The following is a 144,179-nucleotide window of genomic DNA, read 5'->3' as shown; positions in this document are numbered from 1 at the left end:
TATAACTACTATAATATTGCCCCTATGTACAAGAATATAACTGCTATAATACTGCCCCTATGTACAAGAATATAACTACTATAATACTGCTCCTATGTACAAGAATATAACTACTATAATAGTACCCTGTTACGGACCTGGTGGTTAGGAGCACCTGAAATGACCTGATGGTTAAATGTCATGATCTCAATGGCAAGAGATCATAGCATCAGCATATAAAGGAACTAGCTCTTGGAAGATGGGAACTGAGCTGACCATGAACTAAACCTAACGCACAACTAGCAGTGGCCGGGTAGCATGCCTACGTTGATTCTAGATGCCCAGCACCAGCCGGAGGACTAAATAATGCTAGCAGAGGAAAATATTAGTCCTAGCTCACCTCTAGAGAAATACCCCGAAAGGAGACAGAGGCCCCCCACATGTATTGGCGGTGAATTAAGATGAAATAACAAACGTAGTATGAAAATAGGTTTAGCAAATTTGAGGTCCACTTACTACATAGCAGAAGACAGAAAGGACACTTTCATGGTCAGCTGAAAACCCTATCAAAACACCATCCAGAAATTACTTTAAAACTCTGGCATTAACTCATAACACCAGAGTGGCAATTCCTGTTCACAAGAGCTTTCCAGACACAGTAACGAAACTACAGCTGTGAACTGGAACAAAAATGCAAAAACAAACATGGACAAGAGTCCAACTTATCTAGTAGTTGTCTAGGAGCAGGAACAAGCACAGAGAGGCTTCTGATAACATTGTTGACCGGCAAGCAACTAACAGAGCAGCAAGGTTATATAGCGACTCCCACATCTTGATGGGAACAGGTGAACAGAGAAGATGAAGACACCAGTTCAATTCCACCAGTAGCCACCGGGGGAGCCCAGAATCCAAATTCACAACAGTACCCCCCCCTCAAGGAGGGGGCACCGAACCCTCACCAGAACCACCAGGGCGATCAGGATGGGCCCTATGAAAGGCACGAACCAGATCAGAGGCATGAACATCAGATGCATTCACCCAAGAATTATCCTCCTGGCCGTATCCCTTCCACTTGACCAGATACTGGAGTCTCCGTCTGGAAACACGAAAGTCTAAGATTTTCTCCACAACGTACTCCAACTCACCCTCAACCAACACCGGAGCAGGAGGCTCAACGGAAGGCACAACCGGTACCTCATACCTGCGCAATAATGACCGATGAAAAACGTTATGAATAGAAAAGGATGCAGGGAGGTCCAAACGGAAGGAAACAGGGTTAAGAATCTCCAATATCTTATACGGGCCGATGACCGAGGCTTAAACTTAGGAGAAGAGACCCTCATAGGGACAAAACGAGAAGACAACCACACCAAATCCCCAACACAAAGCCGAGGACCAACACGACGGTGGCGGTTGGCAAAAAGCTGAGTCTTCTCCTGGGACAACCTCAAATTGTCCACCACCTGCCCCCAGATCTGATGCAATCTCTCCACCACAGCATCCACTCCAGGACAATCCGAAGATTCCACCTGACCAGAGGAAAATCGAGGATGAAACCCCGAATTACAGAAAAACGGGGACACCAAAGTGGCAGAGCTGGCCCGATTATTGAGAGCGAACTCCGCCAATGGCAAAAAAGCAACCCAATCATCCTGGTCAGCAGACACAAAACACCTCAGATATGTCTCCAGGGTCTGATTAATCCGCTCGGTCTGGCCATTCGTCTGAGGATGGAAAGCGGACGAAAAAGATAAATCTATGCCCATCCTAGCACAGAATGCCCGCCAAAATCTAGACACGAATTGGGTCCCTCTGTCAGAAACGATATTCTCAGGAATACCATGCAAACGAACAACATTTTGAAAAAACAGAGGAACCAACTCGGAAGAAGAAGGCAACTTGGGCAGAGGAACCAAATGGACCATCTTAGAGAAACGGTCACACACCACCCAGATGACAGACATCTTCTGAGAAACAGGCAGATCTGAAATAAAATCCATCGAGATGTGCGTCCAAGGCCTCTTAGGAATAGGCAAGGGCAATAACAATCCACTAGCCCGAGAACAACAAGGCTTGGCCCGAGCACAAACGTCACAAGACTGCACAAAGCCTCGCACATCTCGTGACAGGGAAGGCCACCAGAAGGACCTTGCCACCAAATCCCTGGTACCAAAAATGCCAGGATGACCTGCCAACGCAGAAGAATGAACCTCAGAGATGACTCTACTGGTCCAATCATCAGGAACAAATAGTTTATCAGGTGGGCAACGATCAGGTCTATCCGCCTGAAACTCCTGCAAGGCCCGCCGCAGGTCTGGAGAAACGGCTGACAATACCACTCCATCCTTAAGGATACCTGTGGGCTCAGAGTTACCAGGCGAGTCAGGCTCAAAACTCCTAGAAAGGGCATCCGCCTTAACATTCTTAGAACCCGGTAGGTATGACACCACAAAATTAAACCGAGAGAAAAATAATGACCAGCGCGCCTGTCTAGGATTCAGGCGCCTGGCGGTCTCAAGATAAATCAAATTTTTGTGGTCAGTCAATACCACCACCTGATGTCTGGCCCCCTCAAGCCAATGGCGCCACTCCTCAAAAGCCCACTTCATGGCCAAAAGCTCCCGATTCCCAACATCATAATTCCGCTCAGCGGGCGAAAATTTACGGGAAAAGAAGGCACAAGGCCTCATCACGGAGCAGTCAGAACTTTTCTGCGACAACACTGCCCCAGCTCTGATCTCAGAAGCGTCGACCTCAACCTGAAAAGGTAGAGCAACATCAGGCTGACGCAACACAGGGGCAGAGGAAAAACGGCGCTTGAGCTCCCGAAAGGCCTCCACAGCATCAGGGGACCAATCGGCAACATCAGCACCCTTCTTAGTCAAATCGGTCAATGGCTTAGCAATATCCGAAAAACCAGCAATAAATCGACGATAAAAGTTAGCAAAGCCCAAAAATTTCTGAAGACTCTTAAGAGAAGAGGGCTGCGTCCAATCACAAATAGCTTGTACCTTGACAGGATCCATTTCAATGGAAGAGGGGGAAAAAATATATCCCAAAAAGGAAATCCTCTGTACCCCAAAAACACACTTAGAACCCTTCACACACAAAGAATTAGACCGCAAAACCTGAAAAACCCTCTTGACTTGCTGGACATGAGAGTCCCAGTCATCCGAAAAAATCAGAATATCATCCAGATACACAATCATAAATTTATCCAAATAATCGCGAAAAATATCATGCATAAAGGACTGGAAAACTGACGGAGCATTTGAAAGACCAAAAGGCATCACTAAATACTCAAAATGGCCCTCGGGCGTATTAAATGCGGTTTTCCACTCATCCCCCTGCCTGATTCGCACCAAATTATACGCCCCACGAAGGTCAATCTTAGAGAACCACTTGGCCCCCTTTATGCGAGCAAACAAATCAGTCAGCAACGGCAATGGGTATTGATATTTAACAGTGATTTTATTCAAAAGCCGATAATCAATACATGGTCTCAAAGAGCCGTCTTTTTTTGACACAAAGAAAAAACCGGCTCCTAAGGGAGATGACGATGGACGAATATGTCCCTTTTCCAAGGACTCCTTTATATATTCTCGCATAGCAGCATGTTCAGGCACAGACAGATTAAATAAACGACCCTTTGGGTATTTACTACCCGGGATTAAATCTATGGCACAATCGCACTCTCGGTGCGGAGGTAACGAACCAAGCTTGGATTCTTCAAAGACGTCACGATAGTCAGACAGGAACTCAGGAATTTCAGAGGGAATAGATGATGAAATGGAAACCACAGGTACATCCCCATGAGCCCCCTTACATCCCCAGCTCAACACAGACATAGCTCTCCAGTCGAGGACTGGGTTGTGAGATTGCAGCCAAGGCAATCCTAGCACCAAATCATCATGTAGATTACACAGCACCAGAAAGCGAATAATCTCCTGGTGATCCGGATTAATACGCATAGTTACTTGTGTCCAGTATTGTGGTTTATTATTAGCCAATGGGGTGGAGTCAATCCCTTTCAGAGGAATAGGAGTCTCCAAAGGCTCTAAATCATACCCACAGCGTTTGGCAAAGGACCAATCCATAAGACTCAACGCGGCGCCAGAGTCGACATAGGCGTCCGTGGTAATAGATGACAAAGAGCAAATCAGGGTCACAGATAGAATAAACTTAGACGGTAAGGTGCAAATGGAAACAGATTTACCAAGCTTTTTAGTGCGCTTAGAGCATGCTGATATAACATGAGTAGAATCACCACAATAGAAACACAACCCATTTTTCCGTCTAAAATTCTGCCGCTCGCTTCGGGACAGAATTCTATCACACTGCATACTCTCTGGCGATTTCTCAGTGGACACCGCCAGATGGTGCACTGGTTTGCGCTCCCGCAAACGCCTATCGATCTGAATAGCCATTGTCATGGACTCATTCAGACCCGCAGGCACAGGGAACCCCACCATAACATCCTTAATGGCATCAGAGAGACCCTCTCTGAAAGTCGCCGCCAGGGCGCACTCATTCCACTGAGTAAGCACAGACCATTTACGGAATCTTTGGCAGTAAATTTCCGCTTCATCTTGCCCCTGAGATAGGGACATCAAAGTTTTTTCTGCCTGAAGCTCCAAATGAGGTTCGTCATAAAGCAACCCCAAGGCCAGAAAAAACGCATCCACATTGAGCAACGCAGGATCCCCTGGTGTCAATGAAAAAGCCCAGTCTTGAGGGTCGCCCCGGAGCAAGGAAATCACAATCCTGACCTGCTGTGCAGGGTCTCCGGCAGAGCGAGATTTCAGGGACAAAAATAATTTGCAATTATTTCGAAAATTCTGAAACCCAGATCTATTCCCCGAGAAAAATTCCGGCAAAGGAATTCTCGGCTCAGATACAGGTGCATGACAAACAAAATCTTGCAAATTTTGTACCTTCGTGGCGAGATTATTCAAACCTGCAGTTACACTCTGAAGATCCATTACAAACAGGTGGACACAGAACCATTCAAAGATTAGAAGGAGAGAAGAAGAAAAAAAAAAAAAATTTCAGCAGACTACTTATTTCTCTCCTTTCTCAGCCAAGGATTTTAACCCTTTAGAGGGCCGGTCAAACTGTCATGATCTCAATGGCAAGAGATCATAGCATCAGCATATAAAGGAACTAGCTCTTGGAAGATGGGAACTGAGCTGACCATGAACTAAACCTAACGCACAACTAGCAGTGGCCGGGTAGCATGCCTACGTTGATTCTAGATGCCCAGCACCAGCCGGAGGACTAAATAAAGCTAGCAGAGGAAAATATTAGTCCTAGCTCACCTCTAGAGAAATACCCCGAAAGGAGACAGAGGCCCCCCACATGTATTGGCGGTGAATTAAGATGAAATAACAAACGTAGTATGAAAATAGGTTTAGCAAATTTGAGGTCCACTTACTACATAGCAGAAGACAGAAAGGACACTTTCATGGTCAGCTGAAAACCCTATCAAAACACCATCCAGAAATTACTTTAAAACTCTGGCATTAACTCATAACACCAGAGTGGCAATTCCTGTTCACAAGAGCTTTCCAGACACAGTAACGAAACTACACCTGTGAACTGGAACAAAAATGCAAAAACAAACATGGACAAGAGTCCAACTTATCTAGTAGTTGTCTAGGAGCAGGAACAAGCACAGAGAGGCTTCTGATAACATTGTTGACCGGCAAGCAACTAACAGAGCAGCAAGGTTATATAGCGACTCCCACATCTTGATGGGAACAGGTGAACAGAGAAGATGAAGACACCAGTTCAATTCCACCAGTAGCCACCGGGGGAGCCCAGAATCCAAATTCACAACAGTTAAAACAGGAAACCTGGGACAAGCTCTGAGGATGTGGTAACTCTACTGACCGCAATCCCTAATCCTATCACACACTAGAAATAGCCGTGGAGCGTGCCTAACTCTCCCTCGACGCCTCTACACAGCCTAAGAGCTAACTACCCCTAAAGATAGAAATAGCAGCCTAACTTGCCTCAGAGAGATTCCCCAAAGTAAAGGTAGCCCCCCACAAATATTGACTGTGAGTTAAGAGGAAAGTAACAAACACAGGAATGAAACACATTTTAGCAAAGGAGGCCGAATCTTTTCTAAATAGACAGAGGATAGGAAAGTGAACTATGCGGTCAGTATAAAAAAACTACAAAAAACCACGCAGAGTGTGCAAAAGACCTCCACAACGACTCACGGTGTGGAGGTGCAGCTCTGCACCCCCAGAGCTTCCAGCTAGCAAGAAAATTACATAATAACAAGCTGGACAGAAACATAGAATGTACTGAGAAATACACTCACTGGCCACTTTATTAGGTACACCTGTCCAACTTCTTGTTAACACTTAATTTCTAATCAGCCAATCACATGGCGGCAACTCAGTGCATTTAGGCATGTAGACATGGTCAAAACAATCTCCTGCAGTTCAAACCGAGCATCAGTATGGGGAAGAAAGGTGATTTGAGTGCCTTTGAACGTGGCATGGTTGTTGGTGCCAGAAGGGCTGGTCTGAGTATTTCAGAAACTGCTGATCTACTGGGATTTTCACGCACAACCATCTCTAGGGTTTACAGAGAATGGTCCGAAAAAGAAAAAAAATCCAGTGAGCGGCAGTTCTGTGGGCGGAAATGCCTTGTTGATGCCAGAGGTCAGAGGAGAATGGGCAGACTGGTTCGAGCTGATAGAAAGGCAACAGTGACTCAAATCGCCACCCGTTACAACCAAGGTAGGCCTAAGAGCATCTCTGAATGCACAGTGCGTCGAACTTTGAGGCAGATGGGCTACAGCAGCAGAAGACCACACCGGGTACCACTCCTTTCAGCTAAGAACAGGAAACTGAGGCTACAATTTGTACAAGCTCATCGAAATTGGACAGTAGAAGATTGGAAAAACGTTGCTTGGTCTGATGAGTCTCGATTTCTGCTGCGACATTCGGATGGTAGGGTCAGAATTTGGCGTAAACAACATGAAAGCATGGATCCATCCTGCCTTGTATGGAGCATCTTTGGGATGTGCAGCCGACAAATCTGCGGCAACTGTGTGATGCCATCATGTCAATATGGACAAAAATCTCTGAGGAATGCTTCCAGTACCTTGTTGAATCTATGCCACGAAGAATTGAGGCAGTTCTGAAGGCAAAAGGGGGTCCAACCCGTTACTAGCATGGTGTACCTAATAAAGTGGCCGGTGAGTGTATATTCAAAAACCAATGAACAGCAAATAAACTAGCAGGGACTTAGCTTCTGCTGGAGTAGACAGGTCATCTGAGAAATCCAAGAGAGATCTGAACCAATACTGAGACATTGACAGCTGGCATGGACTAACGACCTGGGCAGAGTTAAATAGGGAAACAAGCTGAAGCACTAAACGAGAGCAGCTGAGAAAGCCAACCTCAAAGATCAGCAGTTCCACTCAAAGCCACCAGAGGGTGTCCAAGGACAGAACTCACCAAAGTACCATTCACGACCACAGGAGGGAGCCCGAGAACGGAATTCACAACACTACCCCCTATGTACAAGAATATAACTGCTATAATACTGCCCCTATGTACAAGAATATAACTGCTATAATACTGCTCCTATGTACAAGAATATAACTACTATAATACTGCCCCTATGTACAAGAATATAACTACTATAATACTGCTCCTATGTACAAGAATATAACTACTATAATACCGCCCCCTATGTACAAGAATATAACTACTATAATACTGTTCTATGTACAAGAATATAACTACTATAATACTGCCCCTATGTACAAGAATATAACTACTATAATACTGCCCCCTGTGTACAAGAATATAACTACTATAATACTGCCCCCTATGTGCAAGAATATAACTACTATAATACTGCCCTATGCACAAGAATATAACTACTATAATACTGCCCCTATGTACAAGAATATAACTACTATAATACTGCCCTCTATGTACAAGAATATAACTACTATAATACTGCTCCTATGTACAAGAATATAACTACTATAATACTGCCCCTATGTACAAGAATATAACTACTATAATACTGCTCCTATGTACAAGAATATAACTACTATAATACCGCCCCCTATGTACAAGAATATAACTACTATAATACTGTTCTATGTACAAGAATATAACTACTATAATACTGCCTCCTATGTACAAGAATATAACTACTATAATACTGCCCCCTGTGTACAAGAATATAACTACTATAATACTGCCCCCTATGTGCAAGAATATAACTACTATAATACTGCTCCTATGTACAAGAATATAACTACTATAATACCGCCCCCTATGTACAAGAATATAACTACTATAATACTGCTCCTATGTACAAGAATATAACTACTATAATACTGCCCCTATGTACAAGAATATAACTACTATAATACTGCCCCCTGTGTACAAGAATATAACTACTATAATACTGCCCCCTATGTGCAAGAATATAACTACTATAATACTGCCCTATGCACAAGAATATAACTACTATAATACTGCCCCTATGTACAAGAATATAACTACTATAATACTGCTCCTATGTACAAGAATATAACTACTATAATACTGCCCCCTATGTGCAAGAATATAACTACTATAATACTGCCCTATGCACAAGAATATAACTACTATAATACTGCCCCTATGTACAAGAATATAACTACTATAATACTACCCCTATGTACAAGAATATAACTACTATAATTCTGCTCTTCCTTTCTAATTATAGATGTGATTTCTGTGGTGCTTATATTGACTTTTTATTTGAATATAAAATGATGAAAAGTTTATTATTGTAAGTGCAAATTCATTTTTTAAAGCATCTGGGGAAAAAAAACATATACAAAAGCATATTTTTTCTTTGAAGGATGTTTAATTTTCAGATTTCTTTAATGAACTGAAATAATGTATTTTTGATTCTGACAATAACAATTGGCAAAAACGAAACAAACCCTACAGTATGAATGAACAAGTGCCATGATTTGATCATTTTTTCCTGAGCTTTGTAGTCTTCTATAACTAGTAGTTAACTGCAGGTGGTGCTAGTAGGAAGATAATGGCTGAATTGAGTGCTGAAAACAAATTATACCAAGTGTGATAATGTGAAATAAATAAAGGAGAAATAAAATACCGGTAAATAAATTTATACTGAAGCACCTGGATTTTAGTGGTTCTCCGATGAAATCAAGTTGTCACCACCCATCCACAGGATGCTGCTGGAAAAGATGAGCACAGCACTCAGCCCCCTATGGTGAGTGAATATACCAGTGGTCAATGATGCACTATGCTGCTCTATTTAATTGGGAAAAAAGTGCCCCGTTCTGCCAATCTGTGCAGACCACAGTGCATAAACCCCTACTGATCAATACAGTGCCTTGAAAAGTATTCATACCCCGTGAACTTTTTCATGTTAAAAACAAAAACGTTTATATTTTTTATTGAGTTTATGTCGTACCAACACAAAGTAGAAAGTATTTGGGAAGTATAAATGAAATGATACATGGTTTTCTAAACATTAAAAAAAAAATTGTAAATCGTGAAGTGTGTTTGTATTCAGCCTCCTCTAGTGTGATACCCCTAATTAAAATCATTAGTGACCAATTGCCTCCAGAAGTCACATAATTAGTACATTGATTCCGCTTGTGTGGAATTCCTTCTCAGTATAACTACAGCTGTTCTGTGAAGGCCTCAGAGGTTTGTGTGAGAACATTAGGGATCAAACAGCATCATGAAAACTAAGGAGCCCACCAGACAGGTCAGGGATAAAGTTGTAGGAGAGGAGTAAAGCAAGGTTAGGTTGTAAAAACAATTAAGCAAGTTCTGAACATGTCACAGAGCACTGTTCAATCCATTATTCATAAGTGGAAGGAGTATGGCACAGCTGCAATCCTACCAAGACATGGCCGTCCACCTAACCTGATGTGCCAAGCAAGGAGAGTACTAATTAGAGAAGCAGCCACCAGGCCCATAGTCACTCTGGAGGAGCTGCAGAGATCCACAGCTTAGGGGTGAGATCTGTCCACAGGACAACTATTAGTCATATATGTCACAAATATGGCCTTTATGGAAGAGTGGCAAGAAGAAAGCCATTTTTAAAAGAAAGCTATAAGCAGTTCATTTTGCAGTTTGCACATACAGTTGAAACCAGAAGTTTCCATCCACTCTTTATAAATATCCTCAATATCTGACATGAAGTCAGAACACACCTTTCCCGTTTTTGGGCAACTAGGATTACCATAATTATTAATATTTTCCAAATGTCAGAATAATGAGAGAGAGAATGTTTTAAGACATTTTTATTACTTACTGCAAAGTCTTAAGTTTCCATCCATTTCAGTAGAATTTGGTACCATCGCCCTTAAACTGAATGACTTGGGTCAGACATTTGGGATCTCCTTCCGTAAGCTTCTCACAATAGTTGGTTGGAATTTGGGCCGATTCCTCCTGACAAAACTGGTGTAACTGATCCACGGTTGTAGGTCCCTTGCTCGCACCAGCCTTTTCAGCTTTGCCCATCATTTTTCAATAGGATTGAGAACAGGGCTTTGTGATGGCGGCTCCAAGACAAGGACTTTGCTATCCTTATGGCACTTTGTTACCATTTTGGCAGTATGCTTCGGGTTATTGTCCATTTGGAAGACCCATTTCCACCCAAGCTTTAATTTCTGGCTGATGTCTGAGATGTTGCTTCAGTATTGCCACATAATTGTCATGGGTTTACCACAACAGAGCGGAGCCAGAAGACCACAGCGTCTGGTTGCTCTTACTCCACCACTGAGAAGAAGCACTTCTCCGGTTCAATAAACGTGTTTATTTCTTCTAGCTGAAATGGGGTTAATTGGCCATGTTGGAAATCTGGGTTCTATTACCAAGTCCTTGTCAGAGTTAGCTCTTGCTGCATGACAAAAGGAGGGATGGACGTTGGTATGAGAAGGAGTGCTGGAGGAGTTATAAGCGACTGTTGTTTGGTTTGTACGCTTGATAATCCCTTACCCTTCCCTGTTTTGCTTTCTTCCCCTTCCTGCGCACCCTGGTGGATTCCTCTGTTATATGTGAGTGAATATTTTGTGTGTGGAGTTTTCAGTTTCCCCTTGTCTTTGTTGCCCTGTTTGTCAGCTTGGTGTACTGCGGTGCACATCAGCACCCCATCTTCCCTCTGTGGGGGAAGGGGACAAACCAAGAGCTAACTTAGGATATAAGGCAAGGGCAGAGGCCCAGGGTCTTTTCCATCTGAAATATCCCAGGGAACATGGCGAGCTAAGGCACCCCCTAGTGTTAGGGCCAGGAAGAAAGCCCCTGATCCCAGGTCACTCGACAGCTGTGTTGTGACAATAATCTTATTTTCTCATGATGCCATCTATTTTGTGAAGTGCACCAGTCCGTCTGGCAGCAAAACAACCCCACAATATAATGTTGCCACCCCCCTGTGTTTCACAGTTGGGATGGTGTTCTTAGGCTTCCAAGCTTCTCCCTTTCTCCTCTAACGTAACGATGGTCATTATGCCCAAAAATTAAAATTTTAGTTTCATCAGACCACAGGACATGTCTCCAAAAATTAAGTTCTTTGTTCTTGTGTGCATTTGCAATCATTAATCTGGCTTTTTTGTTTCTTTTTGAGTAATTGCTTCTCCTGGCAGAGTGGCCTTTTTAGCCCATGTTGATACAGTACTCGTTTCACTGTGGATATTGACACAATCTTACCAGCTTCCGATATCATCTTCACAAGGTCTTTTGCTTTTGTCCTTGGATTGATATGCACATGTCGGACTAAAGCACGTTCATCTCTGGGACCCAGAACCCGTCTCCTTCCTGAGTGGTATGAAGGCTGGACATTCCCATCTTGTTTGTACTTGCGTATAATTGTTTGTACAGATGAATTAGGCAGCTTCAGGTATCTTGAAATTGTACCCAAGAATGAGCCAGACTTGTGCAAGTCCACAATTTTCTTCTTGATATCTTGGCGGATTTTTTGAGCCTTTACCATGATGCTACACAAAGAAGCAGTGTGTTTCAGGTGTGCATTAAAATACAGGTGTGTCTAACTCAGATGTTGCAAACACATGACATCATCATATGGGCATTGTTTAAAGGCATAGTAATCTTAGTGTATGTAAACTTTTGACTTTGCAGTAAGTAATAAAAATGCCTTAAAACACTCTATCTCTCTCATTCTGGCATTTGGCAAATATTAATTATTATGGTAATCCTAATTTACCTTAAACGGGAAAGGTTTATTCTGATTTCATGTCATATATTGAGAAAAAGCTGCAGATGTGTCTTTTTATATAGTGTATGAAAACTTCTAGTTTCAACTATAGCCATGTGGGGGAAACGTCATACATGTGGGAGAAGGGGCTCTGGTCAGATGCATCCAAAGGAGAACTTTTTGCAAAACACCATCCCCACCGTCACACATGATGGTGACAGCATCATGCTGTGGGGAGGATTTTCTTCAGCAGGGGCAGGGAAGCTGGTCAGAGTTGATAGGAAGATGGAGCTAAATAAGGTGCAATCTTGGAGGAAAAACATTTAGTGGGTGCAACAGATGAGAGACTGGGGCATAGGTTCACCTTCCAGCAGGACAACGACCCTAAACATCCTGCCAGAGCTATAATGGAGGGTTTATATCAAAACATATTAATTTGTTTGAACAGCCCAGTCACAGTCCAAACCGAAATCCCATTGAGAATCTGAGACAAGATGTGAAAGTTGCTGAACTCCGACGTCTCCATCCAATATCCCTGAGTGAGAGTAAGTGTGCAAAAAAGAAGGGGCAAAAATGTCACATCTAGATGTGTACAGCTGGAGAGACAGACCCCAAAAGACAGTAATTGCCTCAAAAGTTGGTTCTGCAAAGTATTAACTCACTTGGGATAAATATAAATGCATGTCAAAATTTCCAGGATTATATTTATAAAATAACTAGAAATTCATGTATCATTTCATTTACACTTCAGATAGTTGCTACTTAGCGTTGGTATCACATGAAATCCCAATAAAATACATTTACATTTGTGGGTGGATGTCATGATTCCCAATGGCAGGGAAACATAAAAACACAACGATAACGGACGAGCTCTGGGTGATGGAATCTCGAGCTTACCGTGAGCTAAATCTACCACACAACTGATAGTAGCCAGGGAGCATACCTGATTAACCCTAGATGCCACGCGCCAGCCGGAGGACTAACTACCCCTGGTAGAGGAAGGAACAGACCTGGCTTACCTCTAGGGAAATACCCCAAAAGATGATAGCAGCCCCCCACATGTAATGACGGTGAGTTTAGAGGAAAAGACATACACAGTATGAAGGTAGATTTAGCAAAGAGAGGTCCACTTACTAGATAGCAGAAGGATACAAAAGAGGACTTCACGGTCAACTGAAAACCCTATCAAAAAACCATCCTGAAATTACTTTAAGACTCCTGTGTCAACTCATGACACAGGAGTGGCAATTTCAGCCCACAAGAGCTTCCAGCTACAGAGAATAACAAAACTGCAAACTGGACAAAAGATACAAAACAAAAGGACAAAGTCCACTTAGCTGATCAGCAGACTAGTAGCAGGAACATGCAACCGAAGGCTCTGGTTACAATGATGACCGGCAAGGAAATGACTGGAGAGCAAGGCTAAATAGGAAACTCCCAAACACTGATGGGAGCAGGTGAACTGAGACAGCAAAGACACACAAGTCACCAGTACCACCAGCAACCACCAGGGGAGCCCAAAAGCGGATTCACAACAGTACCCCCCCCTTAAGGAGGGGGCACCGAACCCTCACGAGAACCACCAGGACGATCTGGATGAGCCCTATGAAAGGCACGAACCAAATCCGAGGCATGAACATCAGAGGCAGTTACCCAAGAATTGTCTTCTTGACCATAGCCCTTCCATTTAACCAGATACTGAAGTCTCCGTCTGGAAATACGGGAGTCCAGGATCTTCTCCACAACGTACTCCAATTCACCCCCTACCAGCACAGGAGCAGGAGGTTCAGTAGAAGGAACCACCGGTACCTCATACCTCCGCAACAACGACCGATGGAATACATTATGGATAGTGAAAGATGCCGGGAGGTCCAAACGAAAGGACACAGGGTTAAGAATCTCCAAAATCCTATAAGGACCGATGAACCGGGGCTTAAACTTAGGAGAAGAAACCCTCATAGGGACAAAACGGGAAGACAACCACACCAAGTCCCCAACACGAAGGCGAGGACCAACACGACGCCGGCGGTTAGCAAACTGCTGAGTCCTTTCCTGGGACAACTTCAAATTGTCCACCACTTGTCCCCAAATCCGATGCAACCGATCCACCACAGCATCAACTCCCGGACAATCCAAAGATTCCACCTGACCAGATGAAAAACGAGGATGAAACCCTGAATTGCAAAAGAAAGGGGAAACCAAAGTGGCAGAACTAGCCCGATTATTAAGAGCAAACTCTGCCAACGGCAAAAAGGCCACCCAGTCATCCTGATCCGCAGACACAAAACACCTCAAATAAGTCTCCAAGGTTTGATTAGCTCGCTCCGTCTGGCCATTAGTCTGAGGATGGAATGCAGACGAAAAAGACAAATCAATTCCCAACCTGGAACAGAATGTCCGCCAAAATCTAGACACGAACTGGGTTCCCCTGTCAGAAACGATGTTTTCCGGAATCCCATGCAGGCGAACCACATTTTGAAAAAACAGAGGGACCAATTCAGATGAGGAAGGCAACTTAGGCAATGGCACCAAATGGACCATTTTAGAAAAACGGTCACACACCACCCAGATGACAGACATCTTCTGAGAAACAGGGAGATCAGAAATAAAGTCCATAGAGATGTGCGTCCAAAGCCTCTTCGGAATAGGCAAGGGCAACAATAACCCACTACTAGCCCTAGAACAACAAGGCTTGGCCCGAGCACAAACATCACAAGACTGCACAAAAACACGCACATCTCGAGACAGGGAAGGCCACCAGAAGGACATAGCCACCAAATCTCTAGTACCAAAAATTCCAGGATGACCTGCCAGAGTAGAAGAATGAACTTCCGAGATGACTCTACTGGTCCAATCATCAGGAACAAACAGTCTACCAGGTGGACAACGATCAGGTCTATCTGCCTGAAATTCTTGCAAAGCACGTCGCAAGTCTGGGGAGACAGCAGACAAAACCACCCCATCCTTAAGGATACCAGCAGGTTCAGAATCCCCAGGAGAGTCAGGCTCAAAACTCCTAGAAAGAGCATCTGCCTTCACATTTTAAGAACCCGGTAAGTATGAGACCACAAAATTAAACCGAGAAAAAAACAACGACCAGCGTGCCTGTCTAGGATTCAGGCGCCTGGCAGACTCCAGATAAATCAGATTCTTGTGATCAGTCAAAACCACCACCTGATGTCTGGCACCCTCAAGCCAATGACGCCACTCCTCAAACGCTCACTTCATGGCCAAAAGCTCCCGATTACCAACATCATAGTTTCGCTCGGCGGCCGAAAATTTACGAGAAAAGAACGCACAAGGTCTCATCACTGAGCAATCGGAACTTTTCTGCGACAAAACCGCCCCTGCTCCGATCTCGGAAGCATCGACCTCAACCTGAAAGGGAAGAGAAACATCAGGCTGGCGCAACACAGGAGCAGACGAAAAGCGTCGCTTAAGCTCCACAGCAGCAGGGGACCAATCGGCAACATCAGCACCCTTTCTAGTCAAATCAGTCAAAGGTTTAGCAACGCCAGAAAACCCAGTTATAAATCGACGATAGAAATTAGCAAAGCCCAAGAATTTCTGAAGACTCTTAAGAGAAGTAGGCTGCGTCCAGTCACAAATAGCCCGAACGTTAACAGGGTCCATCTCAATAGAAGAAGGGGAAAAATTGTACCCCAAAAAAGAAATCTTTTGAACCCCAAAAACACACTTTGAACCCTTTACACACAAAGAACTAGTCCGCAAAACCTGAAAAACCCTCCTGACCTGTTGAACATGACTCCCAGTCATCAGAAAAAATCAAAATATCGTCCAAATACACAATCATAAATTTATCCAAATATTCACGGAAAATATCATGCAAATTGTACAACACAAGGAAGCGAATCACCTCCTGATGGTCTGGAGTCATACGCATAGTCACTTGCGTCCAGAATTGTGGTTTATTACTAGCCAAAGGGGTAGAATCAATACCCTTCAGAGGTATAGGGACTTCCAGTGGCTCTAAATCAAACCCACAGCGCCTGGCAAAGGACCAATCCATAAGACTCAGGGCGGCGCCAGAGTCCACATAGGCATCCACAGTAATAACTGATAATGAACAAATCAAGGTTACAGACAGAATAAATTTAGACTGTAAAGTGCAAATAGACTTATCAGCCTTCTTTGTGCGTTTAGAGCATGCTGATATAACATGAGCAGAATCACCACAATAGAAACATAACCCATTTTTACGCCTGTAATTCTGCCGCTCGCTTCTGGACAGAGTTCTGTCACATTGCATATTCTCTGGCGACTTTTCAGAAGATACCGCCAAATGGTGCACAGGCTTGCGCTCCCGCAAACGCCGATCAATCTGAATAGCCATTGTCATGGACTCATTCAGACCTGTAGGCGCAGGGAACCCGACCATAACATCCTTAACGGCATCAGAGAGGCCCTCTCTGAAATTTGCCGCTAGGGCGCACTCATTCCACTGAGTAAGCACAGACCATTTACGAAATTTTTGGCAGTATATCTCAGCTTCATCTTGCCCTTGAGATAGGGCTATCAAAGCTTTTTCAGCTTGAATCTCCAAATTAGGTTCCTCATAAAGCAAGCCTAAAGCCAGAAAAAAGGCATCCACATTGAGCAACGCAGGATCCCCTGGTATCAATGAAAATGCCCAGTTTTGAGGGTCACCTCGCAGCAAAGAAATCACAATCTTAACCTGCTGGACAGGATCTCCAGAGGAGTGAGGTCTGAGAGAAAATAATAATTTACAATTATATTTGAAATTCAGAAACCGAGATCTATCTCCGGAAAACACCTCTGGTGTAGGAATCTTAGGTTCAGACATCGGAGTATGTAAAACAAATTCTTGTAAATTTTGAACCTTAGTAGCAAGATTATTTAAACCTGCAGCCAAGCTCTGAGGATCCATCTTTAAACAGGTGAGATCAGAGCCATTCAAGGATTAGAAGGAGAGAAAGGTAAAGGCTGTAATTAGAGCTGAAATACAACTGATCCAACTATGGAGCAAACATAGGAAAAAAAACCCAAAAAACTCTACAGACTTCTTTTTCTCTCCTTTCTTCTGCCAGTAACTTTAACACGGTCCGGTCATACTGTCATGATTCCCAATGGCAGGGAAACATAAAAACACAACGATAACGGACGAGCTCTGGGTGATGGAATCTCGAGCTTACCGTGAGCTAAATCTACCACACAACTGATAGTAGCCAGGGAGCATACCTGATTAACCCTAGATGCCACGCGCCAGCCGGAGGACTAACTACCCCTGGTAGAGGAAGGAACAGACCTGGCTTACCTCTAGGGAAATACCCCAAAAGATGATAGCAGCCCCCCACATGTAATGACGGTGAGTTTAGAGGAAAAGACATACACAGTATGAAGGTAGATTTAGCAAAGAGAGGTCCACTTACTAGATAGCAGAAGGATACAAAAGAGGACTTCACGGTCAACTGAAAACCCTATCAAAAAACCATCCTGAAATTACTTTAAGACTCCTGTGTCAACTCATGACACAGGAGTGGCAATTTCAGCCCACAAGAGCTTCCAGCTACAGAGAATAACAAAACTGCAAACTGGACAAAAGATACAAAACAAAAGGACAAAGTCCACTTAGCTGATCAGCAGACTAGTAGCAGGAACATGCAACCGAAGGCTCTGGTTACAATGATGACCGGCAAGGAAATGACTGGAGAGCAAGGCTAAATAGGAAACTCCCAAACACTGATGGGAGCAGGTGAACTGAGACAGCAAAGACACACAAGTCACCAGTACCACCAGCAACCACCAGGGGAGCCCAAAAGCGGATTCACAACAGGTGGAACATGAAAAATGGGGAAAAGTTCAAGGGGTGTGAATACTTTTTCAAGGCACTGTAAGTTATCATTATCCTGTAGACAGACGTTAACTCACCATGTGCTGTTTATGATGTATATACATAATGTAGATGCCATTAAAGCTCATGTGCGCTCCCTCTTCTCGTTTTTTTTGCATTAAAGCCATTATAGGAGTCTCAGCAGGGTTCTCAAATTTAGGTGGTGTGCAGGCAAAGAACGGGTGCAATAATAAGGCTGATACACACGTAACCAGATCCTACTACCATGATGCATGATTGTTGGGAGACAATGAAAGGATTTTTCTACTACTAACATGAGTCAATGAGTCATCAAAATGATGGGTCATCATTATCAGATTGGTGAGGGACCGATAACTGTCATCCCCCCAAATCTGCTGTTCTCAGTGCTGGCAGAGGACGAATGTTAGCAGGTGTAGAGGTGAAAAGCAGAGGTCTGTCAACTCTGTAGTGGCCACCTCCAGGTACTGCAGATCAAAAAGATCTGCAGTATTCGGCTGTGGCCTGTTGTGAATTCTGCTTTTGGGTTCCCTCCGGTGGTAGTAGGTGGTAATGCAGTTGTCCCTGGGTTGCAGTCCTGGTCAGGTGTGTCTGCTGATTGCAGTTCTGACTGGGGTATTTAGGTGTGCAGGATTCATTAGTCCTTGCCAGTTGTCAATTGTTGTTGGGAGGTGTAGGACCTCTGCCTGGTTCCTCCTGCCTTTCTGCCAAATCAGCAAAGATAAGTGTCTGGTTTTTTTTTTCCTGTGGCACACGTTCTGTGTGCTTCACAATTCAGTGCTATTCTTTGTGTTTTCTTGTCCAGCTTAGATTGTGTCAGTATTTTCTCAGTCTTGTTGGATTCTCTGGAGTGGCAGATATACATTCCATGTCTTTAGTTAGATTGTGGAACTTTTTGTATTATCTGTTGTGGATATTTTTGGAAGGGTTTTAATACTGACCGCCTAGTAATCTGTCCTATCCTTTCCTATTTAGCTAGAGTGGCCTCTTTTGCTAAATCCTGTTTTCTACCTGCGTGTGTCTATTCTTCTCCTACTCACAGTCATTATTCGTGGGGGGCTGCCTATCCTTTGGGGGTCTGCTCTGAGGCAAGATAGCATTCCTATTGCCATCTATAGGGGTATTTAGTCCTCCGGCTGTGTCGAGGTGTCTAGGGTTTGTTAGGCACACCCCACGGCTACTTCTAGTTGCGGTGTTAGTTCAGGATTTGCGGTCAGTACAGGTTCCACCGACTCCAGAGAAAGTTTTCATGTGGCTCCAAGGTCACCGGATCATAACAGTACAACTGGCCAATAATGAGTTAAATGCATCTCAGAAGAAGGGAAGAAAGGTGTTGAGCCATTTTTTTTTCTGCAGCCTGTTTTGTCTTTTCTTCCCTCTTTATCTATGGGTGGCTGAGGAGTCTTGTGCCAGCATGGATGTTCAGGAATTAGCTTCTCGTGTAGACCAGCTTGCTGCTAGGGTACAGGGTATTTCTGATTATATTGTTCAGACTCCTGCTTTAGAGCCGAAGATTCCTACTCCTGATTTGTTTTTTGGTGATAGGTCCAAATTTTGGGGTTTTAAAAACAATTGTAAACTGTTTTTTGCTCTGAGACTGCGATCCTCCGGTGATTCCATTCAGCAGGTTAAAATTGTCATCTCCCTGCTGCGTGGCGATCCACAGGATTGGGCATTTTCCCTGGAATCTGGGAATCCGGCCTTGCTTAATGTAGATTCCTTTTTTCAGGGTTTAGGATTATTATATGATGAACCTAATTCTGTGGATCAAGCGGAGAAAACCTTGTTGGCCCTGTCTCAGGGTTAAGAGGCGGCAGAATTGTATTGTCAGAAATTTAGAAAATGGTCTGTGCTGACTAAATGGAATGAGGATGCTTTGGCGGCAATTTTCAGAAAGGGTCTTTCTGAATCCGTTAAAGATGTTATGGTGGGGTTTCCCACGCCTTCCGGTCTGGGTGATTCTATGTCTCTGGCCATTCAGATTGATCGGCGCTTGCGGGAGCGTCAAACTGTGCGCGCTGTGGCGTCACCCTTAGAGCAAAGTCCTGAGCCAATGCAGTGTGATAGGATTTTGTCTAGAACGGAACAACAAGGATTCAGACGTCAGAATAGGTTGTGTTATTATTGTGGCGACGCTTCTCATGTCATTTCAGTCTGCCCTAAGCGGACAATAAGGATCGCTAGTTCATTTACTATCAGTACTGTACAACCTAAATTTCTGTTATCGGTGTCCTTGATCTGCTCATTGTCATCATTTTCTGTCATGGCGTTTGTGGATTCAGGCGCCGCCTTGAACTTTATTTAGTTTTGAGTTTGCCAGGCGTTGTGGTTTTCCCTTGCAGCCTTTGCAGAACCCTATTCCTTTAAGGGGGATTGATGCTACACCTTTGGCTAAAAATAAGCCCAGTTTTGGACACAGGTGACCATGCACATGGCGCCAGCCCATCAGGAAGATTGTCGATTTCTGGTGTTGCATAATTTGCATGATGTTATCGTGCTGGGTTTCCCGTGGTTGCAGGTACATAATCCTGTGTTGGATTGGAAATCTATGTCTGTGACTAGTTGGGGTTGTCAGGGGGTTCATAATGATGTTCCTTTGATGTCAATCTCCTTTTCTTCCTCTTCTGAAATTCCAGAGTTTTTGTCTGATTTTCAGGATGCATTCGATGAGCCCAAGTCCAGTTCCCTTCCACCGCACAGGGACTGTGATTGTGCTATTGACTTGATTCCAGGCAGTAAGTTTCCTAAAGGCCGACTTTTCAACCTGTCTGTGCCTGAACATACCGCCATGCGGAGTTATGTTAAGGAGTCTTTGGAGAAAGGGCATATTCGGCCATCTTCTTCACCGTTGGGAGCAGGTTTTTTTTGTTGCTAAGAAGGATGGCTCCTTGAGACCTTGTATTGATTATCGCCTCTTGAATAAGATCACGGTCAAATTTCAATACCCTTTACCTTTGCTTTCCGATTTGTTTGCTAGGATTAAGGGGGCTAGTTGGTTTATGAAGATTGACCTTCGGGGGGCATATAATCTTGTTCGTATTAAGCAGGGTGATGAATGGAAAACTGTGTTTAATACGCCCGAAGGCCATTTTGAATACCTTGTGATGCCATTCGGGCTCACTAACGCTCCATCTGTTTTTCAATCCTTCATGCATGATATCTTCCGGACTTATATTGATACATTTTTGATTGTATATTCGGACGATATTTTGATTTTTTCCGATGATTGGAAGTCTCATGTGGAACAGGTCAGGATGGTATTTCAGATCTTTCGTGACAATGCTTTGTTTGTGAAGGGGTCTAAGTGTCTCTTTGGGGTGCAGAAGGTTTCTTTTTTGGGCTTTATTTTTTCTCCCTCATCTATGGAGATGGATCCGGTTAAGGTTCAGGCCATTTATGATTGGATTCAACCCACATCCGTGAAGAGCCTTCAGAAATTTTTGGGTTTTGCAAATTTTTATCACCGGTTCATTGCTAACTTCTCCAGCGTGGTTAAACCCTTGACTGATTTGACGAAAAAAGGCGCTGATGTGGCGAATTGGTCCTCTGTGGCTGTCTCTGCCTTTCAGGAGCTTAAACGCCGATTTACTTCTGCTCCGGTGTTGCGCCAACCAGATGTTTCTCTTCCATTTCAGGTTGAGATTGATGCTTCTGAAATTGGGGCAGGGGCCGTTTTGTCTCAGAGGGATTCTGTTGGTTCTTTGATGAAACCGTGTGCCTTCTTCTCCCGCAAGTTTTCGCCTGCTGAACGCAATTATGATGTCGGCAATCGGGAGTTGTTGGCTATGAAGTGGGCGTTTGAGGAGTGGCGACATTGGCTTGAGGGAGCTAAGCACCGTATTGTGGTCCTGACCGATCATAAGAATTTGATTTACCTCGAGTCTGCCAAACGGCTGAGTCCTAGACAGGCTCGATGGTCCTTGTTTTTTTCCCGTTTTGATTTCGTGGTTTCGTATCTTCCGTGTTCTAACAATATTAAGGCTGATGCCCTTTCTAGGAGTTTTTTGCCTGATTCTCCTGAGGTCCTTGAACCGGTCAGCATTCTGAAAGAAGGGGTGGTCCTTTCTGCCATTTCCCCTGATTTACGGCGGGTTCTTCAGGAATTTCAGGCTGATAGACCTGATCGCTGTCCTGTGGGGAAATTGTTTGTTCCTGACAGATGGACTAGTAGAGTGATTTCTGAGGTTCACTGTTCTGTGTTGGCTGGTCATCCTGGTATTTTTGGTACCAGAGATTTGGTTGGTAGGTCCTTTTGGTGGCCTTCGTTGTCACGTGATGTGCGTTCTTTTGTGCAGTCCTGTGGGACTTGTGCGTGGGCCAAGCCTTGTTGTTCCCGTGCTAGTGGGTTACTTTTGCCATTGCCGGTCCCTGAGAGGCCCTGGACGCATATTTCTATGGATTTTATTTCTGATCTTCCGGTTTCCCAGAGGATGTCGGTTATCTGGGTTGTTTGTGACCGGTTTTCTAAGATGGTTCATTTGGTGCCTTTGCCTAAATTGCCTTCCTCTTCAGAGTTGGTTCCGTTGTTTTTTCAGCATGTGGTCCATTTGCATGGTATTCCGGAGAATATTGTGTCCGACAGAGGTTCCCAGTTTGTTTTTAGGTTTTGGCGGGCCTTTTGTGCTAGGCTGGGCATTGATTTGTCTTTTTCTTCTGCATTTCATCCTCAGACAAATGGCCAGACCGAGCGAACTAATCAGACTTTGGAGACTTATTTGAGATGCTTTGTGTCTGCCGATCAGGATGATTGGGTGGCCTTTTTGCCATTGGCCGAGTTTGCCCTTAATAATCGGCCTAGTTCGGCTACTTTGGTTTAGCCTTTTTTTTGTAATTTTGGTTTTCATCCTCGTTTTTCTTCTGGGCAGGTTGAGCCTTCTGACTGTCCTGGTGTGGATTCTGTGGTTGACAGGTTGCAGCAGATTTGGGCTCATGTGGTGGACAATTTGGTGTTGTCTCAGGAGGAGGCTTAACGTTTTGCTAACCGTCGTCGGTGTGTTGGTTCCCGGCTTCGGGTTGGGGATTTGGTCTGGTTGTCTTCCCGTCATGTTCCTATGAAGGTTTCTTCCCCTAAGTTTAAGCCTCGGTTTATTGGTCCTTATAGGATTTCTGAGATTATTAATCCGGTGTCTTTTCGATTGGAGCTTCCGGCCTCTTTTGCTATCCATAATGTCTTCCATAGATCTTTATTGCGGAAATATGTGGTGCCCGTTGTTCCCTCTGTTGATCCTCCGGCCCCTGTTTTGGTTGATGGGGAATTAGAGTATGTGGTTGAGAAGATTTTCGAGGCGGAGGCTTCAGTACCTTGTCAAATGGAAGGGTTATGGCCAGGAGGATAATTCTTGGGTTTTTGCTTCTGATGTCCATGCTGCTGATCTGGTCCGTGCCTTTCATCTGGCTCGTCCTGATCGGCCTGGGGCACTGGTGAGGGTTCGGTGACCCCTCCTCAAGAGGGTACTGTTGTGAATTCTGCTTTTGGGTTCCCTCCGGTGGTAATAGGTGGTAATGCAGTTGTCCCTGGGTTGCAGTCCTGGTCAGGTGTGTCTGCTGATTGCAGTTCTGACTGGGGTATTTAGGTGTGCAGGATTCATTAGTCCTTGCCAGTTGTCAATTGTTGTTGGGAGGTGTAGGACCTCTGCCTGGTTCCTCCTGCCTTTCTGCCAAATCAGCAAAGATAAGTGTCTGGTTTTTTTTCCCTGTGGCACACATTCTGTGTGCTTCACAATTCAGTGCTATTCTTTGTGATTTCTTGTCCAGCTTAGATTGTGTCAGTATTTTCTCAGTCTTGTTGGATTCTCTGGAGTGGCAGATATACATTCCATGTCTTTAGTTAGATTGTGGAACTTTTTGTATTATCTGTTGTGGATATTTTTGGAAGGGTTTTAATACTGACCGCCTAGTAATCTGTCCTATCCTTTCCTATTTAGCTAGAGTGGCCTCTTTTGCTAAATCCTGTTTTCTACCTGCGTGTGTCTATTCTTCTCCTACTCACAGTCATTATTCGTGGGGGGCTGCCTATCCTTTGGGGGTCTGCTCTGAGGCAAGATAGCATTCCTATTGCCATCTATAGGGGTATTTAGCCCTCCGGCTGTGTCGAGGTGTCTAGGGTTTGTTAGGCACACCCCACGGCTACTTCTAGTTGCGGTGTTAGTTCAGGATTTGCGGTCAGTACAGGTTCCACCGACTCCATAGAAAGTTTTCATGTGGCTCCAAGGTCACCAGATCATAACAGTGGCCACTACGATGGAGCCCTGCTGTTCAGCTCCATAGCTGCTTACGTTCAGCCACCACTCAGAGATGCTGATCAGTGGGGGTGCCAGGTGTCGGACCCCCACCAATATGATGTTGAAGACCTTTCCTAAAGATAGGTCATCAATATAAAAGTAGTGGAACATCCCTTTAAGACCCTTACCATCCATTTGTCTAGGTGGATGAGTTTGTGTTGTGTGTACCTTTGGAACAGTGTGTCATCTTCTGTACCTGACCCAAGTTCCCGAACAGGTCTCACCACATTCCTCCACATGGTCTGGATAACAAACACTTCCCCCTCCCCTATCCCATCTCGAAAAATCATCATCTGCTCAAACAGAACCAAATCTTTGGTTCTAGAAGACGAGGAGGTCGGATCATGGTCGCCCACCACTTGGATCAGCGGGACCCAAAGTAGCAATGTCTACACAAAATCTGGAATTTATCACTCATTTGACAATGCAAACCAAAGGCAAAGCTGATGTAAAACCAAATGGCATGTAAGATCAGTAAGTATTGAAAGGTGAGTAGAATATTCCAGAATTAAAAAAAGGAATGTGGCTATACCATCAATTAGGGTCAACATATCGTGCAATTATGATTTATGACAGTACTAATCCTGAATAACTAACTAAATCATGATCAATATATGGTATATAAAAAATGACACTCTTTGCATTTACACGTTATAAATGTTATATAAATAGATTTATAAATGTGTTATAAATGTGTCCTGATTTTTTTTCGTTTGCAGCATATCTTAATAAATGTTTGTTCTGCTCTTCCTGAATATTCAGAGCTATTCAGTTACCCTTTGCACCTCATTAATAGTTGAAAATAATGAAAGTAAAAAACAATACATTTAAAATGTATTTCACATAAATATTTAATAACACATACGGTATATAAGTTTTACTTAAATAATTAGATTTATTGTTTGATATGAAGAAGTGCCTGAAATTGGTAACCACATTATTTGGGCTCAAGATAAAAAACTACAAATGTTATAAATCTCACTTTCTTGTGCACTTGTAAAAATATTTTCAATATTGATAATCACTTTAACCTCTTTAGTACATGCCATAATTTGGCTCTGTTTCCCATACTTATATATTTTTATAAATTGTCGCAGTCCCAAGAATTATCTTGTCTATTTATTTATTTATTTATTTACTTTGTCTATGTGGCTACATGAAGATGTGTACTTTTTGTGGATACGTTGTATTTGTCACTTTAATATATATATAAATATATGTACTATATATATATATATATATATATATATATATATATATATATATATATATATATACAGTATATATATATATATATATATATATATATATATATATACTGCTCAAAAAAATAAAGGGAATACTAAAATACCACATCCTAGATATCTCTGAATGAAATATTCCAGTTGCAAATTTTTATTAATTGCATAGTGGAATGTGTTCAGAACAATAATACATAACATTTATCAATGTATAATCAAACTCAAAATCAAGGTGGAAAATCAAATTACAGGCTGATCCAACTTCAGTGGAAATGCCTCATGACATGGAAAAGTTGCTCAGTATTGTGTGTGGCCTCCACGTGCCTGTATGACCTCCCTATTGTACAATGCCTGTGCATGCTCCTGATGAGGCGGCGGATGGTCTGAGGGATCTCCTCCCAGACTTGGACTAAAGCATCCGCCAACTCCTGGACAGTCTGTGGTGCAACGTGACTGGATGGAGCGAGACATGATGTCCCAGATGTGCTCAATCGGATTCAGATCTGGGGAACGGGTGGGCCAGTCCATAGCTTCAATGCCTTCATCTTGCAGGAACTGCTGACACACTCCAGCCACAGGGCCAACCGCACCAGCATATGGTCTCACAAGGGGTCTGAGGATCTCATCTTGGTACATAATGGCAGCCAGGCTACCTCTGGCGAGCAGATGGAGGGCTGTGCGGCCCTCCAAAGAAATGCCACCCCACACCATTACTGACCCACTGCCAAACCGGTCATGCTGAAGGATGTTACAGGCAGCAGATCGCTCTCCACGGCATCTCCAGACTATGTCACGTCTGTCACATGTGCTCAGTGTGAACCTGCTTTCATCTGTGAAGAGCACAGGGCGCCAGTGGCGAATTTGCCAATCCTGGTGTTCTGTGGCAAATGCCAATCATCCTGCACGGTGTCGGGCTGTGAGCACAACCCCTATCTGTGGACATTGGGCACTCAGACCATCTTCATGGAGTCGATTTCTAACCGTTTGTACAGACATGCACATTTGTGGCCTGCTGGATGTCATTTTGCAGGGCTCTGGTAGTGCTCCTCCTGTTCCTCCTTGCACAAAGGCGGAGGTAGCCGTCCAGCTGCTGGGTTGTTGCCCTCCTATGGCCCCCTCCATGTCTCCTGGTGTACTGGCCTGTCTCCTGGTAGCGCCTCCAGCCTCTGGACACTATGCTGACAGACACAGCAAACCTTCTTGCCACAGCTCGCATTGATGTGCCATCCTGGATGAGCTGCACTACATGAGCCACTTGTGTGGGTTGTAGAGTCCGTCTCATGCTACCACGAGTGTCAAAGCACAACCAATATTTAAAAGTGACCAAAACATCAGCCAGAAAGCATTGGTGCTGAGATGTGGTCTGTGGTCTCCACCTGCAGAACTACTCCTTTATTGAGGGTGTCTTGATAATTGCCAATAATTTCCATCTGTTGTCTATTCCATTTGCACAACAGCATGTGAAATTGATTATCAATCAGTGTTGCTTCCAAAGTGGACAGTTTGATTTCACAGAAGTTTGATTTACTAGGAGTTAGATTCTGTTGTTTAAGTGTTCCCTTTATTTTTTTTGAGCAGTATATATATATATATATATATATATATATATATATATATATATATATATATACACTCACCGGCCACTTTATTAGGTACACCATGCTAGTAACGGGTTGGACCCCCTTTTGCCTTCAGAACTGCCTCAATTCTTCGTGGCATAGATTCAACAAGGTGCTGGAAGCATTCCTCAGAGATTTTTGTCCACATTGACATGATGGCATCACACAGTTGCCGCAGATTTGTCGGCTGCACATCCCAAAGATGCTCCATACAAGGCAGGATGGATCCATGCTTTCATGTTGTTTACGCCAAATTCTGACCCTACCATCCGAATGTCGCAGCAGAAATCGAGACTCATCAGACCAAGCAACGTTTTTCCAATCTTCTACTGTCCAATTTCGATGAGCTTGTACAAATTGTAGCCTCAGTTTCCTGTTCTTAGCTGAAAGGAGTGGTACCCGGTGTGGTCTTCTGCTGCTGTAGCCCATCTGCCTCAAAGTTCGACGCACTGTGCGTTCAGAGATGCTCTTAGGCCTACCTTGGTTGTAACGGGTGGCGATTTGAGTCACTGTTGCCTTTCTATCAGCTCGAACCAGTCTGCCCATTCTCCTCTGACCTCTGGCATCAACAAGGCATTTCCCCCCACAGAACTGCCGCTCACTGTATTTTTTTTCTTTTTCGGACCATTCTCTGTAAACCCTAGAGATGGTTGTGCGTGAAAATCCCAGTAGATCAGCAGTTTCTGAAATACTCAGACCAGCCCTTCTGGCACCAACAACCATGCCACGTTCAAAGGCACTCAAATCACCTTTCTTCCCCATACTGATGCTCGGTTTGAACTGCAGGAGATTGTCTTGACCATGTCTACATGCCTAAATGCACTGAGTTGCCGCCATGTGATTGGCTGATTAGAAATTAAGTGTTAACAAGAAGTTGGACAGGTGTACCTAATAAAGTGGCCGGTGAGTGTATATATGTGCTTCTCTCGAAATTTGAATATCATCAAAAAGTTACTTTATTTCAGTTCGTCAATACAAAAAGTGAAACTCATATATTATATAGAATTATTACACACAGAGTGATCTATTTCATGTGTTTATTTCTGTTAATGTTGATGATTATGGCTTACAGCAAATGAAAACCCAAAAGTCATTATCTCAGTAAATTAGAATACTTTATAACACCAGCTTGAAAAATGATTTTAATATCCGAAATGTTGGCCAACTGAAATGTATGTTCAGTAAACGCACTCAATACTCAGTCGGGGCTCCTTTTGCATCAATTACTGCATCAATGCGGCATGACATGGAGGCGATCAGCCTGTGGTATGCTGAGATGTTATGGAAGCCCAGGTTGCTTTGATAGCAGCCTTCAGCTCGTCTACATTGTTGGGTCTGGTGTCTCTAATCTTCCTCTTAACAATACCCTATAGATTCTCTATGGGGTTAAGGTCAGGTGAGTTTGCTGCCAATCTAGCCCAGTGATACTGTTGTTTGTAAACCAGGTATTGGTACTTTTGGCAGTGTGGACAGGGGCCAAGTCCTGCTGGAGAATGACATTTCCATCTCCAAAAAGCTTGTCGGCAGAGGGAAGCATGAAGTGCTCTAAAATTTCCTGGTAGACGGCTGCGCTGACTTTGGTCTTTTTTAATAAACTCAGTGGACCTACACCAGCAGATGACATGGCTCCCCAAACCATCACTGATTGTGGAAACTTCACACCAGACCTCCAGCAGCTTGGATTGTGGCTTCTCCACTCTTCCTCCAGACTCTGGGACCTTGATTTCCAAATGAAATGCAAAATTTACTTTCATCTGAAAACAACACCTTGGATCACTGACAACAGTCCAGTTCTTGGCCCAAGTAAGACGCTTCTGGTGTTGTCTATTGGTCATGAGTGGCTTGACACAAGGAATGCGACACTTGTAGCTCATGTCCTGGAGACGCCTCTGTGTGGCGGCTCTTGTAGCAATGACTCCAGCAGCAGTCCACTCCTTGTGAATCTCCCCCCAATTTTTGAATGGTATTTTCTTAACAATCCTTTCAAGGCTGCGGTTATCCCGGTTGCTTGTGCACCTTTTTTCTACCACACTTTTTCCTTCCACTCAACTTTCCATTAATATACTTGGATACAGCACTCTGTGAACAGCTGGCTTCTTTAGCAATGACCTTTTGTGAGTTACCCTCCTTGTGGAGTGTGTCAATGATGCCTTCTGGACATCTGTCAGTCAGCAGTCTTCCCCATGTTTGTGGAGTTACTGATACAGAATAAGGGACCTTTTTAAAAGCTTAGGAAGCCTTTGGAGGTGTTTTTTGATAATTATTCTAATTTACTGAGATAATGACTTTTGGGTTTACATTGGCTGTAAGCCATAATCATCAACATTAACAGAACTAAACACATGAAATAGATCACTCTGTGTGTAATAATTCTGTAGAATATATAAGATTCACTTCATGAATTGAGGAACTGAAATAAATTAACTACTTGATGATATTCTAATTTTGTGAGAAGCACCTGTGTGTGTGTATATATATATATATATATATATATATATATATATATATATATATATATATATATATACAGTACAGACCAAAAGTTTGGACACACCTTCTCATTTAAAGATTTTTCTGTATTTTCATGACTATGAAAATTGTACATTCACACTGAAGGCATCAAAACTATGAATTAACACATGTAGAATTATATACTTAACAAAAAGTGTGAAACAACTGAAATTATGTTTTATATTATAGGTTCTTCAAAGTAGCCACCCTTTGCTTTGATGACTGCTTTGCACACTCTTGACATTCTCTTGATGAGCTTCAAGAGGTAGTCACCGGGAATGGTCTTCCAACAATCTTGAAGAAGTTCCCAGAGATGCTTAGCACTTGTTGGCCCTTTTGCCTTCACTCTGCGGTCCAGCTCACCCCAAACCATCTCGATTGGGTTCAGGTCTGCTGACAGTGGAGGCCAGCTCATCTGGCATAGCACCCCATCACTCTTCTTAATGGTCTGGGGGTGTGTTTGGGATCATTGTCCTGTTGAAAAAGAAATGATGGTTCAACTAAACGCAAACCGGATGGAATAGCATGCCGCTGCAAGATGCTGTGGTAGCCATGCTGGTTCAGTATGCCTTCAATTTTGAATAAATCCCCAACAGTGTCACCAGCAAAGCACCCCCACACCATCACACCTCCTCCATGCTTCACGGTGGGAACCAGGCATGTAGAGTTCATCCGTTCACCTTTTCGGCGTCGCACAAAAACACGGTGGTTGGAACCAAAAGATCTCAAATTTGGACTCATCAGACCAAAGCACAGATTTCCACTGGTCTAATGTCCATTCCTTGTGTTCTTTAGCCCAAACAAGTCTCTTCTGCTTGTTGCCTGTCCTTAGCAGTGGTTTCCTAGCAGCTATTTTACCATGAAGGCCTGCTGCACAAAGTCTCCTGTTAACAGTTGTTGTAGAGATGTGTCTTCTGCTAGAACTCTGTGTGGCATTGACCTGGTCTCTAATCTGAGCTGCTGTTAACCTGCGATTTCTGAGGCTGGTGACTCGGATAAACTTATCCTCAGAAGCAGAGGTGACTCTTGGTCTTCCTTTCGTGGGGCGTTCCTTGTGTGAGCCAGTTTCTTTGTAGCTCTTGATGGTTTTTGCCACTGCACTTGGGGACACATTCAAAGTTTTCCCAATTTTTCGGACTGACTGACCTTCATTTCTTAAAGTAATGATGGCCACTCGCTTTTCTTTACTTAATTTGTATTATGACAAGAAAAAAGCAGCTAACAGTCTATTCAGTATTCAGTCTATTCAGTAGGACTATCAGCTGTGTATCCACCAGACCTCTGCACAACACAGCTGATGGTCCCAACACCATTTATAAGGCAAGAAATCCCACTTATTAAACCTGACAGGGCCCACCTGTGAAGTGAAGACCATTCCGGTGACTACCTCTTGAAGCTCATCAAGAGAATGCCAAGAGTGTGCAAAGCAGTCATCAAAGCAAAAGGTGGCTACTCTGAAGAACCTAGAATATAAGACATAATTTCAGTTGTTTCACACTTTTCTGTTAAGTATATAATTCCAGATTTGATGCCTTCAGTGTGAATGTACAATTTTCATAGTCATGAAACTACAGAAAAATCTTTAAATGAGAAGGTGTGTCCAAACTTTTGGTCTGTACAAATATATATATATATATATATATAATCTTATTACTTAAATTTTATTAACCCTTTACCGTAAAAAAACCCCAGTAATTCTAATAAAGGTCTTTGACAGTTTTAGTATATTGCTATATATGCACTGCAAAATTTAAATGTAACTTTCTGTGGGTTAAAACAATTAGTAAATTTTTTTTTTGTAAATTTGGTATATATTTTTTTTACTTTGTACATAAAGACACCCAAATAAAATGATTTGTGTTTATGTCGCCATAATTTCAACATTTTCTATATATTTATTTTATTTTTTTCCACAGCAAAATGTAGTCTTCAGTGTTACTATTTTGTGGACTATTAAATCACTTTTTGTTGCATTTTTTTTCGGGAGGTAGGATGAACTAAAAAAATCAGCAAATCTGGATGCTTTCTTTTTTTAATTGAACACTGTTCATCATTCAGTTCTGTGAACAAACATGTTAACGTCATTCTTTAGGTTGATATGATAATGCAAGTACCAAATTTATGTCGTTTATGTAAGTTTTAGTACTTTTTGCTAAAAATAAATCAACTTAGTTTAAAAGATTATTCTTTTCTGAAGTTCACAAGTTTTTCATTTTTCTTTCTGTCAAACTCTTCACATGCCGTTGTCACTATAGACATTGGCATCTGAGGGGTTAAAATGCTGGGATCCGGTCCCAGCACATACATAGGGGGCTCAGCTGTATAATACCGTCAGCTCCTGCTGCGGATAGGACAGGCTCAGCAGCTGCCGTCAGGATGTTCATATAGATGACTATATAAATTGTAGGATATATGTCCAAAGATTTGGAAACTACCGGTGTATGCCAAAAATCTGCATTTTTAGCTTATTTTACCCATAATACAGTATTTCAACTGTATGAAAAAAGTAGTGTCAATGTATACAATGCACCATACATACATTTTCTTTTCATCTTCTTTCAAATTCACCATTAAGACTACTGAAATTGTCTCACTAAATCATTTAGTCTGTTTTGATTACTGTTTTTACATTATTTTATTTTTCTAAATTCATTTTTAATTTAATTTAATTGTTTATTTACGCTATGAAGGCTGGATTTTTATTATATGTTATTATATATATATTTTTTCAATGTTTTCTAATGTAATCATTAAGGCTTTTCATTTATAATAATTTATGATTTTTTTTTGCAATATTTCTGATATGATAGGAACATGAGAAAGAAGTCCAAACATGAACTTTGCTTCCATTTTTGCTGCTTAGACATGATGGAACCGGATAAGAATACAGATCTGCTACAGCAAAGAAGGTATCCTTCCAAGAAGGGGTTAAGTGCATGTCCTGTGAATGGAAATCTCCCCAGAAGGAGGGAGATTTATTATTGCTTTCCCAAATTCAAGCCAGGTCACTTTATACAGTAACACAACACCCTTTCCTCTAGCCACATGCCTTCTTCCAATGATATCACAACCTTTCCCCTAGCCATGTCCCTCTATACAGTGATACCACACCCTTTCCTCTAGCCATGTCCTCTTATATGGTGATACCAAACCCTATCTCTTAGCCATGTCCTCTTATATGGTGATACCTCGCCCTATCTCTTAGCCATGTCCTTTTATACAATGAACCCACAACCTTTCCCCTAGCCACGTCCCTTTATATGGTGATACCACACCCTTTCCCTTAGCCACGTCCCTTTATATGGTGATACCACACCCCTTCCTTTAGCCGCGTCCTTTTATATGGTGATACCACACCCTTTCCCCTAGCCACATCCCTTTATATTGTGATACCACACCCTTTCCCTTAACCACATCCCTTTATATTGTGATACCACAACACCCTTTCCCTTAGCCACGTCCCTTTATATGGTGATACCACGCCCTTCCCTTAGCCACTTCCCTTTATATGGTGATACCACACCCTTTCCCTTAGCCATGTCCCTTTATATGGTGATACCACACCCTTTCCCTTAGCCACGTCCCTTTATATGGTGATACCACACCCTTTTCCTTAGCCATGTCCCTTTATATGGTGATACCACACCCTTTTCCTTAGCCACATCCCTTTATATGGTGATACCACACCCTTTCCCTTAGCAACGTCCCTTTTTATGGTGATACCACGCCCTTTCCCTTAGTAACGTCCCTTTTTAAGGTGATACCACACCCTTTCCCTAGTCATGTCCCTTTATACAGTGATACCACACCCTTTCCTCTAGCCACTTCTCTTTATATGATGATACCATGCCCTTTCCTTTAGCCATGTCCCTTTATATGGTGATACCATGCCCTTTCCCTTAGCCACATCCATTGATATGGTGATACCACACCATTTCCCTTAGCCACTTCCCTTTATATGGTGATACCACACCCTTTCCCTTAGCAACGTCCCCTTTTATGGTGATACCACACCCTTTCCCTTAACTACGTCCCCTTTTATGGTGATATCACGCCCTTTCCCTAGCCATGTCCCTTTATACAGTGATACTACACCCTTTCCTCTAGCCACTTCCCTTTATATGGTGATACCATGCCCTTTCCCTTAGCCATGTCCCTTTATATGGTGATACCATGCCCTTTACCTTAGCCACATCCATTTATATGGTGATACCACACCCTTTCCCCTAGCCACATCCCTTTATATGGTGACTAGGGTTGAGCGAAACGGATCGGTCATTTTCATAAGTCGCCGACTTTTGGCAAAGTCGGTGTCTCATGAAACCCGACCCGATCCCTGTGTGGGGTCGGCCATGCGGTACGCGATCTTGGCGCCAAAGTCGCATTTCGTATGACGCGTTTAGCGCCATTTTTTCAGCCAATGAAGGAGCGTGGGCAGATTGATGACATAGGTCTTAGGGGAGTGCACGCCTATCGCCCATTTTATCGCTTGTGCGCAGTAGGGATTTGCAATGTGCAACACGAGATTTTCTGTGCTGGGACGGAGGAGAGAGAGAGAGAGAGAGAGAGAGAATATGAATGAATGAATGAATGAATATTTTCCCAATTGACGTGCATAGGGTTTCGTGTTCCGGCCGATCCCGACTTTTCGCAGTAATCGGACGATTTCGCTCGACTCGACTTTTCAAATAGTCGGGTTTTGCGAAACATGACTCGACCCTAAAAAAGTCAAGGTCGCTCAACCCTAATGGTGACACCACACCCTTTCCCTTAGCAACGTCCCTTTTTATGGTGATACCACGCCCTTTCCCTAGTCATGTCCCTTTATACAGTGATACCACACCCTTTCCTCTAGCCACATGCCTTCTTCCAATGATACCACAACCTTTCCCCTAGCCATGTCCCTCTATACAGTGATACCACACCCTTTCCTCTAGCCATGTCCTCTTATATGGTGATACCAAACCCTATCTCTTAGCCATGTCCTCTTATATGGTGATACCTCGCCCTATCTCTTAGCCATGTCCTTTTATATAATGAACCCACAACCTTTCCCCTAGCCACGTCCCTTTATATGGTGATACCACACCCTTTCCCTTATCCATGTCCCTTTATATGGTGATACCACACCCTTTCCCTAGCCACATCCCTTTATATGGTGACACCACACCCTATCCCTTAGCAGCATCCCTTTTTATGGTGATACCACACCCTTTCCCTAGCCATGTCCCTTTATAAAGTGATACCACACCCTTTCCTCTAGCCACTTCCCTTTATATGGTGATACCACACCATGTCCCTTTACATGGTGATACCACACCCTTTCCCTTAGCCGCGTCCCTTTATATGGTGATACTACACCCTTTCCCTTAGCCGCGTCCCTTTATATGGTGATACCACACCCTTTCCCTTAGCCACGTCCCTTTATATGGTGATACCACACCCTTTCCCTTAGCCACGTCCCTTTATATGGTGATACCACGCCCTTTACCTTAGCCACTTCCCTTTATATAGTGATACCACACCCTTTCCCTTAGCCATGTCCCTTTATATGGTGATACCACACCCTTTCCCTTAGCCATGTCCCTTTATATGGTGATACCACACCCCTTCCCTTAGCCGCGTCCCTTTATATGGTGATACCACACCCTTTCCCCTAGCCACATCCCTTTATATGGTGATACCACACCCTTTCCCTTAGCCGCGTCCCTTTATATGGTGATACCACACCCTTTCCCTTAGCCATGTCCCTTTATATGGTGATACCACACCCTTTCCCTTAACCACATCCCTTTATATTGTGATACCACACCCTTTCCCTTAACCACATCCCTTTATATTGTGATACCACACCCTTTCCCTTAGCCACGTCCCTTTATATGGTGATACCACACCCTTTTCCTTAGCCACGTCCCTTTATATTGTGATACCACACCCTTTCCCTTAGCCACGTCCCTTTATATTGTGATACCACACCCTTTCCCTTAGCAACGTCTCTTTTTATGGTGATACCACGCCCTTTCCCTTAGCCACGTCCCTTTATATGGTGATACCACACCCTTTTCCTTAGCCACGTCCCTTTATATGGTGATACCACACCCTTTTCCTTAGCCACGTCCCTTTATATTGTGATACCACACCCTTTCCCTTAGCCACGTCCCTTTATATTGTGATACCACACCCTTTCCCTTAGCCACGTCCCTTTATATTGTGATACCACACCCTTTCCCTTAGCCACGTCCCTTTATATTGTGATACCACACCCTTTTCCTTAGCCACGTCCCTTTATATTGTGATACCACACCCTTTCCCTTAGCCACGTCCCTTTATATTGTGATACCACACCCTTTACCTTAGCAACGTCCCTTTTTAAGGTGATACCACGCCCTTTCCCTTAGCCACGTCCCTTTATATGGTGATACCACACCCTTTCCCTTAGCCACGTCCCTTTATATGGTGATACCACACCCTTTTCCTTAGCCACGTCCCTTTATATTGTGATACCACACCCTTTCCCTTAGCCACGTCCCTTTATATTGTGATACCACACCCTTTCCCTTAGCCACGTCCCTTTATATGGTGATACCACACCCTTTTCCTTAGCCACGTCCCTTTATATTGTGATACCACACCCTTTCCCTTAGCCACGTCCCTTTATATTGTGATACCACACCCCTTCCCTTAGCCGCGTCCCTTTATATTGTGATACCACACCCTTTCCTCTAGCCACTTCTCTTTATATGATGATACCATGCCCTTTCCCTTAGCCACTTCCCTTTTTTGGTGATATCACGCCCTTTCCCTAGTCATGTCCCTTTATACAGTGATACCACACCCTTTTCCTTAGCCACGTCCCTTTATACAGTGATACCACACCCTTTCCTCTAGCCACTTCCCTTTATATGATACCATGCCCTTTCCCTTAGACAATTCCTTTTATAGTAATACTACACCATTTTTTTATTTAAACAACAAGTAATTATGTTTTACAATAAAATATATTAGGTCTCTTCTATTTTTTTATTTGCTGCATATTATAGCAGTCCATGTGCGCCAGAAATGAGGTGGCAGAAGGGAGAGTAGGCCTCAGTTACCAAAAATGTCTTTGTTGCTCATAACAACCAATCAGAGTCCATCTTTAATCTTTAAAACAGCACTGATAAAATGCTAGCTGCCTTGTGATTGGTTGCTATAGGCAACAATGAGAGTTTTGATGAATCTGGCCTGTCAGACCAAATAATAAATAACGCCACATCAACCATTTTGATAAATTTTAGTAACCTGTCTAATTCGTTCATTGATATCATTACCCCATTAAAAAAATGATCGATTTTGAAATTTCTCAACAATTTAGAACAAATTTGGGGGAAATGTTTATAGAGCGCAGAGATCTAAATCCTGACAGGCATGTGGATCAGTCATACTTGGAGGGGTTTGCGTGGCTTCCATGCCACATGAGAAGACACTAATAGTCCACGGTAGACATGGCCCTGTGGTTTGTGTTGCTTACCCCTCTGTGTGACCCCTTTACTACTTTGTGTATTATTTTTTGACATTCTAGGATAAAGGAGATGCCGATCCTTCGAGCTGCAAAAGAGAATAACGTGGATTTTCTGAGGAAGATCCTGTCATCTGACAAATGTGATCCCTTCCAGAGAGGCAAGGAGATAGAGCTTCTGATATACTCATCCTATATGGACTTGGTCTTGTATTTGACAGAAAAAAGTCCACCCCTCTCTCAAAAAAAGCCAAAAAAAGTCCCTGCAGTAATAACTTATGGGGTAGCCCTGAGTCAGCTGTTTCTAAATGTGGTTGTCCCATAAAGATTTATCAACTATCCAAAGGACAGATAATAAATGTATAATTAGTGTTGGTCCTGCTGCCAAAACCCACACCAATCTTAAGATCTTAAGAAAGGGGAGATCAAAAATCCTTGTGTGAATGGAGGAGTACTGAGCATGTGCGACAATTGCTCGATTTACTGTCTATAGTACTGGTCCACGCACATGCTCAGTACTGCTCCATTCTCTGGCTATAGGAGTGGTGGTCGCACATGCTCAGTACTGCTTCATTGTCTAGCTATAAGAGTGGTGGTCGCACATGCTCAGTACTGCTCCATTTACTGTTTATAGGAGTGGTGGACGCACATGCTCAATAAATCTCCATTGTCTGGCTATAGGCGTAGTGATCACACATGCTCAGTACTGCTTCATTGCCTGGCTATAGGAGTGGTGGTCGCACATGCTCAGTACTGCTTCATTGTCTAGCTATAAGAGTGGTGGTCGCACATGCTCAGTACTGCTCCATTTACTGTTTATAGGAGTGGTGGACGCACATGCTCAATAAATCTCCATTGTCTGGCTATAGGCGTAGTGATCACACATGCTCAGTACAGCTTCATTTACTGTCTATAGGAGTGGTGATCGCACATGCTCAGCACGGCTTCATTTACTGTCTATAGGAGTGGTGATCACACATGCTCAGTACTGCTCCATTTACTGTCTATAGGAGTGGTGATCACACATGATCAATACTGCTCCATTTACTGTCTATAGGAGTGGTGGTCACTGGTCACACATGCTCAGTACTGCTCCATTTACTGTCTATAGGAGTGGTGGTCACACATGCTCAATACTGCTCCATTTGCTGTCTATAGGAGTGGTGGTCACACATGCTCAATACTGCTCCATTTACTGTTTATAGGAGTGGTGTTCGAACATGCTCAATACTGCTCCATTTACTGTCTATAGGAGTGGTGGTCACACATGCTCAATACTGCTCCATTTACTGTTTATAGGAGTGGTGTTCAAACATGCTCAATACTGCTCCATTTACTGTCTATAGGAGTGGTGGTCACACATGCTCAGTACTGCTCCATTTATTGTCTATAGGAATGGTGGTCACACATGCTCAGTACTGCTCCATTTATTGTCTATAGGAATGGTGGTCACACATCCTCAATACTGCTCCATTTACTGTCTATAGGAGTGGTGGTCGCACATGCTCAGTACTGCTCCATTTATTGTCTATAGGAGTGGTGGTCACACATCCTCAATACTGCTCCATTTACTGTCTATAGGAGTGGTGGTCGCACATGCTCAGTACTGCTCCATTTATTGTCTATAGGAGTGGTGGTCACACATGCTCAATACTGCTCCATTTACTGTCTATAGGAATGGTGGTCGCACATGCTCAATACTGCTCCATTTAATGTCTATAGGAGTGGTGGTCATACATGCTCAATACTGTTCCATTTACTGTCTATAGGAGTGGTGGTCGCACATGCTCAATACTGCTCCATTTACTGTCTATAGGAATGGTGGTCACACATGCTCAATACTGCTCCATTTACTGTCAATAGGAGTGGTGGTCGCACATGCTCAATAAATCTCCATTGTCTGGCTATAGGATTAGTGATCGCACATGCTCAGTACAGCTTCATTTACTGTCTATAGGAGTGGTGATCAGATCACACATGCTCAATACTGCTCCATTTACTTTCTATAGGAGTGGTGGTCACACATGCTCAATACTGCTCCATTTACTGTCTATAGGAATGGTGATTGCACATGCTCAATACTGCTCCATTTACTGTCTCTAAGAGTGGTGGTCGCGCATGCTCAATAAATCTCCATTGTTTGGCTATAGGAGTGGTGATTGCACATGCTCAGTACAGCTTCATTTACTATCTATAGGAGTGGTGATTGCACATGCTCAGTACGGCTTCATTTACTGTCTATAGGAGTGGTGATCACACATGCTCAGTACTGCTTCACTTACTATCTATAGGAGTGGTGATTGCACATGCTCAGTACGGCTTCATTTACTGTCTATAGGAGTGGTGATCACACATGCTCAGTACTGCTTCACTTACTGTCTATAGGAGTGGTAATTACACATGCTCAGTACAGGTTCATTTACTGTCTATAGGAGTGGTGATCACACATGCTCAGTACGGCTTCATTTACTGTCTATAGGAGTGGTGATCACACATGCTCAGTACTGCTTCACTTACTGTCTATAGGAGTGGTAATTACACATGCTCAGTACAGCTTCATTTACTGTCTATAGGAGTGGTGATCACACATGCTCAGTACTGCTTCACTTACTGTCTATAGGAGTGGTAATTACACATGCTCAGTACGGCTTCATTTACTGTCTATAGGAGTGGTATTTGCACATGCTCAATACGGCTTCATTTACTGTCTATAGGAGTGGTGATCACACATGCTCAGTACTGCTTCACTTACTGTCTATAGGAGTGGTGATCACACATGCTCAGTACTGCTTCATTTACTGTCTATAGGAGTGGTGATCACACATGCTCAGTACTGCTTCACTTACTGTCTATAGGAGTGGTGATCACACATGCTCAGTACTGCTTCACTTACTATCTATAGGAGTGGTGATTACACATGCTCAGTACAGCTTCACTTACTATCTATAGGAGTGGTGATTACACATGCTCAGTACAGCTTCATTTACTGTCTATAGCAGCGGTGGTCGCACATGCTCAATAAAGCTCCATTCAAGAGGGGATCATTAGGCCCCTCTTCCTCAGTGTGGGTAGTGGTTTTAACACCCAGACTCCTAATGATCATACATTTATATCCTGAGGTTAGGAGATAAATGTTATTTATGGGAAATCCATTTAACATCCCCACACATTATTTTATATGTCTATTCTACAGATCTGTAATATGGCACCCATTGCCTGCGAATGGCCCATACTGTCCGTGAACATGGAGCAATTTTATACAATGTTGTTTTTTTTAATGGATTGTGACATAATTTATGCTATTTTATGGACAGATTCTCCTATAGAAACATTGCTTTTAGTAAAAAATATGGCACCTCACTGATTTTCTGCAGGCACTTAAAGACCAACATGGTCAGCTCTAGGTACACAGTGAAGATCAAAAGGGTAACAATGTTTTGAACGTTTGACTTTCAGGCTCCATGTTTCACTATCCACTACTAGATGGCAGACTCAAGTTCAAAGGAGAATTAGATAATGAGAGATGGAGCCTGAAAGTCAAAAGTTCAAAACATTATTGCATTTTGCTCTTTACTGTATGTGGGCCCTTGGGCATAGACCCAGTGGGCCCCTCCTCATTTTTTGTTTTTTCTTCAAACAAAAGCAAAATCACTTTTATCAGTTAATAGAGGTGTATCAGGACTTGTTTTTTGTAGTAAGAGCTGAAGTTTGTATCATTACCATTTTGGCGTCTGTACAACTTTCTGATCTCTTTTGTTCCAATTTTTAGAAAGCTAATTGTTAAAAAACAGCAATTCTGTCATTTTAATGTTTTGTTTTAGTTGTGACAACAGCATTTTAGAGGTTGGGAATGGGAGAAAGTGTCTCTTCTGAGTTCTGACTTCCATCAGCCCCACGCCTGGAACAAAAGAGTGAGGGAATTCTCATGGTAGCCATTTATTCCAATTTCCAACCTTTTAAATGCCATGGTCAAGAATGATGGCGGCGTCTAATAGGTTGGGGATAGATGGCCATCACCTGCACTGTATGGAGTGGGCTCAACTTCTGAACCTGCTGTATACATGCAGTGCACACCCGCAGTACATAGTTTGGGGATGTCATCAACGGAAACCTGGCACTTGCCCAATTTCTACGTGTGCTAGCACTGACCTCGATGGCCAACATTGAACATTACTATCCATAGAAAGTAGTGTGCTGCCAAAATGGAGCAGCGGTCATTCGCATTAAAGCTCCATTTGCTCTGGAGGTAGCAGTGCAACATTTATAACCTGTTATAACCTGTCTTGTGGATTTAGATCTTCCTCATGTGCATGGAGGAACGCTACTGATATCGGTCTCCAGTTAAGCTTCTTTCAACCAGTGTGGCTAACCTCGTGGCTTTAACATCTAGTTATGTGGTGATAAACTCCCAACTTCAAGAGTTAAGAAAAGTTTAGTATATTTACCAACAGGGGTGTAACTATGGTCGGCAATTGCCCCCAGGACCTGGAGCTTAGGGGATCCAACCGATCTCTTTTCTACCATTACTATTAATTGGGGACCCTTTTGAAAGTTTTGTATTTGGGCTCACAAGCTTCAAGTTACACCACTGCTTACCAATAGCTTAAAAATGCAGATGTGGAGGCCAAACTGCTATATTTTTTGCATTTTAGGGGGAAATAAATGTTCCTTTTTTGTCTTCAGTACTTGCCTTTATCCTCCAGTTCATATTAGGTCTTCAAATTAGAATATGGCACAATAGAGTAGGCGTAAACTTAGTGGACAGCAATGCAGTTGACACTGATGGATTATCATGACTTCACCAAATTATTTTGTCTTTTATTGTAATAGGTGCCTTAGGGGAAACAGCCCTGCACATAGCGGCTTTACACGATAACCTGGAGGCAGCGGAAATTCTCCTTACCGAGGCTCCGTATCTGCTGAACCTTCCCATGACCTCTGAGATCTACCAAGGTCAATGTTGACGCTCAACAAAAATATTCAGAATCTGTTATAAGACCATTGAATGTAAATGCTATGTGGAGCAGAGATTATTTGTGGAAGGCCGGTTACACTTGTAACTAACAGCATTATAGGGATGCATGACAGCTGCCGTTTAGCCGGGATTTGCAGCCTTAAAAGATTTAAAAAAATGCATCTGGTTTACGCTCGTGTGAAACTGAAAAATCCTCAGTATTTAGAAAACTGACTTATTAACACATGTGGCTCGATTCATTATTGCATTTGCACCTCGTCTAGTTTTTGATGTTTTGTGTCTGTTTTTCATTTTCAACTCATTTCTCTTTTAATTTGCACTTTTTTAAAATCTATTTTACATGCCTTTGCCTTTTTATGTTCTTCCTTCTCGGAGGTGCTTGGGGTTTACAGATGTTTTTGGCTGTTTAATAAATTGAGACTTTTTAAAAAGTTGCATTTTTTTGCACAAATTTACTCTAGTCCCCCTATTGGAAAAAGTTTATGTACTCATGAACTATTGCAAAGTTTTAGTGGAATAATTGTCTTTTTTGCACTACAAAGTAGCAAAAATGCTACACAAAACTAAAGATCATTTTTTATTTTGTGCAACATTTGCATCATTTCGAAGAATTTGAAGTCAAAATAGTCAATGACTGTAGGAAGCCAAAAAAAGAAAAATAACTTACCCCCCCCCTTCCCCCACAAATGATGAATGGGAATACAAATGTATTTTTTAACACTATAAACACGATAGAAAATCTATCAAAGGGTAACTAAACTTTAAAAACTGTTTTATGTTATAGCCAATGTTTAGTAGTTTTTCATCTGTTGGGGGCACAGGTCTTAAGAATCCTTCTGACTGTTTAAACATAAGGGAAGAAGTGGTTAGCTTTCCCTTAGGGAAAGAAAAGAGAGGTGTATAGACTTACAAAATTTCCAATCCGATCTGTCTGAAACGATGAGTAGTCGTAGAAGTATACAGTGAAATACCGAGGTTTTTCGGTGAACTGTACTATTGATCAAGTGATTGCATGTTCAAGTCACTTGATGCCAAAAAAGCAAAAAAAAAAAAAATTATAAACTCAAACAAAACAATTCAAAAAGCTTTAAACGTGTATCCAGCCATTGAAGTTGTAGTATTTTGAGCTCCTCGTAATATTCTCACTCAAATCTCCCTTTGTCACTACTTTTTCTACAGGACAGACTGCTCTTCACATTGCCACTGTCAATCAGAACATGAATTTCATCAAGATGCTCATAAACAGGGGGGCGGATGTCTCTTCTCCAAGAGCCACCGGCAGTTTCTTCACTCGAAAACCCACGAACCTTTTCTATTTTGGTATAATAATTTACCTACCTATACTCTATAATAATTCTGATGGTTTCTTCTCAGCTCTGACTTCATATTTCCAAGTATTCCCCTGTTTCTTCAGTGTCTGTACAGAACATGCCTAACCTAATGTTCATACCAAGTCAGGAGTCAGATAGGAAATAGCTGAAACTAGAGCAGACCTCTAGTCTGATGAAACAGCAGAGCCGCATGAAGTGGGTGTCTCTAGAAGTGAGAGGAGACCAAGGCAACAGATTGTGTGATCCGTAGTAGAGACAAGGAAAAGTAATAGAAGGAGTGAGTGATTTTCAGAGTATGTGACCTGTGGCAGGAAGTCTAGTGGGACAGTATAGATCTATCTAACAGTCAAGTGAAGGAGCAGCGCTGAGAAAGAAAGTGGGACGAAGAGTGAGTGCGCTGTACAGTAGTTCCAAGGTGTCATCAAGCAGAGAGGCGAAGTAACGGTTATAGTGGCAAAAGTAGGACCCCTAATGGGAAGAGGACTCATGTCTGTGAGTTAAGAAACAGGGCTCTGGCTTACCGGTTAGTAGTGCTGTTGTCGGTCACTAGAGAAGCTCCTGAAGTGCTGTGTTGCACAGTATTGAAGCTAAAGAGAGAGGCTAAACAAACGAGAGAGTGAAGTGAGCTCAGGAAAGAATGGGAAAATGTATGAAGATGTCACATGTTCTAAGAGTTTTTGTTAACAAAAAGACAGTTTATTTTTGATTGGTGGTCTCGCTCAATGATCTCTGCAACATTTTGGTCCTGGCCAGCCAAAGTCAACGACATCATGCGGTCTGCAAGGGCTAGTGCCTCCACAGATAAAACCTACACACCCAGCCAGGACGTACCTCCATTTTCCGGTAACGTGCCAGAGTGTGGAAGACGAGTACCTTGCCCACGGCTACTGTCTGAGCTACGTTATGTAGAGATGAGAGAAACGATTCGTTATGAATCAAATTTAATACAATTTTTCCCCAAAAAAAGTTTAAGAATTTGATTTGCATGAATCCAGTCAGATGCCGCTTTGAAGGATTTGTTTGAGGGCCAGAAAGGGGATGACAGGAAAGAAACGCATCATAAACATATGACTCAGGCCCTCACCTGACTTTTTATACTGCCTTTGCTGCCACAACTAACCCCGTCCCTGCTCTTTGTTTCGTCAATGATGTGCTTTGCCCCTTAGAAGAACCAAAGACCTGTAGGGAGGATCGAGGATGGTTGGAGCTGCAGTGGCATAAAGAGTCAGGTGAGGGTCTAGGACAGGTGAGCATGTGTTTTTTTCTTATATTTTTAACACCTTTCCCCATAATTTATTACGCTTTGTGGTCTAGAGAAATTAGAAATAGTAATCTGGCTCCTTCAATTCAGACCCACTTTATAGGATCAAAATGAATGGGATGGCCAAAGAACAAAACTGCCCAAAACTAATTTCTTTAGATGTTCTCATCTTTACCTGGAAATTTTTGTAAAATCACAGAATATCTGTAGCTACTTTGGGCCACAAATGACCCCATGCTCAATGCAAAAAATATTTTTCCAAGAGTCATGAGGATAATTGCTTATTTAATTGTATGGTAAATCAATGAAGGTCACAGCTTTACCACATTTTTTTCTGTACATTATGCGTGTGCATGAGCATGAAGCCATAGATTCCAGAGGACAAGCTCTTTACAAAGTTATAGCTTCAGTAACTTGCTGTCTACATGTTGTATTCTTCTCCTTAGGAGAACATATTTTAAGCTTTGCTGCTTGCTTTGGAAACACAGAAATTATCAAGTTACTGGTAGAGAATGGGGCAAAAATGCACGCTCAGGACTGCTGGGGTGAGAGTCCAATAAATTTCATACCTCCTATTCAAATATTAAACCTGAGTTGACGTTCTCACTGACCAATTCCATCTTGTAGGAAACACCGCCCTACACATCCTGACCCTCCAGCCCAGTAAGTCTATGTTCTGCCAGATGTATGACTTACTCCTCTCACTGGATTCTGAGCCAAGTGGCCCTCGTTTGGACCAAGTAATGAATAATGAGGGTCTCACCCCATTTAAGATGGCTGCAGCTGAAGGAAATATTGTGGTAAGAGATTGTATTTTGAAAGGAGTGGATCATTATACGGAATTACGCTACTAATGTTGAGTGCAGTGACATAGAAAAGTAATGTTTACATCAACAGTTCGTCATGGCTTCTGTTTGTAATGGAAGTCTTGACAAAGTGGCGAGTCCATCATTTGCCAAGTTGTTCCAAAGAATCTCATTGACCTGCAATAGGATTTGTCAAAGTGGAGTTGTGGTGTCCATCATTTTGCCAGCAAGAACAGTGCACCACATCTGATAAAATTTGTGATGAAGACTCAAGAGCAAATATAAACTTAAATTAATTGTAAGCATTTGTTTACAATACATCAGGAGGTTAGTTTGGACAATCCCGTTGCTGTTTTAGAGAAATTGGACCAAAATAGCTCAAAATACTTCTTTCAAAACTGCTGAAACTATGAAGAAACCTGACTGACCACATTAAGTCAATAAGCTCCTTCTGTCATCTGTAGAAGCCAATGCACTGAGATCTTCTAAGTAAAGTTTGTGGCTTGTGTCAAAAGTGATCAGTGTTGGAATATTTTGGTGCACCATATCCAATTTTGCTTACTACTTCATCAACCTTCATCTCTAGATGTTTCAACATCTCCTCAAGAAACGAGTCAGGACGGTGCATTCAATGGGTCCAACAGTGTACACCCTGTATGATCTGACTGAGATTGACTCCTGGGGAACTCCATGTTCTGTTCTCCATCTCATTGCCTCCTCCCGTAAGGCTGAGGTAAGTTCTCTAGACAAAAAGGACAAAACTTTATTATATATTTTATTACACATTTTTTAAAATTTTATTTTATATTTCTGACATTTATCTCTTTTACTCAAAGGGGCGTTATAATTTTGTTAGTATGAATTTATAAATCATTCTGGTGGCAAGTTTTTAAAAGGAAGATATTTACTGTAGGTATAAGGATCACTTCATGGAGGAATTTCCTTTGGGATTTTTTTTTTACTTTAGGCACGTAAAATTTTGGACCTTTCTCCGGTAAAGGAGCTTATCGATGAGAAGTGGCAGAGGTTTGGAAGGCCATATTTCTGGCTTTTGGCCTCAATCTATGTTTTGTATATGACGTGTGTCTCGTTGTGCTGTGCTAATCGACCTCTAAAGCCTTTACAAAACCTATCATCGAATCCTCGGGATATTACCATCATGGAACAGATGGACCTTCTGGTAAGAAACTATCAAATTTTTCATTTTTCTTAATTGAAATTTACAGTTTTAGAATGTCGAAATAAACACCAAAAGGAGAGAAGACAAATAAATACCATCAGCAACTCGCTGAGGGCAACTAGGCAGGATGGGTGGAGAAATAGAATTTTATCTTTTATTACGCTTACTTTTTTAAAATTATTTTTTAGGAATCTTACAACACACCCCTGGATGAGCTAAGATTATTTGGTGAAATTCTCTCAGTAATTGGGGCATTGGTGATGTTACTCCTAGAGGTAATGACATGGATGCAGAAGTTGTAATTGAGCTTGCTATATATTGTTAAGGACATTTTCCAGTTTCGGAAAAAAATCCTGTCCCCTGGCTGCAGTTTATTTTAGAGAAGCAAACTGTACTTTAGTCACCCTCCTCAGATCCAGTGCCGACTCTTCTCCGCTGTTCCTAGTGACTGACAATAAAAGTCATCGAGAGCACCAATGGTAACTCAGTGGTAGATCCGGGGAGGGTGAGTAAAACTCATTTTGCGAGCAGCGAGTGGACAGTGGTTTTCCTAAATTGGAAACCCCATTTATCTAAAGTGAGTGATTGTCACATTAGATGACTAAACAACTTTTCTGAAATTATGATTTTACTGTCTCTAGATCCCAGTGTTAATGAGTACACAAAGTATTGCCTTACTCCAGGACACGGTTTCAGGGGGAATATTTCATTTTATTCTGTAAGTATGTATATTTAGTTTTGACCCTCTTTATAGTTTTTAGCAATCATGATATGCAGTAAAAAAAATGACAAGAATAATCAGTTATGAGATTTTTTTTTAATTATCATTTTACCCAGATATAGCATTAAAGTACAAATATATCTTTAATGTATGAAAATGTTTACTAAACAAGTCTTGAAATTTAGCACTATGGTGGGTTGGCAGGGAACACCCACTGATCCCAGAAATTGCAGCTCAAGCATGGAGGAAAAATCAAATCCTAGTGCAGCCTAAATCTCTTTAATATATAGACAGATTCACATCTAAGAATCACATATTTTTATTATCTGTTTCATCATCCTATTTTGTCACTATAATATTTAATTTTACAGGGAATGACCACTGAGCCCTAAACCTGCAGCTCAAAAAAATTAAGAGTCAATGCAAAAATCAGGCAAAATATTTTGCAGTCTAAACCTCTCACACACTGAGCTGCACATTTACACTTCACACTTTTTCTTCTAAAACTATTCATTTGTTTTCTTTTTTCATTATTGCAGATTTTTCTTCTCTTGCTCGGTACTTTTTACGCTGGCCCTGAGACTCACAAACTCAAACGGAGAAGTCATCCCCATGTCCCTGGCCTTAGTTTTTGGCTGGTGCTTTTCTATATACTTTGCAAGAGGATTTTACATGCTTGGGCCTTTTGCGATCATGATACACAAGGTTGGTGGCTATAATATTAGAAAATTCGGAAACAATTTGACTTACCATGCCATGCAAATCTATATATATAATTGTCTAAGGGTTTTTCCGTCTGTCTGTCTGTCTTTCTGTCTGTCTGTCTGTCCTGGAAATCCTGTGTTTCTGATTGGTCGAGGCCGCCAGGCCTCGACCAATCAGGCACGGGCACAGTATCGACGTAGATGTCATAATGGTTGCCATGGCGACGATGATGTCATGATGTCATAAAGGTTGCCTCGAACAATCAGCGACGGGCACAGTCCGGCAGCAAAATGGCCGCTCCTTCCTCCCCGTAGTCAGTGGCTGCTCCATACTCCCGCAGTCAGCGCTCACACAGGGTTAATGGCAGCGTTAGCGGTCCGCGTTATGCCGTGGTGTAACGCACTCCGTTAACGGTGCTATTAACCCTGTGTGACCAACTTTTTACTATTGATGCTGTCTATGCAGCATCAATAGTAAAAAGATCTAATGTAAAAAAAAAAAAGTTATATACTACGTCCGTCGGCCCCCTGATCAGGAACAGGCCTTTCCCGGCCCTAGCGACGCTCTGCTGACCGCTCCATGCATTGCGGTCTCGCGAGATGATGACGTAGCGGTTTCGCGAGACCGCTACGTTATCATCTCATGAGACCGCAATGCACTCTTGGGACCGGAGCACGCGAGGAGCATCGGTAAACTCTTCGCCTGCATCCGGGGGCCAACGGAAGGTGAGTATATAACTATTTTTTATTTTAATTCTTTTTTTAACAGGGATATGATGCCCACCATGCTATATACTACGTGGGCTGTGCAATGTACTACGTGGGCTGTGCAATATACTGCGTGGGCTGTGCAATATACTACGTGGGCTGTGCAATGTACTACGTGGGCTGTGCAATATACTACATGGGCTGTGCAATATACTACGTGCGCTGTGCAATGTACTACGTGGGCTGTGCAATATACTACGTGGGCTGTGCAATGTACTACGTGGGCTGTGCAATGTACTACGCGGGCTGTGCAATGTACTACGTGGGCTGTGCAATATACTACATGGGCTGTGCAATATACTACGTGCGCTGTGCAATGTACTATGTGGGCTGTGCAATGTACTACGTGGGCTGTGCAATGTACTACATGGGCTGTGCAATATATGACGTGGGCTGTGCAATGTACTATGTGAGCTCTGCAATGTACTATGTGGGCTGTGCAATGTACTATGTGAGCTGTGCAATGTACTATGTGGGCTGTGCAATGTACTACGTGGGATGTGCAATGTACTACGTGGGCTGTGCAATGTATTACGTGAGCTGTGCAATGCACTACGTGGGCTGTGCAATGTACTACGTGAGCTGTGCAATGTACTACGTGGGCTGTGCAATATAATACGTGGGCTGTGCAATGTACTACGTGGGCTGTGCAATGTACTACATGGGCTGTGCAATGTACTACGTGGGCTGTGCAATGTACTACGTGGGCTGTGCAATGTACTACGTGGCTGTGCCATATACTACGTGGGCTGTGCTATATACTACATGGGCTGTGTTATACACTACGTGGGCTGTTATACACTCCGTTGGCTGTGCTATATACTACGTGGCTGTGCTATATACTCTGTGGCCTTTGTTATATACTACATGGCTGTGCTACAGTTGTGGCCAAAAGTATTTGGAGCGCCCCCACACCACCGCAGGGCCGAGGGGTACCCGGAGCCGGGCCTCTGGGTCTCTGCTCTGGGGTTGTCACGGTGGCTAGACCCGGTCCGTGGCCCTGTCTGTCAGTGGGGGACGTCCAGTGCAATAAGTGGTGTTGTAACGGTGCAGTTGTGGGGTGCAGGTCGCGGTAAATAACGAGGACACCAGGTTGCAGTCTCTTTACCTCTTTACTGGAGATCTCTGAGTCCTCAGTCCAGAATACGGTTCACCAGGCTGCGCAAGTCCGGCCGGTCCAATGGCACCTCCAGAGTTCACTTCACAGGTGGAAATCGGTGCCTTCCTTCTTAGCGCTATGTGTTGTAGTCCTTCCCTGCTGTGCTTACGGAAAGTACCCCACAACCGTTGTGTCTGTTTCTTAAGTTCCCTCACAACTCGATTAAATGATGTTCTTCTAATCTTCCGTCCCTTCCTGATGTTACAGTTAGAACGGCACCCGTTTGTCGGATAGGCCTGGAGTTCTTCCGGGACCCTAGAGACGCCCCTCTCCCGCAATTGCCTCCCAAGACTTCATAGGTGATATGTGTTAGACAGCCTGCCTTAAACTGACTGTCCTGCCGCTGTTTAGAGTATTGCTTGAAGCTGAATGTTATAATACTCCCTTGGCGTTCCGGCCACCGGTAGTGCGCCTCAGTAGGGTGTTGTTCCGGTCTTACAGCACGACCCCTACTGGAATTCTCCTATTGCTTGATCTCGTTTCTCACTCAGCACAATCTATCTCGCTTCTAGTCCTTTCTTGGGTCCCGCCGCTTCCCGGAGCTGGCGCGGACCCGTTACGTTCTTTTCAATGCCAAGCCTCTGTCAGGATCCCACCCCTGACAGAGACCCTACTGTCTCTTCCTCCACAACACCCTCTGCCACTAGGTGTTGCTTCGTCCAATCCAGTCAGCTTTCTGATCTAACTTCCTGCCTGACCCCCAGTTTACCCACTATGGTGGGGAGTGGCCTAATGAATAGAACCCTTAGCTCCCCCCGGAGGCCCAGCTGTGAAATGTATTGGTGTCTGTGATACCTGATCAGATGAACTCCTTCAGTGCCATTGGACGCACCGTAGCTCCCCTTAGTGGCGGAGCCACAGTACTGCAACGACCAGGACTCTGGGGCGCTGCACTCCCCCCTGGTTAAACACAGTACTCCGGGACTGGGAAGAAAACAACAATACAAGTTAGCAAAAAGACATACAATTTTGTTGAGTGCAATAACAATAAGCATATTTGAACAGGCTTCCCTTTATGGGAGGTAAGGACACTTGAACGTTACAAAACATGGTTAAGCATTATAAATTACAGGCTATAATTAACTCCTGTTACCCAACCGGGTATTCTACTAAGTGCAAAAATTGTTGAACAATAATTTAACATTGCCTTTAAGGACATACACTCTGTATCCACCAAAGACCTTCCTATAATCACATTATAAGGTAAGTTAACTTTTTCATTCTCCTTCTTTGAATCTGCAGGACCGCCTGTCCTAACGGCACCAGACCTACTGCCTCTCCTTTCTGTTACAGGACCGCCCCGTTCAGCCAGGACCTACTGCCTTTTCAACTACTATACACAGTATAGAACATAACATTGCTTTCAGTTTAAGAGCACTGAGTCATCTCTACTTGACTCCTATCAGGACTCAGGGTTTACCTTCTATCCCCATTTTCTATCAACATTACCAAACATTTTCTTAGAGCATTAACTTCTATCTTTACTTTCTTGCTAACAACTATGCAGGACACTATGTCTACCCCTACGGGTCTACTGCATCTTTCCAATAATTACTTTATCTCAGAACACATTATTAAACACTTCTTTCTTTCAACAATTTAGTTACATACAACTTGTACATATCAGCAGCATCATTAACTTTCTTTTTAGAGCAACATCATTCTCTAAGTACCATCAGTGAACATCCCCTTTAAGAGGGGACCAAGTCTCTATGAGATAGTGCAACTCCTCAAGCTGCAAGTCTGTTTGTAATAAGGACTTCAGTGATGTTTTCAAAAACAATATCTTCGCAGTGTCCTTTCTTCATATAGAACCAGTAGATAGCACCTTTAAGAAGGTGCAAACTATTTACAAGAAGTTTGTATCATGCATTGTTCATGATTCAGCAGTTTTTATAACATTGTGGAACAAAAAAGCAAAAATGAAAGTGAAAGCAAAAATAAAAAGCAATAGGGATCCAGGGTAAACAAAGGGATCCCTTTAAGAGTTAACCCAGGACGGGTTTTAGCAGCAAAACAGCAAGGAAATAAACAGTTAACTATTTACAGTTTCAGGTTTCCGAGGCTTAGTTGGACGGCTTCCAGGGCTGCACCTGGCACTTAACCCTTCTTGGCCTGGGCAAAGTGAGGTCCAGGGTTACAACCAGTGCTGGACAAACGCCGTTAATCCGTCCTTCATGTATGGTTAAATCATGCGCAGCGATGGAGGTCTGCGCAGCTTGAGTATGGGCATTTGCTGCAGCAGAGGTAGCGGCCGCTGCAAGATCAGTCACTGGAACGGAGTCAGCAGCTGTGGCACTAGCAGTCACTGGAGGGGTGTCGGTCGTCAGGGCAGGGTCCTCTTTCATACCTGCTTCAGATGCGGTCCCTCCGGTGCCGGTCTGCTCTGCCTCCGCTGGGGTCTGGAACGCTGGTTGCAGGGCCTTGTGCTGCGACATTGTCATCTCTGCTTGCAGCATACCCCTTTCCGGCAGGGCCTTGCTTTCCAGCTTCGGGGCACTGGGACTTCTTCCCTGCTCCGGACCAGATGAGGCTGCCGACAGATGTCCGGTGAGGCTCCTGATGATGGCCTTCTTCCACCCGGCCTCAGTGCTCAGCTGCGTCCGCCGGGGTCGGTCGCTGAGCTCGTCCACTCCGGCCTGCAGGAATTCAGCATCAGCGGTGGAGGCCTGGTTGCGGTGCCCCTCCGGGTGGCTGGGGAAGTCCTCTGCTCCGACCCCACGCTCCGGCTCCGGGCGGCTCGCCATGGCGTCCTCCATGTCGCTGAATTCTTCTTCCTGATCCTTTTCCCGCTCTCTCCTTCGTGGGCGGTTTCGTTTTCTCTGTCTCTGCCCACCATTGAGGATCAGGAGGCGGATCTCGGCTGCTGACGGACACGTCCTCAAGGGGCCGAGATATTTAGACTGGGCGGCCATTGTCTTTCGCGCTCTTCAGCTTGTTCACGCCCACTTCCACGCCCTTCTTCTTCTCCTGCGCTCTCCTTAGCGCTGTAATGGCGGCGGTTTTGGCGCGAACTTTTGGCGGCAAGTGACAATCCACAGTCTTTGCAATAAAGTACAGTCCAAGCACAATAAATCACAGTTCCAAGGCACACATGACCTGATTCTTCAGGCTTAAGTAGATCCCGTTCGTGACGCCAAGTTTGGAGCGCCCCCACACCACCGCAGGGCCGAGGGGTACCCGGAGCCGGGCCTCTGGGTCTCTGCTCTGGGGTTGTCACGGTGGCTAGACCCGGTCCGTGGCCCTGTCTGTCAGTGGGGGACGTCCAGTGCAATAAGTGGTGTTGTAACGGTGCAGTTGTGGGGTGCAGGTCGCGGTAAATAACGAGGACACCAGGTTGCAGTCTCTTTACCTCTTTACTGGAGATCTCTGAGTCCTCAGTCCAGAATACGGTTCACCAGGCTGCGCAAGTCTGGCCGGTCCAATGGCACCTCCAGAGTTCACTTCACAGGAGGAAATCGGTGCCTTCCTTCTTAGCGCTATGTGTTGTAGTCCTTCCCTGCTGTGCTTACGGAAAGTACCCCACAACCGTTGTGTCTGTTTCTTAAGTTCCCTCACAACTCGATTAAATGATGTTCTTCTAATCTTCCGTCCCTTCCTGATGTTACAGTTAGAACGGCACCCGTTTGTCGGATAGGCCTGGAGTTCTTCCGGGACCCTAGAGACGCCCCTCTCCCGCAATTGCCTCCCAAGACTTCATAGGTGATATGTGTTAGACAGCCCGCCTTAAACTGACAGTCCTGCCGCTGTTTAGAGTATTGCTTGAAGCTGAATGTTATAATACTCCCTCGGCGTTCCGGCCACCGGTAGTGCGCCTCAGTAGGGTGTTGCTCCGGTCTTACAGCACGACCCCTACTGGAATTCTCCTATTGCTTGATCTCGTTTCTCACTCAGCACAATCTATCTCGCTTCTAGTCCTTTCTTGGGTCCCGCCGCTTCCCGGAGCTGGCGCGGACCCGTTACGTTCTTTTCAATGCCAAGCCTCTGTCAGGATCCCACCCCTGACAGAGACCCTACTGTCTCTTCCTCCACAACACCCTCTGCCACTAGGTGTTGCTTCGTCCAATCCAGTCAGCTTTCTGATCTAACTTCCTGCCTGACCCCCAGTTTACCCACTATGGTGGGGAGTGGCCTAATGAATAGAACCCTTAGCTCCCCCCGGAGGCCCAGCTGTGAAATGTATTGGTGTCTGTGATACCTGATCAGATGAACTCCTTCAGTGCCATCGGACGCACCGTAGCTCCCCTTAGTGGCGGAGCCACAGTACTGCAACGACCAGGACTCTGGGGCGCTGCATATTGACACCCCTGCACTTCTGTCAGATAATACTCAGTTTCTTCCTGAAAATGATTGCAAACACAAATTCTTTGTTATTATTATCTTCATTTAATTTGTCTTAAATGAAAAAACACAAAAAGAATTGTCCTAAAGTTAAATTGGATATAATTCCACACCAAACATAAAAAGGGGGTGGACAAAAGTATTGGCACTGTTCAAAAAATCATGTGATGCTTCTCTAATTTGTGTAATTAACAGCACCTGTAACTTACCTGTGGCACCTAACAGGTGTTGGCAATAACTAAATCACACTTGCAGCCAGTTGACATGGATTAAAGTTGACTCAACCTCTGTCCTGTGTCCTTGTGTGTACCACATTGAGCATGGATGGAAAAAAGAAAGAAGACCAAAGAACTGTCTGAGGACTTGAGAAACCAAATTGTGAGGAAGCATGAGCAATCTCAAGGCTACAAGTCCATCTCCAAAGACCTGAATGTTCCTGTGTCTACCGTGCGCAGTGTCATCAAGAAGTTTAAAGCCCATGGCACTGTGGCTAACTGTTGTGAATTTACCTTTTGGCTCCCTCTAGTGGCTACTAGTGATTTGACTCTGGGTATGTCATTCATCCCTTGTATGCTCACCTGGGTCGTTAGGTCAGGGGTGTTGCTATATAAGCTCCCTGGACCTTCAGTTCAATGCCTGGCAACGTTGATATCAGAGCTAATCTGTAGTGCTCTTGTCCACTGATCCTGGTTCCTGCTTGTTTAAGCTAAGTCTGTTTTCTTGCTTTTTGCTATTTGTTTTTGTTTGCATTTTTGTCCAGCTTGTATATAATCTGTATCCTGACCTTGCTGGAAGCTCTAGGGTGGCTGGTGTTCTCCCCCCGGGCCATAAGACGGTTCGGGGGTTCTTGAATCTCCAGTGTGGATTTTTGATAGGGTTTTTGTTGACCATATAAGTTATCTTACTACATTCTGCTATTAGTAAGTGGGCCTCTCTTTGCTAAACCTAGTTCATCTCTGTGTTTGTCATTTTCCTCTTACCTCACCGTTATTATTTGTGGGGGGCTTGTATCCTACTTTTGGGGTCCTTTCTCTGGAGGCAAGAGAGGTCTTTGTTTTCCTCTTCTAGGGGTAGTTAGCTCTCCGGCTGGCGCGAGACATCTAGCGACCAACGTAGGCATGTTCCCCGGCTACTTCTAGTGTTGGCGTTAGGAGTAGATATATGGTCAACCCAGTTACCACTGCCCTATGAGCTGGATTTTTGTACTTCGCAGACTGGCTGATATCTCTGAGACCCTCGCCATTGGGGTCATAACAGCTAACCTCCCTAGATGTGGACGGAAAAGAAAAATTGACAAGAGATTTCAACGCAAGATTGTGCGGATGTTGGATAAAGAACCTCGACTAACATCCAAACAAGTTCAAGCTGCCCTGCAGTCCGAGGGTACAACAGTGTCAACCCGTACTATCTGTCGGCATCTGAATGAAAAGGGACTGTATGGTAGGAGACCCAGGAAGACCCCACTTCTTACCCCGAGACATAAAAAAGCCAGGCTGGAGTTTGCCAAAGCTTACCTGAAAAAGCCTAAAACATTTTGGAAGAATGTTCTCTGGTCAGATGAGACAAAAGTAGAGCTTTTTGGGCAAAAGGCATCAATATAGAGTTAACAGGAGAAAAAAAGAGGCATTCAAAGAAAAGAACACGGTCCCTACAGTCAAACATGGAGGAGATTCCCTGATGTTTTGGGGTTGCTTTGCTGCCTCTGGCACTGGACTGCTTGACCGTGTGCATGGCTTTATTAAGTCTGAAGACTACCAACAAATTTTGCAGCATAATGTAGGGCCCAGTGTGAGAAAGCTGGGTCTCCCTCAGAGGTCATGGGTCTTCCAGCAGGACAATGACCCAAAACACACTTCAAAAAGCTCTAGAAAATGGTTGAGAGAAAGCACTGGAGGCTTCTAAGGTGGCCAGCAATGAGTCCAGACCTGAATCCCATACAACACCTGTGGAGAGATCTAAAAATGGCAGTTTGGAGAAGGCACCCTTCAAATATCAGGGACCTGGAGCAGTTTGCCAAAGAAGAATGGTCTAAAATTCCAGCAGAGCATTGTAAGAAACTCATAGATGGTTACCGGAAGTGGTTGGTCGCAGTTATTTTGGCTAAAGGTTGTGCAAGCAAGTATTAGGCTGAGGGTGCCAATACTTTTGTCTGGCCCATTGTTGGAGTTTTGTGTGAAATGATCAATGTTTTGCTTTTTTGCTTCATTCTCTTTTGTGTTTTTTCATTTAAGACAAATTAAATGAAGATAATAATACCAAAGAATTTGTGATTGCAATCATTTTCAGGAAGAAACTGAGTATTATCTGACAGAATTGCAGGGGTGTCAATACTTTTGGCCACAGCTGTATATACTCCGTGGGCTGTGCTGTATACTACGTGGCTGTGCTATATACTACGTGACTGTGCAATATACTACATGGCTGTGCTATATACTACGTGACTGTGCAATATACTACATGGCTGTGCTATATACTACGTGACTGTGCAATATACTACGTGGCTGTGCTATATACTACGTGACTGTGCAATATACTACGTGGCTGTGCTATATACTACGTGACTGTGCAATATACTACGTGGCTGTGCTATATACTACGTGGCCGGCCGCGAACAATCAGCGACAGGCGGCTGTCCGGCCGCGAATTGGCGTGGGATTTGAACCACGCTTCGCTAATTGGTCGCGGCCGGCCGAACCCTGTGTATAAATTGCATTATTCAAAAATCTTCATAAATAAACTACATACATATTCTAGAATACCTGATGCGTTCGAATCGGGCTACCATCTAGTAAATATATAATTACGCTGTCCAACAAACTTTATTGAATTCTTTGTAAATGCATTCAAATGAGGTTATCTACATATATAAGACCATAAGGGAACAGAATATTACCGTGTCGCAAAATCATTAGCTCTAGTATTTAAAATAGGAGCAAAGAAATTCATGAAATACACAATTTATGGTTACAAGGTGAAAATTGCAAAAAGCTTCCACACATTTATTGGGAATTTTTATGCCAAACTATAATTACATGGGATGGCACTGTCAATCATTGACAGCAGCATATAAGACGCGCGGGCTGGAAGCGCGTTACTAGTCCCGCTCATTGACGCCCCTGTCACATGATCACGGGGTGCCGATGGGTTGTCGTGACAGCCGCGAATCTGCTTGTGGCCAATGTTCATAGAAGGTGATGATTTCTGCTACACATAGCAGGGCTGAAGCTCAGCTATGTGTAGCACAAGAGATCGGACAATCACAGTGTCAAGTCTTCTAAGGAGACTATTGAAGCCAGTAAAAAGTAAAAGAAAAAAGTTAGCAAAAATATTATGGGTATGTGCACACGTTGCAGATTTGCTTGTGGAATTTTCTGCGCAGATTCTGCATCCACACGGATTTGATGCATTTTTGATGCAGATTTTGATGCAGATTTGTAGGTGTTTTTGTAAGCTAAATAAAGATCTATTATTTAACACACACAAAAAAAAGTGATATAATTTCTTGTCCAACCTCTTCATTTACATAATCCATTGAAGAATAATGTTTACACACACAGACATGATAGATAGATCTATAGATAGATATATCTATAAATACGGTAGATAGATAATAGATAGATCTATCTATAGATCTATCTATGATCTATCTATTATCTATCTACCGTATTTATAGATATATCTATCTATAGATCTATCCATCTATCTATCTATAGATAGATGGATAGATAATACCAATCCTGATGTTTAGTAATAAACATAATAAAATGGTATATAAAGAGTTAAATAAAGACACACCCACACACACAAAATCTGTGTTAGGCCGGGGTCACACTTGCGAGAAACTCGCATGAGTCTCACACCTCAATACCCGGCGCTGCCGCCAGCACTCGGACTGGAGCATTCAGCTACATAGAAATACATGCAGCCGCAGTCTCTGGTCCCGAGTGCTGGCATCAGTGCCGGGTATTGAGATGCGAGACTCGTGCGAGTTTCTCGCAAGTGTGACCCCGGCCTTAAATGCAATTTCTGTTTAATTTAAAAAAAAAAAAAAAAAATGGCGTGGGCTCCCGTGCAATTTTCTGCTCCAGAGAGGGAAAGACAGCAACTGGGGGCCAATGTTTATAGCCTAGGAAGGGGTTAATACCCATGGATCTTCCCAGTCTATGAATATCAGCCCATAGCTGTATATTTAGCCTTTACTGGCTATTAAAATGGGGGGACCCCCCAAAAAACGACATGGGGTCCTCTTTAATTAACAGCCTGAAAAGGCTATGCAGACAGCTGCAGGCTGATATTCATACCCTAGGAAGGGACCATGGATATTGCCCCCTCTGGCTACAAATGCGTCAATTCTGGCACTTAGCCCCTCTCTTCTCACTGCCCTGCAGTGGTGGCATATGGGGTAATATTTGTGGGGTTGATGCCACCTTTGAATTGTAAGGTGACATCAAGCCGGCTTAGTAATGGAGAGGTGTCAATAAGACACCTATCCATTACTAATCCTATAGATATTAAAGGGATAAATAAAGACACATCCAGAATAAAGTATTTTAATGAAATTAAACACTAAACACATTTTTCACATCCTTATTGTTATTCCTTTATTGTTACGGCTAGCTGTCACTGTAGCAGCCATAGCCGGATGGGACTAATAGTCCCGTCGGACGATGCCTGTCAATTTCACAGCACTCGGATTTCTTTTTCCTGTTTTACTGTACACGATATGGTAAAATAAATGATGTCATTCAAAAGTACTTGTTCTGCAAAAAACAAGCTCTCATACGGCTATAATTGCCCAAAAAATAAAAAGTTATGGCTCGGGGAAGAAGGGGAGCAAAAAACTAAAGTGCAAAAATAAAAAATCGCAAGGTGGTGAAGGGATTAAGACTATGCCGCGTTGCCTTCTTGACAGCCTGATGTACGTCATCGAACTGAATGTCCTTGTAAAGCTCCCTAATCTGGGGGCCAACAAAGATGTGCACTTTCATCTTTTGAATGACATATTCAAGGAAATTTTGATGTCAAATACTCGAACCCTTCACCTCCTTGTTACTCTTTACCAGGTTTTTCATTAGTTCTAGTTTGATGTGTAGCGGAGGGAGTACCGTTTTCTTAGAATCAACCAATGTTTCATTTTGTACATTTTCTGTACCAGGCTGAAGTATTTCTCTTCCCCGGATATTGCCGACATAATACACCCGAATATGAAGAAATGTCCACCATCGACACTTAAAATAAAAACTAGAAATAATTCTCAATTTTATCCACATTTTTTCTTTTTTTCTTAGCAGCGTGAAATATATACAAATTAGAAACTTTTGGTCAATTTACAATTTTGTTGTTGAACAGTGTTATCTAACCAAAGTTCCCCTTGCGGGACAGTGTTATGGATCCCATAGTCTCGTCCATAAAGAACGGTTTTATACTAGTCCTAATCCTTTGAGGTCAATGGCTGGAGGGCTTGATAGACAGACGACGGGAACGAGGTCAGAGTGGTGGTTTTGGCCTTTCTCATTTGTTTTGCCTTTTTTTATGATGTATAACATTCAGTAATGGATTAATACTGAAAATAGTAGATCTGGTCTTATATATTTGCATGTTACCTGTATTCAATACAGTAAAATAATTATCTTGTCATTTGATTTTCTTCCATCTTAGATTGCATTTGGAGATCTCCTAAGGTTTTTCTGGCTTATGACGGTTGTCATTTTAGGATTTGGAACAGGTATGACCAGAGCATCTTCTGCCCTCCATTAACAGATAATAGGAAAATAATCGAGTTATTCTATAGTTTCATGACTTAGGTAAACATCTGAGATGGAAAATACCAAGTGTAAGTGGTTAATATTTTTAATATTTGGAAAAAAAACCTTTTATATCTGCACATTTTCACTGACCTCTAATTTTATCAAGGTTGACAATTTCTTAACAGAGGCAGTTACTGTGAATGCAATTTGTCTTGAAGTATTCCTGCATATTCATACAAAACTTGTAGAAAAGCATTGTCTTGCTGCATTCGCTCATCCCCCACAACAAGTTAAAACTTTGGTTCGTGCACATTCCACACTAATATGTCAAGCCTCTTTCGCGATTTTCCTGCTTGCCATTCACTCTTTTAGTGTTCTTTAAGCAACATTCTTCCAGAACTGTAGATGCTGAAACATTCTTTCCCTTACTTACCAATTGAAATGAAAGTCTGTTTCTCTGTTCTGCCGGTAGGTAGTGCAGAAAACGGGAGCCGAGAGACAATGACTCAGCAGCACTTCCTGTAGAGAAATAAAAATCCAACCGTACTTCCCGTAAAGAAAAAAAGAACTACCTCTACTTCCTTAAGAGAAACAATGACTTAACCCTACATTTTTCAGACACAAAACCCCACATTCATTTCCTGTAGAGAGACAAAGTCCCACACCCACTTCCTCTAGAGCAGCAAAGACCCACCCCCGTCCTGTAAACAGACCGATTTGCCTTCACTTCCTGGGAGATAAAGACCCGCCCCTACTTTCTGAAGAAAGGCAAAGACCTTTCCCCCTTCCTGTAGACAAACAGACTCGCTCCCACTTACTGCACTGAGACAAACCCTCCACTTCCTGAAGAGAGACAAAGACCGACCTTCATTTTCTGTAGTAAGAGAAAGACCCACCCTTACTTCCTGTAGAGAGACAAAGACCCACTACCCACTGCCTGTAGAAAGACAGACTCATCCTCACTTACTGCACTGAGACAACCCCCCACGACCCGAAGGGAGACAAAGACCCGCCGTCACTTCCTGTACTGAGACAAACCAAAGACCCACCATCACCTCCTGTAGTGAAACAAAGACTTCCCCTCACTTCAGGTAGAAAGACAAAGACCTACTCCACACTCCCTGAAGAAATACTGACTTGTCCCCACTTACTGCACTGAGACAACCACCCACTACCCGAAGGGAGACAAAGACCCGCCGTCACTTCCTGTACTGAGACAAACCAAAGACCCACCATCACCTCCTGTAGTGAAACAAAGACTCCCCCTTACTTCAGGTAGAAAGACAAAGACCTACTCCACACTCCCTGTAGACAGATAGACTTGTCCCCACGTGCTGCACTGAGACAAACCCCCCACTTCTTGAAGAGAGACAAAAACCCACTCTCACTTCCTGTAGTGATACAAAGACTCACCCCAACTTCCTGTAGAAAGACAAAGACCAGCTCCCCACTTCCTGTAGAAAGGCAGATTGTTTCTTTTCAGGAAGTGGGTTGGTTTGACTCAGTGCAGTAAGTGGGGACCAAAGATCTGCCTTCACTTCCTGTTGTGAGACAAAGACCCACTCCCCACTTCTTTTGCAAATTTACAATTATGCCAAATCTTTGATATTTGAGGGGTCCAAGTTCCCTCTTACACTAAACAAAACATCAATATTAAAAAAGTCACATCATAGATAAGTAACATTGTTATGCAAAGTAACTTCATCATTACACATCTAGTTGTTCAATAGATTAAGTTTCAAGTTTAGAAGGAGGGTTATTGGAAGCAACATTCTTACCTTGTTACCAAATTTCCTTTCCCTATTACTAATCATAATAAATTGCATCTCTTCTCTCCTTGTAGCTTTCTATATAATATTCCAGACAGAGGACCCGACTCAGATGGGAGTGTTTTACAGTTGCGCCATGTCTCTTTACAGTACCTATCAACTTTTCGTCAACGTGATTAATTCTCCGGCCAACTATGACGTTGACCTGCCAATCATTTTTAGCATTATCTATTTTTTTTTCACTTTAATTTCCAACCTCTTAATGCTAAATCTATTGATCGCTATGATGGGAGACACGCACTGGAGGGTGGCACAGGAGAGAGACGATCTCTGGAGGGCTCAGGTCAGTGGAAACAGTAGATAAGAATCTTTCATTGCAATTGATCAGCACTGGGCAAATTCCAGGAGTCAGGTGGCGAGTGTGTCTAAAAATTAATATTTGCCTATACAGTCAGATTTTGTCCTTAGTCAATAACTAATTGATTTTTATTCAATGCAGCTTGCAGCAACTACAATTATGTTAGAAAGTAAGATACCACAACGATTCTGGCCCCGACTCGGCATTTGTGGATCTCAATATGGACTTGGAAACCAGTGGTATTTATGGTGAGTCTACTGCAAACATAGTGAGGCTCATGTGAGGCAGCATAAGGTTCAGTGGGGGAAATAAGTATTTGATCCCTTGCTGATTTTGTAAGTTTGCCCACTGACAGACATGAACAGTCTATAATTTTAAGGGTGGGTTAATTTTAATATTGAGAAATAGAATGTCAAAAATAAAATAAAATCACATTGTATAAATTACAGTATATACATTTATTTGCATTTTGCAGTGAGAAATAAGTATTTGATGCCTCTGGCAAACTAGACTTAATACTTGGTGGCAAAACCCTTTTTGGCCAGCACAGCAGTCAGATGTTTTTTGTAGTCCATGATGAGGTTTGTGCACATGTCAGGAGGAATTTTGCTCCACTCCTCTTTGCAGATCATCTCTAAATCATTAAGATTTTGGGTCTGTCGCTTGGTAACTCGGAGCTTCAACTCCCTCCATAAGTTTTCTATGGGATTAAGGTCTGGACACTGGCTAGGCCACTCCATTACTTTAATATGCTACTTTTTGAGCCACTCCATTGTTTCCTTGGCTGTATGTTTTGGGTCATTGTCTTTCTGGAAGACCCAGCCACGACCCATTGTTAATGTCCTCGCGGAGGGAAGGACATTGTTACTCAGGATTTTACAGTACATGGCTCCATCCTTTCTCCCATTGATTAGAGAAACACCCCCAAAGCATAATGTTTCCACCTCCATGCTTGACAGTGGGGACGGTGTTCTTTGAGTCATAGGCAGCATTTCTCTTCCTCCAAACACGGCGAGTTGAGTTAATGCCAAAGAGCTCAATTTGTGTCTCATCTGACCACAGCACCTTCTCCCAATCACTCACATAATCATCCAGGTGTTCATTGGCAAACTAAGACGGGCCCGCATATGTGCCTTCTTGAGCAGGGGACCTTGCGGGCGCTGCAGGATTTTAAACCTTTACAGCGTTATGTGTTACCAATGGTTTTCTTGGTGACTGTGGTCCCAGCTGCCTTGAGATCACTAACAAGTTCCCCGGTGTAGTTTTAGACTGATCTCTCACCTTCCGCATGATCAAGGATACCCCACGAGGTGAGATTTTGCATGGTGCCCTCGATTGATGTAGATTGACAGTCATTTTGTATTTCTTCCATTTTCTTACTATTGCACCAGTTGTCCCCTTCTCACCCAGCATCTTACTTGTGGTTTTGTAGCTCATTCCAGCTTTGTGCAGGTCTATGATCTAGTCCAGTGTTTCCCAAACTCCAGTCCTCATGGCCCCCCCCACAGGTCATGTTTTCAGGATTTCCTTTGTATTGCACAGGTAAGAGAGAACCTGATGCCTTGATACTTCCTTCACATGTGCACTACTAAGGAAAGCCTGCAAACCTGACATGTTTGGCGCCATGAGCACTGGAGTTTGGGAAACACTGATCTTGTCCCTGACATCCTTAGGGTATGTTTCCACTGTCAGGATGGCCGGCGGTATCGCCGCAGCGGCGAAGCCGCTCGGCACTAAGCCCCGCCCCCTTTCTGGGACGCGATCATGCCGGATGTGTTAACTCTTCACATCCGGGATGATCGCTCTCTCCCATAGCGCCCTGTGACATGCCTTGCGGGGACGCTGCGTCCCCGCAAGGTGTACGGACATGCTGCGATCTGAAAAGACGCGCAGCATGTCCGGAGTCGCAGGGCCGCCGCGTGCGGGTTTCCACGCATAGTGGAGACGGGATTTCATAAAATCCCCTCCACTATGCTGGAACATCTGGACGCTGCTTGTTTGACGCTGCAGCTCTGCGCAGCGTCAAACAAGCAGCGTTTCCTGACCGTGGAAACATACCCTTAGAAAGCTCTTTGGTCTTGCCCATGTTGTAGAGGTTAGAGTCTGACTGATTGAGTCTGTGGACAGGAGTCTTTCATAAAGGTGACAATGTAAGACAGCTATCTTTACTGCAGGTATCGAGTTGATTAGGAGTCTAACTGGTCTGTAGGAGCCAGAACTCTTAATGGTTGGTAGGGGATCAAATACTTATTTCTCACTGCAACATGCAAATAAATTTATATAATTTATACAATGTGATTTTCTGGATTTTATTTTTAGCATTCTATCTCTCAATGTTAAAATTAACCTACCCTTAAAATTATAGACTGTTCATGTCTTTGTCAGTGGGCAAACTTACAAAATCAGCAAGGGATCAAATACTTATTTCCCCCACTGTATGTACGAGCTTCTCTCCCGTTCCTATGCTGCCTAATCCCTCGCCGGCTACATTAGTGTTTCATTACAGTCAGTAACCGGCTGCAGAGATCTCATGTTCCATTGGCGAACTGTCATTTAAGCGAGAAGCAAAGACCAACGAGAGACCAGGCAATGCTGAAATGAGAGTCGCATTGATCAATGACGTATAGTGTGATTTGTTTTTGATTTTTTAGCCCATTTCCAGCATTATACAAAAAAACTGCTTTCCGTTCCCCAGATGACCCTCTTAAATATGCGTTTACATTTTACAATTCTTAAGGAACTATTCAGTTTTCAGCAGCTCCAATTTTCTTTGCCAGTTATTTATTTGCGAGCGTAACTAAATTTTTTTGGTTTCAGCATCAAAAAGGAAGCGTCAGATCTAACTTCTATGTCAGCACAGAACATACTGAAAAACTCCACATCTTCATCCAACAGGGATAATATAGAAAATGTAAACAATGGTGCAGAAAGGAAATCCAGTCGAGGATGGCAGATCGTCCGCCGGGCAACCATCGACCAGTTACAGGGCAATGCACATCAGGAGCTCTATTTAATTTAGCAGTTTAATAGAATGTTTCCTAAAATTGACCTTATTGTTAAATAATTTCACAACACACCAAATATAAATTGTCTCATCAGTACTATTGGCTAGATGAAATGGCTAATAGGGAACGCAGGGTGTACAAAACTACTGACATACCAGTAGAAACTGAAAATCTTGTGTCTTATTTATTTTTAATAAAGATTCTCCAAACTTGGCTCCTATTTATATATTGTAGTAGTTACAAAAAAAAAGTCACTGTCAAGATGGGATTTTCCTTCATAGCTGTGGCAATGACTAATTTGATTGACTGATGTACAACTTTGCAACCCGTTAGGCTATGTTTAGATGGCATTTTTTAGAGAAGATTTTTTTAATGGATCCAATTCAAAATCCTTTCAGAAACTGGCTTAAGAACACATGAAATACTCTTTCTATACACCTGTATGGAAGATGCACCTTACTGTTCATGTGAAGGTTTTTTTGAGAATTTTTATTTCTGAGTACTAAGGGTTGCATGACATGGGTGTCACCAATGTGAGTGGAGCCTAGGTAGTAGATAGCGTGATCCTGAGCAGAGAAAAAGACGTGGAAAAAGGACAGAATGATGTACTGGAGACATGTCCCGGGACAGGATGCCTAGCGGTACAGTCCCGAGTCTATAACTCAGAGAAGTAACTGGCTAGGATGGAACAGAGAACGTGAGACAAAAAGGGTGTCCTGGGCGGGAGTTCCAAGACATCAGCAAGTTGAAATGTTAATTACCGGCCATATTGGCAAACTAGTTCTCTTGAGAGAGGAGGACTGGAACTGCAGGGTGAGAATAGGTCTCTCACTAACTGGACTGTAGTAGTGTGCTGAGTGGAGGTGACGACAAACAAACTTGAAGAGTTAGAGAGACAATGTGTGAAGATTCGCCATATTGTGAAAAAAACATTCGTGAAGTTATGCACTCACTATCTATTGTACATACTGTATTTCCTACCAAGTTAATGGTGAGTAACAGGATATTTTCAAGTGGTTGTCTCCCTCATTGAACAGTTCAACATCTGGTCCTGGTCAGCCACAGTCATCAGCATCATGTGGCTTGCAAGGGTGTAGCTCCCTTTTGATGAAATCTACACACACTCAGCCAAGATCTCCACCTTAATGTATTGTGTCGGGGCATAAGAACTGAATATCTTGCCCATGATTACTGCACCACCTTACATAAGGACCATGAAAAAACAAAAAGCAATAAATGGAGAAAAAAAACCCCACAAAAACATCTCTGGAACTGTGTGGCGGATTTAAATAAAAGCATAAAAAAAAATCCAGAATAACCCCAGGAATACTCAAGGGATCACCAAGAATAACAAGCACAAAAATGGCTACTTTTGATCTGGCGACAGGTCCCCTTTAATGAAAAAAAGAATTGTTTTCTAAAGTGTCCACATACTTTAAAATGCATTAGGGCAGGCTGTCAGTCAGGGCCTGGGTGTGGTTACAGCCACCTCTGTCCATTTTCAGAGCGGTGACTAAATCCGCACTGCCACTGCTCCCGTGAAAGAAACCCAAATGCTGCTGGGGGAAATAAAGTAAATTTTCTCCCTGCAGCATTCCTCTAAAAGCAGGTTCCGGGCAGGTTAGTATCACTATAAATCTGAATAGAGATTGGCAGACACCTGGATGTTACAAAAAGTTCGAGTTTGGGTACCAGAACAGTACCCGGACCGAATTCACTTGAATAGGGGGCCCGAACATCCAGTATTTGACATGCTGTCATGTGCGTGACAGTGCAGCAAACACTACTTCTGCTCGGCAGTAAAATCATCCCCGCCGGTCAGAGAGCTGCGATTCCCACGTTGTCAGAAAACAGCGTGACCGCTCTGCTGTGATCGGAGGTATAGTTTACCTCCAGTAACTAGTGTCAGCGGATGGGACTTCTGCTCCCATCAGCCGACACCTGGTTCTGCCAATAACAGTGAGAGCAGGAGCGGCTGATTGGTGTATTCATTAGCCAGCTGCTGCTCTGTATATAAATAAAAATGAAAAAAAAAAAAAAAGAAAAGCGTGGGTTCCTCTGTATTTTTGATAACCAGCCAGGCAAAACTCACAGCTGGGGGCTGCAACACTCAGCTGTCAGCTTTAACTAGGCTCATAGTGCTAGCAGGGATCTCACTGAGGTTACCGCAGTTTAACCCAGCTGGGAACGCAGCCTCAGTGACCGGAGATAACCTCGATGATGTCACCACCGGTCACCGAGTCTGCACTCGCAGCAGCTCATTCACCAGTGGTTCTCAGCCTGGACAGTCGCATCTTGGCACCATCCAGGTTGAAAACCACTTTTCCCCCAGACATGGATTACAGCATGGGACAGAACGACGAATAGGTGAGCGATATTTTTTTTATTTTTGGTTTATTAGAGGAGAACGAGGGCTTCGTTGGAATAAGTGTTTGAGTATAACCATGTTTTTTTTTTTTTAATTTAAAAATAACAAAGTTAGTGTGTTTTGTTTTATCTCTAATAAAAATGTATTCTGGCTGTGTTTTTAATTTACCATAACTACAGGATTAGTAATGTATATAGACACCTCTCTATTACTAAGCCGTGGGCTTGATGTCTCGGGACAATACAAAAGGTGACATCAACCCCACAAATAGGAACCCCAATTGCAACTGCTACAGGGCAAGCGGGAAGAGCTGGGAAAAGTGCAAGAATTGACCCATCTAGTAGATGTGCCTTTTCTGGGTAGCTGTGGGCTGCTGTATTTAGGCTGGGGGGAAATATCCATGGCCCCTCACCAGCCTGGGAATACCAGCCCCCAGCCGTCTGCTTCAGCAAGGCTGGTTGTCAAAAATGGGGGGGGGACCCCACACAGTTTAAAAAAATTTAAATAATTAAAAAATACGACATGGAGACCCCTCTATTCTTGATAACTAGCCTTGTTCAATCTGACAGCTGAAGGTTGCAGCCCCCAGCTGTAAGTTTTGCCTGGCTGGTTATCAAAAATACAGGGGAACCCATGAGTTTTTTGTTTTTTTAATTATTTATTTACAGCACAGGGGTCGACTAATGAATACGCCCATCAGCTGCTCCTGCTCTCGCTGTTAGCTGCAGCTTTTGTCGGATGATGGGAGCAGTAGTCCCATCCGCAGACACCAGTGACTGGAGGGAAACTTTATATCTCCGATCATAGCTGAGCTCTCACGCTGTCTTTTGACAAACACCTGGTGTTCGGTCAGCCGAACCTGAACAGTAACATGGACTTCCTGATGAAGTCCGTGCTCGACCAGTAGGTGTTCAGAACAGATGCTAAACTTTACTGTTCGGGTTTGCCCATCTCTAAATCTGAAGATCATCCAGATATCTGCAGGTTAATAGCAAGTTACAAGTTCCCCCAACATCGGCCGAAAGTTTTGGCTTATCTTGGTGCAAATTCTCACATCTAGGTTTTAGACCAATTTATTGTGCTTTTTTAAACCATTCTGTCTTACTTGAAGAGACTGCAATTTCACATGGATGGCTGGAAAAGAGAGGAGCTTTAAGATTCATATACCTGCACCAAAATATTAAATGAATATTAATTTGCAGTAAAAGCGTTGGCTAGAGTGGCATCAGTTGCACCAAGGACACAATGTTCCTTTCATGACCTTACTCTAAAACATTCTATATTTAGTAATTACGGTCTCAATGGGGATTGTTTGGGATGGTTGTTCTCTAATAATAATAATACAGCGCAAGTGGAAATATAAAACATAACTTTTACTCATTAATACAGATAAAAGGGAATAAAGTCACCCAAAGTGTAATTAAAAATTGGGGTACAGTCTAATGCAAAAATGACCTTGGAGACTCGTTAACCCCAAATAGGATTCCAAACTCCGCATATAGCAACACCTGCGGAATATAAATGGCCCAAGGTACGGTATACAAATCTGCTGCAAGAGAAATTACATGTAACTAGCAGCATGAATGCACATACACTTGGTTGCATAAAAGATAATTGATCATCTTAAACAATGGTGGCACATGGAACAAAACCGTGCCGAATTATAAATATATAGTACTGGAAAAGGAACAATCTCACCAATTCCAACGGTGCAGGCACAGGAGCGCTGAATAGTCCCCGGTCAGGAGTACATCCAAGAATTGATGGGAAATGACAATACCCTGTCAATCCCTATGGGGCTACTGATAAGCTATCCCCAAAGCTCCTGCCCTTAAAAGGGCAGTCCACAACTACCCCTGCACACACATGCCCTGCACTCTCCCTGTGTCATAGTCCCAACGCGTTTCTTCCAAGCTAATTCATCAGGGGACTGGCTTGTATGAGAAGACAAAGTGCCCTGTGCTATGCTAGAGGACAAAGAGTCCTGCCACCCTCTGTGCCATCTTGCAGATTATCCTCTGCAAGATAGCACAGAGGGTGGACTATGATACAGGGAGAGTGCAGGGCATGTGTGTGCAGGGGTAGTTGTGGACTGCCCTTGTAAGGGCAGGAGCTTTGGGGATAGCTTATCAATAGCCCCATAGGGATTGACAGGGTATTGTCATTTCCCATCAATTCTTGGATGTACTCCTGACCGGGGACTATTCAGCGCTCCTGTGCCTGCACCGTTGGAATTGGTGAGATTGTTCCTTTTCCAGTACTATATATTTATAATTCGGCACGGTTTTGTTCCATGTGCCACCATTGTTTAAGATGATCAATTATCTTTTATGCAACCAAGTGTATGTGCATTCATGCTGCTAGTTACATGTAATTTCTCTTGCAGCAGATTTGTATACCGTACCTTGGGCCATTTATATTCCCCAGGTGTTGCTATATGCGGAGTTTGGAATCCTATTTGGGGTTAACGAGTCTCCAAGGTCATTTTTGCATTAGACTGTACCCCAATTTTTAATTACACTTTGGGTGACTTTATTCCCTTTTATCTGTATTAATGAGTAAAAGTTAAGTTTTATATTTCCACTTGCGCTGTATTATTATATATATTTCTAGTGGTATTATCTGTCTGTCTTCAGTATCACAGATCTCGCTATTTTTGTGATGGTTTTTCTCTACTGTTTAAGGAGCTGAGGCTCCAAATCGCTGAATGTTTCAGTATGCCGCAAGCTTCTTTCCTGGAAACATCAGAAATATTTGCAAATTTTATTAGAAAAAATATATTTGTTAGCATTACAGAAAATTAATGGAACTATCTGGTAGAAAGATGGTGGAAACAGATTGCGTCATATTTTATCGGTCCATATACAGCACTGATCAACTCTTGTAGTAGATTCTATACAAAGTAGTCCTTTGGTATCGCTGTACAACTTTATCACAGGGCAATGTCTTTAGCACATCACCGCTTCCTCACGGTTCTGGCAGCCATAGTTAGAAACGATACAATACTGAATCTTCTGGGACAACAACCCATTTCTTAAAACTCGACTTTGTTCTTGGTTTCGCAGTCCCTTTAGGTGACTATACCTCCAATACTTGTAGAAAGCCAATAAATGTTTTCTGGTTAATACTAAACTTTAACTCATTGAGTTAATTTTTTTTTTCTTACGTAGAAACAATTTCACTTTGTCTACACCATTGCTGCATTTTATCAAACATGGTATATTTCTTCCTCAGCTTCACTACTGGCATCTTGTGGTACCGGCGCTTGTAGTTTTTGTATAGGATCTGATCTCAATATCTGCCACCCACGACTGCTACCTTTCTGTATTACTGATGGCACATTATGTTCACCAGACAATTCCCTTTTTTGCTTTTCTACATACACTTGTGGCAGCTCAAGATAGGTCTTGCGCATTCCTGTTGTGTCACCATGTAATTCTCTATGTTGAGTTTCTGACGTCCTTGGTAGCCCATGTAAATCCATCTCTGTGACCTGCAGGGTGGGAAGATTGGAATTTATGGTTGAGGAAAACGTTCTGTCCGATTTGGGGATATTGTGGACTTGTTCATCGAGGTGGTCTCCTTCAGGTCCGTGGAATGCTTCAACATAACGGCGAATCTTCTGTTGACTTAGGTCTTTCTTCAGCACCACGCTGGAATACAAACCAAAGTTAATCCTATGAAATTGAAGCAAACATTTTTTTCCCCCAAATGATGCCATGGTTTAGCAACAAATTTTGTTCTGCAATATTAAATTTTTACCCAAATACCCATTAAATTGATAATATAGCATTTATGATCAAACTAGGCATCATTGACCTGAACTTACCGGAGATACCATCGATCCCCCAAGCCATACTCTGTGCCACACTCTCCAGTTCGTGGCCAGAGACATCGAGAGACCTTCCTTTCTAACATAACAGTGGTAGCAGCTACCTGTGGTAATAGAAGAAAGGCAGGTGATTAAGTAATATTCCACAACCACAAGTCAACCGTACAAGACCCAGATTCACACAAGATGACCTGGCTACATGAGATTCATCTGAAATTTAATCTTATGCAAAAGGTCTAATATGACTAGCTTGAGATATATATTTAAAATTTAACTACAATAGTAAGTTCAGGTTTACAACCACACTAAATAATGCCAAGAAGCCACTTTCTGTTTTCCCCTAGAAGAATATTTTTCAACATACAAATCCCCCAAACTTTTATAGTTAGTATACCTGAGCTCTCCACAGCTCGTCCCGGTCCTGTGCCACCCTCCAGTGAGTGTCCCCCATCATGGCTATAAGAAGGTTTAACATGAGGAGATTGGCAATGACTGTAAAGGTAAAATACACAACGTGGAATACATAGGGAAGGTCAACATCATAGTTTGTTGGAGAGTTGATGACATTGAGGAAAAGTTCAAAGGTGCTGAACAGCGACATAGGGTAGTTGTAGAATTCTCCAAGCTGGGATGAGTCCTCGGTCTGGAATATGATGTAAAAAGCTGCAGAAAAGAATACAAAGTTCTATTGTAAAGCAACTATTTTTTGGAAGATTGACTTTTTTTAAATGAATGCCTTTATGGTCTCTACCATTATTGTAAAACCGGTCAGTAAATTTTACTTACTGGTAGCATATCCAAAAATGACCACAACCATCAGCCAGCTGAACCGAAGCAAGTCCCCAAAAACCATCTGGAGAAAGACAAGTATAGTAAATTTTCTCAACACTTTTACCATTTTTGATGGTGGCACATGCACCAAATTGAACTTATGCCAAATCCAGACATCCATCACGTGTACCTTGACAGACAATTTGCAGACATGCAATGTGACAAGTGTTTGAAGGGTTTTTCTTTTGGGACTACTCAGTCTATTGATCTGAAGGTGACGTTATGGTGAGACCTATGTAATAAAATCTAAATACCTTATGAATCATGATGGTAAATGGTCCAAGCATTTGAAATCCACGAGCAAAATACATGACGTAACACCATCCCAGTACTAGCAGCATAGACATTGGGATGACCTCTCCATCGGTGTCGGTAAGTCTCAGAATTAGTACCACCAGAACCAGACATGGGAAAGAAATTCTGTGGAGGGGTCACAGAATACACACATTAAGAATTAAACGGATATGGACACAGTTGAAAATCTACAAGAGACCTCCAACTATCGTAGGAGACTGTCACTCGTAGATGAAATAATAATCTTTAACTTTATAACTTCAGAAAAACGTAAAAATCCAAGACAGGTCAAGATTTGAAAAACAAAACACACACAACACAACCACCCCTGACGCATTACGTGGTTTGAACACAAGAACCAGTAACTAGAGTCCCATGGGCCCTGGTGCAAAATTTGGTTTTGGGCCCCAACCTGCATGTTGGTCAGATGTATGGGCCCTTAAAGCTTTAGATTGCCTAAAGACAAGTGTTGACCCCCCATATAATGTACACTGTCGTGGCTCCTTCTTGTAATAATCTCCCCCATCCTGGGTTCCATGCTATAGCATTTCTCCCCCCCATCCTGGTACAATGGCCCCTATTCTGTTATTCTCCAGCACTTTTTAAAAAGAAATAAATGATTTTACACACCTTCCTCCACTCCCACGTTGTGCGGCGTCCTCTTCTGTAGCCAGTTCAGGTGTCGGCAGCTGACTTCAGAGTGCAACTGACGGGCAGCGTATAACGTCACTGCCATGCGCCCCTTGTCACTGGCAGGCAGACATGAGCTGCTGGCTTCTGATTGGCCAGCAGCTTGTATTGGAGCATATATATTTTTTAATGTGGTTCTATCTTCTGTGACGGCAAGAGCAGCGAGCGTCGAGAGGAGCTGTATTTTTTTTTTTCAACCTATGCTTATGCTCTGGAGTCTGCAGCAGTTGAGGACACACCATTAGGGCAACCTGTACCACTGCACAAGGCCCCAATAAGTTGGGGGGCCATCATGGTCATCTTAAAAGTAGTTTCTCACTAGGAGTTAGATTGCATGGAAGGGTGCGAGCTAAAACTTTATAGCTCACAATTACAGGTGGGTTATTAGAGAGAAATAAGGGGTTTAATAATTGAAAGATGAGATGGGGCCTCTGGAAAAGATCCCAGAGTATAGTAAGTAATAGGGATGAGCAAATAGGTTTGGGTAACTCCTTATCCGAATAGCTTCATCGGGAACCCGGATACCTGGAGCGCTCTCGATAATCAGATGTTCGATGCCACAGTTGCCTGTGTGTCACGACTGTGTGATAGTCACAGCACATGCATGGAGAGCCTGTTTGTTGTGACTGTCACGACACATGTAGCTTCGGTGCCGAAAATCTGATAATCGGGAGCGCTCCAGGTATCCGGGTTCCCTCTGCAGCTATTCAGTAAGCGCTATAGCTATTCGGATAAGGAGTTAGCCAAGGCTATTCACTCATCTCTAGCAAGATTACTTCCCCTAACGAAGATTAAACAATCTTTTATATGACGTAAGTAAAAATAGTTAAGAGAGGAGACATTGGCGATACCATGGAGCTTCTTACATAATAAGGGTAAATGGTCCTCCTTGTACGGCGTGGGTCAGATATGTTGCTTCTCGAATCTGAAACAGGTCCGGAATCTATGGAGAGATATGTTAGCTAGCATTAACTGCATTGTTTAAATAAGCGTCGATGCACAAATTACAGTGCAGAACAGTATTAGTGGACTATGTAACTTAGTCCAGTCTTTACCTTTAGTAATAAGATTAGAATTGCTCCTACAACACTAATCATTTCTCCCGCCAGACGGAGGTAATCTTCAGATGTGACATACGCTTCCTAGAACAAAAGAAAAAAAAAAAAAAATACTACATGCATTAGTGAAAGGAGGTTGGACCAACTACTTCCTTCACGTGTGAGCATAATCTTACCTGTATTCTATTATTATGACTGGAATATCTAAAATGACTTTATGGCGGTATTAATATTTGGCACTGTTTGGCAGTGCCATTAGGCTGAAATTACTGGGCTATCCTCTGGTTCTTTTCTTTATGGAATAGAATACTGAAAGCACCAATGGTCATTGGCCTCAATATTTGCTCATATAGAAATATGTTATGAATTGAAAGGGAACCTGTCAGGACAATTTTACGATTTAGGCGAATTAATACGCCCTCAATGCACTTGCAGGCTTTTTTGCATGTGGCTTCTAAGTTCAATGTCTCAGCTATGGAAAATTGATACCCATGTTGGAGTAATTTTTTTTTTTATTATTACTGCACTGCTTTGATTAGAAAAATTTAGTCGTGACAAGTTCCCTTTAAACACTATTAATGGGGACATTTTCATGTAGGTACAATATAGCAATATAATTAAAGCACATTTTTGGGACCATATTCTGCTTTTCTTCTAGGAATAGAAAAAGGGGAGGCACAACACGTCCAATGGGCCTTTGTTTTTTTGCCCCATCAAGTTCCCAAATATCACAAGATAAACCAAAAGAAAAAGAAAAATGATGCTAGAAAATATGTAGTTGACCACTAGGGAATGTACTGCAATAGATATCTGGGCATACTAACTATACTGCTGATAGCCTTGGTAGGTGGTTGTTAGCCCTCCATTGTGGTACTGTTTAACAAAATCAGTTATATTTTATATTGTTGAAATACTTGTGAGATATTTTGCTGTACCATTTTCTTTTAACTTTTGGTTTATCTTGTAATAGTTCTGTGAATCTCTTATTCAGCCAGATGCTTTTGGTTATAGGAATATTGGTTGGCTCAAAAATTCCCAAATATATGGATTTCTGCTAAAATTACCACCCCCGAAAAAGGTAAAAAAAAACCAAAAAACACAACTCTAACAATGAAAGGGGTTGCTCTATAGGAAAGTGCATCAAAATTTATGGAACGTTTCAACCAAAGCCCAAAGAATAAAAAAGTGGACAGATCAACCAAGTAGCTATTTGATTTTTTTTTGTATTGAAGCAGATTCAAAAGTAGGGTCACTTGTGACAAAAAAAATAACATACGGTATTTGCATATTACAAATATTGAATGTTCACCAACTTCCCCTTATACCCACAAAAATGGAATAAAAAAATTCTAGTAAATCTATAGGAGTCGGGTGACGGGTCAAATTAGCTGCCGTTGTGTGTTAATAGAAAAAAAAACAACAACAAATAAGAAATGGCCGGACAAGGAGAACTCAAGGAGTTATATTTATGGATGTTTTACAATATTTAAGGGGAAACACTCTGCAAAAGTTATGACAACATATTTATGACAAGTGGCAATGAGACGGCACATAATGGTGCGCTAGGAATGCTTTATACATGGCCAAAGGTATACTTAAAATCTGTCATCAGTACTAAAAGAAAGAAAGAAAAAAAAATATCAGTATTTTGTTCTCAACTTGTCAATCACCAAGGAATTTATAGAAATATTTACATGTGACTAGCACTGAAGTCAACAAGAAACTCAACAACCCAGGAAATCTGCATTGCGACCTCACCACTGGGTCAGAGAAGCAACCATAACTGGTAGCTTTTTATTTACTGCCTCCTTGTCATGTCGTGCATAATAATAAAACAATAAGACATTTTTCCCAGAATGTAAATTCTAAATTCAATTATAAATCCTTTACTTTATTTATTTTATAATGATTTAGAGTTGTCTGAATTTTCTGCTCCATTCACATTCAAAGCAAATCTATCTCTATATAAAATGCTGGTTTCTAATTGGAGTTTGTGGAGTGACCATCTTAAAAAAAAAAAAATATATATATATATATATATATATATATATATATATATATATATATATATATATATAAAAAAAATCAAAAAGTTATTTTGACAGTGTGTAAAATATAGACAAGATTCTCACTTTTAGGGTCTTCTGCACCAGAATTGTGATGTCCCTAGGATCAGTCCTGTTGTCTGGTCTTGGTCTAAGAGGTCGGTTCACACAACTTAGAGTCACAATGGTCATGTACAGAATGTAAAGAGCAGCCAAGGTCCAGAAATACGGACGTCCGAACCTCTGCCACTTTGTGCTGACCAGCTCCTTTACTGGAGTTAAGTCCAATATCCGTCGTGCCTGGCAACAAATGGAGATTTGTATGAAAAATATGTAATACAGGCTCCAACTAATCAAGTATGAAGCACCTTTGCATCATTAATTACTTAAAAGGGCCTGTCAGCACGGAGGACTATTCAAACTAAAGTACTGCTGCTTGGTGCTTCACGGCACTGCCAAACATTTATTTACATCTTTACAACTACTTGCTTTTCCCTCAATCTCAAGGCACCAGAATACACTTTAATAGATGGATTGCATTATATACACACACCTCTTTTTTTTTCCCCGAAATCACCAAATCCAGTACGGAGTGAGGATCTTCCCACGTGTCAATCTCAGTCAGGTCATAGAGATAGCAGCTAATGGGACCAAATGTCCACTGAAGTTGTCTTCTCTTTTGTACCATGTGCTGGAACAGCTGGAAAAAAAAAATTGACAAGCAGAGAAAGTGAATGTATTGTGTAAAAGCGGAATAGGTATGTGAAAGATGCTTTGCCCACTTTCATTCTAAATCTCAAAGTCCACCAGATGTCTAATATGGCCAATTTGAAAATTGCCCAAAATACTTATATAAATATAAGTAGAATAAGTTATAACTTGCAGTTGGTATACAAATAGATGTGGTCTCTTCTGCATACATACCACAGTGTTACCTTCCACCGCTGCCATTTTTAATGGTGTAAGACCATCGTTGTTGTATATTTCTTCAAGCCCTTGGCCATACTTCTCTCTATGATGGCTGACGATAAGATCATACATCTGAGAGGCAGACATCTTATTTGGCTGTAATGTCAGGATGTGGAGGATGGTATTACCTGGAGAGAGACTAATAGATGAAAATGGTGCTAACCCCAAAACTAATACATTTTCTTGGCTACAGTCAAATAATAGCATGCCACCCCTATAGATTGTACTAGAAATATTCTTACTGGGAGGGACCCAATTTACCATGAAAACCTACTAATACTTAAGGTGAGCAGACCTCAACCCAAAGTTGCTTGAAGGGCTACTTAATCATCCAGAGAAACCACGCTACACACCAATGAAGGAAAGGACCCAAAAACTTGTCTGAAGATGCACGCTTGTTTTAATAGTCGTGTTGTAAGGCTCAGTTAAGGGTTGGAAACTGATATATTTGGTGGCCCTAACGATTGGTTATTCATTCTGTGAGAAATGTGCTTCTTTTTTTCTCCTGCCCCCAAAAACTCATAGCCAATAACGCTCCATAAATAGAAGGTCTTAAGGAGAGCCACCCCTGGCACACGAAAAAAATAGAAATAAAATAAAGCTGGTGCAAGATGATAATACATGTGAACTTTGTGTCTGTGTAAATTACTTACCGTTGGAGTCTTTGGCATTAGCATCAGCTCCTTCCAGCAATATCAGTCGAACCAGCTCTGCATTACCCACACATGCGGCAAATGAAAGAATGTGCTCTCCTGTAATGAAAAAAGTTACATCTTACAACAGATGAAGTGGACTCTTATTGTAAGGACTTAGTTTCATGAACCAAAGCTAAGGGGCTTTGTACGAGACCAGTCTCTGCTTTGGATGACTCAAGCTGTCCATGGAACACATGTGTGTGTTTGCGGCTGTCCATAGCTGAGGAAGTAAGCAGATGGATGTCCTGTATTAAGAGTTAAACGTGTTGAAATAATCAATTTAAAGAGTTTGTCTGGAGGATAAAAAGCAAAATTCATTCATGTCCAATCCTCTTCTTGATCCCATCTGGAAATGGCTGAAATGAAAGCTCAGCAAAACCGCGACTACAGGGATGACCAGGATTAGTCACGGGTTGGCTGATGAGCCACTTACTGACATTTCTAGCGTGTCAAGATGGGGTCAGACACCTGAGGAAGCACAGGGAGAAAGTGGATTGGTAAGGATGAGTATAGCTTTTTTTTTTTTTTTTAATTTTTCAGGCCATTTTGAAATGGTTTTTGGGAAAAGTAAAAGCAAATTGAATAGAAGTACGGTATATCTTAAAATCCCAAACTACGTTCCCTATACGTCTAGTGTTTTAGGTTTACAGCTCCTATGCGGATCAATGTGTTTGTGGTTACAGACTACACCAAAAAAAACAACAAACCCATGTAGTCTGATCCTTCAGTCATACTCCATTCTATTCACCCCTTACTTTTTGCCAACATTTATTTAGCAAGTGGGGATAAATTGTATGAACTAATGACTAGGGTTGAGCAAAACGGATCGGACAAATTAAAAAAAAAAAATAAAAAAATAGCCGACTTTTCGGCAAAGTCGGGGTTTCGTGAAACCCGACCCGATCCCACTGTGGGATTGGCCATGTGGTCGGCGATCTGCGCGCCAAAGTCGCGTTTATGACGCTTTCAGCGCCATTTTTCAGCCAATGAAGGAGGACGCAGAGTGTGGGCAGTGTGATGACATAGGTCTCGGTTCCCACCATCTTAGAGAAGGGCATGGCAGCGATTGGCTTGCTTTCTGCGGCGTCACAGGGGCTATAAAGGGGTGTGCACGCCGACCGCCATCTTACTTCTGCCGATCTCAGCATAGGGAGAGGTTAGGGAGGAAAGATTAACCCCCAAACTGCTTGTGCTGTAGCGATTTCCACTGTCCAACACCACCTTTTTTTGCAGGGACAGTGGAGGCTATATCTTTGTGCATCAGCTCTGTAGCTTATTAGGCTGCCTTATAAGGCTCCCTGATAGCTGCATTGCTGTTTGCACCGCTGCTGTGCAAACCAACTGCTTTTTAAAAGCAAAAATCCTGTTGCTCCTTTCTGCAGTTATCTTGTTTATTTGTCCACACTTGTGTGCAGCAGTCCTTTTTGTTGCTGCCATACTTGTCCTGAGATCATTGTAGGGAGATAGAAATTGTACTACAGTCCTTGGATTTTTTCAGATATCTTCCAGCCACTTACATTGCGTTGTGTTACACACTGGGCCTGAATTGTGGTGCTGTCTCTCCCCCCAAAAAAGGGAGATTCAAATTCTCACAAAGTGGATATACGTCAGTTCTGTTAGTTTGTCGTATATCAGACAGCCACGTTCTGCCACTTACATTGTGTTTTCAAAAACAGTGGGCCAGAGTTTGGGTTCAGTCTCCCCCCCCCAAAAAAGCGAGATTGAAATTCTCACAAAGTGGATATACCTCAGTCCTCTTAGTTAGTAGTGTATCAGCCAGCCACTTGCTGCCACTCACATTGCGTTGTAAAATATACTGGGCCTGAGTTGTGGTGCAGTCTCCCCAAAAGAAAAAGGGAGATTCAAATTGTCACACACTGGATATACGTCAGTTCTGTTAGTTTGCCGTATATCTGCCAGCCACTTTCTGCCACTTACATTGTGTTGTTTTATACACAGGGCCTGAGTTTTGCTGCAGTCTCCCCCCCCAAAAAAGGGAGATTTAAATTCTCAACAAGTTTAGATACACCTTCTACCTTGTTTTACAGTACCATATAACAGTTATTTTGGTTACATTTTCCCAAAAATGAGGAAGTCTGGTGGAAGAGGCCGTGGGCGGTCGTTGCCAGCTGGTAATGATGGTGGTGGAGCAGCATCTGGTGGTAGTGGGAAAAATAGCAGCTAAGGCTCGAGTTGTTGAGCCAGCGTCATCTTCTGGCTACACAAGGCCTTGAAGGCTCCCTTATCAGGGAGTAGGAAAACCGCTGTTAAAGCCAGAGCAGCAGGAACAAGTTTTGGCTTTCCTTGCTGGCACAGCCTCTAGCTCTTTCGCCTCCTGTGCAGAAAGTTCCAAATTTAAAAGCAGTCATCAGTGGATGCTCCCGGTCAGGAACAAGTCGCTTCCTTGTGTCCTTCACCCAAACCAAAAGTGAAGGATGCGTCAGGCAACACTACAGGTTACTCCATGGAGCTCTTTACACAAACTGTGCCTGGGTTAGAAAGGGAAAATTGTTAACTGCCCATTACAAGATGAATCGGACATGGAGGGCACTGATGCACAGCCACAGCTAGATTATTATGATGTTCCATTGACTCAAATCACTACATTGCCCTCGCAGTGTACTGAGGCAGAATCTGACCCTGATGAGACTATGGTGCCCCATCCCGAACGCTATAGCACCATACACGGCGACACAGAGAAAGGTGCACATGACATTGAAGAGGAGGTGATAGATGACCCAGTTGTTGACCCAGATTGGCAGCCATTGGGGGAAGAGAGTGCCACTGACAGTAGCTCAGAAGCGGAGGAGGAGGATCTGCAGCAGCCATCTACATCGCAACAGCTTTCATCTGGCAGGCCCGTCTCAGGCCAAAAACGTTTGTCAACCAGAAAAACAGTTTTAGGACAGCATGGCCATCCGGTGAAAGTAGCACAGCGTGCAATGCCTGAAAAGGTATTCGATAGTAGGAATAGTGGAGTGTGGCAATTTTCTAACCAAGATCCGAATGATCAGTGCAAAGTTATCTGTAGGAAATGCTCAAAGACCTTAAGCAGAGCGACGAATCCCCAAAATTTAAATACAACGTGCATGCGTAGACATTTAACCAGCATGCACTTGCAAGCCTGGACTAACTACCAAACGTCCCGTACCGTTGGTGCACCTGCTCAGAATGAAGGTAGTCAGCAACGCTACATTGCTTCCCTCACTGTAAGCCCACCGGTCAGGACACCACCAGCAGCAAATGTGGAGGTATCGTCGCAAGGCCAAAGCAGTCAGGGAATCACAAGGTTTTTGGTAGGAAACACTGTATGTAGGTCAACATCAAGAATACCATCACCAACCCTCTCTCAATCCGCCATGTCCACCACCACCACCGCTTGTTCCACCATATGCAGCTCTCCAGACCAGCTCACCCTACAAGAGACTCATTAGGAAAAGAAAGTACTCATCCTCTCATCCGCGTACACAGGGTTTGAATGCCCACATTGCAAGACTAATCTCGTCAGAGATGATGCCCTACCGGTTGGTTGAAAGCAAAGCTTTCAAAGCCCTGATGGCCTGCGCAGTACCACGCTATGACCTACCCAGTCGGCACTTCTTTGCGAGAAAAGCCATCCCAGCCCTCCACCAGCATGTCAAAGACCGCATTGTCCATGCACTGAGGCAATCAGTAAGTAGAAAGGTGCACCTCACAACAGATGCATGGACCAGTAGGCATGGCCAGGGACATTATATGTCCATCACGGCACACTGGGTTAATGTGGTGGATGCAGGGTCCACAGGGGACAGTTCTGCCTAGCCCACGGTCTAGGAAACAGTTGGCTGTAGGTGTTCGGCACCCCTCCTCCTCCTCCAGCAGAAGTGAAAGCTCGTCCACAGAGCGCAGTCGCACGACCATTCCATCCGCAGCTGCCAGTGTTGCAGACGAGGTGTCCCATTATGGAACAGCTAGTGGTAAGCGTCAGCAGGCTGTGTTGGAAATCAAGTGTTTGGGCAACAGACACCGCGGAAGTACTGGCCGAGTACTTGCAGCAAGAAACTCAGTCATGGCTGGGCAGTGTACATCTTGAGGCAGGCAAGGTAGTCAGTGATAACGGAAGGAATTTTATGGCTGCCATAGCCCTTTCACAACCAAAACACATACCTTGCCTGGCTCACACCTTGAACCTGGTGGTGCAGTGCTTCCTGAAAAGTTATCCGGGGTTACCAGCCCTGCTCCTGAAGGTGCAAAGACTTTGCTCGCACATCCGCCGGTCACCCGTACACTCCAGCCGTATGCTGAACCATCAGCGACCGCTGAAGCTTCCCCAGCACCGCCTAATAAATCGATGTTGCAGCAAGGTGGAACTCCACACTGCACATGCTTCAGAGGCTATGCAAACAGAGGAGTGCTGTAATGTTTTTGTGGAAGGATACACATACACGGGCAAGCAGTTGGATGGCAGACATGGAGTTGTCAAGTGTGCAGTGGTCGAAGCTACAAGACCTCTATCAAGTCCTTCAGTGTTTTGAGGAATGCACATGGCTGGTAAGTGCAGACCACGCCATCATAAGCATGAGCATCCCACTAATGCGTCTGCTGATGAAAAGTTTGACGCACATTAAGGAGCAGGCGTCTGTCATCAAGGCTTCCCTCATCCTCGGCTGCAGTCAGCCATTGTCTGGTCAGGGAACTGTCCAGGACGAGGTGGCGGACGAAGAGGAGGAGGAAGATAATGGGGCTGAATATGTATGGGATAAGGAAGCTTCTCAGGGGGCAATAGAAACTGGTGGCGCTGCAAGGTCTGGTACAGGTTCCTTGCGGGACACTTGTGATGTAGATTTGCAAGAAAGTGCTCCTCAACCCAGCACAAGCAGTGAATTGACACCTGGAACATTGGCCCACATGGCAGAGTATGCCTTGCGTATCCTAAAATGGGACCCCCGCATTATCAAAATGATGACCGATGACGATTACTGGTTGCCCTGCCTCCTGGATCCATGATATAAAAGGAAAATTACAAAATATCATGCCACATGAGAACCTTGAGCAAATATTGGCTACCAAACAAGCAACTCTTGTAGACCCTTTGGTTCAGGCATTCCCAGCACACAGCGGCGGTGATTGTTCTCACATGAGCCGTAGGGGGCAACATGGCAGAGGTGCACAAATCAGAAGTGGCATTGGACAGAGGGGTTTTATGACCAGGTTGTGGAGTGATTTCGCAATGACCGCAGACACGACAGGTACTGCTGCATCGATTCAAAAGCGACAGGAGACTACATTTTTCCAGTATGGTTACGAACTATTTTTCCTCCCTTATCAAGGTTCTCCCTCACAGGTCATTCCCCTTTGATTACTGGGCATCTAAAATAGACACCTGGCCTGAATTGGCAGAATATGCATTACAGGAGCTCGCTTGCCCAGCTGCTAGTGTGCTATCAGAAAGAGTCTTCAGTGCTGCTGGTTCAATCCTGACCGAAAAAAAGGACTCGTCTGGCTACCAAAAATGTTGATGATCTAACCTTCATTAAAATGAACCAATCATGGATTTCAAGTTATTTTGCCCCACCTTCCCCTGCTGACACGTAGCTTGCCTGAAAAATGTCTTGCTTTTGGCCTCCTCTTACTGACTTCTCCAATTCCTCCATTTGCAGCTGCTGAATGTCCACCATAGGCCATTTTTATACCTCCCTAAATGGGCTGACTCCCCCCAAAGGGCCATGGTCACCACTTGGCGCAAGCACCCGTGCGAGTGCAGTTTGCCTGGACATGTGGGTGTGCCCACTCTTGGGCGACGGCACTGGCACAGGGTCCCTCATAGTACAAAGAAGTGTTTCTGACGGTGGTGGTGCACAACCAACGTCAGACACACCGTCGTAATATGAGGGGCCCTGTGCCAGTACTGCCGCCCACGAGAGAGTGTTCCCCCCCTGCTCAAATAGTGCTCTACCACTAGCAATACTTACCTCTCCCTGCTCCACCACTGTGTAGTCTGTGCTGTTAAATCCTTCAATGGCACTGCCAATACAAATTTGTTGAAATGATAGATAGTAAAAATATACAGGGGCCCTGGCCTCCATTTAGACCAGCTAATACTTTGCGCCTACTAACACTGTCTGCTACTCAGCAGAGGAGCCCACCCCTGTGCCTAGCTATGCCACCATTTTACTTATGAACAATTTGGCAGACATTTAGTCCACTTTATTATTTGGACCTACTAACTTTGTCTGCTACTCATTACAATTTTCCGACACTGAACAAAGCAATGCTGCCAGTTTATTCCAGTTACCAATTTTGAACTGCATTTAGCCTACTTTTTTATTTTAGGCCTACTAAGTCTGTCTGCGCCACTCCTTACAATTGTCCTCCGCTGAACAAAGCTGAGCCGCCAGTTTCATCCTGTGTCGAATATTAAACTGCATTTGGCCTACTTGTTTGGTAGGGCCTACTAACGGGGTCTGCCGCTGCTTGTTCTCCTCCACTGAACAGCAGTGCCGCCTGTTTACTCCTGTTACCAATTTTGCATTTAGCCTACTTTATTATTTGGGCCTCTATCTCTGTTTTTCCTCCTCATCCTGCCCATTGCCCAGCCACTGCTAGATGAGTCTGCTGGTACATTGACCCAGACCACTACATTCCCATTGCACTCTACACAGCCAGAATCTGACCCTGCTGAAAGTCAGGTTCCCCTTCCCGCATACTATACCACCTTACATGGGGACAAAGAGGAAGGTGCAGATGTAAGTGCAGGTTCCTTCATCAGGTGGGGGGCACATACTCGTTGGCGACGTCACTGGCACAGGGCCCCTCATAGTACGCAAAAGTGTCTCTGTTGGTGGGAGGTGCCACCGCCGTCAAACACGCCGCCGAACTATGAGGGGCCCTGTGCCAGTTCCAATGCGAACGAGTGGGCCCCCCCTGCTTGCTCAGGATCACAGCACTTGCAAAGTTGAAATACTTATCTCTCCCTGCTCCACCGCCGTGACGTAGTCCGCATTTCCTGGGCCCACAAAAATCTTGAGCCAGCCCTACCCCCCCACAACTTTAGCCAAATGACCCCCAGTTTTCAATGCCTAACTATTATTATTATTATTATAAGGTAAATTAAGATTGACAAGCTTAAGTAACAAGAATTGATGTTTTTGGCATTAAAATGGGCACTGTAGGTGTTTTCCTGTCCTCCACTCACTGCCGACTTTGCTTCCTCATTGACTTGCATTGGGTTTCGTGTTTCAGTCAGATCCCCGACTTTTCGCAATAATCGGCCGATTTCACCCGACCTGACTTTTGAGAAAGTCAGGTTTCGTGAAACCCGACTCGATCCTAAAAAAGTAAAAGTCGCTCAACTCTACTAATGACACTTAAAAATGGTAGAATATTTTTTGAGTGGGTAATAAGTAGTTTCTTTACAAGTTAATGAATAGTTAGTTACTCACCATAATAAAAGGAATCGGGCTTGAATTGGAAATAAGTGCCGATAGCCCGGGGAGTGCTAACATTGGCTCGATTCTTAATCAGCTCCTGAACAATCGCCACATTCTGTCTCATGACAGCGAGATGTAAGGCTGTCTGACCTATCGGACAAAGTGCAAGAACATGGTTTCAAGGAATTTATGTCAAATGATTGCAGGTAAATATCTAGTACACAGGCTAAAATACTGCTTAATGTGAGCTGAGGAGCATCTACAAGGAGAGAATTGGAAGGAAAATTGAAACTTTCATAACTTTGAGATATTTCTCTTACATGGATATATGCAGGGGTGTAACTATAATAGGAGCAGGGCGTTGCATTCATAGTCAGCCCACAAGGTTTCTTTGGCCATATGAGAAGATCTATACTACTAAAAACCTGTGGCAGTTCGAGACCCCTCTTGGAAATTTTTCACTGTGGCCCAGAAGTTTCACGTTACACCAATGTATATATGATAATGCTACTAAACTGCTCTAACATTCTATGCAACTTACAACCAAAAGCATATGGCAAACTAGTATAAGACACGGGAGTAAGTGCTGCAAATGCTTCCTCTGACCAAAGGAAAGGAAGCACAGATTAGATTCTTCTGTAATCTTTTGCAGCCAGCATATGGCTCCCAATTTCTACTACCATAATTCTTTTGTCACAAGTAAAGTTTGAATCCCCTTTGACGGTCATGATTTTATTGTGTCTTTCAAAACTAAAAACAGGGAAGGGACTTCTAAGCATACCTGTCCTTTACCCCAGGTAAAACCATGTTGTTGGGCTTTCCTCATCCCCAACAATGTGCAAAATTGAGTTAAGTGCACATAATGTATCCAGGAAATGTCCCAATGCTCTTTTTGAGCAGGTGGTTAGCTTTCATCAGCATTCTATGATTACTATAGGTATCTGAATTTCATTGCCATACATCCTAGAATGCATTGCCTGCCATGAAATGAACTGCCACTCTTATGTCTGTATATACAGTACAGACAAAGTTTGGACACACCTTCTCATTTAAAGATTTATCTGTATTTTCATGACTATGAAAATTGTACATTCACACTGAAGGCATCAAAACTATGAATTAACACATGTGGAATTATATACTTAACAAAAAAAGTGTGAAACAACTGAAAATGTGTCTTATATTCTAGGTTCTTCAAAGTAGCCACCTTTTTCTTTGATGACTGCTTTGCACACTCTTGGCATTCTCTTGATGAGCTTCAAGAGGTAGTCACTGGGAATGGTCTTCCAAGAATCTTGAAGGAGTTCCCAGAGATGCTTAGCACTTGTTGGCCCTTTTGCCTTCACTCTATGGTCCAGCTCACCCCAAACCATCTCGATTGGGTTCAGGTCTGGTGACTGGAGGCCAGGTTATCTGGTGTAGCACCCCATCACTCTCCTTCTTGGTCAAATAGCCCTTACACAGCCTGGAGGTGTGTTTGGGGTCACTGTCCTGTTGAAAAATAAATGGTCCAACTAAACGCAAACCGGATGGAATAGCATGCCGCTGCAAGATGCTGTGGTAGCCATGCTGGTTCAGTATGCCTTCAATTTTGAATAAATCCCCAACAGTGTCACCAGCAAAGCACCCCCACACCATCACACCTCCTCCTCCATGCTTCACGGTGGGAACCAGGCATGTAGAGTCCATCCGTTCACCTTTTCTGCGTCACACAAAGACACGGTGGTTGGAACCACAGATCTCAAATTTGGACTCATCAGACCAAAGCACAGATTTCCACTGGTCTAATGTCCATTCCTTGTGTTCTTTATCCCAAACCAGTCTCTTCTGCTTGTTGCCTGTCCTTAGCAGTGGTTTCCTAGCAGCTATTTTACCATGAAGGCCTGCTGCACAAAGTCTCCTCTTAACAGTTGTTGTAGAGATGTGTTTGCTGCTAGAACTCTGTGTGGCATTGACCTGATCTCTAATCTGAGCAGCTGTTAACCTGCGATTTCTGAGGCTGGTGACTCGGATAAACTTATCCTCAGAAGCAGAGGTGACTCTTGGTCTTCCTTTCCTGGGGCGGTCCTCATGTGAGCCAGTTTCTTTGCAGCGCTTGATGGTTTTTGCCACTGAACTTGGGGACACCTTCAAAATTTTCCCAATTTTTCAGACTGACTGACCTTTATTTCTTAAACTAAACAATGGCCATTGGCCACTCATTTTTCTTTACATAGAATTTGTATTATGGCAAGAAAAAAGCAGCTAACAGTCTATTCAGTAGGACTATCAGCTGTGTATCCACCAGACTTCTGCTCAAAACAACTAATGGTCCCAACCCCATTTATAAGGCAAAAAATCCCACTTATTAAACCTGACAGGACACACCTGTGAAGTGAAAACCATTCCCCGTGACTACCTCTTGAAGCTCATCAAGAGAATGCCAAGAGTGTGCAAAGCAGTCAAAGCAAAAGGTGGCTACTTTGAAGAACCTAGAACATAAGACATATTTTCAGTTGTTCACACTTTTTTAAGTATATAATTCCACATGTGTTAATTCATAGTTTTGATGCCTTCAGTGTGAATGTACAATTTTCACAGTCATGAAAACACAGAAAAATCTTTAAATGAGAAGGTGTGTCCAAACTTTTGCTCTGTACTGTAGCTTGACAGAAATTAGAACAGGAGGTAGAAATAGATTCACCGTCACCCCTTTTTTGTAGAGCAACAAAAACCACTGCACTTCCAGTAAAGGGATAAAGATCAGCCTCATCTTCTTAAGGGGAGGCAAAAAGTCACTCAACTTCCTGCAGAAGGACAAAGACCCACCTCCCACTTCCTGTAGAGTGACAAAGACCCACCTCCTGTAAAAAATATGGACTTGTTTGCTACTAGAGATGGATTACACTAAACAACAGGCTGTGAACCGCAATTTACACAAAAGGGAAGCACCTAATGGCCGAAACTTTGAAGCGATTTTTTAGAGGTAAAACCACAAACATTTTGTATATAAAGTGAATTGAAGAGGAATATGAAGATTTTTCACATAAAACCAAGTTGTCTGAAAGTACATTGACCATTTAAATATGGATGGTCCACATGTCCTGGGATTAGAGCCATCAATGTAATCCATTATTACAACTGATAAAAGGAATCTAGACCATCATTAGCAATAGTTTACATGTTCTCCTCGCTGTTATGTGGGTTACACCTAAGCGTCCAGATGGCATTCATACATATTATGTTATCCTTTTTAGCTAAAAGGATTCCCAGATGATTAATATGGTTTCTGGCTATTGAGAGTTGGGACCACCAGTGATCAACCATGATCTTCATAAACCTGGAAGTCAGCATTTCAATTTTTTGCATGGCTACCACACACACAAAAAACAAATAAGGCTAGGTTCACATTGCGTTAATGGGTGTCCGCTAGAGGACTCCGTTACATGGCGCAATTGTCACAATTAATGCTAAGTAACGGGTCCGTTAGCGCACCCATTGACCGCAATGTGCTAACGGGTCGCCAACGCATTGCTGACACATGCCATTTTTGGCATGCGCTAGCGATGTCCCATTATTTTCGGACGGACCTCAAACGCTGCTTGCAGCGTCCGAGGTCCGTTCCTCGCTAGCGCAGATCGGGCATCTGCGCTAGCGGGAATCGCCAAACGCGATCCCTTTTGGAATATTGCATTAGCACATAATCCGCTAGCGTATGCGTTAAACGGATTGCCCTAACGCAATGTGATCCTAGCCTTATAGGCATTACAAGTTCATTTTGAAACTATTAGTCCATTCCTTTTCAATTATTGTGGTTGCATTCTAAACATATAGATGGTCATAAGCAGCAGCAAAACCACCCTAGAATGATCATTGGGGTGTCTACTAGAGATGAGCGAATATTTAAATATTCGGTTCAGATTACGATTGTCGAATTTGCAATATTCACTGATTAATTTGTCGAATATTCACCCAAAGTCATTCATGTCAATGGGAGGCAAAAACAAATGCGTGCATAACACCTTATAATGGCCCCTAATGCTGCCAAAACACATCAAATGAGGGACAGACACCAGGAAAGTGGCCTCAATTCACACACACTACAAATTGTAGCATGGAACTGCAGCAATCAGCCAGGCACAAGATATCATGGTCTGGGACAACATTTACAGCTTTCAATTGAATGTCACAGAAAGACAAGGTGGTTGAAGGATCGGTGTAGACCTCCTGTGCTGGGAGCCCTGATACCACATGCAACAGCTCAACCTGCTTTCATGCTGAGCCACATTCAGGTGGCACAAATATCAGTTTCGTAGACTACCATTGTCACATTTCTCGCCCTTGGAATCACCCTCTTCCTGCCCTGTCAGCACAGTCCACGTGAGCCTCAGATATATGTGTGTCATCAGGATCACCTCTCCCCCAGGGGTTATCATCTGATGAGGGTCAGGATGCTTTTCAGACCCTACTTCTTCCTGCCCCAGATCCAAGCTAAAAAAAATAAAAAAAGTTTAAGGCATCGATGCAGATTTCCTCCTCTTGACTCTGAAGCTTTTGTGTACACTTCTGATGACCGTGGCATAGAATGTGTAAACAGCTCTTCAGACTCATCCATCTCTGTTCCATACAGTCAGTTGTATTGTTGGAGAATTGAGACACGACGGGAGCAAGGGGAATTTGGGTGCCACCTCTGTGGAAGGTACTGGGTGTGATGTTGAGGAAGAGGAGGAGAGGCCACTTGAAGCTGTGCTTGCCATCCACTCGAGCACATGCTCTTTCTGGGCCTCAGCAAAACTCTGTGCATCTGCCAAAGAAAGTTAGTGGAGTAGGCCGTCCAGTAACAGAAGTTGTCAGATGCCTTTGCATAGGACGGGACGTTATTGGTTCACTAACCTTGCCACCTATCCCACGTACACCTTGAACCTCAAGCCTAATTCCCCTTCCACCATGGCCTCGCTTTTTCTTCAGTCATGTTGCTCAGATAGTGTGGTAGGAGCACAGAATTAGCAACAAAATATTTAGAATGCTATATTCATGCATGAAGCACAATAGAAGCAGTGCACAGCACACTTGTAGGACATGTGCCCTGCTGGCTTTGTCTGTGGACCTCAGTAATGGCCAAACAACAAAAGAAAAAAAAGTTCTGGAAGGTAAATTTAACACACTGGACAATAGCTAGCTACACTTTCTGTACATTGTCAAAACAAGATGTCCGCTCTTTATAAGGAGAGGGACATGTCATTTCAGCAGCCAATGACACAAGCCGCGGTATCAAGACATTGTGGAGGTTTCCTGCGCTCTGAATAGCTAGCCGCAATGTGCACACAGTTAGGAAAAAAAAAAAAAGAAATTACAAGAACGCCGCACCTCTGAGCTCTGCAAACTCCCTCCCTCCCTTCAAAAACACATGCAAAATGCTCATGATACACCACCATTATCATTGCAAAAGTGCTGAAGATACTTTTGTGGCAATGCAAATATTTTCCAGTACTCTTTAACCGAATGTTACCGATTTTATAAAATTTTGCTTGCGTTTCCGATGACGAATCCAAATGTGCCATATTTGTACCGCATTTATATTTGGCCATCGTTTTCCGAACAAATTCGCTCATCACTAGTGTCCAGGGCCGGACTGGCCATAGGGCACTTCTGGCAAATGCCAGAAGGGCCGGTGCCAGTGGTGGGCCGCTCAATCCGCCGCCCCCGCCGTCGCATTCAACTATACCGGCGTATAGACGCCGGTACAGTTGAATGCAATGATGGAGGAGAGAGCGTCTACAGACGCTCCTCTCCCATCATTCCCCGCTCTGCCTCTGACACTGCGGGTGCGCGATGACGTCATATCATCGCGCACCTGCTGTGTCCCGGGCAGACTGCAGCTGCTGAGACAGGAGCAGGAACCAGGAAGCAACGCTGGGCACGAGGAGAGGTGAGGAGAGTTTTTTTTTTTTCTGGACTGTGGGGCCATTCTCGGAGGAGGTGAGGGGAGGAAGAGAAGAGATGTGGGCTGTATATAGTTCTCTGTGGGCTGTGCTCTGTGCTGTATACTGCTGTGGGCTGTATATAGTTCTCTGTGGGCTGTGCTCTGTGCTGTATACTACTGTGGGCTGTATATAGTTCTCTGTGGGCTGTGCTCTGTGCTGTATACTACTGTGGGCTGTATATAGCTCTCTGTGGGCTGTGCTCTGTGCTGTATACTACTGTGGGCTGTATATAGTTCTCTGTGGGCTGTGCTCTGTGCTGTATACTACTGTGTGCTGTATATAGTTCTCTGTGGGCTGTGCTGTATATAGTACTCTGTGGGCTGTGCTGTATATAGTACTCTGTGGGCTGTGCTGTATATAGTACTCTGTGGGCTGTGCTGTATATAGTACTCTGTGGGCTGTGCTGTATATAGTGGGCTGTGCTGTATATAGTACTCTGTGGGCTGTGCTGTATATAGTACTCTGTGGGCTGTGCTGTATATAGTACTCTGTGGGCTGTGCTGTATACTACTGTGTGGACTGTGCTGTATACTACTGTGTGGTCTGTGCTGTATACTACTGTGTGATCTGTGCTGAATACTGCTGTGTGGGCTGTGTTATCTACTACGCGAGCTGTGCTATAGTATGCAGGCTGTGCTGTATACTATGCGGTTTGTGCCATATAATATGCGGGCTTTGCTATATACTATGGGGAGTATATTATATTCTATGGGGGAGGCCATGTTATGTACTATGTGGCTGTGTTATATACTATTGTGGGGGTATATTATATTCTATGGGGGAGGCTGCGTTATATACTATGGGGGGCTGCATTATATTTTATGGGGGGCTACATTATATATTATGGGGAGGTGGGCTGTATTATATTCTATGGGGGTTACATACTCTGGGGTGGCTGCATTATACTCTGGGGTGGCTGCATTATACTCTGGGGTGGCTGCATTATACTCTGGGGTGGCTGCATTATACTCTGGGGTGGCTGCATTATACTCTGGGGTGGCTGCATTATACTCTGGGGTGGCTGCATTATACTCTGGGGTGGCTGCATTATACTATATGTGGGCTGCATTATACTGTATCGAGGACTATGGGGAATACGATATACTATATGAAGAACTATGGGGTGCATTATACTATGGGAAGTGAATTGTACTACATGGATGACTGTGGCGGTGCATTATACTATATGGAGCACTATGAGGATTGTATTATGCTATATGGAGGACTATGAGGATTGTATTATGCTATATGGAGGACTATGAGGAGTGTATTATACTATGTGGAGGACTGAGCAGTGTATTTTAATATATGGAGGACTATAGGGAGTGTATTATACTATATGGAGGACTATGGAGCACATTATAATATATGGAGGACTATGGGGTGTATTTTACTAAACAAGTAAAATGCTGCATATTCGGATTGTTTTTGCTGGAAAAAAAAGCCTTGTTGTCAGCAGCACATTGCCAGTGTAAACTGTAGATGTGCTGCTGAAAACATGATACTGTATGGTGATCTATTAGTGATCGTTCTGTCTCATCATTATTCCTCAGCTGGTGGAAAGAGGCCGGGAAACAAGCGTTGAACAACTTCAGTATTGTCGATCAAACTCGTTTAGCGGCCTGAACTCAGCGCACGTAAATACAACAGAAAGGCTTCTGTGTGATGTGCAATATGTTAGCATTTGGGGACCCATTTTAAACTTTGCCTAGGGCCCCACTTTGCCTAAAACCGGCCCTGCCTACAAGTGTACAAAGATATTATACAGTCACCATGTGACAAGTGGGCCTGTGTAACTTCAAATGCCAGGGCTGAATTTTAGTCCCAGTCCGGCCCTGCTAGTGTCTACGTAATGAATTAACGTATCAGGTCCTCCTTGCAGCCACTTTTGGGTCTGACTTTTTTTGATGAGGTTCTAAGTGGAGGACTTCCTTTTCTATTAACAGCATTATAGAATGTTAGTTCTTTGGAAATAGTAGACAATTAGAAAATGTTATTACGCACCTTTGTAAAGGTCGGAGGTCATGGGCATATTTATCAGGTCAGGAGCACGTTGAAGCAGAACCTTCACAGACTCCAAATTATCATGTAGCACGGCCAGATGAAGCGCAGTTTCACCAACGGCTCCTAGCAAAACATTCATCAGTGAGACACAGAAAGTGGTACAAGTTATGGAGAGATCTACGTTTAACAGAGCAGGCTTTAGGAATGCCAATTGCTTGATATTCCTGGTAGTCTACCAGCTTAGAAGGTTATACAAGGATGCGTTTATGTTCGATCGTTTTTCACTTTTTATGGTAGATTTAAACATCACTGTAATGAAGATGCAAAGAAAAAATAAAAATAGCAAAGCATGAAAGTGTAATACACTTGGTCAAAATGACAAATGTAAAGAAAAGAAAAACAGAATAAAAACAACGATGGAACATAACATAAAATCTAAACAATCACTCAGCTGTGATGGACCTGAGGAGCCCCCGGTTGGGTGCATCAGCATTTCTCAGAGAGCAGATTCTGGACACATGTTCAGTAGAGAGGATCTCATCCTCTAATATCGTATCTTCCCTTATATACCCTAGTTGTCTACCGCTTCATGTAAAAGCCAGTAAAAAACAAAAATCACCCGATTCACGAAGTTTTGATAACACATCTGATTATATTGATAATGTCATTTCTTTGTTATCTTGATAGGGGTAGAAACCAGCCGGTCCTCTCCGGTTCTGCTTAAGGTTGGGATTCAGACAAATCCTATGTTCTCACCTAACGAGCATTCAACACTCAATCAACACTGAAGACTTAATAAAAATATGCTACCACCTGTATCTGTAGTGGCATGAGATTGCTTGACTTTAGTATAGCATTATTGTCTGGGGACAAAGTATGGGGACATTATTATATTTGCATGATACTTGTGAGAAAGCAAAGTTATGGGATTATTACCATTTTCTTTTCACGGTAATTGCCCCATTTTCTTTGTAGGATTCAGCATATGGTTTGGTTTAATTACAAGCTCAGTGTTTGGTGCTCGGACTCCTAAATTCTAGGACTCCGTAGAAGTCTTCTGTGCCCCATTGACACTCTTTACAGTATAGCAATGTGGAACTGTAATGTGAAAACGAGCCCTTACATTTTACATCCAAGGTTTATAGTTCTTTTACACGTACATTGATCGATTTATGTCCAGCTGGACCAATACAATTTGTTCCATCTAAAAGGGTCAAATGATCTGTTTGCAACCTACCAGAAAAAAGTTGTGAAAATTTGTATGCCATTGGTGGAAACATGTTCGGAAATCTAGGAGATGAACACACCACCAGTGTCTTACCTGTCTGTAGGGCATTAACGGCTTTACAGGACAAAAGCTTCTTAAGAGCTCGAACCCGATTCCTCTGTGCACAGAACAAAAGGGGCAATTCCTGAATCCTGCAACCCAAACAGTCCATTATTATGCATCTGCCGGTGGCCATTGTATGGACATTGAGAGGGGACGCCTCTCAGATTGAATAATTAGCTTATTTCTAGGATTTTGTTTTCTCTAGATATGTGGGCTCCAGTTTTTTCAAACCAAGGATGGCCACACACAGATGGCTGTCGGCCGAAAGATTGTTCGGCTGAGTCATGTCACCCAATTCTCCCACGCACAGCGGCACTCGTTCGGCCAAGCGCTCCCGTGTTCTCCATGAGAAAGCCACCTACACATTGACCTGTGGCTTTTCTCAGGGAGAAAAAGGTGATCGGCAGTCCGAAATCTGACAAGTCTGATAACATCTTCCCCTATCATACACATTACACTGTCGGGTTTGGCCGACATAGGCTGTCTATACACATTACACTTAAGACAATCTACCGAGAATGCTTAATTTTTTTTTTTTACTAAAACCATTATTTACACAGTATTTTAGATAACAATGTCTTAAAATGTTTTTCATTCCTGCCTTACAAGACCCATAACATTCACTTTTCTCACAGCTTTGCTATATAAGGGCTTGGGCTTTATTCTTAATATCATTTTGTAGTATATACAAATACTGTAATGTATTGCATATTTTAACAAATATTTAATAGGTTACAGTAGAGTAGGGCCCGGCAAAAAGTGTCTACCGTGTTATGGTGGCCGCTTAAAAAAAAGAAATCTTTTGGCCAAAACAAAAGCTGACGGCTATATGTGTGATCTGGTGATGGGAACTGTTAGGTGAGAAGTGGAGTTTTTCCAAGAGAGCGGTGGGACTGTGGACAGTTCGAGGGGTGTAGCCAGGGACGCCATCAAGGCATTACTGCCCTGACTGGCGTATGGGGCCCGGTGGGCAGAGGGGGCCTGCATCGGGCCCCGTATCATCTGCTCACCGGGCCCCTACCGGCAGGCTAAACCGGGCCCTTAGCGGCTCTGTGGCAGCAAAGCTATTGATGTGCGGGCCCGTGCCCGCACGTCAATAGTTAAACAGCCGCCAGCCAATCGGAGGCTGGCAGCTGACGTCAGCCGCAGCTCGCACGTTGCTGGTGTCTGACGTCATTGTCAGTCGCCGGTGAGTGCACGCTTCAGCTGAGTGTAGGGAGCTTCGCGTTCGCCGCAGGAGCGCGGCCAGGTAAGAACTTTTTTTTATTATTATTATTGAGAGAGGCGATCCGGGGGGCCCGGGGCTGAATGCTGGAGACACACTGGGGGCAGAATGGAGATACGGGGCATTTTTGGATCATGGGGCAGAATGGATACTCATGAGGGCAGGATGGGAGAACATATGGCTGACGCCATGAATGAGACACACAGGGGCCAGGATGGCAAATATTATTACCATAGGGATATTATTACTGCAGTGATGTATTTATTTTAATTTTTGAGTATACTGTTTTAAATGGGGGGGGGGGGGGGGCGGTCCTGTTACTGTGTAGAGTGATACTATGTCACTATTTTTCTTCATGTGGTGTAATGTAGAAGTTGGGAAAAATTAATTAATGTGTTCTACAAGTGGAGCTTGAGATAACTTATTTCCTGCAGAGATGAGCTCTGGCTGGAAAAAGTGATGGCGGTCTGTGCTGGATGAAAAACAAAGATGAAGGACTTCACCTAGAGACGTCACTGGTGAGTCAGTGTGTTACCTATACACTGTAAATATAGGAAAACTGACTGAACAGCAATCTAGTCTGAACTGGTGCATAACCAAAATAGGACTTAAATAGCAAATAGATCAATGGCTGCATTCAATTTTACTGTACTAAAGCAAGGAAATGTGCGATACATGAAATGTGAATAGTATAATGGCTTGTGAAATCTATGAAAAAACACATGAGATGCTTAGCACAAGATTTGGCCAAATCTTGTGCTAAGCATCTGATGTGTTTCTTCATAGATTTCACAAGCCATTATGCTATTCACATTTCATGTATCGCTCATTTCCTTGCTTTAGTACAGTAAAATTGAGTGCAGCCATTGATCTATTACCTAAACACTTACACAATACACTGTATACTATATACAGAGGTCCTGTGTATAATGTCACCAGTGATCACTGTATTACCTATACATTATATACAGAGCTCCTGTGTATAATACCACCAGTGATCACTATTACCTGTACACAGACACTACATACTAAGTACAGATCTCCTGTGAATACTGGCACTGATGGTGATAGTTTATTTATTTTATTTATTTATTTATTTTTTTATTACTGATCAGTATTGCAGTATTCAGTCACTATGTGGTGGTAATATGTGGTCTGGACATGGTGTAGCGGTATTTGTTCTTTGAATGCGGTATTCTATGTCATTTTAAAAATTGAAAAATAAATATATACCAAAATTGTATTGCATATTTTAACAAATATTTAATAGGTTACAGTAGAGTAGGGCCCGGCCAAAAGTATCTACCGTGTTATGGTGGCAGCTTTAAAAAAAGCCGGATTACTCACCGGTAATGCTCTTTTAATGAGTCCACGACAGCACCCCACATGAGAGAGAGGGATCCGCCCCATAGGAACAGGAAACCTACAGAATAAAAGGAGGCGGTCCCCTCTCCTCCTCAGTTTAGTTTACAGAGTACAAAAAGGGAACCGCAAAAGCTTTAGTATTAATTCTTATTCAGCAACATAAATATCTTAAACTCTATACAACCATTATTTGTGAATTTAAAAGGGAGGGTAGTAAATGGGTGCTGTCGTGGACTCATTAAAAGAGCATTACCGGTGAGTAATCCGGCTTTTTACCCTTCGCCACGACAGCACCCCACATGAGAGATTTTCAGAGATTCATTATTTGGGTGGGATTACTGTATTAAGAACAGCTCTACCAAAGGTCAGATCAGAAGATGCAGATAGATCAAGTCTATAATGGTTGTAAAAGGTAAAAGGTGTAGACCAAGTTGCGGCCTTACATATTAAATGGATCGGTACATCTGCTTGTTCCGCCCAGGAGGAAGCCATGGCTCGTGTTGAGTGCGCTTTAATACCCGCTGGAGGAATCTCGCCTTTTGATGTATAGGCCAAGCAGATAGCATCTCTAATCCATCGAGATATGGTAGCTCTCGTGACCCCATGTCCTTTCTTGTGGCCCTGAAAGGAGATAAACCGAGCCCTACTCTCCCTCCATGTTTGACACCTTTCTATATAAGTCAGGATGGCTCTTCTGACATCTAAGGTGTGGAATTTATGCTGTTCTGGAGTTACAGGTGAATCAAAAAAGGAAGGGAGAAATATTTCTTGGGACCTGTGGTAGGTGGACGCTACCTTAGGGAGGTATGAGGGGTCTGGTTTTAGGACTATCCGATCATGGAATATCAGTAAGAATGGTGGGTCTACTGATAGGGCCTGGATGTCGCTAACCCGTCTAGCTGAGGTTAGGGCTACCAAGAGGGCTACTTTATATGTCAGTATTTTTAAAGGTATTGAATCTAGTGGCTCAAATGGGGAGCTGGTTAAGGCCTCTAGCACTAGATTTAAATTTCACGGAGGTAGACGGGGAATATGGACCGGTTTACTACGTTCACAAGATTTTATGAATCTGGAGATCCACCTATTAGCTGCTATATTGCATCCATATAGGGCTCCTAATGCCGAGACCTGAACTCTTAAGGTATTTACAGATAACCCCAACTCTCGGCCTTTTTGCAAGAACTCTAGAATAGGTGTGACTGGAACTTGCTTAGTGAACGGTACCGTGTAAAAGTCTAAGAATTTATTCCATACCCTACTATATATCAGGGTGGTAGATCTTTTCCTGCTCAATAAGAGGGTGTTTACTAGTTCTGCTGAGAACCCTCTTGATCTTAGTAGTTGCCTCTCAAATTCCACGCCGTCAAGTGAAGACCTTTCACTTGCGGGTGGAAAAAGGGGCCTTGGGACAGCAGCTTCTTGTCTGATGGGAGAATCCATGGATCGCATAGGCACATGGTCTGGAGACAAGAGAACCATGGTCTTTTCGGCCAGAATGGTGCAATGAGGATTACTCTTGCTTGTTCCCTCCTGATCTTTCTGATCACTAGTGGAATCAGAGACATCGGAGGAAAGGCGTATGCCAGCTGGAACCTCCAAGGATGGTGGAGAGAGTCTAACATATCTGGGTGATCCATGGCGTTCAGGGAAGCGAACCTTCTTACTTGCCGGTTGTCTCTTGTGGCAAATAGGTCGATTTGTGGTATCCCCCATGATTCTGTTATCATACTGAATATGGATCTGTTTAAGGTCCATTCCCCTTGACGTAACTAGTTTCGGCTGAGGTAGTCTGCCCTGATGTTCTCTACACCTCTGATGTGCAGGGCTGTTAGGGATGTTAGATGAGTCTCTGCCAGCTGGAAGATGTCTGCAGCTATGGTCATTAGACTTCCTGACCTTGTACCACCCTGACGGTTCACATATGCCACTGTGGTGGAATTGTCCGAGTAAATTCTTACATTTGCTCCTTGAATCTGCGGAAGAAAGTGATTTAAGGCATATTCTACCGCTTTTAACTCCTTCCAATTGGAGGAATATGACAATTCTGCCTGGTTCCAAGTATCTTGGGCCAGACTGTCTTTCATATGTGCTCCCCACCCAATAGGGCTGGCGTCGGTGGTAATTATTTTAGACGGGTCTATTATCCATGGCACACCTTCTGAGAGGTGGTCCATGTCTAGCCACCAGGATAGTGATTCTAAGACATCTTTGGAAAGAGTTATTCTGCTTTCTAGATGTCCGTCTTTTCCCTGAGCCGACAATACCTCATACTGTAATTGACGAGTTTGAAATTGTGCCCATGGTACAGCAGGGATACATGATGATAATGACCCCAGTAAAGACATGCCCTTCCTTAATGTCATGTAGGGGTTGCGTATTGCGTCTGATACCCTTGATTGTATAGTCAGCTTCTTTGCCTGGGGGAGGAAGCATCTCTGACTTACGGAGTCTAGCTGGATTCCTAGAAATGTCTGGACGGTTTCTGGATTCAGCCGGGATTTTTCGAAGTTGACGATCCAACCTAACTCCTGTAGGGACGAGATCGTATTAGATAGACGGGTTTTACACTGAAGCATAGAGTTTCCCACCACTAGAAAGTCATCTAGGTAGGGTATTATCAAGGTATCTCGTTGACGTAGATGAGCCATCACTTCTAATATCACCTTAGTGAAGATGCAGGGAGCCATAGAAAGCCCAAATGGCATTGCAACATACTGAAAGTGACGAACCTGTCCTTCCAGGGTGACTGCTACCCTTAGATACTTTTGATGTTCGGCATGTATGGGAAGATGATAATAGGCATCCTTTAAGTCTATTCCGGCCATGACACACCTAGGAAACAAGAGTTTTATGGTTGAACTAATGGATTCCATTTTGAAGGTATGATTACGCAGGAAGGCGTTTAATCTCTTGAGATTTATGATGGTTCTAAATGAACCATCAGGCTTATTGATCAAGAATAAAGGGGAATAGAACCCCTTCCCTTCTTGATCCTGGGGAACTTCTATCAGGACTTTTTTAGACAGAAGAGATAGGATCTTTGATTCCAGAGCCCTTTGTTGGTCTTGACCTTTTGGAGATGTTACTATAAAGGAATCCCAAGGGATTCGGTCAAATTCCAATTTTAGGCCGTATTGTACAATGTCCAGAATCCACTGGCTGGATGTTATTTGTTCCCATTTGGGGAGGAAGAATTTTAATCTGCCGCCCACCTCCTGGTTAGCGGTATTTGCGTTTCGGGTTATGGGACCCGCTAAAAAAGGCACCTTTTTGCTTCGGGTCCTTCGACTCCCATCGCTCCCTTTGTTCGAACGGCTTGTTCCTGGTAAAGGGACGTCTTCTGAAGGCTCTCCTGTAGGATGGAAGATACTGGTTAGGGAAGCCTTTTTTCCTTTCTCCTGCTTTACTCAGGAGTTCATCCAGCGCTTTTCCGAAAAGGAACTCACCCTGGCAGGGGATCGCACAAAGTTTTGCTTTGGCCTGTGCGTCCCCTTTCCAGTTCTTTAGCCAGAGTGCTCGCCGGGCTGTGTTCACTAGGCCGGCTGACCTGGCTGCTAGGCGTAGCGAATCCACAGAGGCATCAGCCAGGAATGCTACTGCTTCTTTGATTAGAGGGAATTTCGGCAGGATTGACTCTCTCGAAGTTCTACCTCTAATCTGTTCCTCCAGTTGCTCCATCCACACTAGTAGTGACCTCGCAGTGCAGGTACTAGAAATGGCGGGCCTGAACGCCCCCGTGTTGGCTTCCCACGACCTTTTTAGTAAAGCTTCTGCTTTACGGTCCAGCGGGTCTGTCAGGACTCCTGAATCCTCCACCGGTAAGACCGACTGTTTGGTTGTGGAGGCTACAGCGGCATCAACCTTCGGCACCTTTGACCAGGTATTTAGCTCCTCGTCGCTGAAGGGATAGCGTCTTTTAGAGGATGATGGTAGAAAACCTCCATTTTGCTTATCCCACTCTTTTTTTACTATTTCTTTAATAGTTTTTATGACGGGGAAGGACCTACGTTTCCTCTGTCCTAACCCCGCGAACATGATGTCCTGAGCCGATTTACTTTCTTTCTCATCTGAGCACCCCATCGTGCTTCTGACAGATTTTATTAAATTGTCCACACTGCTGTTGGGAAGACAAAGTCCCCCTTCAGTCTCGGATGAGCTCGGCTGGGATTCCGCTTCACCTGAGGATATACATACATCCTCTGTGAACTGACTGGAGATTTGGACCTACTCAGCTGACGGGTAATGGTGGTACTTGTCTGCGCCAACCCCTGCATTTCTTCACGGATTATAGCTCTGACATCTGATGGAGTCATTATGTTTTCCTGCCGTAAGGTTTGCATGATACACTCCGAACACAGTTTTTTAACATAATCATCCGGGAGGGGCTGCGTACATAAAGCACATTCCTTGTGCTTGGACTTGTGTGTCCTTTTCTTAGTCTAGAGGAAAGATACAGGAGGAACACATATCAGCATATAGGAAGAGACTCTTTCAAAAACTCACCCAGTGAAGCTGACAGGTACCGGTTCTGGAGGCGGATTTCGTTTGGTGGTAGAACCCTTCTCTGGAGGTCGACCACCACTCTTTGTGCTGCTCCTAGCGCTTCTCTCCTTGCTAGGAGAACGCTGTTGCACTGCGGGCAAGTGCGCATCGTCGGCCGGTGAAGCCATCTTACACACACCGGCCCGACGCTAGCGCTGCATTTTTGAATCTGCCGCTCATTCTCCTGCCTCCCCGGACCAACCCGGAAGTGCTCCAGCGACTTCCGGGTTAGACGCGCCGCTCTCACTCACCATGCGGCGGCTAGGGATATTAAGCCGGCCGCAGCAGCGCGCGCGTCCTCACGGTGCCGGGCGGACCCACGGTGACCGGACCCGGACCGTGGATGCTTGGCCAGACGAGGGGGGAGGCTGCAAGCAGGGGCTCCCCCGCCGCTGCTTCTGGAACCGCAGCCCCTGCCGTTCCCTCAGATACCGACGCAGGCGGGTGCATGGCCCAGGGATCCTCTTCATCTGTAGGTAAGCTGGGTCCCTGTAGGAACAGGAAACCTAAACTGAGGAGGAGAGGGGACCGCCTCCTTTTATTCTGTAGGTTTCCTGTTCCTATGGGGCGGATCCCTCTCTCTCATGTGGGGTGCTGTCGTGGCGAAGGGTAAAAAAATCTTATAGCTGGCAGCTTTTGTTTTGGCCAAATGTGTGATCTGGTGATGGGAACTGTTAATGTGTGATAGGTGAGAAGTGGCGTTTTTCCAAGAGAGCGGTGGGACTGTGGACAGTTCGATGGGTGTAGCATGAAGTGGGGGCTGGGGTGGAGCCAGGGCGGAGTCTCAAGGGGGCCGCAAAAATTTTGCCAGTATGGGGCCCCGAAATTTCTAGTGGCAGCCCTAGTCTTCCCCATGATTGTGGAGCTACTGAAACAGACTAAGGGACCTTTTTAAACACTTAAGAAGCCTTTGTAGGAGGTTTATTATTCTAATTTACTGAGATAATGACTTTTGGGTTTTCATTAGCTGTAAGCCATAATCATCAATATTAACCCCTTTCTGCCAGCTGACGGAATAGTACATCAGCTGGCAGAACCCCCGCTTTGAGGTGGGCTCCGGCGGTGAGCCCACCTCAAAGCCGTGACATGTCAGCTGTTTTGTACAGCTGACATGTGGGCGCAATGAGTGGAATCGCGATCCGCCCGCGCCCATTAACTAGTTAAATGCTGCTGTCAAACGCTGACAGTGGCATTTAACTAGTGTTCCCGGCCGGAAGTGCTCGCATCTCTGACCCCCGTCACATGATCGGGGGTCATCGGTGCATTGCCATAACAACCAGAGGTCTCCTGGAGACCTACATTCTCTTGTTACATACAAGAAAAATCACTACCAGACTCTTATCTCACTAAGAACAAAAGGATTAGCAGTTCAGATTGTGTCAGGGGAGTGTTGGGAGATCCCAATGCACATATGTCCCTCATACTCAAGACCAAATGTCTTTAGTTTGCCTATTAAAAGTCTAGAGAAAAAGAGAGAGGCACAGACATATTATGCTGCAGCTTTCTAATAAGAGCTAGATTCACAGCTACACTGCTGTGTAATGTAAGAGCTAGATCCACAGCTACACTGCTGTGTAATGTCCTCCATGCTGCAGCTTCTCTAGTGTTGGATTCACAGCTATACTGGTCAGTGCTGCTGTAAAATGTCAATTTTGTTGCTGCTTTTTTATATGTATTGTATCTTAACCAATTCTAGTTTATAATTCTGTATGCTGTCCTCTCTTCTGCTTTCTATCAAGCATTTATCTCACCCTGATGCTGCTCCTGAGCCAGTGCTAGATAGAGACCGGAGAGTAGGAATCCCTCATGTCTGTGTGTTGTATATGGGAGACATTATAGCAGCTATTTTCCTTCACTAGCTCAAAGACAACTGAAAATTAGGGGTAAACTCTCTTTCAAATCAAACCATTACCTTAGCAGGCACAGGATAGGAACACGAACTCTGAAACAGCTGTCTTTAGATGAAGACTTTTTTGAAGATTCAGGTTTGGATAAATAGCCCAGGTCATGTTGAATGGCTCATTAAAGGGGAAAGACATTTAATAGAGGATAAGTGGCATAGAGAACTAGCTTCGCTCTTCTTGGGAGAGAACCAATTTTCATGCCCTTGTCCCAGGAGCACTGCATGGCGAACATCTCTATCTCGAGAAGCGATCTCTCTTAGGCCTGTCCCACACGTCCAGATAATTCCGGTACCGGAAACAATCGGTACCGGAATTATCCGTGTCCGTGTGCCCCTACGTTTCTGGTGTACATCAGTGTGGCACACTTGCGGAACACGTGTGCCGCCCGTGTGCCCACTGGGTACCACACGCACGGTGCTGGGTACCACACGTACCAGCATCTGGTGCTGAATCCGCGATTCATATCTTCTCTTCAGCAGCGTTTTCTGCATAGAAGATATGAATAATAGTGTTTAAAAGAAAGATCTATCTGTCCGCCGCTCTCCCACCCCCTGTGCGCCCCCCCGCTATTCTGAAAATACTCACCCGCTTCCCTCGTTGGCTGTCGCTGCTTCCTGTCCTGACCGCACCTTCTACTGTATGCGGTCACGTGGGGCCGCTCATTTACAGTCATCAATAGGCGGCTCCACCCCTATGGGAGGTGGAGCCACCTATTTATGACTCTAATCGGCGGCCCCACGTGACCGCATACAGTAGAAGCTGAGGCCAGGACAGGAAGCAGCGCCAGCCAACGAGGGAAGCGGGTGAGTATTTTCAGAACAGCGGGGGGGGGGGGGGGGGGGGGCGGACAGATAGATCTTTCTTTTAAACACTATTATTCATATCTTCTATGCAGCAAACGCTGCTGCAGGGAAGATATGAATGGCGGCTTCAGCACTATGTGGGGGGGACAGCGCTTACTGTAGCGCTGTCTCCTGCACGCCACAGGGACTGCACACGGAGAACGTCCGTGTGCGGTCCGTGTTTTACACGGACCCATTGACTTTAATGGGTCCGTGTAATACGTGCGCTCCCATGAACACTGACATGTCTCCGTGTTTGGCACACGGAGACACGGTCCGCAAAAAAATCAATGACATCTGCACAGATGCATTGATTTTAATGTGTCTACGTGTGTCAGTGGCTCCGGTACGTGAGGAAACTGTCACCTCACGTACCGGAGCCACTGACGTGTGAAACCGGCCTCAGGCATGTCATGTCAGTCACATGTCAGTGTTCGTGGGAGTGCACGTATTACACGGACACATTAAAGTCAATGGGTCTGTGTAAAACACGTACCTCACATGGACGTTCTCCATGTGGCATGCAGGAGACAGCGCTACAGTAAGCGCTGTCCCCCCCACATGGTGCTGAAGCCGCGATTCATATCTTCTGTGCAGCAGCCATAGGGGTGGAGCCGCCTATTCATGACTGTAAATGAGCGGCCCCACGTGACCGCATACAGGAGAAGGTGCAGCCAGGACAGGAAGCAGCGACAGCCAACGAGGGAAGCGGGTGAGTATTTTCAGAACAGCGGGGGGGCGCACAGGGGGTGGGGGGGCGGCGGACAGATAGATCTTTCTTTTAAACACTATTATTCATATCTTCTATGCAGCAAACGCTGCTGCACAGAAGATATGAATCGCGGCATCAGCACGATGCAGGGGACAGCGCTAAACTTTAGCGCTCTCCTGCACGCTCCGTGTGGTACCCACTCGGCACACGGGTGGCACACGGGTGGCACACGTGTGCTGCACGTATGGCCTACGTGAGCTCACGGGCACACGGACACGGATAACTCCGGTACTGTTTTTTTCCGGTACCGGAATTATCTGGACGTGTGAGACTGCCCTTAAACATACAGAATCCACAGACTAGTACACAACCCTCACCTCTTCTGCTGGGCCAAGTTAATTTCACAAGTGCTTTCCGTAGGGCTCTGTTTCCCCCACAAAGTCATTGTTGTGCCGAGTCCTCTTATTTTGTCTCACAGGCTAATTCTATTGGCACACAAACTGCAGCATGATCCACCTTAAATGGTTAAAGTTTGGCAAAACTCTTGGCTCTCATCCGTCAGGCTGGGTAAATAATATGCAGGTCACAATGTTTGATGATTTTTTTTTCTGGGTCACAGTCACTGCCGTCATGCCCAAAAAGCATCTCAATGGGCAATCATCTTACGGAGACACCTGTGAGGTTCAAACATATATATATATATATATAAGCGTCAGGGCACATGTCTTGTTTACAGATACAAGCAATTCTAGTGTGCAACTTAGGAACATTTTACAGAAATTTCCTCCCAGAACTGTCCATAGTTCCCCACAATGACCATGCCTCCATAAACAGTGCCAGGCATTAACCTAATCATCAGTGTCAGCTACAAAGTGTAATGTCTGTCCTAAGCCCCTAATGTGTTCCTTATGAATGGAGATGAGCGAATACATTTCAATATTCTGTTCAGATTACGGTCGCAGTATTTCCAATATTCGCCAAACACCGTTGGAGTCAATTGGGTCAAACATAAATTTGGCACAAATATGGCAAATTTGGATTCCGCAATCATTTTCCGAATATATTTTCTCATCTTTACTTATGAACACTGGAAGATCGAGAAAGCCCCCAACAACAGTGCGAAACGGCAAGTCCAGTGTGAACGTACCCTTAGGGCATGGTAACATGTTCGGGACACACTTTGGTCTCAGTTTTGTTTTTGAGATTATATTCATCCAATTTTTGTCTGTGGATCCATCTTTACGGCACTATTTTTAACTCGTATAATTTTGTGGTTTTTTTAAGAATATATACAAATAGTTTAAGTTTCTCCTACCAATTACCCAATAAAAATTGGATAGCACTCGAATGACACATGAATGGCATCAGTCTGCTGTTTTTTTCCAAGGCCCGAATGAAATTGACTGTTGGGTCTGATCGCTAAGGGCGATAAGTTTCATCCGTGTTTTTGATCCAATCTTCAACAGTCGGATCCTTGTGTTCATTTTTACCTTCAGAATTTCAGCAGATTTTTGTGGGAAAATATATATATATATATATATATATATATTTATTTATTTTTTTTCAAAGCTTTTCCAATCAAACAATCTGTAAAATTGGACACCACAAAGAAAGCTGCCCAATTTTTCATGGCTCTATAGATTTGCATTGGAGAGACTGAGCAGAGAATCGGATCAATGTCGGACAGGTCTCCTTGTTTTGGGGACCAGCATAAATACCGGGAATAGCTCCATCACTTATAAGAAGTACAAGTTTGATCTGTGTGTACATAAAAATACTGAATAAGCTGAAACAAACAAACAAACAAACAAAAAAAATCAATAGAAATAATACGGACATGAAAAAAAACACAAATAGAGCACATCACTATGAAACATTTCTCTAATTAGCGATTGCAAGAGTTTCTTTGAAATTACTTTCGCAAAATAATTTTACCTTAAAAAAAAAAAAAAAAGTAAAATGAGCAACACAAAAAAGCATAAGCTAAGAAATGAAAACTATATTGAAACAAAAAAAAAAGTCTAAAAATTTCAAAATGTGAAAAGAAATTTGTAAAAACATGAAGGCTTAAAATACACAGTATGCTGAGAGTTGTAGTTTTTCCAAAAGGTAAAAAGCTGGGAGTTGAAGACCGCTGAGATACTTCATATCACAAAAGTAAAACACTTAATGGACAGAAATAGGAGACGTACCCAAGCAAGCAAATTGCCGACAACTTCTACGATAAGGACAATATTCCCAGGCCTGGAGTTGCTCCCGGACCTCATGTTTTAGGAGCGGCCGCCTGCTTCCTCTGGTCCGGGGACCTTGTTCTTGCTTCTGGTCAGACACAGTTTTTTCCACCAAATGCCTTTACTCAGCTGAACTTAGTAAACTTGCTGGGCTGGTTACTGGGAGCACAGGTACTTTACACACAACCAGTCCACAGGGGGTTAAACTCAAACAAAGGGCTTTCCCCTCACTCATTATCACCTGAGATGTCATCAGCAATTAAAGGCCTCATTAGCCCTTCACAAACAGGTAGAGCATGCTCCAGCTCTATGGACCATTCCTTGGATGAACCCCCTGTAGTATTTAGGCTACGTTCACACGTTGCTTTTTTTATTGCACAAAAAATAGCTGCATTTCACAGCACCAGCAAAATGAATGAGAAGTCTGAGACCTCATGCACACGCTGCTTTTTTCGCCCTTGCGTTTTTTTTACCCATCATTGAGGGGTTTTTTGTCTTTTTTTTCTTTCGAATCTGCACCATGTCAATTGCTTTGGTGTTTTTTACTTATTTAAATGAATGCAATAAAAAAAACACAAGTAAAAACCGCTGCTATTTTCTTGGCAATCCATGAGTTTTTAGTGCAGAAAAGCAAAAACTCAACCTGTGGACACACCAGTAGGCGACGTGCACACGGAATTTTTTGAGATGTTGAAAACATTGGGTTTTTCAAGAAGAGACAACTTTAGGAAATGCTTTTTTGGGGAAGAGCTTTTCTTTTCTTTGTATTATTTGGAAGAATTTTTGAAGAGTTTTGGATTTTTTCTCCTGAAGCTTTTTTTTGTCTCCTTTTGATTAGACAAACAGGGCTGCCTAATATGGAGCAGATTCCACCAGGAGACTCTTCCAATAAGGCCGGGATCACACATGTGAGAAATACGTCCGAGTCTCACATGTTAATACCCGACCCTGCCGCCTGCACTCCGGAGCGGAGCGTGCCGCCGCATAGCAATACATGGAGCCGCACGCTCTGCTCTGGAGTGCTGGCAACAGGGTCGGGCATTAACATGCGAGACTCGGATGTCTTTCTCGCATGTGTGATCCTGGCTTAAGGAAGAAACGTTCACTTTCTTCCCATCACTAAGGCTACTTTCACACTTCCGTCGGTACGGGGCCGTCGCAAACCGTCATCCCGACGTACCGACGTAGGCAGCAGATGCAGTTTTACAACGCATCCGCTGCCCATTGTGATGAGAGGGGAGGAGGGGGCGGAGTTCCGGCCAGGCATGCGCGGTCCGAAATGGCGGACACGTCGCACAAAAAAAGTTACATTGGACTTTTTTTGTGCGTAGCATCCGCCAAAACAAGACGCATCCATCGCACGATGGATGCGACGTGTGCCCATCCGTCGCGATCCGGCGCATATGCAAGTCTATGGGCAAAAAACGCATCCTGCAAGCACATTTGCAGGATCTGTTTTTTGCCCATAACGACGGATTGTGACGGTGAACAAAAGACAGAAGTGTGAAAGTAGCCTAAGGCACATTGACGGAATCGGCCAAAAACACATGAAACGGAGGTGTGAAACCATGAATACGGCGCCTGGATCCGCTTTTCAGTGCATTTTCCATACAAATCATGCACATTTGCCTTTCTGGTCTCTCTCTCTCTCCTTTCACACATCAGGTTTTTGTTTTCAGGCTAAATCCGGCTGATGTTTAAAAAAACGGATCCGACCTAAATTGCGAAAAACTGATGAGTCGGATCCGTTTTTTAGCTGGATCCGGTCCTCTTTAATGCTCATGGATTTTTTGACTTCCTGGTTCCGGGGTAGGAGAGAGAGAGAGAGACCCCAGAACGGCAAATCTGCATGATTTGTATGGGAAAGGCATTGAAAACCGGATCTGGGCGCCGTATTCATGGTTTCACACCTCCGTTTCATGTGTTTTTGGCCAATTCCATCAATGTGCGTTTTTTCCAGGATGGGGGACATTACTACAGGAAATGGGCCGAGGATGAGGGACATTATTACAGAAAGGGGCCAGGATGGGGGACATTACTACAGGAACAGGGCCCAGGATGAGGGACATTATTACAGTAAGGTGATCCCTGTTACATGGGAGATAGCTCTTCATGGATTCTGGAATGCTACAAGGGCCCATACATCAGACAAACATGCATTGGACTCCAGTTACACCACTGGTAAAATTCTAATATTTTGAGAGTCGACAACAATGATAGAAATACAATATTTATATCTTTAGACATTTTTAATTTCTAGAGAAAATATTAAGTGTAGTAACAAGTTTGGAGGAAATGGACCTTACCTGCAGCGCTGAATAATTGACATGATGGAAACATGAACGATATGTTCTAGAAATACCTAGTAAATAGGAAGCAGAAGACAGGTCTGTGCGGCTGCTTCACAAAGATCAGCAGATAGCTCCCGGGACAATAGGTAAAAAATTGAATAATCGAGATTTTTTTTTAAAGTTACGGATTTCATGTTGTTGACAAGTTCCAGGATTGGAAGATTTAGAAATGTTAATTATTTGGTGTATTGTTCTGTTGCTCACACGACTGTATTGCGCCACCCATCGACTGTGCGGCTCACACTCTACCGCTGATTTCTTACAGAGGAACACGGAATTTTATTTTTTTCACAAACGTTCTCCTTCTCCAGCAGGTACAGTATTTTGTAGAGAAATGAGCGAATCTACTAAAATGTATTTGCGGCACTCACCTATCATTATGCAACATAATGATAGGTGAGTGCAATTTAATTTATTATTTTAACCCATTTTTTTACTAAATTTATACTACTTGTTTCCAAAAATTTTCAGATTCACTAGAAATTTTTGAGTAATTTGTAACAATTACTCCTCTAGAATGATCATTTCTAGTAGTAAATAATCCTTAATACAGCATCACACTGTAACACAATACGGTTGTATAAGGATTGCCTACAGCTCCTGAGAATAGCAGTAGAGGCTTTGTATGGCTCCATACAATGACCACAAATTTTGTGGAACTGCTGAAATCCAACAGCCCAAATAAGATGAGAGAATAGGTGGGAATAAGGCCAAATAAAGGGGTACGGACTTTACAGAGTGGGGGGAAAATACTGCACAGTAACTGCTACACTGGAAGTGATTGCCAGCCATCTCATACTTTCTCCAACCCTTCAACAATTAACACTTTGGAGATCCAACAATTTGAAGCTCTCAGATTTTTTTAACTTCTTGTAACATTAATTTCGCCCATTAATTTTAAGGGACAAACGCAACAAGGTTGCCGAACGCTTGGAATTTTTGTAAATCCATCTTATTATTCCTACAATGAGGACGTCACTTGATAAGAGGCATCTGCAATGGAGGATGAAACTTTAAAAAACAAAAATATTCAGATGGACACGGCCAATAGAATCTAAGCAGGACACACGCGATCTATTTCTTTTTTGGAAACCAGAATGCATGTTTTCTATCGAAATGCTCACAAAAATGAAGTCTGTCTCAAGCTTTCTCAAAAATAAGAAGGACCCTTGACCTATCGCCAACCCTGTGCATCAGAAGGCCCTGCAGGGATCATAGACCAATGTCCAACCTTTACTGATTCATTGGGAAAACCAGTCTGTGCTGCTTCTCACACCCTAAGGCCGCTTTCTCACGTCAGTGGCTCCGGTACGTGAGGTGTCAGTTTTCTCACGTACCGGAGACACTGACACACGTAGACACATTAAAATCAATGTGTCTCTGCACATGTCAGCGTGTTTTCACGGACCGTGTGTCCGCGTGCAAAACACGGAGACATGTCAGTGTTCGTGGGAGCGCACGGATCACACAGACCCATTAAAGTCAATGGGTCCGTGTAAAACACGTACCGCACACGGATGCTGTCCGTGTGCAGTCCATGTGCCATGCAGGAGACAGCGCTACAGTAAGCGCTGTCCCCCCAGCATGGTGCTGAAGCCCCCATTCATTTCTTCTCTCCAGCGAACGCTGCTGGAGAGAACAAATGAATGGCGGCTTCAGCACCCAAAGCAGGGGACAGCGCTTACTGTAGCGCTGTCTCCTGCACGGTCCGAGGGGTACCCAGTTGGCACATGGCTGCCGCACGTGTGCCACACTGATGGGTTCGGGGACCTTGTTCTCGCTTCTGGTCAGACACAGTTTTTTCCTCCAAATGCCTTTACTCAGCTGAACTTAGTAAACTTGCTGGGCTGGTTACTGGGAGCACAGGTACTTTACACACAACCAGTCCACAGGGGGTTAAACTCAAACAAAGGGCTTTCCCCTCACTCATTATCACCTGAGATGTCATCAGCAATTAAAGGCCTCATTAACCCTTCACAAACAGGTAGAGCATGCTCCAGCTCTATGGACCATTCCTTGGATGAACCCCCTGTAGTATTTAGGCTACGTTCACACGTTGCTTTTTTTATTGCACAAAAAATAGCTGCATTTCACAGCACCAGCAAAATGAATGAGAAGTCTGAGACCTCATGCACACGCTGCTTTTTTCGCCCTTGCGTTTTTTTTACCCATCATTGAGGGTTTTTTTGTCTTTTTTTTCTTTCGAATCTGCACCATGTCAATTGCTTTGGTGTTTTTTACTTATTTAAATGAATGCAATAAAAAAAACACAAGTAAAAACCGCTGCTATTTTCTTGGCAATCCATGAGTTTTTAGTGCAGATAAGCGAAAACGCAACCTGTGAACACACCAGTAGGCGATGTGCACATGGAATTTTTTCAGATGTTGAAAACATTGGGTTTTTGAAGAAGAGACAACTTTAGGAAATGCTTTTTTGGGGAAGAGATTTTCTTTCCTTTGTATTATTTTGAAGAATTTTTGAAGAGTTTTAGGCTACGTTCACACGTTACTTTTTTTCATCCTTTTTTTTTCATCCTTTTTTTTTCATCCTTTTTTTTTCAGGTCCTGTTTTGAAAAACCGCAGCTAAATTCAGCGCTGATTTTAGCTGCGGTTTTTGATCCTTTTTCTTCTGCGGATTCCACTGCGGGTTTCCAAATGCAGTTTCCTATTGGTGCTGCTGGAAACCCGCAGCGGAATCTGTAGAAAGAATTGACATGGTACTTCTTTTTTCTGCAGGCAAAACCGCTGCGGATTTGCCTGTGGAAAAAAGGATCGTCGGCACAGCGGGTCCTTTTTTCCATTGGGTTACATTGTACTGTAACCTACATGGAAAACTGCTGCGGATCCGCAGCAAAAACCGCACCGTGTGAACATAGCCTTAGATTTTTTCTCCTGAAGCTTTTTTTGTCTCCTTTTGATTAGACAAACAGGGCTGCCTAATATGGAGCAGATTCCACCAGGAGACTCTTCCTTAGGCCTGTCCCACACGTCCAGATAATTCCGGTACCGGAAAAAATCGGTACCGGAGTTATCCGTGTCCGTGAGCTCACGTAGGCCATCCGCCTGGGTACCACACGGACCGTGCAGGAGAGACAGTGCTACAGTAAGCGCTGTCCCCCCAGCATGGTGCTGAAGCCGCCATTCATCCGTTCTCTCCAGCGCTCGCTGGGGAGAAGGGATGAAAAATCCTTTTTTTTTTTTTTTATGTGTTTAAAATAAACTTTAGGGCATCCTCCCCCCCTCCCACCCCCTGTGCGCCCGGCCCTATGGGAGGTGGAGCCGCATATTCATCAACTGTAATGGGCGGCACCACGTGACCGCTCAGTGCAGGAGAAGCTGTGGGGCGGAGAGCAAGCGTCGAGGGAGGCGGGTGAGTATTTTAATGCCGGCGGCCAGGCGCACAGGGGGTGGGAGGGGGGGAGGATGCCCTAAAGTTTATTTTAAACACATAAAAACAAAAAAAAAAAAGGATTTTTCATCCCTTTTCCCCAGCGAGCGCTGGAGAGAATGGATGAATGGCGGCTTCAGCATCATGCTGGGGGGACAGCGCTTAGGCCATGTGCACACGTTCAGTATTTTTCGCGTTTTTTTCGCGTTTTTTCGCTATAAAAACGCGAAAAAAACGCTAACATATGCCTCCTATTATTTACAGTGTATTCCGCATTTTTTGTGCAAATGTTGCATTTTTTTCCGTGAAAAAATCGCATCGCGGAAAAAAAAGCAACATGTTCATTACAAATGCGGAATTGCGGGGATTCTGCACACATAGGAGTGCATTGATCTGCTTACTTCCCGCACGGGGCTGTGCACACCATACGGGAAGTAAGCAGATCATGTGTGGTTGGTACCCAGGGTGGAGGAGAGGAGACTCTCCTCCACGGACTGGGCACCATATAATTGGTCAAAAAAAAAGAATTAAAATAAAAAATAGTGATATACTCACCTTCAATGACCCCCGCAGTCTTCCCGCCTCTCCGGTGCATGCTGCCGCTTCGGTTCCTATAGCTGGTGTGCGGTGAAGGACCTGCGATGACGTCGCGGTCTTGTGATTGGTCGCGAGACCGGTCATGTGACCGCTCACATGACCGCGACGTCATGCAAGGTCCTGCACACGCGCACCATCTATAGGAACGGACGCCACTGAGGAGATCCGCTGTCTGCAGGTGAGTATAACCATTTTTTTTATTTTTTTAAATTATTTTTAAACATTCTATCTTTTACTATTGATGCTGCATAGGCAGCATCTGTAGTAACAAGTTGGTCACACTTGTCAAACACTATGTTTGACAAGTGTGACCAACCTGTCAGTTTTCCAAGCGATGCTACAGATCGCTTGGAAAACTTTAGCATTCTGCAAGCTAATTTCGCTTGCAAAATGCTAAAAAAACGCGAAAAAAACGGGAAAAAAAATGCAGATTTCTTGCAGAAAATTTCCGGTTTTCTTCAGGAAATTTCTGCAAGAAATCCTGACGTGCGCACATACCCTTACTGTAAGTGCTGTCTCCAGCATGGCACACGGACTGCACACGGAAAACATCCGTGTGCGTTACGTGTTTTACACGGACCCATTGACTTTAATGGGTCCGTGTAATACGTGCGCTCCCACGAACACTGACATATCTCCGTGTTTGGCACACGGAGACACGGTCCGCAAAAAATCAATGACATCTGCACAGATGCATTGATTTCTATGTGTCAGTGGCTTCGGTACGTGAGGAGACTGTCACCTCACGTACCGGAGCCACTGAAGTGTGAAACCGGCCTTAGGCTGGGATCACACATGCGAGAAAGACGTCCGAGTCTCGCATGTTAATACCCGACCCTGCCGCCTGCACTCCAGAGCGGAGCGTGCGGCCGCATAGCAATACATAGAGCCGCACGCTCTGCTCCGGAGTGCCGGCAACAGGGTCGGGTATTAACATGCGAGACTCGGCCGTCTTTCTCACATGTGTGTTCCTGGCCTAAGGAAGAAACATGCACTTTCTTCCCATCACTAAGGCTACTTTCACACTTCCGTCGGTACGGGGCCGTCGCAAACCGTCGTCCTGACGTACCGACGGACGTTGTGCTAAATTTAGCACAATGTGGGCAGCAGATGCAGTTTTACAACGCATCCGCTGCCCATTGTGATGAGAGGGGAGGAGGGGGCGGAGTTCCGGCCACGCATGCGCGGTCGGAAATGGCGGACACGTCGCACAAAAAAACGTTGCATTGGACTTTTTTTGTGCGTAGCATCCGCCAAAACACGACGCATCCGTCGCACGATGGATGCGACGTGTGCCCATCCGTCGCGATCCGGCGCATATACAAGTCTATGGGCAAAAAACGCATCCTGCAAGCACATTTGCAGGATCTGTTTTTTGCCCATAACGACAGATTGTGACGGTGAACAAAAGACAGAAGTGTGAAAGTAGCCTAAGGCACATTGACGGAATCGGCCAAAAACACATGAAACGGAGGTGTGAAACCATGAATACGGCGCCCGGATCTGCTTTTCAGTGCATTTTCCATACAAATCATGCAGATTTGCCTTTCTGGTCTCTCTCTCTCTCCTTTCACACATCAGGTTTTTGTTTTCAGGCTAAATCCGGCTAATGTTTAAAAAAACGGATCCGACCTAAATTGTGAAAAACTGATGAGTCGGATCCGTTTTTTAGCTGGATCCGGTCCTCTTCAATGCGCATGGATTTTTTGACTTCCTGGTTCCGGGGTAGGAGAGAGAGAGACCCCAGAACGGCAAATCTGCATGATTTGTATGGGAAAGGCATTGAAAACCGGATCTGGGCGCCGTATTCATGGTTTCACACCTCCGTTTCATGTGTTTTTGGCCAATTCCATCAATGTGCGTTTTTTCCAGGATGGGGGACATTACTACAGGAAATGGGCCGAGGATGAGGGACATTATTACAGAAAGGGGCCAGGATGGGGGACATTACTACAGGAACAGGGCCCAGGATGAGGGACATTATTACAGTAAGGTGATCCCTGTTACATGGGAGATATGTCTTCATGGATTCTAGAATGATACAAGGGCCCATACATCAGACAAACATGCATTGGACTCCAGTTACACCACTGGTAAAATTCTAATATTTTGAGAGTCGACAACAATGATAGAAATACAATATTTATATCTTTAGACATTTTTAATTTCTAGAGAAAATATTAAGTGTAGTAACAAGTTTGGAGGAAATGGACCTTACCTGCAGCGCTGAATAATTGACATGATGGAAACATGAACGATATGTTCTAGAAATACCTAGTAAATAGGAAGCAGAAGACAGGTCTGTGCGGCTGCTTCACAAAGATCAGCAGATAGCTCCCGGGACAATAGGTAAAAAATTGAATAATCGAGATTTTTTTTTAAAGTTACGGATTTCATGTTGTTGACGAGTTCCAGGATTGGAAGATTTAGAAATGTTAATTATTTGGTGTATTGTTCTGCTGCTCACACGACTGTATTGCGCCACCCATCGACTGTGCGGCTCACACTCTACCGCTGATTTCTTACAAATGAACACAGAATTTTATTTTTTTCACAAACGTTCTCCCTCTCCAGCAGGTGCGGTATTTTGTATAGAACTGAGCGAATCTCCCAAAATGTATTTGCGGCACTCACCTATCATTATGCAACATAATGATAGGTGAGTGCAATTTAATTTATTATTTTAACCCATTTTTTACTAAATTTATACTACTTGTTTCCAAAAATTTTCAGATTCACTAGAAATTTTTGAGTAATTTGTAACAATTACTCCTTTAGAATCATTACTTCTAGTAGTAAATAATCCTTAATACAGTATCACACTGTAACACAATACGGTTGTATAAGGATTGCCTACAGCTCCTGAGAATAGCAGTAGAGGCTTTGTATGGCTCCATACAATGACCACAAATTTTGTGGAACTGCTGAAATCCAACAGCCCAAATAAGATGAGAGAATAGGTGGGAATAAGGCCAAATAAAGGGGTACGGACTTTACAGAGTGGGGGGAAAATACTGCACAGTAACTGCTACACTGGAAGTGATTGCCAGCCATCTCATACTTTCTCCAACCCTTCAACAATTAACACTTTGGAGATCCAACAATTTGAAGCTCTCAGATTTTTTTAATTTCTTGTAACATTAATTACGCCCGTTAATTTTAAGGGACAAACGCAACAAGGTTGCCGAACACTTGGAATTTTTGTAAATCCATCTTATTATCCTACAATGAGGACGTCACTTGATAAGAGGCATCTGCAATGGAGGATGAAACTTTAAAAAACAAAAATATTCAGATGGACACGGCCAATAGAATCTAAGCAGGACACACGCGATCTATTTCTTTTTTGGAAACCAGAATGCATGTTTTCTATCGAAATGCTCACAAAAATGAAGTCTGTCTTACTCTTAAGCCTTCTCAAAAATAAGAAGGACCCTTGACCTATTGCACAACCCTGTGCATCAGAAGGCCCTGCAGGGATCATAGACCAATGTCCAACCTTTACTGATTCATTGGGAAAACCAGTCTGTGCTGCTTCTCACACCCTAAGGCCGGTTTCACATGTCAGTGGCTCCGGTACGTGTAGTGTCAGTTTTCTCACGTACTGGAGACACTAACACACGTAGACACATTAAAATCAATGTGTCTCTGCACATGTCAGCGTGTTTTCACGGACCGTGTGTCCGCGTGCAAAACACGGAGACATGTCAGTGTTCGTGGGAGAGCACGGATCACACGGACCCATTAAAGTCAATGGGTCCGTGTAAAACACGTACCGCACACGGATGCTGTCCGTGTGCAGTCCGTGTGCCGTGCAGGAGACAGCGCTACAGTAAACGCTGTCCCCCCAACGTGGTGCTGAAGCCGCCATTCATTTCTTCTCTCCAGCGAATGCTGCTGGAGAGAACAAATGAATGGCGGCTTCAGCACCCAAAGTAGGGGACAGCGCTTACTGTAGCGCTGTCTCCTGCACGGTCCGTGTGGTACCCAGTAGGCACACGGGCGGCTTCCGCACGTGTGCCACACTGATGTGCCACTTGAGCTCACGGACACACGGACACGGATAACTCCGGTACCGATTTTTCCGGTACCGGAATTATCTGGACGTGTGGGACAGGCCTAAGGTGAGTGTCTGGGTTTGGTTCCTCCAGAAGAGGGGCCTGGGTAGACGAGGGGTGAAGAACATGATGACCACACATATCCCATCTAGGAGAGAAACCTCTATGGGCACTGCTTCACAGAAAGCCCTTGTGATGAGCAAAGTTGTAAAGGTGCTCATGAAACCAGTGGGATCCTATCCCCAGTGAGCTTAGTGTCTCCACTCTTGGGGCACTTCTGAGACTCGGCTTACAAACTTTCTGGCTTCTATCTTCAATTCATTGCCCCCCTGATCACTAATTAGAAGCAAGTTTTCAGTCTCTGGCAAACACCTGAAGTTCCGTCCTACCCTAAGTATAGATCTTTTCAGCACAATGGCCTCTGGTAAGAATGGATACTATACTCGATCTTGGATAACTGTGATCTCCATGATCACAGGAGAGAGGTGGCTGCCACAGATATGGTTAAAAATTATTTTGAAAAAAGAAATATACAGTAAATGTCATTGCATATGGAAGGACATAATAAAAACTAGAATGGACTAACCTTAATAGGATTGACTACTAAGCATGACTCACTGTCGCAGTGGAGGCACTTCCTACATATAGAGAGGCTATGTGTGAGCTCATACTGTATAATGGGGGTTATGTGGATGCTCAAACTGTATATAGGAGCCTATGTGCGGGCTTATACTATATATAGAGGGCTATGTGGGGGCTCATACTGTATATAGGAGGCTATGTGCGGGCTTATACTGTATATAGAGGGCTATGTGGGGGCTCATACTGTATATAGGAGCCTATTTGTGGGCTTATACTGTATATAGAGGGCTATGTGGGGGCTCATACTGTATATAGGAGGCTATGTGCGGGCTTATACTGTATATAGAGGGCTATGTGGGGGCTCATACTGTATATAGGAGGCTATGTGCGGGCTTATACTGTATATAGAGGGCTATGTGGGGGCTCATACTGTATATAGGAGCCTATGTGTGTGCTTATACTGTATATAGAGGGCTATGTGCGGGCTCATACTGTATATAGAGGGCTATGTGAGGGCTTATACTGTATATAGGAGGCTATGTGCGGGCTTATACTGTATATAGAAGGCTATTTGGGGGCTCATACTGTATATAGGAGACTATGTGGGGGCTCATACTGTATATAGAAGGCTATGTGGGGAATCATACTGTATATAGAGGGCTATGTGGGGGCTTATACTGTATATAGGAGGCTATGTGGGAGCTCACACTGTATCCAGGGGTTAGGGGGGGCTCACACTGTATACAGGGGGCTATGTGGGGGCTCATAATGTATATAGGAGGCTCTGTGGAGGCTCATACAGTATATTGGGGCTATATGGGTACTTACACTGTATCACATAGAAAGCAAAAAGTTTTTTCAGCTCACCCTTGATTAGCTCTCGATGAACTTGAGGAGAAGCACGGAAACACATCTCTGCCTGAGTAAGTAAAAGGAAATCCAGCTCGGACATATTGGACTAGTTCATGGAAGGGTGGTGGTAACTACTGAATGCGTTTAGTATGAGCAAACAGCAGCGGAAATATAAAGACAGACTAAGGTGAAAATTAATGAAGTAATTATCTACAAACCACACATATGTGAACGTTTCAAAGTCAGAATAGTGACAATAACAGAACCGATAAAATAACTAAAATCAATATCATAGACAAATAATATGAAGAACAAAACATGAAATCACACATATGAAAAACAATAAAAAAAAAGGAGGTTGAAAAAAATGAAATAAAATAAAATAAAAATGCAAAAAATTAATCTGTTTGCTCATGCTAAACTGAGTTTAAGAACACACTCTGTGTTCGAAACGCGTTCAGTAGTTACTACGAGTCCACCACCCTTCCCTGATCTAGTCCAATATGTCCGAGCAGCATTTTGTTTTAAATATGGAACACAAATAAAGTTTTTATTTGATTTTATTGGATGAAGCTGGATTTCCTTTTTCTTCACAACTACTTACACTGTATACATGGGGCTATGTGGGGGCTCGCCCTGTATACAGGGGGCTCTGAGGGGGCTCATAATGTATATAGGAGGCTCTGTGGGGGCTCATACAGTATATTGGGGCCATGTGGGAACGTATGAGTCGGCCATCAGGGCAGTAGGGGATACTCGATACCGGGTCCGGTCGCAGTTAAAGGGGTGGTCACAGTGGCAGTGACCCGATCTGTGGCCCTGGGTGCCCAAATAAAAGGGACGGTCTTTAAAGGGGTTGTGGAAATAAGGAAAGTTTGTGACGCCACCAGTGGTTCTCTGTCAGAGCTGACTGACGCTGCTTAAAGGGGTCCTCTGGGGGCGATGGTGCTGCAGCAAAGATGGTGTCGCTTCCCACAGGTGAAGCGGTGTCCCCAGGGCTCCCAATGTGTTTGGCAGGGATGGTGAATGCCGCAAATAATTGGAGGACACAGGGTTGCAGTCTTTACCTGGTTTACTGAGATGGTATTTAGCCTCAGTCCAGGGTAACGGTAACAGGTGTAGCTGGAGTCCAGGCAGCCTGAAGACAAGAGGAAATCCCCTTGACAGGTCAGTTTGGGAGCCTTCCACTATGTGCTGGTCTGTGGTCCTTGCTGCCTGTAGCTCTCTAACAAGGACCTCTTTCTTCCCTGTTCAGGGACAGTACCTGCACGGTAGGCAACTTGAGCCATCTCTTTTGGGTCTCTGTCCACGGTGACTCCGGACTCTGATTGCTGCTATACCTCAGGTATTATGTGGGCAAGTCCCTTGTAGTTTCCTGCCCTCTGGCTCTGCCGTGGGACCTGTAGTTCCTCACGACCTCAGGCTCCCGTTACCCAGTTTCTGTGCTCAGCTTAGAGAGGCCCAGTAGCAGTCCTCCTCTAGCTCCTAAGTACTCTCTGTACTCCTCCACTGTCTGCTAACAAATGTCTACTCTCTAGCAACTGCCTAGCAACTGACTCCTCCTCCCGACCAGAGAGAGCAGCTCCCCTCAAGTCAGGTGTAGAGCTCCCCCTTCTGGCCTGGAGTCAGAAAATGTTGCATGTAAGGTTACGTGCCACAGGGATTCCTCCTGTCTCCAGGCATGGCATTACCCTCCCCGAGAGGAAGGCAGCACCACTGTGGTACCTGAACTCCTGGGGTGCCACACTTACACTGTATACATGGGGCTATGTGGGGGCTCGCCCTGTATACAGGGGGTTATGAGGGTCCTCATAATGTATATAGGAGGCTCTGTGGGGGCTCATACAGTATATTGGGGCTATGTGGGTACTTACACTGTATACATGGGGCTATGTGGGGGCTCATACTGTATATTCAGGGGCTATCTGGGGGCTCAGACCATATACAGTGGACTATGTAAAGGCTCATACTGTATATACAGGGGCTATGTAGGGGCTCTTACTGTGTGTAGGGGGATGCAAGTGCAGCGCCCCAGAGTCCTGGTCGTTGCAGTAATGTTGCTCTTCCACCAGGGGGAGTGATATTACGTCTGATGGTACTAAAGGAGTTCACCTTACCAGGTATCACAAGTCACACACTACACTTCACACTCCAGTCCACCAGGGGGAGCCTTGCTTCTATCTATTAGGGCACTCCTCACACACGGGTAAAACTGGCGGGTTGGATAGGAAGTTAGTCAGATGCTACCTGGGTTTGACCCAGAGAGGACCTGTCAGGCAGACAGGGGGAGAAGGAGTCACATCTGAGCTGCAGACAGAGGGTCCCTGTCAGGGGTGGGATCCTGACAGAGGCCAAGCACGAGATAGAACGTTACGGAGCTGCGCCTGCACCTATTGCGGCAGCATCCTAAAAAAGGACACGAAGCAAAGTATATTGTGGAGAGTGAGAAACGAAGTCACGGCACAAGGAGATAATACCGGGAGGAGTCCTGCCCCAAGATCGGCAGCCTCCTTCTGAGGCGCGTAGCTGGTGGCCGGAACACCGAGGGAGTAATTGACTCTACGTATTACTTCAGAAATCGGCAGGACAGTCAATTCCAAGTTGGCTGCCCAACCTTAATACCTAAGAAGACACGGAGGCAAAATTGTGGGAGAGGGGCGTCACTACTAGGGTCCCTATAAAATAACTCCAGGCCTACCCCGTCATACGGGTTGTCCTATCCATACCATCTGGGGGACAGAGAGAGAGATAACATCAGAAACATCTACGAAAGTTATGAGGACTATCCCGTGGTGCTCAGCAGGGAGGTACTACAACACACAGGCGCTAGTAGGAAGGCTACTGATTTCCACCTGGATAGGGGAACTCCGGATGTGCCTTCGGACCGGCCGGATTCCACCTGCCCTGTGACTAGTGCTCTGGACTGTGGATGCTGAAGCCTTCAGTAAAAGGTAAAGAGACTGCAACCTTGTGTCCTCGTTATTCATTGCGCCTTACACCACCCACCATCACCACTCACCTATCTGGGAAGCCCTGGGGATATACTTCACCTGTGGGAAGGTATACCATCTAGCTGCCATTCCATCACCCCAGTGGACCCCCAAGCAGCGTCGGTCATCCTGACCGAATACCACAGGTGGCGTCACGAACACCGTACAAACAAACTATTCCCCTTTTATTTGGATGCCCCTCAAAGGGCCATGGGCCGGGTCAGGCCACCGTGACATCCCCAGAACTGAGAAGGACCCGGTGCCGAGTACCCCATTGCCCTTACGCGCGGGGGCGCTCCAAACTTTGGCGTCACGAGCAGGATCTACTTAAGCCTGAAAGATCGGGTCATGTGTGTCTAAACACTGTGTCAGACTGTGATTGGGACTGTGATTTGCTTAAAGACTGTATAGTGCCATTTGCCGCCAAGATTCCTGCCAAAACCGCCGCCATTACAGTGCCACGAGGAGCGCAGGAGAAGAAGAAGGGTGTGCCATGGGAGGAGACCACTACAGCGGCGCCAAAAGTGACGACCGCCCCCTCCGACTACTGCTGCGAGATGACGACGTGCCAAGGAGTGAGGGAGGACAGCCCCCTGATTTACAACAGCGGGAATCAGGGGGAGAAGGAGCTCCACCAAAAAAAATGGAGGAGCAGCGTGCGTGTGCAATCGTAGACCTAGGAGCAGGGATGGCGACCAGCGGGTACCTGAACGACGACGAAGTGACCCAGGGCTATCCCAGCCGACCGGGGACGAACCCGGACTTGTTGCTGCTGGAGGAGTTGGACCCCTGGGATACGCTGGTGGAGGCGCTGAACCCCCAACTCCTGACTGCGGAGCCGACTGCAAGGAAGAAATGGAAGTCGGAACTGTGCAAGAAAATCGCCTTGGAAGAACCGCGGTCCGAGCCGCTGCCGACTCCAGTGTCCTCTTCAGCGGAGCAGATCGACACCAGTAGAACCACATCAGACACAGGTATGGGAAGTGCCCCTGCCCCACTGACCAATCCTGCTCCAGTGACCATTCCCCATCCCGACAGTGACCGATCCTCCGCCGCTAAGCTCGTCATGGTAGCCCCCGACATCATAGAGAAGATACTGCCCCCGTTACCGACATCTATGGGCGAACCGTTAGATGTGAGCTCCGATGGGGTGATCTTCCAATGGGATGCCTCAAAGACTAGACCGGACGGGTCCAAACAAGAAGGTACTTATATCGCTGCGATCACCTGGGAGCAAGACAAACAATGCTTAATTTCACACTGGAAAAACCGAAAGGAGACGGAGCAAAATGACCCACCGAAAGTACAAAAGTAGTGTTGAGCGATACCTTCCGATATTCAAAAGTATCGGTATCGGATTGGATCGGCCGATATCCAAAAAATATCGGATATCGCCGATACCGATACCCGATACCAATACAAGTCAATGGGACACAAATATCGGAAGGTATCCTGGATGGTTCCCAGAGTCTGAAGGAGAGGAAACTCTCCTTCAGGCCCTGGGATCCATATTCATGTAAAAAATAAAGAATAAAAATAAAAAATATGGATATACTCACCCTCGGACGGCCCTTGGCTGTCACTGCTGCAAGCGTCTGCCTCCGTTCCTAAGAATGCAGAGTGAAGGACCTTCGATGACGTCTCGGCTTGTGATTGGTCGCGTGACCGCTCATGTGACCAATCACAAGCCGCGACATCATCGCAGTTCCTACACTCACTGCATTCTTAGGAACGGAGGCTGCCAGTTACACCGCTAAGGTCCAGGGTCCGCCGGAGGGGTGAGTATATCCATATTTTTTATTTTTATTCTTTATTTTTTACATGAATATGGATCCCAGGGCCTGAAGGAGAGTCTCCTCTCCTCTAGACCCTGGGAACCAAACACTGGGAACTTCCGATTCTGATTTCCAATATCACAAAAATATCGGAACTCGGTATCGGAATTCTGATACAGCGAATATCGGCCGATACCCGATATTTGCAGTATCGGAATGCTCAACACTATACAAAAGCCAAGGACCGAACGCGGTAATAGGAACTCGGTGAAGCAAGGAACCGTACTGGCCTTTCACCCGAAAAGGAGTTGGGGCTTTATACAAGAGCCGGGACTACCGACTGAAGTCTTTGTTGCCAGCTATGATGTGGAGGCCCAATTCCGCGACGGTTATCGAAACCGAATCTTACGCAGAGGAGACCAGGTGACCTACACCTGCCATCGGAGTGAACAAGGTTGGTGTGCTCGGAACGTTAAGCGATGCGAGCCTGCTGTAGCGCCACCTGTCGTCCCGACTAAGACTAGCTCTGAACTGACAAGTCCTAACACTATCACCACGGTGTGCATTATTGCCGCTACTGAACTTCCTACCAAAGCTGATATCCGAATCCAGACCCCTGGTGACTTGACCGCACCTGAGAGACGAACCAACGACATGGACACCGCATCAGACGAGAGCACGAAACCGAAGCTTTCCCGGTTAGGAAGTGTTCATTACAGACTGATGTCTTGCAACCTACTATGAGAATAAACCTCGGAGAACCGAAGACTGTAAATAGTTAACTGTTAGTTTCCTGTTTTCTGCTGCTAATACCTGTCTAGGGTTAACTCTTAAAGGGATCCCGTTGTTTACCCGGGATCCCTATTGTTTCAAGTTTGCACACCTTATCATTGTTTTAAAGAACTGCGGAATCATGGACTGTGCATGATCACAAACTGCTCCTGTAAATAGTTTGCACCTTCTTAAAGGTGCTCTCTACTGGTTTTGCATAAGAGGCTCTTACAGAGACTGCCTCTTTGCAGCAACTGCTGTTGATTATGCTGTGAAAATAACTGTTTTGCCTTACAGACCTGAAGAAAAACCCGTTGGTGCGGCAGAATTCTGGGTCTGGATTACACGTCTTGTAGCCCACCCAAGCCCAACGTTCGGGGGTTCTTAACTGGTCCCTCAGATTGCATCACGTCATGTTGCCTTTAAGTGAACTTGGAAATTAATGATGTGATAATTTGCACTACCTCAAAAAGACTTGAGATTTCCTCTGAAAGGGAATGATTACTTGTTGCACTTAGATAATGTTGTTTTAAGAAGTTAGATAGCCATAATGTTTTACATAGTGATAGTATGTAGTTAGTAAGCTAGTGATAAGAGATGTTTAATAATGTTGAAGGTAGAATGTTCACTGATGTACTTTAAATAAAATTGAGGACAAGAGAAGTTGTAAGCTGAATTTCAATAAAGTGAACCTGTAAGGGTTAGTGAGTCCTCTAGAGAGCCATAGATAGACGGTTAATAGACTTTGCACTTAAAGAAAGAAAAATGTTAAATTATTGTTATAGCACTTAGTAGATAGGATACCTGTATGGGTAATTAGTTCTATAGATAGGTAACACCTGTTTTCAAATTGCCTTTGCACAATGTAAATATGTTTTGTTTGCAATGTTCAAGTGTTCTCACCTCCCATAAAGGGAAGCACTGTTAAATTAATTTGTTTTAAAGCATTTCAAAAATTTTGTATGTCTTTTGCTATCATGTATTGTTGTTCTTCTTTTCCCAGTCCCGGAGTACTGGATTTAACGGGGGGGGGGGGGGGGGGGGAGTGCAGTGCCCCAGAGTCCTGGTCGTTGCAGTAGTGTCACTCTTCCACCAGGGGGAGTGGTATTACGTCTGATGGTACTAAAGGAGTTCACCTTACTAGGTATCACAAGTCACACACTACACTTCACACTCCAGTCCACCAGGGGGAGCCTTGCTTCTATCTATTAGGGCACTCCTCACACACGGGTAAAACTGTCAAGCTGACAGGGGGGAGAAGGAGGAACATCTGAGCTGCAGACAGAGGGTCCCTGTCAGGGGTGGGATCCTAACAGAGGCCAAGCATGAGATAGAACATTACGGAGCTGCGCCTGCACCTATTGCAGCAGCATCCTAAGAAAGGACACGAAGCGAAGTATATTGTGGAGAGTGAGAAACGAAGTGACGGCACAAGGAGATAATACCGGGAGGAGTCCTGCCCCAAGATCGGCAGCCTCCTTCTGAGGCGCGTAGCCAGTGGCCGGAACACCGAGGGAGTAATTGACTCTACGTATTACTTCAGAAATCGGCAGGACAGTCAATTCCAAGTTGGCTGCCCAACCTTAATACCTAAGAAGACACGGAGGCAAAATTGTGGGAGAGGGGCGTCACTACTAGGGTCCCTATAAAATAGCTCCAGGCCTACCCCGTCATACGGGTTGTCCTATCCATACCATCTGGGGGACAGAGAGAGAGATAACATCAGAAACATCTACGAAAGTTGTGAGGACTATCCCGTGGTGCTCAGCAGGGAAGTACTACAACACACAGGTGCTAGTAGGAAGGCTACTGATTTCCACCTGGATAAGGGAACTCCGGATGTGCCTTTGGACCGGCCGGACTCAGCCAGCCCTGTGACTAGTGCTCTGGACTGTGGATGCTGAAGCCTTCAGTAAAAGGTAAAGAGACTGCAACCTTGTGTCCTCGTTATTCATTGCGCCTTACACCACCCACCATCACCACTCACCTATCTGGGAAGCCCTGGGGATATACTTCACCTGTGGGAAGGTATACCATCTAGCTGCCATTCCTGTTATGACCCCAATGGCGAGGGTCTCAGAGGAACGTGGAAGTCTGCAGAATACAAAAATCCAGCTCATAGGGCAGTGGTAACTGGGTTGACCATATATCTACTCCTAACGCCAACACTAGAAGTAGCCGGGGATCATTCCTACGTTGATTCTAGATGACACGCGCCAGCCGGAGAATCTAGCTACCCCTAGTAGAGGAAAACAAAGACCTTTCTTGCCTCCAGAGAAGGGGACCCCAAAGCTGGATAGAAGCCCCCCACAAATAATGACGGTGAGGTAAGAGGAAATGACAAACACAGAAATGAACCAGGTTTAGCACAGAGAGGCCCGCTTACTGATAGCAGAATAAAGAAAGGTAACTTATATGGTCAACAAAAACCCTATCAAAATCCACACTGGAAATTCAAGAACCCCCGAACCGTCTAACGGTCCGGGGGGAGAACACCAGCCCCCTAGAGCTTCCAGCAAAGGTCAGGATGTAGATATGGAACAAGCTGGACAAAAATACAAAACCAAAACAAATAGCAAAAAGCAAAAGGCAGACTTAGCTGATATAACTGGAACCAGGATCAGTAGACAAGAGCACAGCAGACTAGCTCTGATAACTACGTTGCCAGGCATTGAACTGAAGGTCCAGGGAGCTTATATAGCAACACCCCTAACTAACGACCCAGGTGCGGATAAAAGGAATGACAGAAAAACCAGAGTCAAAAAACTAGTAACCACTAGAGGGAGCAAAAAGCAAATTCACAACAGTACCCCCCCCTTAGTGAGGGGTCACCGAACCCTCACCACGACCACCAGGGCGATCAGGATGAGCGGCATGAAAGGCACGAACTAAATCGGCCGCATGAACATCAGAGGCGACCACCCAGGAATTATCCTCCTGACCATAGCCCTTCCACTTGACCAGGTACTGAAGCCTCCGCCTGGAGAGGCGAGAATCCAAGATCTTCTCCACCACGTACTCCAACTCGCCCTCAACCAACACCGGAGCAGGAGGCTCAGCAGAAGGAACTACAGGCACAATGTACCGCCGCAACAAGGACCTATGAAATACATTGTGAATAGCAAACGACACAGGAAGATCCAGACGAAAAGATACAGGATTAAGGATTTCCAATATCTTGTAAGGCCCAATAAAACGAGGTTTAAATTTGGGAGAGGAGACCTTCATAGGAACAAAGCGGGAAGAAAGCCATACCAAATCCCCAACGCGTAGTCGGGGACCCACACCGCGGCGGCGGTTGGCAAAGCGCTGAGCCTTCTCCTGTGACAACTTCAAGTTGTCCACCACATGATTCCAGATCTGCTGCAACCTATCCACCACAGAATCCACCCCAGGACAGTCAGAAGGCTCCACATGACCCGAAGAAAAGCGAGGATGGAAACCAGAGTTGCAGAAAAAAGGCGAAACCAAGGTGGCGGAACTAGCCCGATTATTAAGGGCAAACTCAGCCAACGGCAAGAATGTCACCCAATCGTCCTGATCAGCAGAGACAAAACACCTCAAATAAGCCTCCAAAGTCTGATTGGTTCGCTCCGTCTGTCCATTAGTCTGAGGATGGAAAGCAGACGAAAACGACAAATCAATGCCCATCGTACTACAAAAGGATCGCCAGAACCTGGAAACGAACTGGGATCCTCTGTCTGACACAATATTCTCAGGGATGCCGTGCAAACGAACCACGTTCTGGAAAAACACAGGAACCAGATCGGAAGAGGAAGGCAGCTTAGGCAAAGGAACCAAATGGACCATCTTGGAGAAGCGATCACATATCACCCAGATAACGGACATGCCCTGAGATAGCGGAAGATCAGAAATGAAATCCATGGAGATATGAGTCCAAGGTCTCTTCGGGACAGGCAAGGGCAAGAGCAAACCGCTGGCACGAGAACAGCAAGGCTTAGCTCGAGCACAAGTCCCACAGGACTGCACAAATGACCGCACATCCCTTGACAAGGAAGGCCACCAAAAGGACCTGGCCACCAGATCTCTGGTGCCAAAAATTCCCGGGTGACCTGCCAACACCGAGGAATGAACCTCGGAAATGACTCTGCTGGTCCACTTATCCGGGACAAACAGTCTGTCAGGTGGACAAGACTCAGGCCTATCAGCCTGAAATCTCTGCAACACACGTCGCAGATCCGGAGAAATAGCTGACAAGATAACTCCATCTTTAAGAATACCAACAGGATCAGCGACTCCAGGAGCATCAGGCACAAAGCTCCTAGAAAGAGCATCGGCCTTCACATTCTTTGAACCTGGTAAATACGAGACAACAAAATCAAAGCGGGAGAAAAACAATGACCAGCGGGCCTGTCTCGGATTAAGGCGTTTAGCAGACTCGAGATACATCAGATTTTTGTGATCAGTCAAGACCACCACACGATGCTTAGCACCCTCAAGCCAATGACGCCACTCCTCAAATGCCCATTTCATGGCCAACAACTCCCGATTGCCCACATCATAATTTCGCTCGGCAGGCGAAAACTTCCTAGAGAAAAAGGCACAAGGTTTCATAACAGAGCAACCAGGGCCTCTCTGCGACAAAACGGCCCCTGCCCCAATCTCCGAAGCATCCACCTCAACCTGAAAGGGAAGTGAGACGTCAGGCTGGCACAAAACAGGCGCCGAAGTAAACCGGCGTTTCAACTCCTGGAAAGCCTCCACGGCAGCAGGAGCCCAGTTAGCTACATCGGAGCCCTTCTTGGTCATATCCGTCAAAGGTTTCACAATGCTAGAAAAATTAGCGATAAAACGACGGTAGAAGTTAGCGAAGCCCAAGAACTTCTGAAGACTCTTAACTGACGAGGGCTGAGTCCAATCAAGAATAGCTCGGACCTTGACTGGGTCCATCTCCACAGCAGAAGGGGAAAAAATGAACCCCAAAAAGGGAACCTTCTGTACACCAAAGAGACACTTTGAGCCCTTGACAAACAAAGAATTTTCACGCAAAATTTTAAAGACCAACCTGACCTGCTCCACATGCGAATCCCAATTATCAGAAAAAACCAAAATATCATCCAGATAAACAATCAAAAATTTATCCAGATACTTCCGGAAAATGTCATGCATAAAGGACTGAAAAACTGAAGGCGCATTGGAGAGCCCAAAAGGCATCACCAAGTACTCAAAATGACCTTCGGGCGTATTGAATGCGGTTTTCCATTCATCACCTTGCTTAATGCGCACAAGGTTGTACGCACCATGAAGGTCTATCTTGGTGAACCACTTGGCACCCTTAATCCGGGCAAACAAGTCAGACAACAGCGGTAAAGGATACTGAAATTTGACAGTGATCTTATTTAAAAGCCGATAATCAATACAAGGTCTCAAAGATCCGTCCTTTTTTGCCACAAAAAAGAATCCCGCACCAAGAGGGGAAGAAGACGGACGAATATGTCCTTTCTCCAGAGACTCCTTGATATATGAACGCATAGCGGTATGTTCAGGTACCGACAGATTAAACAGTCTTCCCTTAGGAAATTTACTGCCTGGGATCAAATCTATAGCACAGTCACAGTCCCTATGAGGAGGCAGTGCACTGGACTCAGACTCACTGAAGACATCCTGATAATCAGACAAATACTCCGGAACTTCCGAAGGCGTAGAAGAAGCAATAGACACAGGCAGGGAATCCTCATGAATACCACGACAGCCCCAACTAGACACTGACATAGCCTTCCAGTCCAGGACTGGATTATGGGTCTGTAACCATGGCAGCCCTAAAACAACCAAATCATGCATTTTATGTAAAACCAGGAAACGTATCACCTCGCGGTGTTCAGGAGTCATGCACATGGTAACCTGTGTCCAATACTGCGGTTTATTTGCTGCCAATGGTGTAGCATCAATACCCCTAAGAGGAATAGGATTTTCTAATGGTTCAAGAGTAAAACCACAGCGCTTAGCAAATGAGAGATCCATGAGACTCAGGGCAGCACCTGAATCTACAAACGCCATGACAGGATAAGACGACAGTGAGCAAATCAAAGTTACAGACAGAATAAATTTAGGTTGCAAATTACCAACGGTGACAGGACTAACAACCTTAGCTATACGTTTAGAGCATGCTGAGATAACATGTGTAGAATCACCACAGTAGTAGCACAAGCCATTCCGGCGTCTATGAATTTTCCGCTCATTTCTAGTCAGGATTCTATCACATTGCATTAAATCAGGTGTCTGTTCAGACAACACCATGAGGGAATTTGCGGTTTTTCTATCACATTGCACCGAATTAGGTGTCTGTTCAGACAACACCATGAGGGAATTTGCGGTTTTGCGCTCCCGCAACCGCCGGTCAATTTGAATAGCCAGTGCCATAGTATCATTCAGACCTGTGGGAATGGGAAAACCCACCATAACATTCTTAATGGCTTCAGAAAGACCATTTCTAAAATTAGCGGCCAGTGCACACTCGTTCCAATGTGTCAGCACGGACCATTTCCGAAATTTTTGGCAATACACTTCAGCCTCGTCCTGCCCCTGAGACATAGCCAGCAAGGCCTTTTCTGCCTGAATCTCAAGATTGGGTTCCTCATAAAGTAAACCGAGCGCCAGAAAAAACGCATCAAGATCAGCCAATGCCGGATCTCCTGGTGCCAGCGAAAAAGCCCAATCCTGAGGGTCGCCCCGTAAGAACGAAATAACAATTTTTACTTGCTGAGCAGAATCTCCAGATGAACAGGGTCTCAGGGACAAAAACAATTTACAATTATTCACGAAATTCCTAAACTTAAACCTGTCTCCGGAAAACAGTTCAGGAATCGGTATTTTAGGTTCTGACCTAGGATTACTGATAACATAGTCTTGTATGCCCTGCACACGAGTAGCCAGCTGGTCCACACTTGTAATCAAGGTCTGGACATTCATGTCTGCAGCAAGCATAGCCACTCTGAGGTAAAGGGGAAGAAGAAAAAAAAAAAAAAAAAAAAAACTCAGAATCTTCTTTCTTATAATCCCTCTTCTGCAATGCATTAAACATTTAATACAGGCCTGGCAAACTGTTATGACCCCAATGGCGAGGGTCTCAGAGGAACGTGGAAGTCTGCAGAATACAAAAATCCAGCTCATAGGGCAGTGGTAACTGGGTTGACCATATATCTACTCCTAACGCCAACACTAGAAGTAGCCGGGGATCATTCCTACGTTGATTCTAGATGACACGCGCCAGCCGGAGAATCTAGCTACCCCTAGTAGAGGAAAACAAAGACCTTTCTTGCCTCCAGAGAAGGGGACCCCAAAGCTGGATAGAAGCCCCCCACAAATAATGACGGTGAGGTAAGAGGAAATGACAAACACAGAAATGAACCAGGTTTAGCACAGAGAGGCCCGCTTACTGATAGCAGAATAAAGAAAGGTAACTTATATGGTCAACAAAAACCCTATCAAAATCCACACTGGAAATTCAAGAACCCCCGAACCGTCTAACGGTCCGGGGGGAGAACACCAGCCCCCTAGAGCTTCCAGCAAAGGTCAGGATGTAGATATGGAACAAGCTGGACAAAAATACAAAACCAAAACAAATAGCAAAAAGCAAAAGGCAGACTTAGCTGATATAACTGGAACCAGGATCAGTAGACAAGAGCACAGCAGACTAGCTCTGATAACTACGTTGCCAGGCATTGAACTGAAGGTCCAGGGAGCTTATATAGCAACACCCCTAACTAACGACCCAGGTGCGGATAAAAGGAATGACAGAAAAACCAGAGTCAAAAAACTAGTAACCACTAGAGGGAGCAAAAAGCAAATTCACAACACATTCCATCACCCCAGCGGACCCCCAAGCAGCGTCGGTCATCCTGACCAAATACCATAGGTGGCGTCATGAACACCGTACAAACAAACTATTCCCCTTTTATTTGGACGCCCCTCAAAGGGCCACGGGCCGGGTCGGGCCACCGTGACATCCCCAGAACTGAGAAGGACACGGTACCGAGTACACCATTGCCCTTACGCGTGGGGGCTCTCCAAAAGCATACTTAATTCTGCTCAATATTAAGTGATACAGTTAACATAAAATAATTACAATTATGTTTAATATGTTAATATTAATATTGAGCAGAATTAATGTCACACTACTGATTCGGCCTCCACAACAGTCACGGTCTCTCATGTGGCCCCCCAGGAAAATGAATTGTCCACTTCTGGTCTACAGCACTAATACCTTTTATGTGTTATTCATACAGTATATAATAGTGATGAGCGAGTATACTCGTTGCTCGGTTTTACCCGAGCACTGTGAGTATTTGTTATTGCTCGGAGATATAGTTTTCATCGCCTCAGTTGCATGATTTACATCTCCCAGATACGCTGAATACATGTGGGGATTCCCTAACAAACAGGCATAACTCACATGTATTCAGTGTATCTGGAAGCCGTAAATCATGCAACTGAGGCGATGAAAACTATATCTCCGAGCAATAACAAATACTCGGAGCAACGAGTATACTCGCTCCTCACTAGTATATAAGTCTCCTTCAGTATGAAAAAAAAAAATAACAGATTTCAGTTTTAATCTCTGTCCTGGGGCAAAGGATAGTAAGGAACTTGAACACAAATACAGAGGATTTACGACACACTAAAAATTAAATGAATGTCAGCAAAAAACTGGCAGCAAATATAACGCCCCAGGCTCAATGTGATTTAGATGTGGGATCAAACGGACAAACTAAAACCGGATCAGTCAGCTAAGATCATGTGAGACAGGAGCCAATGTCAGAGGGTTCACATAACGAGAGCCGATACCAAAACACGTGTGAGAGAGTCAGGTGTCAGCAGGATAAAGACATCATATGTAATGCACCTTATAGAATAATCATTGCATTCAAGATAGAAGCAAAAACTAGATAGATAGATGGATAATAGATAATAGACAGATAGATGATAGATAATAGACAGATAATATATACACTGCTCAAAAAATAAAGGGAACACTAAAATCCCACATCCTAGATATCACTGAATGAAATATTCCATTTGCAAATTTTTATTCATTGCATAATGGAATGTGTTCAGAACAATAAAACATAAAAATTATCAATGTAAATCAAAATAAATGTCCCATGGAGGTCTGGATTTGGAATGATGCTCAAAATCAAAGTTGAAAATCAAATTGCAGGCTGATCCAACTTCAGTGGAAACGCGTCATGACAAGAACAAGATGCTCAGTATTGTGTGTGGCCTCCATGTGCCTGTATGACCTCCCAACAATGCCTGGGCATGCTCCTGATGAAGCAGCGGATGGTCTCCTGAGGGATCTCCTCCCAGACCTGGACAAAAGCATCAGCCATCTCCTGGACAGTCTGTGGTGCAAGGTGACGTTGGTGGATGGAGCGAGACATGATGTCCCAGATGTGTTCAATCGGATTCTGGTCTGGGGAACGGGCGGGCCAGTCCATAGTGCAGCGCCCCAGAGTCCTGGTCGTTGCAGTACTGTGGCTCCGCCGCTAAGGGGAGCTATGGTACGTCTGATGGCACTGAAGGAGTTCATCTGACCAGGTATCACAGACACCAATATATTTCACCGTCGGGCCACCAGGGGGAGCTAAGGGTTCTATTCACTAGGCCACTCCTCACATACTGGTAAAACTGGGGGTCAGGCAGGAAGTTAGAGAGAAAGCCGACTGGATGGGAACCAGGCAACACCTTGTGGCAGAGGGTGTTGCAGGGGAAGATTCGGTAGGGTCCCTGTCAGGGGTGGGATCCTGACAGAGGCTTGGCAACTTGAGCGAACGTAACGGGACCGTGCCTGCTCAGTATAGCGGCGGTGCCCAAGGAGGGATTGGAAGCGAGATAGATTGTGCTGAGTGAGAAACGAGATCAAAGCGAGAAGGAGAATACCAGTAGGAGTCGTGCTGTAAGACCGAGGCAACATCCTACTGAGGCGCACAACCGGCGGCCGGAACGCCGAGGGAGTATTACAATATTCAGCTTCAAGCAATACTCTAAACCAACGGCAGGACAGTCAGTCTAAGGCGGGCTGTCTCACCTAAATCACCTATGCAGTCTTGGGGGCAACTTGTGGAGAGGGGCGACTCTAGGGTCCCGGAAGAGCTCCGAGCCTACCCGTCATACGGGTGCCATCCTAACCGTAACATCAGGGAGGGACGGAGGATTAGCAGAACATCATCTAATCGAGTTGTGAGGGAACTTAAGAAACAGACACAACAGTTGTGGGGACTTTCCGTAAGCACAGCAGGGAAGGACCGCAACACATAGCGCAAGAAGGAAGGCACAGATTTCCACCTGTTAAGAGTAGTGTTGAGCATTCCGATACCGCAAGTATCGGGTATCGGCCGATACTTGCGGGTATCGGAATTCCGATACCGAGATCCGATACTTTTGTGGTATCGGGTATCGGTATCGAAACAACATTAATGTAATAATGTGTAAAAGAGAGAATTAAAATAAAAAATATTGCTATACTCACCTCTCCGACGCAGCCTGCACCTTACCGAGGGAACCGGGAGCGTTCTTTGTTTAAAATTCGTGCGTTTACTTCCTTACGTGAAGTCCCGGCTTGTGATTGGTCGCGTGCCGCCCATGTGGCCGCGACGCGACCAATCACAGCAAGCCGTGACGTAATTTCAGGTCCTTCAGGATTTTAAAATTACGTTCTGGCTTGTGATTGGTCGCGTCGCGGTCACATGGGCGACGCGACCAATCACAAGCCGTGACGTCATGGGAGGCTGGACACGCGCGCATTTTAAAATGCGCGCGTGTCCAGCCTTCCGTGACGTCACGGCTTGTGATTGGTCGGTTCGCCCATGTGACCGCGACGCGACCAATCATAAGCCAGAACGTAATTTAAAAATCCTGAAGGACCTGAAATTACGTCACGGCTTGCTGTGATTGGTCGCGTCGCGGCCACATCTGCGATGCGACCAATCACAAGCCGGGACGTCACGGGAGGCAGGACACGCGCGCATTTTATAATGCGCGCGTGTCCAGCCTCCCGTGACGTCACGGCTTGTGATTGGTCGCGTCGCCCATGTGACCGCGACGCGACCAATCATAAGCCAGAACGTAATTTTAAAATCCTGAAGGACCTGAAATTACGTCACGGCTTGCTGTGATTGGTCGCGTCGCGGCCACATGGGCGACGCGACCAATCACAAGCCGGGACGTCACGGGAGGCAGGACACGCATGCATTTTAAAATGAGCGCGTGTCCAGCCTCCCGTGACGTCACGGCTTGTGATTGGTCGCGTCGCCCATGTGACCGCGACGCGACCAATCATAAGCCAGAACGTAATTTTAAAATCCTGAAGGACCTGAAATTACGTCACGGCTTGCTGTCATTGGTCGCGTCGCGGCCACGTGGGCGACGCGACCAATCACAAGCCGGGACATCACGGGAGGCAGGACACGCGCGCATTTTAAAATGTGCGCGTGTCCAGCCTCCCGTGACGTCACGGCTTGTGATTGGTCGCGTCGCCCATGTGACCGCGACGCGACCAATCATAAGCCAGAACGTAATTTTAAAATCCTGAAGGACCTGAAATTACGTCACGGCTTGCTGTGATTGGTCGCGTCGCGGCCACATGGGCGACGCGACCAATCACAAGCCGGGACGTCACGGGAGGCAGGACACGCGCGCATTTTAAAATGCGCGCGTGTCCAGCCTCCCGTGACGTCACGGCTTGTGATTGGTCGCGTCGCCCATGTGACCGCGACGCGACCAATCATAAGCCAGAACGTAATTTTAAAATCCTGAAGGACCTGAAATTACGTCACGGCTTGCTGTGATTGGTCGCGCCGCGGCCACATGGGCGGCACGCGACCAATCACAAGCCGGGACTTCACGTAAGGAAGTAAACGCGTGAATTTTAAGCAAAGAACGCTCCCGGTTCCCTCGGTAAGGTGCAGGCTGCGTCGGAGAGGTGAGTATAGCAATATTTTTTATTTTAATTCTTTCTTTTACACATTAATATGGATCCCAGGGCCTGAAGGAGAGTTTCCTCTCCTTCAGACCCTGGGAACCATCAGGGATACCGTCCGATACTTGAGTCCCATTGACTTGTATTAGTATCGGGTATCGGTATCGGATTGGATCCGATACTTTGCCGGTATCGGCCGATACTTTCCGATACCGATACTTTCAAGTATCGGACGGTATCGCTCAACACTAGTTAAGAGAACTCTGGAGGTGCCATTGGACCGGCCGGACTTGCGAAGCCTGGTTATCCGGACTCCGGACTGAGGACCCAGAGATCTTCAGTAAAGAGGTAAAGAGACTGCAACCTGGTGTCCTCGTTATTTACTGCACCGCACCACCACATCCACCTATCATCATTATCTGATACTGTGCGTCCCTCGGCAGGGTCACGGACCGGGGCCTAGCCACCGAGACAACCCCAGAGCAGAGACTCAGAGGCCCGGTACCGGGTACCCCTCGGCCCTGCGGTGGTGGGGGCGCTGCAAAAATTGGCGTCACGAACAGGATCTACTTAAGCCTGAAGAATCAGGTCATGTGTGCCTTGGAACTGTGATTTATTGTGCTTGGACTGTACTTTATTGCAAGGACTGTGCTACGCCAATTGCCGCCAAAAGTTCCCGCCAAAACCGTCGCCATTGCAGCGCCACAGGGAGCGCAGAGGGAGAAGAAGGGCGTGCCATGGGAGGAGACTACCAGAGCGGCGCCAGAAGTAGCGACCACCCCCTCCGACTCCTGCTGCGAGAGGACGACCCACCCAGCAACCGAGGAGAACCGCCCCCTGATTTGCAACGGCGGGAAGCGGGTGACGGAGAAGCTCGGCCCCGGAGAAATGGCGGGGTCAGGTGCATGCACTGCCACCGACTATCAGACAGCGATGATGAACAGCAAGTGCCTGAACGAGGAAGGAGCAATCCCGGCTTGCCCTCATCCACCAGAGTCGGACCCACATCCACCGCAGCGGAAGGGCCTGGATTCCTTGGAACCGGCAACGGAGCTGAGCCTACCCATCTCGACCTCGGAGCCAGCGGAGGAGGAACCATGGAGGGCGGAGCCGCATCCGGGTACCGCAATGGAGGAGCCGCGGTCCGGGCTGCAGCCGACTCCAGTGTCCTCGTTGAAGGACCAGATCGACATCGGTGGAATCACATCAGGCGCAGGTATGGAAGACGCCCCTGCTCCCCCGCTCGATCCCGCTCTCGCGACCGACCCTCACCCCAGTAAAAGCCGCCTCCTCTCGGCAGAGTTAGTGGTGTTACCCCCCGACGCAATGGGGAAGCTGGTACCACCGCTGCCGACCAGGATGGGAGAACCCATAGACGTGGGCCCAGATGGGGTGATTCTCCAGTGGGACACCCCCCGGATTGGGCCAGATGGAGCTCGGGAGGAAGGTTCCACCCTTCCTGTGCTTACCTGGGAACAATACAAACAATGTTTGATTCTACATTGGAAAAGACAAAAAGAGGCAGAATTAACTGACCCACCGAGAGTACAACAACCGCCTCTCGCGCATGGTAGGGAAGACGTGGTAAAGTGGGGAACTGTGTTGGCCTTCCACCCGAAGAGGGGATGGGGCTCCATACAGGAACCGGGACTACCAACTGACGTCTTCGTTACCAGCTGCAACGTGAAGACTCCCTGCTGCAGCCGAGATGGTGACCCATTGCAAAAGGGGGATCAGGTGACCTACACCCGTCATCGGAATGCATACGGATGGTACGCCCGGAACGTTCGCCGCTGTGAACTTCGGAGAGTGTCATCTGTTGCTTCAACCATGATGGAACCGGACGTGACAGATCTTACCAACATTGCCGCCGTACGTCTCATTGCAGCGACTGAACTGGCGGCTAGGGTCCGCCTTCAGGTTCAGACATCAGGTGGTCTGACCGCACCAAGGAAATCCACCAGTGACACTGGTGCGACATCAGCCGTGGAGCAAGGATTGAAGCCTGCGCAGTCAGAAGGGGTCCACTTTCGGCTGATGTCTTGTGATCTACTATGAGAATAAACCTCGATACCATGGAAATGTAAATAGTTAATTGTTCTACTGTTTTGCTGCTAAACCCGTCCAGGGTTAACTCTTAAAGGGATCCCTTTGTTGACCCGGGATCCCTATTGTTTTGTTTACTTCTTCTAAGTTTTGCACAAGTTTCCAGAACTGCCGCAATCATGAACAGTGCATGATACAAACTGCTTGTAAATAGTTTGCACCTTCTTAAAGGTGCTCCCTACTGGTTTTACTCAAAGAAAGACTCTTTGTGAAGATACCGCACTGGAGCCTTTGCTGAGTATGGACTGGTAGCTTGAGAAGATGTGCTACCTCATAAAGACTTGGTCCCTTCTTAAAGGGGACATCCACTTGTTGCATTTAAAGAATGGTATTGCTTTAAGACTGAGAGATAGCAATAATGTCTTAAAAGAGAAAGTGATGATGATGCTTACTTGAAAGAGAGTAATAATGTAGGCATGAAGAAGTTAAATGTAGAAAACTGGTCTATTGTAAAGAAAGTGTTTAATAATGTGTTACAAATAGAGGACAGGAAGTGAACCCGTAGGGGTTAGTGGTGAGTCCTCCTAGGAGCCATATAGAGATGGCTCAGTGCTCTTAAACTGAAAGTATGTTATGTTCTATACTATGTATAGTAGTTGAAAAGACAGAAGGCTCGGGCTGAAAGGAGCGGTCCTGTAAGAAAGGAGAGGCAGTAGGTCTGGTGCCGTTAGGACAGGCGGTCCTGCAGATATAACGAAGGAGAATGTAGCACAGTTGCTCAAGCCTTATAATGTGTTATAAGAAGGTCTTTAGTGGATTCAGAGTGTACGTCCTTAAAGGCGATGTTAAATTATTGTTCAAGAATTTGCACTAAGTAGAATACCCGGTTGGGTAACAGGAGTTGTTTATAGCCTGTAATTTATAATATTTAACCATGTTTGTAACGTTCAAGTGTCCTCACCTCCCATAAAGGGAAGCTCTGTTCAAGTATACTTATTGTTATTGCACTCAACAAAATTGTATGTCTTTTTGCTAACCTGTATTGTTGTTTTCTTCCCAGTCCAGGCGTACTGGATTTAACCGGGGGGGAGTGCAGCGCCCCAGAGTCCTGGTCGTTGCAGTACTGTGGCTCCGCCGCTAAGGGGAGCTATGGTATGTCTGATGGCACTGAAGGAGTTCATCTGACCAGGTATCACAGACACCAATATATTTCACCGTCGGGCCACCAGGGGGAGCTAAGGGTTCTATTCACTAGGCCACTCCTCACATACTGGTAAAACTGGGGGTCAGGCAGGAAGTTAGAGAGAAAGCCGACTGGATGGGAACCAGGCAACACCTTGTGGCAGAGGGTGTTGCAGGGGAAGATTCGGTAGGGTCCCTGTCAGGGGTGGGATCCTGACAGAGGCTTGGCAACTTGAGCGAACGTAACGGGACCGTGCCTGCTCAGTATAGCGGCGGTGCCCAAGGAGGGATTGGAAGCGAGATAGATTGTGCTGAGTGAGAAACGAGATCAAAGCGAGAAGGAGAATACCAGTAGGAGTCGTGCTGTAAGACCGAGGCAACATCCTACTGAGGCGCACAACCGGCGGCCGGAACGCCGAGGGAGTATTACAATATTCAGCTTCAAGCAATACTCTAAACCAACGGCAGGACAGTCAGTCTAAGGTGGGCTGTCTCACCTAAATCACCTATGCAGTCTTGGGGGGCAACTTGTGGAGAGGGGCGACTCTAGGGTCCCGGAAGAGCTCCGAGCCTACCCGTCATACGGGTGCCGTCCTAACCGTAACATCAGGGAGGGACGGAGGATTAGCAGAACATCATCTAATCGAGTTGTGAGGGAACTTAAGAAACAGACACAACAGTTGTGGGGACTTTCCGTAAGCACAGCAGGGAAGGACCGCAACACATAGCGCAAGAAGGAAGGCACCGATTTCCACCTGTTAAGAGAACTCTGGAGGTGCCATTGGACCGGCCGGACTTGCGAAGCCTGGTTATCCGGACTCCGGACTGAGGACCCAGAGATCTTCAGTAAAGAGGTAAAGAGACTGCAACCTGGTGTCCTCGTTATTTACTGCACCGCACCACCACATCCACCTATCATCATTATCTGATACTGCGCGTCCCTCGGCAGGGTCACGGACCGGGGCCTAGCCTGTTATGACCCCAATGGCGAGGGTCTCAGAGATATCAGCAAGTCTGCGAAGTACAAAAATCCAGCTCATAGGGCAGTGGTAACTGGGTTGACCATATATCTACTCCTAACGCCAACACTAGAAGTAGCCGGGGAACATGCCTACGTTGGTCGCTAGATGTCTCGCGCCAGCCGGAGGACTAACTACCCCTAGAAGAGGAAAACAAAGACCTCTCTTGCCTCCAGAGAATAGACCCCAAAAGTTGGATACAAGCCCCCCACAAATAATAACGGTGAGGTAAGAGGAAATGACAAACACAGAGATGAACTAGGTTTAGCAAAGAGAGGCCCACTCACTAATAGCAGAATGTAGTAAGATAACTTATATGGTCAATAAAAACCCTAACAAAAATCCACACTGGAGATTCAAGAACCCCCGAACCGTCTAACGGCCCGGGGGGAGAACTCCAGCCTCCCTAGAGCTTCCAGCAAGGATAGGATACAGATTATGTACAAGCTGGACAAAAATGCAAAACCAAAACAATAGCAAAAAGCAAGAAAGCAGACTTAGCTTAATCAAGCAGGAACCAGGATCAGTAGACAAGAGCACTACAGATTAGCTCTGATATCAACGTTGCCAGGCATTGAACTGAAGGTCCAGGGAGCTAATATAGCAACACCCCTGACCTAACGACCCAGGTGAGCATACAAGGGATGATAGACATACCCAGAGTAAAAACACTAGTAGCCACCAGAGGGAGCCAAAAGGTAAATTCACAACAGTACCCCCCCTTAGTGAGGGGTCACCGAACCCTCACCAAGACCACCAGGGCGATCAGGATGAGCGGGGTGAAAGGCGCGAACTAAATCGGCCGCATGCACATCAGAGGCGACCACCCAGGAATTATCCTCCTGACCATAGCCCTTCCACTTGACCAGGTACTGAAGCCTCCGCCTGGAGAGACGAGAATCTAAGATCTTCTCCACCACGTACTCCAACTCGCCCTCAACCAACAGCGGAGCAGGAGGCTCAGCAGAAGGAACCACAGGCACAACGTACCGCCGCAACAAGGACCTATGAAATACGTTGTGAATGGCAAACGACACCGGAAGATCCAGGCGAAAGGATACAGGATTAAGGATCTCCAATATCTTGTAAGGACCAATAAATCGAGGCTTAAATTTGGGAGAGGAGACCTTCATAGGAACAAATCGAGAAGACAGCCATACCAAATCCCCAACACGAAGTCGGGGACCCACACCGCGGCGGCGATTGGCAAAATGCTGAGCCTTCTCCTGTGACAACTTCAAGTTGTCTACCACATGATTCCAGATCCGCTGCAACCTATCCACCACAGAATCCACTCCAGGACAGTCAGAAGGCTCCACATGTCCCGAGGAAAAACGAGGATGGAAACCGGAGTTGCAGAAAAATGGCGAAACCAAGGTGGCAGAACTAGCCCGATTATTAAGGGCAAATTCAGCCAACGGCAAGAAGGTCACCCAATCATCCTGATCAGAAGAGACAAAACACCTCAAATACGCCTCCAGAGTCTGATTAGTTCGTTCCGTTTGTCCGTTAGTCTGTGGATGAAAAGCGGACGAAAACGACAAATCAATGCCCATCCTACCACAAAAGGATCGCCAGAACCTGGAAACAAACTGGGATCCTCTGTCCGACACAATATTCTCAGGAATGCCGTGCAAACGAACCACGTTCTGGAAGAACACAGGAACCAGATCAGCAGAGGAAGGCAGCTTAGGCAAAGGAACCAGATGGACCATCTTGGAGAAACGATCACATATCACCCAGATGACAGACATGCCTTTAGACACCGGGAGATCCGAAATGAAATCCATAGAGATGTGTGTCCAAGGTCTCTTCGGGACAGGCAAGGGCAAGAGCAACCCGCTGGCACGAGAACAGCAAGGCTTAGCTCGAGCACAAGTACCGCAGGACTGCACAAATGACCGCACATCCCTTGACAAGGAAGGCCACCAAAAGGACCTGGCCACCAGATCCCTGGTGCCAAAAATTCCCGGGTGCCCTGCCAACACTGAGGAATGAACCTCGGAAATGACTCTGCTGGTCCATTTAGCAGGCACAAACAATCTGTCAGGTGGACAAGAGTCAGGCCTACCAGCCTGAAATCTCTGCAACACACGTCGCAGATCTGGAGAAATCGCTGACAAGATAACTCCTTCCTTAAGAATACCCTCAGGTTCAGCGACTCCAGGAGCATCAGGCACAAAGCTCCTAGACAGAGCATCGGCCTTCACATTCTTAGAACCTGGTAAATACGAGACCACAAAGTCAAAACGGGAGAAAAACAATGACCAGCGGGCCTGTCTGGGATTCAGGCGTTTAGCAGACTCGAGATACATCAAATTTTTGTGATCAGTCAAGACCACCACCCGATGCTTAGCACCCTCGAGCCAATGACGCCACTCCTCAAATGCCCACTTCATGGCCAATAACTCCCGATTGCCCACATCATAATTTCGCTCAGCCGGCGAAAACTTCCTAGAGAAAAAGGCACAAGGTCTCATAGTAGAGCAACCAGGGCCTCTCTGCGACAACACGGCCCCTGCCCCAATCTCCGAAGCATCCACCTCAACCTGAAAGGGAAGTGAGACGTCAGGCTGGCACAAAACAGGCGCCGAAATAAACCGGCGTTTCAACTCCTGGAAAGCCTCCACGGCAGCAGGAGCCCAGTTAGCTACATCAGAGCCTTTCTTGGTCATATCCGTCAGCGGTTTAACAATGCTAGAGAAATTTGCGATAAAACGACGGTAGAAGTTAGCAAAACCCAAGAACTTCTGAAGACTCTTAACTGACGAGGGTTGAGTCCAATCATGAATAGCTCGGACCTTGACTGGATCCATCTCCACAGCAGAAGGGGAAAAAATGAACCCCAAAAAGGGAACCTTCTGTACACCAAAGAGACACTTTGAGCCTTTTACAAACAAAGAATTTTCACGCAAAATCTCAAAAACCATCCTGACCTGCTCCACATGCGAGTCCCAATCATCAGAAAAAAACAGAATATCATCCAG

General features: G+C 44.6%; 3 protein-coding genes across 6 annotated transcripts; 1 reads left to right on the top strand and 2 right to left on the bottom strand.

The window, feature by feature from the left end:
• The first annotated feature begins 24,629 nt into the window (after window positions 1-24,629).
• LOC143769518 (transient receptor potential cation channel subfamily V member 6-like) lies at window positions 24,630-65,752 on the top strand. 3 transcript variants are annotated; one of them, XM_077258145.1, is made up of 16 exons: window positions 24,630-24,813; window positions 32,521-32,619; window positions 37,272-37,369; window positions 42,039-42,161; window positions 43,363-43,503; window positions 45,222-45,320; window positions 45,403-45,575; window positions 46,168-46,314; window positions 46,549-46,761; window positions 46,950-47,036; window positions 47,403-47,479; window positions 48,022-48,187; window positions 60,113-60,179; window positions 62,045-62,313; window positions 62,470-62,576; window positions 65,146-65,752. In XM_077258145.1, the coding sequence occupies exons 2-16, from the start codon at window positions 32,525-32,527 to the stop codon at window positions 65,345-65,347; spliced, it is 2,064 nt and encodes a 687-aa protein (XP_077114260.1). In that variant the 5' UTR covers window positions 24,630-24,813; window positions 32,521-32,524; the 3' UTR covers window positions 65,348-65,752. The 3 variants fall into 3 exon arrangements, with proteins under 3 accessions (XP_077114260.1, XP_077114259.1, XP_077114261.1); XM_077258144.1 differs by having other exon boundaries at window positions 24,630-24,827; XM_077258146.1 differs by lacking the exons at window positions 24,630-24,813; window positions 32,521-32,619 and adding an exon at window positions 36,944-37,188.
• Window positions 65,753-70,450: 4,698 nt separating this feature from the next.
• On the bottom strand, window positions 70,451-107,815 carry LOC143769516 (transient receptor potential cation channel subfamily V member 6-like). 2 transcript variants are annotated; one of them, XM_077258141.1, is made up of 16 exons: window positions 107,604-107,815; window positions 105,789-106,085; window positions 94,813-94,910; window positions 93,492-93,614; window positions 85,537-85,674; window positions 78,074-78,172; window positions 77,376-77,548; window positions 77,005-77,151; window positions 76,539-76,751; window positions 74,404-74,490; window positions 74,215-74,291; window positions 72,619-72,784; window positions 72,320-72,386; window positions 71,928-72,196; window positions 71,531-71,637; window positions 70,451-71,354 (listed from the first exon to the last, which is right to left on the bottom strand). In XM_077258141.1, the coding sequence occupies exons 2-16, from the start codon at window positions 105,854-105,856 to the stop codon at window positions 70,910-70,912; spliced, it is 2,277 nt and encodes a 758-aa protein (XP_077114256.1). In that variant the 5' UTR covers window positions 105,857-106,085; window positions 107,604-107,815; the 3' UTR covers window positions 70,451-70,909. The 2 variants fall into 2 exon arrangements, with proteins under 2 accessions (XP_077114256.1, XP_077114257.1); XM_077258142.1 differs by lacking the exon at window positions 85,537-85,674 and having other exon boundaries at window positions 107,604-107,752.
• LOC143766409 (uncharacterized) lies at window positions 99,771-101,345 on the bottom strand. Its single transcript, XM_077254077.1, has 3 exons — window positions 100,858-101,345; window positions 99,829-100,763; window positions 99,771-99,794 (listed from the first exon to the last, which is right to left on the bottom strand). The coding sequence occupies exons 1-3, from the start codon at window positions 101,087-101,089 to the stop codon at window positions 99,771-99,773; spliced, it is 1,191 nt and encodes a 396-aa protein (XP_077110192.1). The 5' UTR covers window positions 101,090-101,345.
• Window positions 107,816-144,179: the final 36,364 nt, after the last annotated feature.

The sequence above is a fragment of the Ranitomeya variabilis genome, chromosome 4, assembly GCF_051348905.1.
Source record: "Ranitomeya variabilis isolate aRanVar5 chromosome 4, aRanVar5.hap1, whole genome shotgun sequence".
NCBI lineage: Eukaryota > Metazoa > Chordata > Amphibia > Anura > Dendrobatidae > Ranitomeya > Ranitomeya variabilis.
Note: the sequence above shows the minus strand (reverse complement) of the source record. Positions and strands in the feature narration are given on the sequence as shown.

Excerpts from the sequence above, each read along its gene's own strand:
- LOC143769518 (XM_077258145.1), top strand. The coding sequence starts at position 32,525 with ATGAGAAAGAAGTCCAAACATGAACTTTGCTTCCATTTTTGCTGCTTA. Across the intron at positions 42,162-43,362 it reads GACCTCTGAGATCTACCAAG|GACAGACTGCTCTTCACATT; the intron begins GTCAATGTTGAC and ends CTTTTTCTACAG. Across the intron at positions 43,504-45,221 it reads CACGAACCTTTTCTATTTTG|GAGAACATATTTTAAGCTTT; the intron begins GTATAATAATTT and ends TCTTCTCCTTAG.
- LOC143766409 (XM_077254077.1), bottom strand. The coding sequence starts at position 101,089 with ATGGAGCAACTGGAGGAACAGATTAGAGGTAGAACTTCGAGAGAGTCA. Across the intron at positions 100,764-100,857 it reads TTGTGCGATCCCCTGCCAGG|GAGAGCCTTCAGAAGACGTC; the intron begins GTGAGTTCCTTT and ends TCCATCCTACAG. Across the intron at positions 99,795-99,828 it reads AGAGATGCTTCCTCCCCCAG|ACGCAATACGCAACCCCTAC; the intron begins GCAAAGAAGCTG and ends CAAGGGTATCAG.
- LOC143769516 (XM_077258141.1), bottom strand. The coding sequence starts at position 105,856 with ATGACTTTGTGGGGGAAACAGAGCCCTACGGAAAGCACTTGTGAAATT. Across the intron at positions 77,549-78,073 it reads TAATGCCAAAGACTCCAACG|GTAATACCATCCTCCACATC; the intron begins GTAAGTAATTTA and ends GTCTCTCTCCAG. Across the intron at positions 72,197-72,319 it reads CATTTTTGGATATGCTACCA|CTTTTTACATCATATTCCAG; the intron begins GTAAGTAAAATT and ends TCTTTTCTGCAG.